The following is a 144,179-nucleotide window of genomic DNA, read 5'->3' as shown; positions in this document are numbered from 1 at the left end:
TGGATATTTTGCCAACAAAATCAGCCTGCAGATTTCAATCATTAACACAGATAATTACTTCTGCAAAATTTGATTTATGAGATGATATAATCGTTATGTTACGACTTTAGTGAAGATACGATCCTGAGAAATATCGTAGTGGCCGCAATCGTACTCGTGACTTCAACTACCATTTAAAACCACGATGAGACTATTGTGAAATTTAAACAAAAGAGTGAGCTGTGAAGTATATAAAAAGTTAGGAAGGAACCTTGTTGTTGTTGTTGTTGTTGTTCATAACTGCTACAAATCTTATAAACTCGGCAGTATGCATTCTCAAGCCAATGATCATCTATATAATATACGATCACTTAGCAAACCCTACTCCAACGGTACCTCATAAGGGAAACTCTAATTAGACATGTATTTGATTTGATGCTTTAGATAATGAGAAAACTGTAATGTATCAAATGGTTAACTCTAGAGTCATATTTCAAAAGGTGGCACAAGGCAAAGGAGTCTTGCCCGTTGATACCCGGATGAACCAATAGTAAAGAAATGGGTTTAACACATTTATTTAGGAGAAATCATTATTTCAAAATGTAACCACCGATTATCATTTACTTACCGAAACTTTCTATTTATTATGAAATCAATGAATATGTTAATTCCATTTGAAAGAAGATGTACGAAAAAGAAATAAGAGGAGACTAGAGATTGGTAACAGGAGGGGTTAAACCATGGACAGGTGTGTGTTAGATGCAACAAAGATAATTACATCTGCTTCGATTATATGATTGATACTTAACATCACACATGTTATAATTACTTTCATTAAGTTATGATCCTAAGAGAAAACCAGTACATCCATCACAGGTTGAAGAAGAGTTTAAGATAAAACTACAAAAATTTAAACTAAAATTAGGAAGGGCCGCGCGAACGCAGGCCCCAACAGCAACAAATTATGATGTAGGCTCCACCACTTGGGTAGACCTTAGACTAGCACTCCTTCAAAGTGCAATGAAGGTCACTTGCCTAGGCCATGGGCCTTCTTGATCACCCATTGACCCTATCCAGGTAAGTATGTTACAAGGTATCACACAATTCTCTTTTATAACTCATGCTCCATAACATTCACCATAAAACTTCTGATGTGGGACTTAGATAACATGGGACCGATTCATTCTAAAGAGGAATAAACAAAAAAGACCATAATTGGTCAACATGTTAATGGTCACCAGGCCAGAACCGTGAGGACAACTCATTTTCTCAACAAAGAACTTATTCCAATCCAAAACCAATAAAAACATATTGTTAATGAACTATCATCATTGGCAGCATCAACATGCGTGATGTCTGTCCTTCTCACCCTTACAGCCCCTTTAAGCCATCTCGCCGCTCGAAAGATATCATGGTCACCATCACCTTGCTAGCAGCATTATTTGGAGAAGGGAAAGATCCAGCGTTATCTTCTAAAAGCGTCCAAGGATCAATTTCCAATTCATTGTCCTGTTGTATTGACTTCCCCGATGCATTATTATCTGCAACCCTTGATAGAGCCGGATTCCTAGAAAGGGTAGCCGAACAACAGGAGTTAAAGCCAGAAATTGTAGTGCTGGCTTGAAAGAAATGAATTGGTACAGGTGGAGGATGCAGGAGAAAGAGGACCGCATAGATGCAAAAATTACAGGCATTGCATCTTGGATACGCCACCAAATATCCTCTGAAAGTTGCATACAGTCCAAGTCATTTTGCATCAATAAATAGATCATTGGACAAGACAAGGAAGAACTGGCGAACTGCTACATTTCAGCAGTGCCCTATGGCACACATACACCAGTAAAAAAAAACCAAAACAAAATAGATCATGCGCACGATGTAGTCAAGTTCAAGTGTATTAGCGGGGGTTGGTCAATAATCAAATTGGTACTGCTTGGATGCATTGTGTCTTGGATAAGAAGCTTTAAAAGGTTGCAGAACTATAGTCGACTGGTTTAGGAAATTTCTGCTACTGATGTAGATTTATAGACACGTTTGAGCCATTAATACTGTTTTTTTGCTTTCCTTTTCTCTTGGGTAAAAACCGAACTCAATACTCATCCTTCCGTGATTTAAGATACTGATTATGTCTTGGTGTTGGAATTCATTTGTTGGCTACATCATCTTTGATTTTATGTTGGTGGAACCAATTTTTTGTTTGAGCTTGCAACATTTTTTATCTTATTTTTTCTGCTACAAGTGATTGAACACAACTAGTACTTAAGTTTTAGTTACGACTTTTATTGATGATTCTGTTTGTTTACAAAAAAAATCAGTTATTGTAGTTTTCAGGCAAATAATACAATAATCTATAACTTCAAATTAAAAATAAAAGAGCTGAAATATAGAGCAAAAACTTGTTGTTTCTATTTGATTGTATTTCTATTGAATTGTACACATAGTATTTATATACATATTAACTGTGCAAAATTTTTCAATCCTGAGTAGATCTCTAAGATAGAGTCATAATGTTCAAAAGACTGACTCTAGTTTTAACCATACGCCTGAATACATTCTCCAAACCATTTTCTATCATTTCAACTGCATTCTCCAAAGCCTCAAATCTTTCACGTGCATCCTTTGAAACATTTAAACCTTCTCTTAAAAGGGTTCTCAAAGATGCATCAACTAACTGCAATTCATTGAAATTCTCCAACTTCTCTTCACATGAGATTGTCGTTTTATGCATCAATTTTGCCACTTTAAACCAATTGGTTGCCTTTGACTTTGATGCGGAACCAACCAAGAAAGACAGAAGGGATTGAAAGATAGACATGTTCATTGCAATGACCTCTCTAATAACTGTAATCACTGCAACAAGGTCTTCATCTTGATTCAAAAGCGAGGAAACTCCAAATTTACTTTCCATATGTTTTAAAGATGTGATCAACTTTGTGACATTCTTCTTCATCTTCTTTGTGAAGAATTTATATTCTGCTACACTTGTTTCAATGCTTGAATCTGCCTTTCTCCTTCTAAGAGCAGAGTGAAGTGTTTGAACATTTTCTTTAATCTGTGACACGGTGTCCCTTGTGATGCCGCAGATATCCAAAATTTTCACTGAACTATCCAACAACTCTTCAACAAATTTCTCACCTTGACGGTGAGCAATGGCCTTTTGTGTTGATGACATATTGAGAAGATTTTCCAAAGAAATATACAAATCTTCAAGAAAGGAAAGGCCATTGGTAATTGAATCAGATGTCGATGTTGATGTGGTTTCCCATGTCTTAATTTTGGTTAGCTCTTGTTCTAATCTTGAGGTGTTAGGATGAGATTGAGAAGGAAAACTGTTTGAGCGAACATGGTATTTGTTGCTTGCCATATTTCTCTTTAAATTATAGTTTGTTCTTTTTTTCTTCTAAGATAATTATAAAGCTCTAAGTTTGTGATGTTACCAAGTTCTTGACTCTCTATTTATATAAGAGGTATTCATCATATTGATTGGTGGATAATTATTAAATTCATATAATAATGAAATTAATAAAATATGAAGCACTTGTTGGTGATGGTGTAGAGCATGTGGTGCCTGCATGATTCCCCTTTGAATATGGTAAGCTTGTTAGATGTTTTCCCAACATTGTGAATATGTGAATGCTATTGCATGTGATATTCTGCAAGATACTTATGATATTAAAATGAGTTTGAGGTGCATGATCAATATAGCTGGCATGTCCTCCGAGTGTTGGCAATCAGAAAACCTCATTAGTCACCAATTAGTTTGCCTCCTTTGCTGCCACATACATTCATCATTTCAATTAAAAAATTGGTGCCACATACATTCATCATTTCAATTGTAATAATAAAATAAAAAATACTTATAATTGATATTGCTGTCTGTGTTTGGTCATGTATATCCTACAAGATCTGGATCTCATCCTTCTGAAATCCATTCTTTAAATCATATAGCAGTTGTAGCTTCTCAACAATGGAACGTGCCAGCAAATAGATACCTCTGAATTGAAAATAAGACTTTGTTTTCTTCTTCATATATATTAGAAAAAAGTGACTAATGAGGTTTTCTGTTTACCAACACTCGGAGGACATGCCAAGTCATATACACCTCAAATCCATTTTGTTATCATTATGGTATGTATATTAATGCATAATGTTTGGAATAAACGTGACAAGTTTACCACGTTCTAAGGAAAACTCATGTGCTGCATTATTTTGTTGAATGAAGCATGAATTGCTTGGTACTATATATTGAGTGTGTCAAATAAGATGAAGAAGAATTGTAGGAAGTTGATCACAACATTGAAGAAGATGGAAAGAGAGTTTGGAATAAATCCATTTTGAAATGAAGATCATGAGCTCACTTCATTAATAACAGTGCTTAGGGAAATTATTGTTTCAAGCATCTTCCAGTCCTTTTTATCCTTCTTGGCATTATCTGCTTCAGAGTCAAATTCAACCAAATGGTTAAGGATGGCAAAATTAATGCATAAGAGGATAGCTTAATGTGAAGAGAACTTGGAGAATTTCAGTAAGTTCCTGAATGTGAAAGCATATTTAAGTACCCTTTTAAGTACTCATGTTTGTAAAAAGGAATGGTAAAATTTCATGAACTTGGCGCTCCAACAATCTTCGATCAAGTGTTAGTCTCATCCACATCAGGCCTCTTTGAGAGATTCTTAAGTGTTTTCATCGAGCCATTCTCAGACCACAGAAGTTCTCTCTACAAGTGGAAGCTTTCATCCGATCAATTGAACTTGTACCGCCATTGACATGCATATATCAACAGGACATCTTAATTAGTTTGCTGGATTCCTGAGTAATCAAAGAGGGTTGCATGCATGTGGAAGCGAGTAACAAGATATAAAATTCTTATGAAAGCCAAAAGTTTCTAACTTCCTATATTTCTACATAATGGATTCATAGTCCTGAAGCAACAAAAGCAATGATAACATGGAATCAAAAAGCACTTGTAACTTGCAACAGCTAAACTTTAAACTTTGAAATTGCAAAATCTATGTTGGTAGCTTTAAGACATTGTTTGGTACTTCAATCTTCCTGTACAATTCCAACTGAAAATGTTAAAAGATTATGGAATGCATTCCATATTATGTAGTACACATCCATTCATATGAAAACCTTCAACATTAAGTTTACAGTTAAATAGACGCATACAAAGAGGAACATTGGTTTTAGGAGTTAATTGATTTGCCATGACAGATTGACAGACAGTTTACTGTTATATTTCTAAGTTGCAATGTAATGCTAGTTTGAAGATATATCTTTTGCAAAAAATTAGTAGTAACTCTAGTGATGTGGTTGACTTAAAAAAAAAAAACTTTTCCTTCTTGTTTAATTGTCATCAACTGTTATGTTTTTATAAGTTTACAGCTAATTATTAAAATTATGAAGTTTCTTAGTGAAAACTTTAAAGACGGAATGCATTTGGATCTTCTGCAGTATACATCAACTTATAAGCATACATTCATTCAATATGAATTTCTTTTATAAACCGTTCATGCTTTCTTCCGATTACATTCTGTTCAAGCTTCATATTTTTTTTCTAAAGATTGGTAATATGTTGGTCTCTAGAGATTGGTAAGTAGCTTCCATTGGATAGTTTCCCAACCAAATCAGCCTGCAGATTTAAACACTCTCAATCATCAACAACTGCTTTATAAAAGGAGAAGATGCAAGAAAGGTAATTACAACCGCACATTACGATTATATGATTGATACTTAACATGTTATAATTACTTTCATTAAGTTATGATCCTAAGAAAACCAGTACCTTCCCCCATAGTACATCCATCACAGGTTGCACATGAGTTTAAGATAAAACTGTAAATATTTAAACTAAAATTGGGAAGGGCCGCGCGAACGCAGGCCCATACAGCAACAAATTATGATGTAGGCTCCACCACTTGGGTAGACCTTAGGCTAGCACCCCTCCAAAGTGCAATGAAGGTCACTTGCCTAGGCCATGGGCATTCTTGATCACCCATTGACCCCATCCAGGTAAGTATGTTACAGTGTATCACACAATTCTCTTTTATAACTCATGCTTCATAGCATTCACTATAAAACTTCCGATGTGGGACATAGATAAAACTATCCAAGTTGCACTCAACAACAGGTCTATTATCAGCAAAGTTATGTCATAATCTTTATATCAACAGGTCTATCTTTATGTCATAATCTTTATAACAGCAAAGGTCATGAGTAGATGAACTTGGGTGCCGGTTGTCTAATATTAGATGGACTCTACCCACAAGTGATTTTTCAAACTTAATGTGGATGCAGCAGGGCCTAATAAGGATGGTAAGTGCGGGCTGACAGCAGCGACACGGGTAGTAGTTGTCTCTGCAGGTTGCTTATGTACGCCGCTATTACCAGTATCAGATGTGGTAGATGGCATGTCAGTGTTAAAAAGGATAGAGCTTGTGAAGGACTTGTTGTTCCTCAAGCTTAAAGTAGAATCAGACTCATTTAATCTCATTGCTGCTATCAACGAGTTCCAAAACCTAAGCTCCTATTTAGGAGCTGAAGATTTCAAAGACTCCAATCAAATTTCAATACTTGATATTTTTTTTCATATTTGCCATGTTGCGAATCAAGCAGTTGTCTTCTTAGCTAAATTTGTTATTATGTCTTCTGTTGATTTTGTTTGGATTGAAGAAACCCCTCATATTTAAGCTATTGAGGCTTTTGACTTACTGTCACCATTGGTTTAATAAAAACAGACAGTTTAAAAAAAAAAATCACTTGTAAACGACACAATTGATAATTTGGAAACATTGAAGAAGCTATTAGGAAACCGAGTTTTGAAAAAAAAAACAAATTTATTAAATAATTCCACACCAATAAAATTTTGCAAAAATTAATAGGTTTAATGGTGCAGACTTTTTTTTTTGAAGAATCTAAACTAGCCAAAAAAAAAAAGTCTACACCATTAAACTTATTAATTTTTGCAAAATTTTATTGGTGTGGAATTATTTTGAAGAATCTAAACTAGCCAACCTAAGCAAAATTTTATTGGTGTGGAATTATTTTGAAGAATCTAATTTTGAAGAATCTAAACTAGCCAACCTAAATTGGCACTAGGGAGAATCGATCCTGAGACCTCGAGGAGGAGCACACCCCCAGGTCCCAAGCCAATACCACCAGGCCAACCCAAGTGGATTTTAATAGTGCAGACTTGAAGATTAAGTGCATAGTAGTAAAATGAAATGAAATCTTTTCTCTCTTGTCTATTTGTCCATACTTTCTTCCAATTACATTATGTTCAATCTTCATAGTTTTTTCTTAAGATTGGAGAATTTTAAGCATCTCCATTGTTGAATGAAGATCATGAACTCGCTGCTTTGATTAGAATGCTAAGGGAAGTCTTTGTTAGAAACATGTCTATCTTCTGATCCCTTTTTTCCTTCTTGACATTACCTGCTTCAAAGTCGAAGTTAACCAAATGGTTAAGGGTGGCAAGAGGATCATATCATGAGAAGAGAACTTGAAGAATTTCAATGAGCTGCAGTGTGTGAAAGCATCTTTAAGCACCCTTTTAAGTGATAGTACATCTTGTGAAGATTAAGGTTGCACATGAATGACCGGAGACTTTTAAGTGATAGTACAACTGCCGTAATCTAATCCTATCTAACTGATGCTTATTTAATCTGATGCATATCTAGTATGTAGTTAATTATGGGTAAAATCAACATGGTGTCGATGGATCCTGACTCATACAATAAAAATATATATTTTATAATATTATTTTAAGGAGGTAAACTTGTGCGAGTCTAGTCCGTAAGTTCTAGCTGACAATGGTAATATTGTTAGGTTGGATATCTTCGCCAAGGTTCAAACTCGAGACCTCAAAGTTGTATTTGAGTTTCACAAAGTGCTTGCCTCTGACATTACAGACACGAAACAAGCTCGTGCGTGTCTACTAGTCAAGTTTATGATATAGGCAAAACGAATTTACTAAACTCTTGACTTTGACAACCTAATATTCTGCATTAGACATCGACTTATACTGCATACATTTAACATTAATATATATATTTTTTAAGGGGCCTCACAAACACAGGCCCCCACAACAACAGATTATGATCCCATCCAAGTAAATATGTTGCAGACAGTACAACTTGAGCTAGCTTAAAAATAATGATTGAGGTCCATGTTAAAACATAGATTTTTGAACTTCAGCCCTTAATCATATGCTTAATGAGCACTCAACCACTACACTTAAGCTAAATTCAAGTCGTAGTCTTACTGAACTTTCGCTATGAATCTTTGGCAAAGCGGGTTGTTCTATTTTATACAACAAGCTCCATAGTATCCACTCTAAGCAGACCGATGCGGGACTTATATAACAAAGGGCAGATTCATTCTAAAGAAGCAAAACACAGTAAACCTGCTACGATATAAAAACGTCTGATACCTTAAGTAATTTTAATTGATACTCCTGATTAGTTTTTTTTTTTTTTATATAACCAAAATTTTGATTGAAGGATAATTTTCAGAACCATACAGTAATATTTTGAATTAGTTACCAGTAACATTTTTATTTAATGCCTTTTTATGAAAGCTTTAGTAATTTATTTGATGCCTAAGGCCCTGTATGTTGTCCTTCAGATTCTTGGTTTTGAACTTTTGATCATGGATGCTACATACAATATTCTAGATAGTTCGGTCATCCACCTGCTTAAATAACACTATAAAGAGAACTTTGGTTTATTTCATTTTGATTAGATTTATATTTTCCTGCTTTGAATACTGCTTATGTAACTATGTTATCTTGTTTAATACTTTCATTTACTGATTAACTCTTGATGCTGGACTTCATTTGTTGGCTACATCATCCTGTTTTAGGTGGCAACATTTTTTATCATCTTTTTCAGCATTTAAGCCCAAGTTACACCCTTTATTAATGAGTTTTATTTGTTTACCAAAACAATTAGTAGTAGTAGTAGTCATTTCAGATCTCAGAGAAAAGTTGACACTTCAAATTTAAAATTAAAAATAAAAAGATCAGATATATAGGACAAAATTGTATTGTTTCTATTTGCTTGTATTACTATTGAATTCTATACATAATATTTATATACAGATTGACTGTGCAAAATTTTTCAATCCTCATCAAATCCCTAAGATAGAGTCATGATATTCAAAAGACAGACTCTAGTTTTAACCAAACGCCTAAATATATTCTCTAAACCATTTTCTATACTTTCAATTGCATTCTCCAAAGCCTCAAATCTTTCATGTGCAACATTAGAACCTTCATTTATAAGGGTTCTTAAAGATGCTTCCACACACTGGAATTCATTGAAGTTCTTCATGTTCTCTTCACATGTTACCCTCTTTTGCATCAACTTTGTCACTTTCAACCATTTTGTTGCCTTTGACTTTGATGAAGATCCAACCAAGAAAGACAAAACAGATTGAAAGACAGACAAGTTCATTGCAATGACCTCTCTAAGAACTGTAATCACTGCAACAAGGTCTTGATCTTGATTCAAAAGTGAAGAAGCTCCAAATTTAGTTTCCATATGTTTTAAAGATGTGATCAACTTTGTGACATTCTTCTTCATCTTCTTTGTGAAGAATTTATATTCGGCTACACTTGTTTCAATGCTTGATTCTCCCTTTCTCCTTCTAAGAGCAGAGTGAAGGGATTGAACATTTTCTTTAATTTGTAAAATGATGTCCCTTGTGATGCCACAGATATCCAAAATTTTGACTGAACCATCCAACAACTCTTCCACAAATTTCTCACCTTGATGGTGAGAAATGGCTTTTTGTGTTGATTTCAGATTGAGAAGATCTTCCAATGAAATATACAAATCTTCAAGAAAGGAAAGGCCAGTGGTAATTGAATCAGATGAGGATGTTGATGTGGCTTCCCATGTCTTCATTTTAGTTAGCTCTTGTTCTATTCTTGTGGAGTTGGGATGTGATTGAGAAGGAAAACTATTTGAGCGAACATGGTATTTGCTTGCCATCTTAATTGCTCTTTTAATTTGTTCTTTGTTCTTTGTTCTTTTTTTTCTTTTAAGATAGTTGAAAAGCTCGAAGTTTGTGTGATGTTACCAAGTTCTTGACTCTCTATTTATATAAGAGGTATTCATCATTTTGATTGGTTGATAATTATTAAATTCATATAATAATGGAATGAATAAAATATGAAGCACTTGTTGGTGATGGTGTAGAGCATGTGGTGACTGCACGATTTCCCTTTGAATATGTTAAGCTTGTTACATGTTTTTCCAACATTATGAATATGTGAATGATATTGCATGTGTTAATTCTGCAAGATGCTTATGATATTAAAATGAGTTTGAGGTGCATGATGAATATAGCTGGCATGTTTTCAGTTAGAAAACCTCATTAGTCATCAATTAGCTTGCCTCCTCTGCTGCCACATACATTCATCATTTCAATTATAAAATTGGTGCTGCATATTGCTCAGAGATGTGTGCTATATGAAGGAGCTGCATGCTACAAGATTTCAATTGTAATAATAAAATAATTTTTTTATATAATTGATATTGCTGTTTGTGTTTGATCATATACATCCCACAAGATCTGGATCTCATCCTTCTGAAATCCATTCTTTAAAACCATGTAACAGTTGTAGCTCCCTAACAATGGAACATGCCAGCTAGATAACTCTGAATCGAAAACAACACCTTTATTTTAATATTAGAAAAAAGTGACTAATGAGGTTTTCTGTTTACCAACACTCGGAGGACATGCCAAGTCATATACACCTCAAATCCATTTTGTTATCATTATGGTATGTATATTAATGCATAATGTTTGGCATAAACGTGACAAGTTTACCACGTTCTAAGGAAAACTCATGTGCTGCATTATTTTGTTGAATGAAGCAAGAATTGCTTGCTACTATATATGTTTGTTGAATGAAGCATGAATTGCTTGCTACTATATATGGCGAGAGTGTCAAAGAAGATGAAGAAGAATTGTAGGAAGTTGATCACATCATTGAAGAAGATGGAATGAGAGTTTGGAATATCTCCATTATGAAATGAAGATCATGCTCTCACTTCATTGATAACTGTCTGAGGGAAATTATGGTTACAAGCATGTCTATCTTCCAATCCATTTTATTCTTCTTGGCATTATCTGCTTCAGAGTCAAAGTCATCCAAATGGTTATGGTTGGCAAAATTGATGCAGAAGAGGATCATATCATATGAAGAGAACTTAGAGAATTTTAATGAGTTGCTTTGTGTGAAAGCATCTTCAAGCACCCTTTTAAGTAATCACGGTTGTAAAGAGAACTGGGAGAATTTCATGAACTTGGCGCTCCAACAATCTCCTCTCAAGTGTTAGTCTCGTGGGATACTTGAGTTTTCATCAAGCCATTCTCAGACCATAGAAGCTCTCTCTCTAGTGGAAGCATTCATCTACACAATTGAACTTGTCCCTCCATTGACATCAACAGGACACCTTAATTAGTTTTCTGGATTCCTAAGTAATGAAAGAGGTTGTGGAAAGTGAGAAACAAGATATCATTTTTGATCTTGAAAGGGAAGTGGAAGATGTGAAGATTTTGGCTTGAAATTGGATGAAGGTTCAAAATGTTAAGTGCACACGAGGTGGTTATATGAAATTATATGTGATTGATAACTCTTGCTGCCATGCGCTCTCAACACTGACTTGGGTGAGAGGTCGAAAGTGGTGGGCGTAGTTAGGGGCTGGTGTAAGCTAAAAAGAATCGTATGTTTGGTTGTGCTACTCCCAAATGGATGTATTGATACTAGTAAAGGAAGAGAAAGGCAAATGCTTAACAAATTTTGAACTGAAATTGCAGGACTTTACCCCTAAGGGAGTCCTTCCAGAAATTCTCAAAGGCTTAAGTTTACCTAAGCCTAAGAGGGGGTTTGGAAATAGTTTTCAACCAGCAATAGACGCACCTCGGTTAGTACCTCACTAGCTGCGTCATTGCCCCAAGCGCAAAGATGGCTTTCAATGCTCAACTTCACTTGTTTTTATATAGACTTCAACCCCACCTTGTTTCTCATACGGGCGATGTGGGACTAAATACGCAGGACTTGGAAATCTTAGTCACCGCTCACCACACTTTTGCCTTTAACAAATGTCCAATATTCCTTAATCAACAATCTTTAGATTTTACAAAAACACTTCAAAATCAAGTTATTCATTAATTTACATCTACGAAATGCTAGATTGTAAAAATCTGATGATAATGAAAGTCAATATAGAAGAAAAAAAAAGTAAAAAACCACGAGCTTCAGTGCTGCAACTCTGTCCATTATTCCACGTTTTCCATTTTTTAGAAATTATCATGACAATGAAAAGAAATGTAGGAGCTACGGACTTAAATGCATAGTTAGTAACTCTGTAGTGACGTGGTTAACTTAAATAAAAAGAAATCTTTTCCTTCTTGTTTATTTGTCCATGCTTTCTTCCAATTACATTCTGTTCAAGCTTCATAGTTTCTTCTTAAGATTGGAGACTTTTAAGCATCTCCATTGTAGAATGAAGATCATGAACTCGCTGCTTTGATTAGAATGCTAAGGGAAGTCTTTGTTACAAACATGTCTATCTTCTGATCCCTTTTATCCTTCTTAACATTATCTGCTTCAAAGTTGAAGTTAACCAAATGGTTAAGGGTGGCAAGAGGATCATATCATGCCAAGAGAACTTGAAGAATTTCAATGAGCTGCAGTGTGTGAAGAGGAAAAAATTGGTGGTGAGTTTAAGTAGTATTTTATGGAAACAATTTTAGATGAGTTGTAGTAATTGGTGGTGAGTTGCAAGTTAGGCTTGAAACCATTTTTTGCCCACCACAATAATTGTGTTCTACTAATATTCTTTGAGAAGAATTTATATTCTGCTACACTTTTTTCAATGCTTGATTCTCCCTTTCTCCTTCTAATAGAAGACTGAAGTGTTTGAACATTTTCTTTAATTTGTGACATGGTGTCCCTTGTAATGCCACAGATATCCAACATTTTCATTGAACCATCCAACAACTCTTCCACAACTTTCTCACCTTGATGGTGAGAAACAAGCTTCTGTGTTGATGTCATATTTAGAAGATCTTCCAAAGATATATACAAATCTTCAAGAAAGGAAAGGCCAGTGGTAATTGAATCAGATGTGGATGTTGATGTGGCTTCCCATGTCTTGATCTTGCATAGCTCTTGTTCTATTCTTGTGGAGTTAGGATGTGATTGAGAAGGAAAACTGTTTGAGCGAACATGGTAGTTGTTGCTTGCCATATTTCTCTTTAATTTGTTATTTGTTCTTTTTTTTCTTTTGAGATAATTGCAAAGCTCGAAGTTTGTGTGATGTTACGAAGTTCTTGACTCTCTATTTATATAAGAGGTATTCATCATATTGATTGGTTGATAATTATTAAATTCATATAATATTGAAATGAATAAAATATGCAGCACTTGTTAAGGATGGTGTAGAGCATGTGGTGCCTGCATGATTTCCCATTGAATATGGTAAGCTTGTTACATGTTTGTCCAACATTGTGAATTTGTTAATGAGACTGCATGTGTTATTCTGCAAGATGCTTCCGATATTAAAATGAGTTTGAGATGCATGATGAATATAGCTGGCATGTCTTTATAGTGTTGGCAATCAGAAAACCTCATTTGTCAACAATTAGCTTGCCTCCCCTGCTGCCACATACATTTATCATTACAATTATAAAATTGGTACTGCATATTGCTCAGAGATGTGTGCACTGGATTTAAATTGTGATAATGAAATAAAAAACATATATAATTGATATTGCGGTCTGTGTTTGGTCATGTATATCCTACAAGATCTGGATCTCATCCTTCTGAAATCAATTCTTTAAAACCATATAGCAGTTCTAGCACCTCAACAATGGAACATGCCAGCCAATAGATACCTCTGAATCAAAAACAACTACTTTTTGTTATATTAGAAACCCTGTGACTAACGAGGTTTGCTGTTTACCAACACTCTGAGGACATGCCACTTATATACACCTCAAGTCCATTTCATTACCATTATGGCATTTATAATAATGAACAATGTTTGGCACAAATGTGACAAGTTACCAAATTTTAAGGGAAACTCATAAAGCTACCACATGCTGAAATTTTGATTAAGGGAGAGGTTAGCTATTGTATATATTTAGAGAGAATGATAGGAAAGAGTTTAATACATTTTCAAGCACTTCACTCTGCTCTTTGAAGGAGAAAAGGGGGATTCAATCATTGAAAAATGTGTAGTTGATTACATTTTCTTCTCAATGAAGACGAAGAAGAATGCAAAGAAGTTGATCATATCGTTGGAGAAGATGGATGGAAAATTTTGAGTATCTCCATTGTTGAATGAAGATCATGAACTCGCTGCTTTGATTAGAATGCTAAGGGAACTCATTGTTACAAGCATGTCTATCTTTTGATCCCTTTTATCCTTCTTGACCTTACCTGCTTCAAAGTCGAAGTTAACCAAATGGTTAAGGGTGGCAAGAGGATCATATCATGCGAAGAGAACTTGAAGAATTTCAATGAGCTGTAGTGTGTGAAAGCATCTTTAAGCACCCTTTTAAGTGATAGTACATATTGTAAAGATTAAGGCTGCTCATGAATGATTGGAGACTTTTAAGTGATAGAAGAACAGCCGTAATATAACCCTATCTAACTGATGCTTATCACCAAGACACGTGAATCTAACTATTAAAGGTTTGGTAAGTGAATCAGCTGGCTGGTCCCTTGTAGAGATATGTGAAACTTCTATCTTTGCCGATCTGTACAAGTTGTCTCACATGAGCAATGTGCTTTATCCTGGAGTGGAAGACTGGATTTGAGTATGAATAGGTATTTCCCATGTTATCACATAATAGGAAGGAATTTCAGAGGGTATACCGAGTTCACCCAATAGATTGAGTAACCACATGAGCTCAGATGCTATATTTGCAACTGATCGGTATTTAACTTCGTTGTCTTTTGGATAGGTAAGACACAATATTACTGCCAAGATAAATTATGTAAGTTGAGGTAGATGTCCTTCCATCCAAGTTCCCATCCCAATCAAACATCACTGAAGGCATGTGTCGAAGATGAGATGATTTTTGAAGTTCAGACCATTATTGAGTGTTTGTATGAGGTATCTCAGGACATGATTAAGCTACTGAAAATGAATCTGAGTAGGCTGTTCCATAAATTAAGATGATTTTTTGATAGTAAATGATGAATCAGGTCCAGTGAGAGTGATGTATTGAAGTGAAACAATTAGACTTCTGAATAATGAGAAAAATTATTAGGACAAAATGAGCATAAAGGTTGAAGATTCAATACAAGACTTGAAAGTTCAGAATTTACTTTTTACAGAATTAGAAAAAATATTGAACTATAATTGTAGGACTTTACCCCTAAGGGGAGTCCTTCCAGAAATTCTCGAAGGCTCAAGTCTCCCTAAGCTTAAGAAGAGGTTTGGAAATAGTTTTCAACCAACAATAGACGCACCTCCGTTAATACCTCACTATAGCTGCATCATTGCCCCAAGGGCAAAGATGATTATTATCATAAACTAAGCTCTATTTTTATATAACCTCATGCTCATCTCTTTCCTCTTATAAGCATGTTGGACAAGGAAGTTTTACACTGAATATTATACAACAAAAAATGTCAGAGAGACAAAGATTTGTCTAATTATTTATCTCCAATTCTCATTGCTTTTTATGTTCGCCTTTTCATTTTTTCCTAACATTTGTTATGTTACCTCATCTTTGCATAGTGATAGATGCTTACGTAAGGTAGACCTTTTGTTAATTGTTAGTTGATAGAATTGAAGGTGTTGCACTGAATATACATTCATGAATAATAATCCACCTACAAAAACGAAAATATGGAAACAAAAGGAACTTGTAACTTGAAAGAGTTCAACTTTAAATTTTTTTGACTTTAAAACTTTAAATTTTGAATTTGAAGAAAACTGTAAGACGGAAGGCATTCAAGGTTGGACTACATCAATTTAGGCATCAGTTTTGATTTGAGTTGGTTGTAAATTCGAATTTTAGTAAACTCGAAAGTGAAACCGACTTTACATGGTTGGACTCACACTGTACTCAGTAAACTAGAATAAACTTTGTAGAAATTTTTTAAAAGAATTTTCTACAAGTTTATTTCATCTTAGATTTCACATTCTGTTTATTTACTACTTTATTAACTTGGTTTTGTTATGTTAGTTTTGTTGAAATTTTGAATTATTGTTACAATGTATTATTTATACTTCATATTTTGACAGCCTAATGTTCTACAGTAGACACCAACTTATATTTGCGTACATTCAACATTAATACCTTCTTCCATATACAGTCTGTTCAAACTTCAAAGTTTCTTCTATTGGATGAACACAGTATTATATCATCTGAACAATTTGGTCATGTATGCCGCTATTACCGGTATCAGATGTGGCAAATGGCATGTCAATGTCAAAAGGGATAGAGCGTGCAAAGGACTTGTTCCTCAAGCTTAAAAGTAGAGTCAGATTCATTTAATCTCATTGCCGCTACCAACGAGTCCCAACACCTGAGCTCCTATTTAGGAGCAAGAGCTGAAGATTGCGAAGACTCCCGTCAAATTTCAATACATGAGATTTTTTTTCTTTCATATTTGCCATGTTGCGATCAAGCCGTTGTCTTCTTAGCAAAATTTGCTATTATGTCTTCTTTTGATTTTATTTGGGTTGAAGAAACCCTCATATTTATGCTATTGAGGCTTTTGATACTGTCACCATTGGTTTAATAAAAGCAGGCAGTTCAAAAAATAAAAAACAACATTGATGAATTTGAAAACGTTGAAGCCATTAGCAAACCGAGATTTGGAAAAAGAAACACATTTATGAAATAATTTCAAACCAATAACATTTTCCAAAATTGAATAGGCTTAATGGTGCAGCCTTGAAAATTAATGTTTGAACTAAGATTGTAGGACTTCACCCCAAAGGGAGTCCTTCCAGAAATTCTCAAAGGCAAGCCTAAGAGGGGGTTTGGAAATAGTTTTCAACCAGCAATAGACGCGCCTCGGTTAGAACCTCATTAGCTGCATCATTGCCCCAAGCGCAAAGATGATTTCCACTCCTCAACAGACCTTGTTTTTATATAGACTTCAACCACACCTTGTTTCTCATATAGGCGATGTGGGACTAAATATGCGGTGCTTGGAAATTTTAGTCAGCACTAGCCACACTTTTGCCTTCAACACATGTCCATTATACCTTAATCATGAATTTACATGTAACGAAATTGTAGATTGTAAGAGTTTGATGATAATGAAAGGAAATATAGAAGAAAAAAGCATGAGCTTCAGTGCTGCAATGCTGTCCATTATTCTACGTTTTCCATTCTCTGTACTGAACAAAAACACTTCGAAATCTAGTATTTCATAATTCATCATACTAAATGTTAGATCATAAAAGTATCATGACAATGCTACGGAGTACGGACTTCAGTGCTTAATAGTAACTTTGTAGTGGTTTGAATGACTCTGCAGAGAAAAGCTTTTCATGGCTGTTTAATTGTCTGATTTAGATAAATTTTATCGCACCAAGTCTTTGATGGTTATTTTTTTATATAAAGAAGTTGAGTGAGAATGCTTTTGAATATGCCAAGAATTACATGATACTTCATTACTTAATGATATGATACAGTCATTTGACTTGCATATTATGATTTCTTCTCCTTCATATTATTACTGTTGTGGAAATTATGAAGAAATTGAATGGGATTTCTTTCAAATATGTCGAGCACTACATAAAATTTCATAACATTATATAGTGTTGTAGACTTACATGCCTTGAATTCTTCTTCTTGGTATCAAAAGCATGCGTTTGTTTTCACATAGGGTTAGTCAATCGCTGTGCCTTACACAAGAAAACATTTGTTAATGGGTAACCATACATGCTATGAGGAGAGTACCATGAATACACTTGCTAACACCCAGTTTATTGTTGGGTGAAACTCATGTATATCTTGAGTTTTAACTAAAAGTGTTGATATCGATATGAGTTTCATCCAATAAAAGAAAGAGTGTTAGTTAGAGTGTTCGTAGCATATCTTTTAATATGGATTATGGGTTATGATTGAGTGGTAAATGTTATAATTTAAGCAACGTTGTAGGACTCGAACCTGAGTCTTGCTTTAGAGATTAAAGTAATGAATCTCAATCAACCAGTGGTAAGAAACCGTTGACATTACACATACATAATACATAGTGGATTTGACAAACTAAAAACTACCCTTGATGTTTTACAAAGATAGTAAGATACGTTACTTGTGTAGAGTGCTTCTTTAGAGGAGACAATATACTTAATGAATCTACAATTCAAAAGTTATGGATGTTGAACTAAAGTGCTTTGATAGTAGTAAATGTGTGTGGTGTAATTGACTTTTCATGGCAAGTATCTCCAGATGTTGAGGGTGTCTTTATATTAAGACCTTAGAAACCATTTGTTTTTTTTTTTTGGGTACAATTGAGACCCCCATTTTACTTTAGCCTTTGGTTTATAGTCTGGAAAATCCTATGTTACTCCCATTAATTTGCAGAATATTTGAACCATGATTTTTCATTGATATTGGACCGACTTTTTCCCTTATAAAATTAAAATGTATTCTAAAAAATTTAAACTGTAACAGTATATAAGTCGTATGTAATATGAATTGAAGAAAATTATTAAATGGATGTTAAAATTCAACCAGCGTTGCATGTTTCCCTCAAAAAAAAAAAAAAAAAAAAAAAAATCCAGCGTTGCATGACTAAAGGAATCCTTCACTAGTTGTCATTGTCCAAACGCAAAGTTTGTGATTTGCTTTAAAGGAACTATCGTACAAAATAACATGTCTCTAACGGAGAAGATGCAAAGACATGCAATAACCATAATTCACCGGTTGATTAAGATTTGTAAATAACTTAGGTCACATTGTACAATCCAAATCCAACGGTACAAAATCATAATTTCACAAAGTTTGAAACTAAAATTGAAAGGGGCCGCGCGAACGCAGACCCCACAGCAACAAATTATGATGTAGGCTCCACCACTTGGGTAGACCTTAGGCCAGCACCCCTCCAAAGTGCAATGGAGGTCACTTGCCTAGGCCATGGGCCTTCTTGATCACCCATCGACCCCATCCAGGTAAGTATGTTACAATGTATCACACAATTCTCTTTTATAACTCATGCTCCATAACATTGATTATAAAACTTCCGATGTGGGACTTAGATAAAACTATCCAAGTTGCACTCAACAACAAGTCCATATATTTTGATATCAACAAAGTTATGTCATAATCTTTATATCAACAGGTCTACCTTTATGTCATAATCTTTATAACAGCAAAGGTCACGAGTAGATGGACGTGGGTGCCGGTTGTTTAATATTAGATGGACTCTACCCAAAAGTGCTTTTCAAACTTAATGTGGATGCAGCAGGGCCCAATAAGGATGGTAAATGGGGGCTGACAGCAGCGACGCAGGGGGAGTAGTTGTCGCTGCAGGTTGCTCGTGTATGCCGCTATTACCAGTATCAGATGGCATGTCTGTGTTAAAAGGGATAGAGCTTGCGAAGGACTTGTTCCTCAAGCTTAAAGTAGAATCAGACTCATTTATTCTCATTACCGTTATCAACGAGTCCGAGCATCCGAGCTCTTTTTAAGGAGCAAGAGCTGAAGATTGCAAAGACTCCCGTCAAATTTCAATACGTGAGATTTTCTTTTCTTTCATATTTGCCGTGTTGTGAATCAAGCCGTTGTCTTCTTAGCTAAATTTGCTATTCTGTCTTCTTGATTTTGTTTGGGTTAAAGAAACACCCTCTTATGAAATTGAGGCTTTTGATTTACTGACCACAGGTTTAATAAAAGCAGGCAGTTCTAAAAAAAATTCCACTTGTTTGATGATAGAAAAAACACAAACTTAAGAAATAATTTCAAACCAATAATACTTTCAATAATTGAAAAGGCTTGTAAATTAAAAAAAATTAATATTAATATTTAAACTAAGATTGTAGGACTTTACCCCAAAGGGAGTCCTTCCAGAAATTCTCAAAGGCAAGCCTAAGAGGGGGTTTGGAAATAGTTTTCAACCAGCAATAGACGCGCCTCGGTTAGAACCTCATTAGCTGCGTCATTGCCCCAAGCGCAAAGATGGTTTCTACTGCTAAACAGACCTTGTTTTTATATAGACTTCAACCACACCTTGTGTCTCATATGGGCGATGTGGGACTAAATATGAGGTACTTGGAAATTTTAGTCAGCACTAGCCACACTTTTTCCTTCAACACATGTCCATTATACCTTATTCAACAATCTTTAGACTGAACAAAAACAGTTTAACATCAAGCTAATCATGAATTTACATGTAACGAAATGGTAGATTGCAAGAATCTTATGATAATGAAAAGGAAATATAGAAGAAAAAACCATGAAATTCAGTGCTGCAACGCTGTCCATTATTCCACGTTTTCCATTCTCTGTACTGAACAAAAGCACTTCGAAATCTAGTATTTCATAATTCATCATACTAAATGTTAGATCATAAAAGTATCATGACAATGCTACGGAGTACGGACTATAGTGCTTAATAGTAACTTTGTAGTGGTTTGAATGACTCTGCAGAGAAAAGCTTTTCATGGTTGTTTAATTGTCTGATTTAGATAAATTTTTATTGTACTAAGTCCTTGATTGTTATGATTTTATATAAAGAAGTTGAGTGAGAATACTTTTGAGTTTTGAATATGCCAAGAATTACATGATACTTCATTACTTAATGATATGATACAGTCATTTGACTTGCATATCATGATTTCTTCTTCTTCCTATTAGAACTGTTATGGAAATTATGAAGAAATTGAAAGGGATTTCTTTCAAATATGTCGAGCACTACATAAAATTTCATAACATTATAGTGTTGCAGACTTGCATAGCATATCATGATTTCTTCTTGGTATCAAACAGAGTTATAGAGCTCTAGCATTTTTTCCTGTCAATGATCATGGTTCGAATTGAACTGTAAAGATGGGATGACATCATCAACAACACATCAAGCCAAGAGAGAGGGTTTCTTCAGAAAGTTTGATTTGATACTTCATTAATTGTTGATATCTAAATATATAAAATCATTCCATCCACTCCTTCCTTTTTATGCATTTACATGATCCAAACAGAATTTTTATTATTTCTTTATACAGCTTTAGGTCCAATCATTGTTCTGTAGGAAGTCCATTTTGAGTCCAAGCAGCATAACCACCAGCTATGTCTGCGAGTCCGGTGAACCCCTATACAATGCAAAACAATTCTCACTAAACAATCTTTGAGCTCAAAATTTTCAAGAATGTAAGTTAATAAAGTATCTATCCCTGGAAATTGGAATGACAAGAAACTAGGAAGCTTATTGAAAGAAGAAATGCTTACAGTAGCTAACAAGTCAGTAGCAGCCATCACAGACCTATTCCCAAGCTGACAACCCTGCAAAAACAACAACATTAACAGATTAATTAAGCTCTTGCAGAAACCAATTAATGAATGTTTTTATTCATTGATCTCCTAATTTTTTCTTTCGAATGACTAATTGTGTATATCATGTAGTATGGCACCATTTCTAGTGCCTTTACTAAACCTATTTTTACTTTGTGCTTGAATCCTATTAGTATTTGTTCTGTTTTATAGTAAGGGTGCACAATTTCTCTTGGTGATGGAATTTATCAGTAGGCTTGGCTACTTTGTCTTGATTTTAGGTTTTAGGTTGCAAAAATTTTATTCTTATATTTTTCTATAAATACGAAGTGCTTGAACACATCTAGCCCTTAATTTTTAGTTACATTTATGGATGAATTCCGTTTGCTTATCAAACAAATTGTAGTTTTTTAGGAACAGACTACAATAATTTATAATTTCAGACCTTAAGAGAAAAATTGTAACATCAAATTGAAAATAAAAGAGTAGAAATATAGAGCAAAACCTTGTTGTTTCTATTTGATTGTATTTTTCTATTGAATTGTATACATAGTATTTATATACAAATTAAACTGTGCAAACTTTTTGGATCCTCAAAAGATCCCTATGTTAGTGTGATGATGTTCAATAGATGAACTCTGGTTTTAACCAATCTCCTAAATAAACTCTCCAAACCATTTTCTATCATTTCAATTGCATTCTCCAAACTCTCAAATCTTTCATGTGCATCCTTTGAAATATTTGAACCTTCCCTTAAAAGGGTTCTCAAAGATGCTTCCACACACTCCAATTCATTGAAATTGTCAGAGTTCTCTTCACAGGATACCCTCTTTTGCATCAATTTTGTCACTTTCAACCATTTGGTTGCCTTTGACTTTGATGAAGATCCAACCAAGAAAGACAAAATGGATTGAAAGATAGACATGTTCATTGCAATGACCTCTCTAAGAACTGTAATCACTGCAATAAGGTCTTGATCTTGATTCAAAAGTGAGGAAGCTCCAAATTTAGTTTCCATATGTTTTAAAGATGTGATCAACTTTGTGACATTCTTCTTCATCTTCTTTGTGAAGAATTTATATTCGGCTACACTTGTTTCAATGCTTGATTCTCCCTTTCTCCTTCTAAGAGCAGAGTGAAGGGATTGAACATTTTCTTTGATTTGTAAGATGGTGTCCCTTGTGATGCCACAGATATCCAAAATTCTGACTGAACCATCCAACAACTCTTCCACAAATTTCTGACCTTGATGGTGAGAAATAGCCTTTTGTGTTGATGACAAATTGAGAAGATCTTCCAAAGATATATACAAATCTTCAAGAAAGGAAAGACCAATGATAATTGAATCAGATGTGGATGTTGATGTGGCTTCCCATGTCTTGATCTTGCATATCTCTTGTTCTATTCGTGTGGTGTTAGGATGTGATTGAGAAGGAAAACTGTTTGAACGAACATGGTATTTGCTTGCCATTTTAATTGCTCTTTTTTTTTTGTTTCTCTTTTAGTTTTAAGAAAATGGTAAAGCTCAATGTTTTTGTGGTTTTTACAAAGTTCCTGACTCTCTTTATATATGAGATATTCATGATGTTGGTTGATAATTAATTTCATAAAATATTGAAACAAAACAGGTAGACCTTGCTATTGATGGTGTAGAGCATGTGGTGCCTACATGAATTTCCCTTTGAATATGGTAAGCTTGTTACATGTTAGTCCAACATTGTGAATTAATTAATGATACTGCACGTGTTATTCTGCAAGATGCTATGAATATTGAAATGAGTTTGAGGTGCATGATGAATATTACTGGCCTGTCTTCTTTGTGTTGGCAATCAGAAAACCCCATCAGTCATCTATTAGTTTGGCTCCTTTGCTGCCACATTACCCTCATCATTTCAATTATAAATATTGGTGATGTTTATTGCTTATAATATTAATGCCACTCGTGATTGTAATAATAAAATGAAAATCATATATAGTTGATATTGCTGTCCATCTGTTGATCATATAATAAAATAAAAATTGGTGATGTTGATTGCTACTACAATTCATTCTTTTAACCATTTAGCAGGTGTAGCTCCTCAACAATGGGCAAGACAGCCAATAAATACCTCTAAATAAAAAACAGCACCTTTATTTTATAATAGAAACATATTTACTAATAAGGTTCTCTCTTTACCAACACTTGGAGGACATGTCAAATTATATACACCTAAAATCCATTTCATTACCATTATGGCATATAGAATAATTCACAATGTTTTGGCACAAATGTGATAAATTTACCAAATTCTAAGGAAAACTCGTGTGGCTACAACATGCTCACGTTGATTAAAAGAGGTTTGTTGAATGAAGAATGAATATCTTGTTATTATACATAGAGAGTGTCAATGCAGATGAAGAAGAATTTTAGGAAGTTGATTACATCACTGAAGAAGATGGATGGAGAATTTGAAGTGTCTGCATTATGAAATGAAGATTATGAACTTACTTATTTGATTAGAGTGATTACGAAGTCATTGTGGTAAACATGTCTATTTTCCAATCAATGGCTTTTATCCTTCTTTGCAAAATTGTTGCTTAAGAGGATAATATATGAAGAGAACATGGAGAATGTCAATGAGTTGCAGTGTGTGGAAACATCTTTAAGCACCCTTTTAAGTGATAGGACTAGTGCCAATGTTGTGATGATTAAGAATGCACTTGAAAGATTGGAGGATTTGGAGAATATCATTTAGCTAATTCATAATTGATGTAGGACTAAATCACTCACACTTGAACTCAACAACTACCAATTTGAAATTATACCTAATGCATATTTTTGTAAGTAGGTTCATGGAGGATTCTAAAACTTGTCACCTAAAAGCTGCTAATACAATTCTAAGATACATCAGAGGCATAATTGATTAAGGTGTGCTAAATTGCTAATGCCTAATCAAAGGAACGCTGATAAGAACTAAGAAGGCAACTACTTATGAATGTTCAGATTCTGATTGTGGATTGAAATGATGTTGGAAGAGCTGAATGCATTTGAAGTTGATAGAATCAAACTGCTTGTCGATAACAAGTCGAAAATTGATTTGGCAAATCCCCATGAGTCATGGTAGGAGTAAGCATATTGAGAGAAAGTTCCACTTTCTTAGAGATCAAGTGAATAAGAAGTTGAAAATGGAATGCTTCTGACTGAGATGTAGCTTGCAGACATTTTCACCAAACCATTGAAGGCAAGGTTTTATGAGCTGAAAAAGCTTATGTGGACGGGAAGACAAACTAGTATAAATTAGGAGGTGTGTTTGGACTTGAATTAATTGAAATAATTAATATTAGTTGAGGATTACTTGCATTATAAGTTATCTGTTTAGTTAGTTAATTTTGTTGAGTTTTCTTAGACATCTTGTTATGTTTGCGTTTGTGTATATAAGGGACACATTGTATTGAAAATCACTTAGTTACTTGAATGAACATTTTACGATTCAACATTCACTTTGCCCTTTTTTCTCTCTCTAATCTCAGTTTTCTCTCTTATTCTTTCACCTTGTTTTCATGTTTCACTTTAATTTTGATCACAAATCACAAGCTTATCCCAACAATATATCCTGGCGAAAGCAGGGTTAGAATCCTCTTCATTTATGAGTATTTCCATTTCTTTCATTTACAATGAGAGTATCTCTATTTCTTTCATTTACAAAGAAAAAGACATAAAGAAGTTTAAAAAAATTATAAAATAATTAAGAGGGATGCTAGGGACAATTGCTTATGAACTCTCGTACAAACACTCCCTTGTGTGGTAAGCAGTGTTGTCTTATTTTTTTTCAAAGACAAACAGTTTTTTTTTTTTTTTATATGTATCCCAATTACCAAATACTTCTTAGAGCGGTGCTATTTAATGGGAAAGAAAACATCAAGACATTATCACTAATGGTTTGGAACCTATGAAGCACGGATACGGACACAGACACTGACACGTCAACACAGCTAATAATTTGAAAACTCGCATAATTCAGTGTAATTATAAGTGTCGGTGTCTTCTTGGTGTCAGACACGACACGTGTTCGACACTGGGACACACCTAATCCGAGGAGTGTCCATGCTTCATAGTTTGGAGCCGTCAGAAGGAGGCCTTTAATATAATACATGGGTAGCTGTCAAATAATAAGGTGGAGAAATGCAAGGTCGTGATGTTCTTGGGAAATTATTTCTCGGGAGAAAGTAACATTTTCCTCTTCTTATTCTGTCCATTAAGAAAAGTTGGAGAGTGGATAATAACCAACTTTTTATTTTATTTTATGAAAAACAAGCACCCCTACTATTATGAAAATGAGAGGTAATAAATTAGCAAAAATGGGTGACTTCAAATTTTCTGAAACTATCTGACCGTAGAGAATGGTGGGTCACCGTGGGTGTTCTTGGTGGAGGTAAAATAAAATGGGTGTTTTGTCTTCTATTAGAAGATTACAGTTTGGATTTTGCTGTGTTGTGGTTTATAAGTGAAAGTGAACTGAAGCATTGCTTTGATCCAATGCCTGCAGTTAATTTGACTGCAGTCAAATCATAGTCCTTCAAAACCTAGTAGTACCCAAAACCCTAAAACTAAACCCTCCACTCACCTCCGCAATGGCTATATACACTGCTCTCCGTCGCGCCACCACCGCCGCAGTCCCTCTCCTCTCTCACCGTGTGTCAGCAACTTCCAACAGAACCTTCCACAGCGCAATCGCCGTTAACCTCTTTCGCCACAGAGAAACCACTCATTTTGTACCCTCTCGTAGCTTCGCGAAAACTCCCGCAGATGATACTCTCCTTCGAGTCCTTGACACTGAAATCAACTGTGCTCTTGAGGATAATCAAAACGTTGCGGCGAACGTAAGTTTTTTCTTACCCTAAGTTCTTGATCTTTTAGTGGTTAAAAATACATACCACTCCAATTTTGTTTATATTTCACTCCGTATGTTTAAATGACCTATTTTATAAGTCTGGATTTATATTTCTCTGTCTTGGATTCCTGCGTTTGTATTTTGCAATTATTTACGTGTAGGATTTAATATTACATATGAATATTTTATGTCAACACATTTGCTTTTGATATTAACTGTCATTAAGTTCTCTGTCACTTTTGTGTAATTTTTCCAGCTTGAATTTCCTTGTGATTTTCCTTTTGAGATTGTGGACAACCCTGGAGAAATTTTTTCAACTAAAAAGACAATTTGAAGATGAAACTATCACAGTTCAAGTTAACGTGTATCCTCAACTGAGTGAGGACGAGGATGACATCGAGAAGATTGAGAATAAGAATTATAGCAAATCTTTAATTCCTTTGGTTGTGTCTGTTTTCAAAGGAAATGGAGTGTGTCTGGAGTTTGGGGTGACTGTTTTCCTTGATAAGGTTAGGATTAATTGGTTGTCATTAAAAAGCCTGATGAATCTGAAGACCAGCTGGTAGACGAGGAATGTCGATTCAGGTAAGCATTTTAATTTTATCAAATGATAATGTCTCTATGTTTCTGAATGTTTGTTATTTTTTGCAGTGATTTGGATGATAACCTGCAAGAGGCTTTTCACAAGTATCTCGAGATCCGAGGGATAACACCCAACCTAACCAAATTTTTGCAGGAATACATGTTAAACAAAGACAACAAGGAACACTTGGTGTGGCTGAAGAACCTGAAGAGCTTCATTGAGATATGAATGTGAAAAAGAAATGCTTTATATAACTATTGAGATTATGATATGAGAAATGTTGATGACGCCCTTGATTTTATTAGTTTAAATGCATGTTCTGTCCTGTATTATGATCTGAGGGTTACTTGAGGATGCTAATAATTTTTGAATGTAACTTATGTTTATATTTAACATGAGGAAGGCAATCAAACAAACATATATATACTCAAATTTGTCACACAACAGGATAGAAGCCGCGATGTAAATAATGGATTGGTTACAATAGAAGGTAATGTTAGTACAATAGCAAAATAGTGATGCCTGCATAAGCAATAGTTTTTTATATTTTGATGCTTTTGCTATTCTGATTTGAGGTTATTAGCTTCGAAAACAATATAAAAACAGCTTCCTTGATGAGCTTATTGAATTTCCTTTACTTTTCATTTATCATGGTTCCAAAACATAAAAAAGAACCAAGATGAAATATCATTAATGAAACATATCTTTTCTGCATTCTTCGTCCAATATGGTTTTAGTGATATTTTGCACCTGTGTTTCATCAAACCATCACCTTGCATTGTTTCATTAAGCCCCAAAGATAGTTGCTGCCACCTAAAAATCTTCACCTGCTTAATACCACTCCATTTACATTATATTCTACTACTAAAGCTTAAGTTTTAGTGTTGTTATTAATGAGTTCTGTTTGTTTAACAGGAGAAATATTACTAACTATAGTTTTTAGGCAAAGAATACAATAATTCACAATTACAGACCTTAGCAGAAAAATAAAAGAGCTGAAATATATAGGACAAAAATTTGTTGTTTCTATTTGATTGTATGACTATTAAATTGTATATATAATTGATGAAGCGAAAAATTCCAATCCTCAAAAATTCCCTAAAATTTGGATTCTTTGGAAGATTTGGAAAGAAATTAACAACTCAGCACACTATTGAGTCATGATGTTCAAAAGACAGACTCTAGTTTTAACCAAACGCCTAAATATGTTCTCTAAACCATTTTCTATACTTTCAATTGCATTCTCCAAAGCCACAAATCTTTCATGTGCAACATTAGAACCTTCACTTGAAAGGGTTCTTAAATATGCTTCGACACACTGCAATTCATTGAAATTCTCCATGTTCTCTTCACATGTTACCCTCTTTTGCATCAACTTTGTCACTTTCAACCATTTTGTTGCCTTTGACTTTGATGAAGAGCCAACCAAGAAAGACAAAATGGATTGAAAGATAGAGATGTTCATTGCAATCACCTCTCCGAGAACTGTAATCACTGCAACAAGGTCTTGATGATCTTGATTCAAAAGTGATGATGCTCCAAATTTAGTTTCCATATGTTTTAAAGATGTGATCAACTTTGTGACATTCTTCTTCATTTTCTTTGTGAATAATTTATATTCAACTACACTTGTTTCGATGCTTGAATCTCCCTTTCTCCTTCTAAGAGCGGAGTGAAGTGATTGAACATTTTCTTTAATCTGTAACATGGTGTCCCTTGTGATGCCACATATATCTAAAAGTTTCACCGAACCATCCAACAACTCTTCCACAATTTTCTCACCTTGATGGTGAGAAACGGCCTTTTGTGTTGATGACATATGTAGAAGATCCTCCAATGAAATATACAAATCTTCAAGAAAGAAAAGGCCATTGGTAATTGAATCAGATGTGGATGTTGATGTGGCTTCCCATGTCTTCATTTTTGTTAACTCTTGTTCAATTCTAGTGGTGCTTGGATGAGATTGAGAAGGAAAACTATTTGAGCGAACATGGTATTTGCTTGCCATCTTAATTGCTCTTTAATTTGTTGTTTGTTTCTTTTTTAGTTCTAAGAAAATGGTAAAGCTCAATGTTTGTGTGGTGTTACCAAGTGCCTGACTTTCTCTTTATATAAGAGCCATTCATGATCGATATTGGTTGCTGATTATTAATTTCATATAATAAGTAAATTAATAAAATAGTTATCACTTGTTAATCATGGTTTAGAGCATGTGGTGCCTGCATGGATTTCCCTTTGAATATGGTAAGCATGTCATATGTCTACCCAACATTGTGAATATGTTAATGATATTGCATGTGATACTCTGCAAGATGCTATGATATTGAAATTGGTTTAAGATGCATGAGGCATATTATTAACTATATAACTGGCATGTCTTCCTAATGTTGGCAATCAGAAAACCTCATTAGTCATCAAAAATTATTTAGACCATTTAACATGCCACTAGTGCATAGACTACCAATTAATCCATTATTTTGTTCTAGCAAACAAAAATTGTAATACTATATAATTGACATTGTTGTCCATATTTTGATCATATCCCACAAGATCTGGATCTCATCCTTCTAAAATCCATTCTTTAAACCATTTCCCAGTTCTAGCTCCTCAAATATGAAACATGCCAGGCAATAGATACATCTGAAGCAAAAATGACACTTTTTTTTATTAGAAACAAAGTGATTAATGAGGTTTTCTGTTTAGTAACACTTGGAGGACATGCCAGTGGTATACACCTCAACTCCATTACATTAATCACCATCATGACATGTATAATAATGCACAATAATGTTTGGCACAAATGTGACAAGGTTACCAAATTCTAAGGAAAACTCATAAAGCCACCACATGCTCACATAGATTAAGAAAGGTTTGCTGCATGTGCTGTAGTATTATTTGTTGAATAAAATATCAATTACTTGCTATTATATAAAGAGAGAGTGTCAAGGACTTGGTAACAATTACTACATGCATAATTATAAACATTGAACTCGAGCTTCCATCTGCAAAAGAAAGAAGTAGCCATGGCAAATAAGTACCGTATTCGCTCAGATAGTTTGGTTCTCATCCTAGTGATATTAAAGTAGAAGAGAAGCTAAGAAATCTCAAGAATGTTCAGGCACTTTACTCTGCTCTTAGAAGGAGAAAATGGGATTGAAGCATCGAAAAAAGTGAAGCTAAATATAACTTCTTCTCAATGAAGATGAAGAAGAATGCTAGGAAGTTGATCACATCATTTAAGAAGATGGATGGAGAATTTGGAGTATCCCCATTATGGAATGAAGATTATGAACTCAATACTTTGATTAGAGTGCATAAGGCAGTTATTGTTACAAGCATGTCTATCTTTCAATCCCTTTTATCTTTATAGCATTACCTGCTTCAAATTCAAAATCAACCAAATGGTTAAGGAAGGCAAAACTGATGTATATAAGAGGATAAATATCATGTGAAAAGAACTTGGAGAATTTCAATGAGTTAAATGTGTGAAAGCATAACTTTAAGCATTCTTCTAAGTGATAGTACTAATGTTGCGAAGATTAAGGATACACACGAAAGATCGGAGGCTTTGGAAATTGCCATTGAAAATTCAATACTTCATATGTTGAGTCATTCACGAATATTACACTTTTAAGAATATTAAAATTTAATGCTTCATATGTTGAGTAATTCACGAGGAAAATTTAGTAACAAGTAATGATATGTAACCCTCAAAAAAAAAAAAGTAATGATATGTAAATCAATAGAAGTAAATAGCAAAAAAGCAAGTTCTATTGTCAAAATAAAAAATAAAAAAAAAAGTCCCACAAGAAAACTCCACTCGTGTACACACACTTTCCTAATCTAGAGGCCTACTAATTTGCACATACACGTCACTTCAATTATTGTACACATTTCTATATTTTAAGACCTCGAAGTTGGAAGCCAACTTTGTTAAAAAATCAGATGTTTTGGCCTGCAGCTCCTTCATATTGAGACAACCTACTGCACAAATCAGAAATATGCAGCAGCAATATTTATAATTGAAATGATGGGGTAATGTGGCAGCAAAGGAGGCAAGCTAATTGGTGACTAATGAGGTTTTCTGTGCCAACACTAGAAAGACATGCCAGCTATATTCATCATGCATCTCAAATTCATTTTAATATCATAAGTATCTTGCAGAATATCACATGCAATACCATTCACATATTCACAATGTTGGGAAAACATCTAACAAGCTTACCATATTCAAAGGGAAATTCATGTAGGCACCACATGCTATACACCATCACTAACAAGTGCTGTATATTTTATTAATTTCATTATCATATGAATTTAATAATTATCCACGAATCAATATGATGAATACCTCTTATATAAATAGAGTCAAGACCTTGGTAACATCACACAAACATTTAGCTTTACAATTATCTTAGAAGGAAAAAAAAAAACAAATTAAAGAGAAATATGGCAAGCAAAAATTACCATGTTCGCTCAAACAGTTTTCCTTCTCATCACATCCTAACTCCACAAGAATAGAACAAGAGCTATGCAAGATCAAGACATGGGAAGCCACATCAACATCCACATCTGATTCAATTACCACTGGCATTTCCTTTCTTGAAGATTTGTATATTTCTTTGGAAGATCTTCTCAATATGCCATCAACACAAAAGGCTATATCTCACCATCAAGGTGAGAAATTTGTGGAAGAGTTGTTGGATGGTTCAGTGAAAGTTTTGGATATATGTGGTATCACAAGGGACACCATGTTACAGATTAAAGAAAATGTTCAATCCCTTCACTCTTCTATTAGAAGGAGAAAGGGAGATTCAACCATTGAAAAAAGTGTAGCCAAATATAAATTCTTCACAAAGAAGATGAAGAAGAATGTCACAGAGTTGATTACATCTTTAAAACATATGGAAACTAAATTTGGAGCTTCCTCACTTTCGAATCAAGATCAAGACCTTATTGCAGTGATTACAGTTCTTAGAGAGGTCATTGCAATGAACATGTCTATCTTTCAATCAGTTTTGTCTTTCTTGGTTGGATCTTCATCAAAGTCAAAGGCAACAAAATGGTTGAAAGCTAAGTGACAAAGTTGATGCAAAAGAGGGTATCATGTGAAGAGAACATGGAGAATTTCAATGAATTGGAATGTGTGGAAGCATCTTTGAGAACCCTTATAAGTGAAGGTTCTAATGTTGCACATGAAAGATTTGAGGCTTTGGAGAATGCGATTGAAAGTATAGAAAATGGTTTAGAGAATATATTTAGGCGTTTGGTTAAAACTAGAGTCTGTCTTTTGAACATCATGACTCTATCTTAGGGATCTGAAGAGGATTGAAATTTTTTGCACATTCAATCTGTATATAGATATTATGTATACAATTCAATAGTAATACAAGCAAATAGAACCAACACATTTTTGATCTATACATCATCTCTTTTTATTTTGAGTTTTAAATTTTAAGTTACAACTTTCCTCTAAAGTCTAAAATTAAGAAATTTTAAGCTGCATCTAAACTACTGCACTTTGAATACAAATCCTTCAAAGCACTTTCAATACATAAATCTGACTGCATTCCCAATTTCCACAACAACCCAAGACGGAAAGATCAAGAAGTTTGAAATCCCTAAACATGTAAAAGCTCCCCAAAGGGAAGCATCTCGATTCAACAGATTATGAAAACTTCCCAAAGCAAACGACTGCATAACTTAAGAGGTAGCATATAACAAAACTCGGAAACAAAAATTATAAATCACTCTCCATTTCTCGAAAAATTAAACGAGGATCTAAAATTACCAAGGAAATTTGCCCATATGAGAGACATCACCCAAAGAAGAAAAAAAACTTCGCTCAAAAGCAGGAACATGCCAATATACGATTAAGAATTATCAAAGTTAAACTTAATGACTTTGCCTTGATAGGTTTTGTGCTTGGGGTTGTAGACCGCCATCTTTAACGCAAACCACTTCGCGTTGTCTCAAGACTCGTGATTGGGGATTTGGGGACCGTCAATATTCTATCAAGGGCTTGCTAGCCCTCTACAAAGGCGTATTGGCCCTTTTTCTAAGAGATGGGGAATATTGAATGCTTAACACTTGGAGATTACAGGAGACTTGACAACCTCGATGAAGTTCCCCAACGGTTCCAGTGGGGAACCCCATATTCTTTGATATCAAAACCGTTGTTCTCACTACTCTTAAGGAGGATAAATTATTAGGTAAGGAAGCAGAGGAATGCAATGCTCATCTGACACACTTCTTAGAAGCCTACAACACTATCAACCCAGCTGGAGTTTCAGAATCCGACAAAAGGTTTTGTTTGTTTGTCTCCTCTCTAAGTGGAAGAGTGAATGATTTCCTTAATGCACTCCAAGTGGCACCATAGCTGCTTGAGACCAATTGAAGAAGGAATTCCTTAGTCTCTTTTTCCCAACATCAAAATACTTGGAGAAGAGGCAAGAGATTTTCAGTTTCAAACAGCAAGACATAGAAACTTTATATGATGCGTGGGAAAGATTTAAGTTGTTACTCAAGAAATCTCTAGCTCTCAAATTTCATGAGATGGATGCTACACAGCTTTTCACCAATGGTGTGAAGCCTACTACTCGAACGATCCTTGACGCATTAGCAGGAGGTACCATAAAAAATAAAAAAAGTTTGAGAACTCTGAGAGCCGATCGATAACATGTCCTTAAATGAATACCTCTCCCAAAATGAGGAAATGGTTGTTCAAAAGAAGCAAGAAGTTTTAAGCTTGAAAACACATAATGCCTTGCTAGCAAGAAGTGAACTTCTAAGTATCCTATTGGAAGAATAGCTAAAATGTTGGAAGCACAAGAGGTGACAACGTTATCATAATGGTGTAGTTTGTGACTCGTGAGCAAGCTGATGAAAACAGTGTTGGAACTTGTGTTGGGGGTCTGCTGCAATAACTTGACCAAGAAGATGATGAAGATGAACATGATGAAGTGTGCACATAAATTCCAAAGATTGTTGTATATCTTGATTGTTGGGAAGATGTTGCTGTACTTGAAACCTGAAAAGTTTAATAGTTATGCATGTAAAACTCAAAGCGCATGGGGTTACCACACAAACCTTTAGGTTCGATTCACCCCACCAATAACTGTATATTGGATGCAATAAGGAATGACCGACGAATCCCCTTCAGGATACTATGAGTTCCTTGACGTGTATTGCACAACCACACCAAGCGAATCTCCTAACAATATTTTACAGATTTATGGTTCCAACAATTCACTCATGCATTAGAGAATTGATGGATGATTTAGTGTAAGAGAATGAGGGAGAATTATGTTGTTAATGCAATTATGTGTCTGTCAAACTAATGCCAAATGCCAAGCATTTATAGTGCATTATATGACCCTTCACATGAGAGAAAACACCCCTTTGACTTGAATCAATGTTATGATGGTTCATTAAGCACCCTTTTGTCAAATGTTATGATCATACACACTTGAATCAATGCTAAGGTTCATTAAGCACCCATTTGCCAAAGGTTATAATCATATACACTTGAATCAATGCAAAGGTTCATTAAGCCCCTCTTTGCGAAAAGTTCCAATGTATATGAATGATTCTTATGAAGAGTTGCAACTTTTGGTTCTAAAGTGATTCCATTATTTTGGAAATCACCAACAAACAGTTCATGTCTTCCAACAAGTTTAGGGTTATCTGAGGAGTAGATTAAATACATGGGTGCTTATACAAGACAACAACAAAACCCTTACAATTCCGGTTAACCAAATTGTCAAAAAAATTCATGGAGAGGAAACAATAACCTCCCATCGCCATAAACAACATTACCGTAACATGGCTAATGTTGAAATCAAAAGTTCATTTTTGGAATATTTTAATTATGGGCATCATGCTCATCCATTATAGTTAAAACTCTATAAATTAATAATGTCAGGACCGAAGAAATTTATTAATTTAGAGAGTTATTAATTTATCGATAAATTAATAATTATTAATTTAAAGAGTTTTTAAGTAATTATACTGTACATACCAAACAAAAAGGAAAATTAGTTTATGCCTCTTAAAATTACGTTGCAGCGAATCTTGGGACTCAACGTAAATTAGTAACTATTGTGTTCACATGCATTGGAGGTTATTGGAAGATTTTGACTCAATTAAAAATTATAGTTGGGGTTCGGCATGTTTGGCAACCCTTTATCGAAGCATGTGTGACGCATCAATAACGGGGAAATATTCAATGGGCGGGTGTGCCATACTTCTACAAGTGTGGGCATGGTCTCGGATCACTAACATCTCTCCAACATCAAGCATACCAGCAACTTACCCATTTGCAAATAAGTTTACAACTATTTTTAGTTTGAATGTTTACAAATATTTATTATTTTATTAATTTTGGATTTATTTTGGTAGGTGGTTGCAACCTCGAATGGACTACACACAATGCCCTTCCCATGATATCCAAGATTATCGAAACAAGATTGACCACATGCAATCTCACAATGTAATATAAATAAACCATTTGTACTCACTTGTAAAAAAATTTCCTACACTAACAAACATATTATGTTTCAGTTCATTTAGAGGCCTTATCGTGAATTTCAACATAATGTTAAAGGGGATAAAACAATATGGTCGGTGAACACCTATTTGATATGCTTCCATGTAGTAGATATGCACCAAACAAATAGAGTGAAGCTACAATTTGGAATCCCACAAGACACACCACCAGAACCAAACCCCATTGAGAAATTTCATCTTAAAACCTTAAAGGTCGCCGACAATTATCCTTGGCAGGAATTCCTTCAAGAAGTGTTAGACCATTGGGTTATGAAAACAAATCATGTGTTAGGAGAGTCCACTTTTCCCTTTGAGCTTCAACCAAATCACCATGACAACCTACAGTTTCGACGTGTCTATAAGGATGTTTTATTTCTTTCAGAGAAAGGACTAATGAACAACCCTACTGAACAACTAAACCACCCAATCACACCACAACCACCAATCCACCATAACCACTCAACACAACTCCAAACCTACCCAACACAAACAACATTCCAAAACAACCTTACCCCCCCCCCCCCCCCACCTTATCGACCTAGCTTTAGCACTCCATCAATCACATATGACTATCACCAAACTACCTTTGCCCAAAATTTTCAATACAACCCACCCCAATATCAAGGTCCAAATCCAACAACTCTTCAATACGGTGAGTTCGAAAACTTCCCACCCTCACATCTTCAAAATCTCCCACCACCACCAACACAATCACAAACCTCCAATGTCCCTATTAATTCTCCAATCAACTTAACTGATTTTGGTTTCACAAACGAAACAATTCAATTTTTGCAAAGTGGGTGTGACGACGACCCACAAAATGTTTTGTGATGATAACTCAATGAATAATTTTTGGGTTGACACATCAATGTCGGCCATGTTAATGAGTGGCCCGGGTCAAACAAGTTCTTCCGCGTTACCACCACCCGAACCAACCCAAAGTCAAAGTGAGAGTTACAATGAAGAAGAAGAAGATGGGGACGAAGAAGACGAGGAACCAATAATTCAACAACGAAAGTCCTCTCATGTGCCAATACCTAAAACATGTGGTACGGGCAGACATAAAATAGTTAGAAAAACTAGAAAATAATGTAATATTTATATTTAAATACTTTTCATTGTAATATTTTATTTAAATATCATTTTATATAATTATGTTGTTTTAATTTTTTTTAATGTTCAATCTATATTATTAAGTTATTTTATATTATTTCTATTTAATAAATTAATTTAATAAATTTTAAGCAAAAAAATTAAACAAAAAGAATTAAAAGAAGCTAGCAGGATGGTGCCAGCTGAGATGGAGCTACCCTAAAGGAGATATTACATAATAAGCCAAAAAAAATTTAAAATCGAAAAAAAAGGAGGTAGGATGGCTCCATCTGAGATGGAGCTATCCTAAAGGATACATGGTGCCATCTCAGATGGAGCTATGTAAGGGAAAATGGCAAAGTAGGGCATATTGGATATTTTTTTTCAAACTAGGGCACATTGGATTTTTTTTTGGAAACTAGGGCCTGCAAAAAAAATTCTTGTGCTTGGGGGTTGTAGACCGTCATCTTTAACTCAAACCACTTCGCATTGTCTCAAGCCTCGTGATTTTGGATTTGTGGACTGTCAATATTCTATTAAGGGCTTCCTAGCCCTCTACAAAGGCGTATTGGCCCTTTTCCGAAGAGATGGGGAACATTGAATGCTTAACACTTGGAGATTACAGGAGACTTGACAACCTCGGTGAAGTTATTCAACGGTTCCAGCGGGTGCCTGATGAAGTAGTTTTGCATCAAAAACAAGATAAGTATTTGTATCGTCTCCACAGGGATTAGTGCGATATCACGGATATTTCAACATCAAATATCATTCTAAGTAAAAAGGGTGATTGTTTGTTTGAATTTACAACTATGTTAACTAAATGCAAAAAGTAAAAGATGAGATTAATAAGGATTGAAACTTGTTAGGAGTAGCGTTCCTTAACCAAGCGTCACACGTAAACTAATGATCCATACGAATTCTAGCTTTATAAACAACATTATCACAATCAATTCTAAACTATCCTTCGTGTCCAAAGCGATATAATTAATTCTAAGGTATCGTTTAAACATTCGTGTCCAAATCCCTTAAACGATAACAAAGTCGATCGAATAACCTAATCGACCGTGTCCAGCCTGATTAAGTATCCGAAAGCATTTAACTCTTGATTATGGTGATTATCACAAGATTAACAAACTTGTCAAGAATGATATAACCTAAGATATATTGCTACTCTAGCTCTAGATTCAAGAGTTTGTGTCCAAATCATCTTGAATCTCATTGAAAGCATTAACACAAGAATAACAACAATATTGAATATAAATTGCTAGAATCATATTTTGCAAGATCAAAAGATTACATGTTAGCAAGAATCAAGTACCTCTCATCCCAACAAAGAGTGTTTAGCTACACATCATCATGGAAGCCTTGCAAGGATGGATTGAAAAGGAAGGAACCATTACACTTGTGATGTCTCAACAAAGGAATAAGGATCCAACTTCCAAAATCACTCTCACTTCATATGATCTACCCTATTTTCTCTCTAAGATATTACAATGAAAACTAAGAGAAAAGCTATATAAAACTAACTAAGTTCTAAGACTATCTAATAATTTTCCCTATTGAACTACTAATATATATAATAAAGCAATCCCCAAAATATCTAAAAATAATATCTAACATAATATCTAATAATATCTTACATAAATATCTTACATAAATAGAAAGTGGGCCACTTGAGTGAGGCTAAACTTCTATTTTAAAGGGCTGAGTTTTTTACACCTACGCTAATAGCGAAATATACGCTATTAGCGTGGTTGGTCGGCCTAAGTTCTGGCCAATTGCAGTGTGCCACGTTGGTCCTTGACCCTGTTCTTCACCCTTGGTACGCTAATAGCGTAGTCTTCTGGAGCTTTTACGCTAATAGCGTAATTTACGCTAATAGCGTATTTCTTCAAACCCAGATTCTGCTTCGCTCCAGGTACGCTAATGGCGTACCTCTCTGGCCCAATTTCGCTAATAGCGTGGAATACGCTAATAGCGAATTCTTCAAAACCAGCTTTTGCTAATTTGCACTTTTTCATGATTTTTGGTCTTTGATCAGTGTCTTGAGGATAATTCCTCACTACAAAAAAAACACGTTATTTCCGGCGGCTAAATTTGGCTTATTGCGGCGGTTTTAGCCGCCGCTATTAACGAGACTGGCGGTTCTCAAAACTGCCGCAATTTTTGCTGCCACAAAGTTTAAAATGGCAGTTTAGTGCAAACCGCCATGTAAACTGCCATAATACGCGTTGGTGATAACGGCGGCTAATTTATCGAGTAAAACGGCGGTTTCAGCAGCCGTAATGTACAATATTTCAACAAAAAAATTAGAAATTAGTGGCAGTTTGAACTGCCGTAATATACGATTTTTAAAGGAAAAAAGTAGCACATAGTGGCAGTTTGAACTGCCGTAATGGTCATTTCATTAAATAAAATAAAAAACTGAAATTGCACTGAAATAACACAATTACTAGTAGTAATATTAATTATTTTCATACATAAACTGTGATATTACATAACTATAAAATCTGTAACTGAATTTATATTGTATACATGCACTATAGTTGAACTTCCAACGACCTCTTCATACTTGCTCCCCCCTCTTGCAAAAAGTTGTATTCCTCATAAAGGAATAGTCCCCTGCAAGTTAAAGAGACAATCACAAAACTACTAAGCATTAAAACTAGTCACCATAGTTAGTACAATCACCATAGTATATTTCAAGAGCTGCTGATGCTTCAAAATGTATAACCAAAAAAATAATATTGACATACTATGAATGGGGGATGAACATAAAGTTATCAATTCTAGCACCAGGTGACCTAAACAATATCAACACTAATAGAACAGAAACACTAAAGTTGTATGGAACAAAATAGAACACAAACTCTAAAATAATCAATATGATGACAATATAATCACTTTAGTTATAGCCAAAACATTACTTTAACTGTAATCACTTCAGATTGCAAATCCAAAACCCAATAGAAAGCAAATTCCAAGAAGAGGTAAATAACCAATACCTTAACGATCACTACCAATTGATGGACCCCCCGCTCTCTCCTAGAAACAATGGGCAAAATAATAAAACATAGTCACCTACTAGATAAGTTCAACACAAGAATGTTGATGGAAAAATAGAAATTATAAAGGTATAGCATAATATAGGGAATTCATAAAGGTATCAGGAATACATTTCATACCTACTGCACAGTCTTCACTGTGATTTCTCACGGCAATTTTGGAGGTGCTGACAGTTGAAGGAGTTCTATACTTCTATGGGACGAGCATAAAGGAAAGTATTAAAAGTATAATATAGAATGAACTAAAGTAGTAGCTATGAAGTGAGGAAAAATAAAGCACTAAACTAGTGGTTATAAATGCTAACTAGTAAAAACATGAGCTAATATATTTACAAGCTGACAAGAACTTCATCACAGGAGAATATAACTGATACAAACAGAACAAAAAATCAAAATCCAAACACTAAAGCTAACAATTTCAGAGATCTGCAATGTTCACTGAACTAAGCAAAATCAATTACAGATCATATAAAAACAACATTAACTACTTTGACAATTAAAACATAAAGGGCTAGGAACAACTTGCCAATAATCTTTCATTTCTTGTAGTCAATTCGAACAAAACCAACCATATAAATCAACTTTTCTACATTCATTTGTGTAAACGTGAAAAGGAGAAACAATAAGTTTCAACATAATAGGAAGCAAAAGAATCCTTCTGAAAACAGTATGAACAGGTTCTATTAGATAATCATCGGGCAGGATGCATTCAAAATCAGTAACTGAAAGGAAACATAATATGTAGCATTCACAAAAACCTTTCTGAAATATATCAGTGCCAAAATCAATACAAATATCACCAAGTAACATGAGTTGTGAGAGAACCCAAAAAATTATATGTTGTGTTTGGTTCTATATTCAGCTCAAGTGGGTCTATTTAAGTACACCTTGTTCAAACTAGTAAATACATGTCAATTAGATGTAAAGCAGCAACACACAACATTATAACCCTGTAGGCTGTAACTACAATTTTTTTTTTTTGACGTTATAACCCTATAACTACTTGCTGCAACACAAATAAGCTAATTTATGAACTAAGCAAATTTAACATGAGAATTTCATTAAAACCTAATTTTCTCATACTAATCACAATACCCATTAATCTCACATGATAATTTCATTAAAACCCATTTATCTAATGTTGCATAAACCTAACGATTTTTTCAACTGAAAACTTCAAAACATGCTTCAATCTAAACTAACTCTGACAGCACATATGGTTAGAAATAGACAAATGGAGAAACTCCTTTTTTTTTTTATTTAAGAGATAACAAATCTAGAATAAAGAAAAAAAATACCCAGATCAGTATCAATTTCAATTTTTTGAGATGCAGGGGTTTGAGAAGGAATGGGCTCGATCTGGAAAAGTGGTTCGATTTTTGAGATGCAGGGGTTTGAGAAGGAATGAGCTCGATCTGGAAAAGTGGTTCGATTAATGGGTACGATGGTTTGAGATGCAGACAAATAGTATAGAAGGGTTTGATATCTAGATCTGTGGAGTAGAAGAAAAGAGTTATGGAAAAATAAGAATAAAAGAAATACAAAAAGGTATAAAGAAAAGTAATAAAAGGATAAAGAATTAATGAAGAAAAATTGGAGGGATTTTTCCAAAAAAAGAGGGGGAAAAGAGGATAAGTAAAATGTGAATACTGGCGGGTCAAAGTGCCATAATATTACACGCATAAGATGTTGTTAATACTGGCGGTTCAAACCGCCGCAATTAACTGTGAATATTGGCAGCTCATAAAACTGCCGCAATGTACCGTTTTTAGTGGCGGTTTTAAAGACTGCCATAATAAAACCGCCGCAATGGACGCGATTTTTTGTAGTGCCTGCACAAAAGGATAGAGTAAGATATATAAAGCGTAATAAGGCATTTAACACTTATTTCTCGGCTTTTTCGTCAATTACTTGCAGAACAAGTAACAAAAAGTGCTTAAAATATAACATGAATTTAACATTTTAGTGACACTTATCACTCTCCCCAACTTAACTCTTTGTTTGTCCTCAAACAAAGGATTGAAAATCAAACAAGTTAATGACAAGACACAAGTACAAAAGGCTTTGAAAACTTTCTCAGATGAATGATTCAAAATGAATGCGCGTGCAAGGCTAAGTTTCCAACTAATTTAGAATTCTACTACTAATATGAGATGAGTCCTATGTACAAAGTTCATGCCATAAAGTTCAAGACAATAATATATTTACTTACGAACCACACCTAACACACTTCTTTGCAAGTAAATAAACAAATGAAATCAATGAATGAGGGTTATGAACACACATCCAACAATCATGCTAACATCCTGATCAAGTTATGTGTCCATCCAAATATCATTTCAAAAAGCACAAAAGCACGGATCAAAAGGTCTTTCTAGGGTTATAACTTGGCCGGGCTACAAGAGAAATGTCATATGTGGGGCAATTGATCAAAAAGCCTATCAAAGAGGAACATTCCTTGTAACAACAATTGAAATTCAAATTCTTCCCTACCAATTATTTCAAACCCTTGGTGATTAACAATAAAACCTTGACAACTTATTCTATTTTTGATTTTTCTTTTCTTTTTCTTCTTTTTTTTTTTTTTCTTTTTCTCAAATGTACAAACTTTGTATTTTGTTCAATGTTGTCAGGTTATTCAACAATTCACCAAGATACTTGACATATGAATCACATCTACCTTCTCTCCCCAACTTGAATCAAAATACACCCTATTTGAATGTTCCTTTACTCTAAGGCAAAAGGGACGATTAAACAATGAAGGTTTAGGGTTCAACAATTAAAACATCTCAGAGTCCTAAAGTACGTCAAGAATGAACTGGATTTTGAAAACTTCAAGGGCAAATTCATCAAGCATTGTGCTTATGAATTGACAGTTCATAATTGAGGACTCTGATTCATTTGGCTCAAGTGGGTTAGCAAATACTCACTCTTCTCACAAGGTAGGCTTATTTGTGGTCAAGTATGTTTCACTCAATAACAAAAATGTGCCTTGATCCTTTCCATGCTTTCAAACAATTCAGAACAATTATTGGATTTAACATAACAAAAACAAGTTAGACGGTGATTATTGGTCTCCAGCATATATTACAATTTGAAGATACCTCACATTTTGGTTAAGTACTAAGTGGTTCACAAATAAACAAATTATTGCGAAAAACTAAATGAAATGAAATTTGCACAAAGTACTCGTTCCATATTTGAGTAAAAACCTAGAAAAACTGGAAACTTGTACCTTGGCTTTGCGCTTTTGATCACAACTATGAATCATTATCAATCATCTGAGATTTGAAATTTAAGCAAGAGTGATACATAAGAAACTTCCACAATTAAAACAAAATGAAGTACCTAATCAACCAAAAGTGCTAACAAAATTATTATGCATTAAAACAATAAATGGACTTGCAAAGTTGGGTTGCCTCCCAACAAGCGCTTGTTTAACGTCGTTAGCTCGACGCCTTTTTCGTTAGGGTGGCCAAAATGAGACGGATAACACATCATCCTTTGTATTCCTTCGCTTTGGGAGGAATTCCATGAACTTTAAGTACAGATGATGTGGAGTCCATATCCTCCCTATCTTTGATTTGAACAAGGCACAAATTTTATCAATGACCCGGTCAATTTCAGCCTTGCTCACTTTCTTCCCCTTTTGTTCAAATGTTTCTTCCTTGCTAAGTAACCGTTCCTTTCTCTCTACCAGCTCTATGACTTCTCCACTATCAACAGTTTTGTCCTCTTCAGTAAATGACCTTTCTTGAGGAAGTTCGATTTCATGTGGTGTACCACATTCCTCTACTATTGCATCTTCCTCAAGTTCAACAACACCTTCTCCAACAATCTCTCCGTCATGATTGGATTGAATGTTGACTTGGTTATCCATGATTTTAGCTTGAATCATCTCCAACTGAATTGATAAATTCCTCAATCTTTGGTTGGTATTTTGCATGTTTATCATGGATTGTTGCATGAAGATATTCAAAGTATTTTCCACCTTGGTCATTCGTTCATCTTCAAAAGGATATTGCTGATGCTGTTGATATAGTTCATACTCGGGTGGAGTGTAGAAGTTGCTATAACCATGATCTGCCATGATTTTGTCTAGGTGATGATCCTGAAACGGAAATAACTAACGAGAAACTTTTCTTTGTTTATCAAAGAGGGGTTAGTACAAACAACTATAAAGTAAAGAAAAATATGTACGGATTATGTACGAAAGCTTAAAATGATAAATCAATCGTTCTATCTATGATATCTAAACACCAATCCCCGGCAACGGCGCCATTTTGATGAAGTAGTTTTGCATCAAAAACAAGATAAGTATTTGTATCGTCTCCACAGGGATTAGTGCGACATCACAGATATTTCAACATCAAATATCATTCTAAGTAAAAAGGGTGATTGTTTGTTTGAATTTACAACTATGTTAACTAAATGCAAAAAGTAAAAGATGAGATTAATAAGGATTGAAACTTGTTAGGAGTAGCATTCCTTAACCAAGCGTCACACGTAAACTAATGATCCATACGAATTCTAGCTTTATAAACAACATTATCACAATCAATTCTAAACTATCCTTCGTGTCCAAAGCGATATAATTAATTCTAAGGTATCGTTTAAACATTCGTGTCCAAATCCCTTAAACGATAACAAAGTCGATCGAATAACCTAATCGACCGTGTCCAGCCTGATTAAGTATCCGAAAGCATTTAACTCTTGATTATGGTGATTATCACAAGATTAACAAACTTGTCAAGAATGATATAACCTAAGATATATTGCTACTCTAGCTCTAGATTCAAGAGTTTGTGTCCAAATCATCTTGAATCTCATTGAAAGCATTAACACAAGAATAACAACAATATTGAATATAAATTGCTAGAATCATATTTTGCAAGATCAAAAGATTACATGTTAGCAAGAATCAAGTACCTCTCATCCCAACAAAGAGTGTTTAGCTACACATCATCATGGAAGCCTTGCAAGGATGGATTGAAAAGGAAGGAACCATTACACTTGTGATGTCTCAACAAAGGAATAAGGATCCAACTTCCAAAATCACTCTCACTTCATATGATCTACCCTATTTTCTCTCTAAGATATTACAATGAAAACTAAGAGAAAAGCTATATAAAACTAACTAAGTTCTAAGACTATCTAATAATTTTCCCTATTGAACTACTAATATATATAATAAAGCAATCCCCAAAATATCTAAAAATAATATCTAACATAATATCTAATAATATCTTACATAAATATCTTACATAAATATCTTACATAAATAGCAAGTGGGCCACTTGAGTGAGGCTAAACTTCTATTTTAAAGGGCTGAGTTTTTTACACCTACGCTAATAGCGAAATATACGCTATTAGCGTGGTTGGTCGGCCTAAGTTCTGGCCAATTGCAGTGTGCCACGTTGGTCCTTGACCCTGTTCTTCACCCTTGGTACGCTAATAGCGTAGTCTTCTGGAGCTTTTACGCTAATAGCGTAATTTACGCTAATAGCGTATTTCTTCAAACCCAGATTCTGCTTCGCTCCAGGTACGCTAATGGCGTACCCTCTGGCCCAATTTCGCTAATAGCGTGGAATACGCTAATAGCGAATTCTTCAAAACCAGCTTTTGCTAATTTGCACTTTTTCATGATTTTTGGTCTTTGATCAGTGTCTTGAGGATAATTCCTGCACAAAAGGATAGAGTAAGATATATAAAGCGTAATAAGGCATTTAACACTTATTTCTCGGCTTTTTCGTCAATTACTTGCAGAACAAGTAACAAAAAGTGCTTAAAATATAACATGAATTTAACATTTTAGTGACACTTATCAGTGCCCCATATTCTTTGATATCAAAACTGTTGTTCTCACTACTCGTAAGGACGATCAATTTTCAGGTAAGGAAGCAAAGGATTGCAATGCTCATTTGACACACTTCTTAGAAGTGATAAGTGCTAAAAAGTGTTAATTTCATGTTATATTTTAAGCACTTTTTGTTACTTGTTTTGCAAGTTATTGAAGGAAAAGCCGATAAATTAGCGTTAAATGCCTTATTAAGCTTTATATATCTTACTCTATCCTTTTATGCAGGAATTCACCCCAAGACACTGAGCAAAGACCAAAAATCATGAAAAAGTGCAAATTAGCAAAAGCTGGTTTTGAAGAATTCGCTATTAGTGTGTTCCACGCTATCAGCGAAATTGGTCCAGAGAGGTACGCCATTACCGTACCTGGAGCGAAGCAGAAGCTGGGTTTGAAGAAATACGCTATTAGCATGTTCTACGCTATTAGCGTGTTCAAAGAAATTCCTCCAGAAGGTTACGCTATTGGCGTATCTGGAGCGAAGTTGCCAGAGGCCATGAAGAACATCGCTATTAGCGACATTTACGCTATTAGCGTAACCAGGGCGAAGAAACAGGGCAAGGACCAACATTGTAATATCCCATGAGATTTTTTTTTTGAATCAAGGTTAAAATGGTAATATCACCATTTAGAGATATTTGAGTGTAAAAACACTACCACTTTCTACACAATTCTATGTCTTTTTCTCTCTAATATCCAACACAATTTCTTTTCTTTTTTCACACACAACACCATATCGGCTCCCTCTCTCAATTTCTTCATCTTCTCCAAACCATTCAAATCCTCAAGAATCACTACAATAGCCATGCCCAACTGTTCTTAGTAGTGTTATTGTGAGTGTTAAGCATAAAAAAAAAAAAAAACTCATTCTCCCTCCATTTTAGAAGCCAACCGCCCCTTCCTTTCTAAATTTCCAAATCATCAATTTTTACTCTAACTTCATTGAAATCATTTGGAAGTAAGGTTCTTGAGTTACCATGATGTTTTAAAGCATTGGTGAAGAAAAAAAAAATGCTTCTTTCTTTCTGTGTTGGAGGCCGCCCCTCATTCCATCATTTTGGGGAAAAATTGCCTTTGGTGTATATGCTTCAATTCATGTTTTTAATGTGTTCAAAATGTTATGGGTATTGTAATTTTAACATGTTTGATGATTGTAGGAGTAATTGGAGGAAGAAGGAATTTAGCTAGTGGCTTGGAGTTGGAGATTTTGCCACAAAGTGTTCTAGAGGAATCTCCACAAGATTGTGAGTTCCTTTAGTTACTAAAACTTCCCTTTGGGTATTTTAATTATGCCTTTAGAATGATAATATATGATTTTGATACATTAGGACATAATTAGCGATGATATAACATTAGGTTAATTCCCCTTGCTAGTATACTCTAAAAATAGCTCATGTTAAATATGTTTATGGTGGTGTTGAAATTGGAGGAAGGATAATTTAATAAGTTTTAGTGTATGTCTGCACAATTTCGGCTAGAACTCTGGAAAGTAAATTTGTTAGATTTTATAGCTTTGACAATATTCTTTGATAGTGTAAATGAAGCTTTTATGGAAATAAATGGCTTTAGCTTGGTTAAGAATTTTAATACTCATTTTATCGAATTTGTAGCCGAAATGTGTATAATGTCCTATGTGAGTATTAATGGGTAGATTAGATGATTTATTAGAGTTTATTAGTAATGATATCGTTACTTGTGTATTGACATTGATAGTTCATGGATTTAAAGAAGTATATGGATGATTAGTAATAAAAAAGGAACATATAAAGTCATATGATGTGTATAGATAATTTAAGAACTTGTTTGGAATTGGATTAAGATGGTGATTGATGGAATATCTATGAATTATTAGAATAAGTTGGCATAATTATAGCATGACTATTATGTCATATGAATGGTACATTTGAAACAAAATAAATGTGAGATAGTAGAATGATTATTTCTGAATTAGGTATCCTTATTAGTGTATCCAAAAATCTCTTTTATGTTAATAAGTATGTTTATGCTAGTATAAATGTTGGAGGGAAATTCTATCAAGACAATTGATGTATAAAATTATAGAAATGATTTGAAAGAAAATTTGAAATGCAGCTTGTGAGTAATATGCTCACAGTGAATTATTTGAAAATCGCAAAGAAATGGAAATGAGAAGAAAAATTGAAATGAGTAACATGCTCAAAGAAAAGAAAGAAAGTAAAAAAATAATAATAAAAGAAAATATGAAAAATCCGTTTGCTACAACGAGAGATAATGTAGCCTATGACGTACGGGTCACAGTAAACCGTTTGCTACAACGAGAGATAATGTAGCCTATGACGTACGGGTCATAGTAATCCGTTTGCTACAACGAGAGATAATGTAGCCTATGGCGTACGGGTCATAGTAATCCGTTTGCTACAACGAGAGATAATGTAGCCTATGAGGTACGGCTCATAGTAACGAATGAAATGTATAATTAATGATATGAAATTTTAAGTCAAGAGTTATTCGAATAATATTTGAAAGAGAGCAAAAAAATAAAATTATGGAACCAAGGAAAAATTCTAAGGACCCTCCAACATGAATACTAATTTAGCATATGCATATTAACATAAAAATTATGTTTAGAATGAGTTAGCTACGAAGAAATATTTCAGGGGCATTTTACCAATAGTTGGAAATGAGGAATAACGTATTAAATTTATGTTAATTTCTCGATAAGATGGAATCTATATGCATAAGGCCATGTAAAATTTCTTATTAAGATTTAAGTTTAGAGATTTGATATGATATATTATGAGTCGGTTGATTTATCTTATTTCTTTGAATGATTGTCTTAGTGTTGTTGATGAGGTTCTAGATCAAGTAAGAACTTTTGGAATTATTATGATGTTTTATTTTGAGCTGTACAAGTAGTATGAAAATAAAAAAAAAAGTTATTTGGAGATTCTGGCTTATAGAACAGGTTTTTAAAACAGGATTTACATCTTGGAAATGTTGAAAATACAGAGGAAACTCTGTCGAAATTTCAGTGGATTTTTATTTATTTATTTAGTTGTCAAGTTTGTTTAATAGGCTTGCCAGCTAGAGTGATCTAGTTCGTGCGCCGGTCACGATGATTGTTTTTGGGTCGTGACAAAGTTGGTATCAGAGCAGGTCGATTCAGATCGTGCCTTGGGTCAATGGAATTCAATAAGATGTAGTGTGACTATTGGGTTCCAGATATTTATTCCAAATGTCATGTCTGGCTGAGCCTGATCAACTCAGACTAGTATATGACAGTTAGAACAAATGTCTGAGAGCTGAATAGGACCTTGGAGGAATGAAGTACGCGAAGAAGAAAAGTCGGGAAGCTTACAATGAATTTTGTTAAGGAAGTATTCAACGCCACAAGTGTCTGGTGATTTACGAAGATGAATTTTTTTCAAGAAGGGATATAAATTGTTATGGGTAAGACGGAGTACTTTAATATTGTTGAACGTTACTTCGTATGTGGATACAAGAAAAGTAAGAAATTTAGGAATGAATGAAACCTTAACAGAAGATGCACTATAAGGAGTATGATGTAAGGTGTGAAGAAATAAATCAGAGTGGCGCAGCGGAAGCGTGGTGGCTGGTACCTATGCAGTTTAAATTAGTCAGTCAGAAAGAATTAGTTAGTAATGGATGTATGTTGGAATCTAAAGTTGAAATTATGTAGAAATTGTTTATGCTTATTAGCAAATAAATTTCTAAAATTTCGAGGACGAAATTTCTTTAAGGGGGGTAGAATGTAATATCCCATGAGATTTTTTTTTTGAATCAAGGTTAAAATGGTAATATCACCATTTAGAGATATTTGAGTGTAAAAACACTACCACTTTCTACACAATTCTATGTCTTTTTCTCTCTAATATCCAACACAATTTCTTTTCTTTTTTCACACACAACACCATATCGGCTCCCTCTCTCAATTTCTTCATCTTCTCCAAACCATTCAAATCCTCAAGAATCACTACAATAGCCATGCCCAACTGTTCTTAGTAGTGTTATTGTGAGTGTTAAGCATAAAAAAAAAAAAAAACTCATTCTCCCTCCATTTTAGAAGCCAACCGCCCCTTCCTTTCTAAATTTCCAAATCATCAATTTTTACTCTAACTTCATTGAAATCATTTGGAAGTAAGGTTCTTGAGTTACCATGATGTTTTAAAGCATTGGTGAAGAAAAAAAAAATGCTTCTTTCTTTCTGTGTTGGAGGCCGCCCCTCATTCCATCATTTTGGGGAAAAATTGCCTTTGGTGTATATGCTTCAATTCATGTTTTTAATGTGTTCAAAATGTTATGGGTATTGTAATTTTAACATGTTTGATGATTGTAGGAGTAATTGGAGGAAGAAGGAATTTAGCTAGTGGCTTGGAGTTGGAGATTTTGCCACAAAGTGTTCTAGAGGAATCTCCACAAGATTGTGAGTTCCTTTAGTTAGTAAAACTTCCCTTTGGGTATTTTAATTATGCCTTTAGAATGATAATATATGATTTTGATACATTAGGACATAATTAGCGATGATATAACATTAGGTTAATTCCCCTTGCTAGTATACTCTAAAAATAGCTCATGTTAAATATGTTTATGGTGGTGTTGAAATTGGAGGAAGGATAATTTAATAAGTTTTAGTGTATGTCTGCACAATTTCGGCTAGAACTCTGGAAAGTAATTTTGTTAGATTTTATAGCTTTGACAATATTCTTTGATAGTGTAAATGAAGCTTTTATGGAAATAAATGGCTTTAGCTTGGTTAAGAATTTTAATACTCATTTTATCGAATTTGTAGCCGAAATGTGTATAATGTCCTATGTGAGTATTAATGGGTAGATTAGATGATTTATTAGAGTTTATTAGTAATGATATCGTTACTTGTGTATTGACATTGATAGTTCATGGATTTAAAGAAGTATATGGATGATTAGTAATAAAAAAGGAACATATAAAGTTATATGATGTGTATAGATAATTTAAGAACTTGTTTGGAATTGGATTAAGATGGTGATTGATGGAATATCTATGAATTATTAGAATAAGTTGGCATAATTATAGCATGACTATTATGTCATATGAATGGTACATTTGAAACAAAATAAATGTGAGATAGTAGAATGATTATTTCTGAATTAGGTATCCTTATTAGTGTATCCAAAAATCTCTTTTATGTTAATAAGTATGTTTATGCTAGTATAAATGTTGGAGGGAAATTCTATCAAGACAATTGATGTATAAAATTATAGAAATGATTTGAAAGAAAATTTGAAATGCAGCTTGTGAGTAATATGCTCACAGTGAATTATTTGAAAATCGCAAAGAAATGGAAATGAGAAGAAAAATTGAAATGAGTAACATGCTCAAAGAAAAGAAAGAAAGTAAAAAAATAATAATAAAAGAAAATATGAAAAATCCGTTTGCTACAACGAGAGATAATGTAGCCTATGACGTACGGGTCATAGTAAACCGTTTGCTACAACGAGAGATAATGTAGCCTATGACGTACGGGTCACAGTAAACCGTTTGCTACAACGAGAGATAATGTAGCCTATGACGTACGGGTCATAGTAAACCGTTTGCTACAACGAGAGATAATGTAGCCTATGACGTACGGGTCATAGTAATCCGTTTGCTACAACGAGAGATAATGTAGCCTATGGCGTACGGGTCATAGTAATCCGTTTGCTACAACGAGAGATAATGTAGCCTATGAGGTACGGCTCATAGTAACGAATGAAATGTATAATTAATGATATGAAATTTTAAGTCAAGAGTTATTCGAATAATATTTGAAAGAGAGCAAAAAAATAAAATTATGGAACCAAGGAAAAATTCTAAGGACCCTCCAACATGAATACTAATTTAGCATATGCATATTAACATAAAAATTATGTTTAGAATGAGTTAGCTACGAAGAAATATTTCAGGGGCATTTTACCAATAGTTGGAAATGAGGAATAGCGTATTAAATTTATGTTAATTTCTCGATAAGATGGAATCTATATGCATAAGGCCATGTAAAATTTCTTATTAAGATTTAAGTTTAGAGATTTGATATGATATATTACGAGTCGGTTGATTTATCTTATTTCTTTGAATGATTGTCTTAGTGTTGTTGATGAGGTTCTAGATCAAGTAAGAACTTTTGGAATTATTATGATGTTTTATTTTGAGCTGTACAAGTAGTATGAAAATAAAAAAAAAAAGTTATTTGGAGATTCTGGCTTATAGAACAGGTTTTTAAAACAGGATTTACATCTTGGAAATGTTGAAAATACAGAGGAAACTCTGTCGAAATTTCAGTGGATTTTTATTTATTTATTTAGTTGTCAAGTTTGTTTAATAGGCTTGCCGGCTAGAGTGATCTAGTTCGTGCGCCGGTCACGATGATTGTTTTTGGGTCGTGACAAACATGGCACACTCCAATTGGCCAGATTATAGGCCGACTTACCTCGCTATTAGCGTGAAATTCGCTATTAGCGCAGGTACAAAAACACAGGCCATTTAAATAGGATTTTTACCTCTCTTTGGATAGATTATTAGATATAGACTGTTTTATTAGATATTTTCTACATTCTTAGAGAGATAAAATAGGGTAGATCATATAGAGTGAGAGTGATTTTGGAAGTTGGATCTTTCTTCCTTTGTTGAGACATCACAAGGTGAATGAATCCTTCCTTTTCAATCCATCCTTGCAAGGCTTCCATGATGATGTGTAGCTAAATATTCTTTGTTGGGATGAGAGGTACATAATCCTTGCTAACATGTAATCTTTTGATCTTGCAATATATGGTTCTAGCAATTTATATTCAATATTGTTGTTATTCTTGTGTTAATGCTTTCAATGAGATTCAAGATGATTTGGACACGAACTCTTGAATCTAGAGCTAGAGTAGCAATATATCTTAGGTTAAACTTACTTGACATCTTTGTTAATCTTTGGGTAATCACCATAATCAAGAGTTTAATGCTTTCGGACACTTAGTCAGGCTGGACACGGTCGATTAAGTTATCCGATCGACTTTGTTATCGTTTAAGGGATTTGGACACGAATGTTTAAACGATACCTTAGAGTCAATTATATCGCTTTGGACACGAAGGATAGTCTAGAATTGATTGTGATAATATTGGTTATAAAGCTAGAATTCGTATGGATCATTGAGTTTATGTGTGAAGCTTGGTTAAGGAACTCTACTCCTAACAAGTTTCAATCCTTATTTATCTCAGCTTTTACTTTTTGCAATTTAATTTAGTTTAGTTAGTTACAATAAAAGCAAACAAGCACTCTTAATACTTGAAATGATAATTGATGTTAAACTGTCCTTGATATCGCACTAATCCCTGTGGAGACGATACAAATACTTATCTTGTTTGATGCAAAACTACTTCATCAAGAAGCCTACAACACTATCGACCCAGCTGGAGTTTCAGAATCCGACAAAAGGTTTTGTTTGTTTGTCTCCTCTCTAAGTGGAAGAGTGAATGATTGCCTTAATGCACTTTCCAAGTGGCACCATAGCTGCTTGAGACCAATTGAAGAAGGAATTCCTTAGCCTCTTTTTCCCAACATCAAAATACTTGGAGAAGAGGCAAGAGATTTTCAGTTTCAAATAGCAAGACAAAGAAACTTTATATGATGCGTGGGAAAGATTTAAGTTGTTAATCAAGCAATCTCTAGCTCTCAAATTTCATGAGATGGATACTACACAACTTTTCACCAATGGTGCGAAGCCTACTACTCGAATGATCCTTGACGCATTAGCAGGAGGTACCATGAAAAATAAAAAAAGTTTGAGATTTCCGAGAGGCGATCGATAACATGTCCTTAAATGAGTACCTCTCCCAAAAAGAGGAAATGGTTGTTCAAAAGAAGCAAGAAGTTTTAAGCTTGAAAACACATAATACCTTGCTATCTAGATTTTTTTTGTCAAAATAAAAAAATGTACACAGAAAAAATTCACTCGTGCACACACAAGTTCCTAATCTAAAGGCCTACTAATTTGCTTTTGTTTTCTGATTTGTAATAAATTACATGCCACTTCAATTATTATACACATTTCAATAATTTTGTTTTTTTGATATCCCACATTTAGACCTAGAAGTTGGAAGCCAACCTTGTTAAAATAACAGATGATGTGGCCTGCAGCTCCTTCATAATGAGACAATCTACTGCACAAATCTCAGAGAAATATGCAGCACCAATATTTATAATTGAAATGATGAGGGTAATGTGGCAGCAAAGGAGGCAAACTAATTGATGACTAATGAGGTTTTCTAACTGAAAACATGCCAAGCTATATTCATCATGCACCTCAAAATCATTTCAATATTCATAGCATCTTACAGAATAACACATGCAATAGCATTCACATATTCACAATGTTGGGAAAACATCTAACAAGCTTACCATATTTTAAGGGAAATAATGAAGGCACCACATGCTCTGCACCATCACTAACAAGAGCTTTATATTTTATTAATTTCAGTATTATATGAATTTAATAACTATCAACCAATCAATATGATGAATACCTCTTATATAAATAGTGAGTCAAGAACTTGGTAACATCAAACAAACATTGAGCTTTACAATTATCTTAGAAAAGAAAAATAACACACAGACAAATTAAAGAGAAATATGGCAAGCAACAATTACCATGTTCGTTCAAACAGTTTTCCTTCTCAATCTCATCCCAACTCCACAAGAATTGAAGAAGAGCTAACCAAAATGAAGACATGGGAAGCCACATCAACATCCACATCTGATTCAATTACCAATGGCCTTTTCTTGCTTGAAGATTTGTATATATCTTTGGAAGATCTTCTCAATATGTCATCAACACAGAAGCTTGTTTCTCACCATCAAGGTGAGAATTTTGTGGAAGAGTTGTTGGACGGTTCAATGAAAATTTTGGATATATGTGGCATCACAAGGGACACCATGTTACAGATTAAAGAAAATGTTCAATCACTTCACTCTCTATTTCTCGAAAAATTAAACGAGGATCTAAAAATACCAAGGAAATTTGCCCATATAAGAGACATCACCCAAAGAAGAAAAAAAAAACTTCGCTTAAAAGCAGGAACTCACTAATCTACGATTAAAAATTATCAAAGTTAAACTTAATCACTGCCTTTATAGGCTTTGTGCTTGGAATTTTTTTTTGCAGGCCCTAGTTTCCAAAAAAAATATCCAATGTGCCCTAGTTTGAAAAAAAATATCCAATATGCCCTACTTTGCCATTTTCCCTTACATAGCTCCATCTGAGACGGCACCATGTATCCTTTAGGATAGCTCCATCTCAGATGGAGCCATCCTACCTCCTTTTTTTTTCGATTTTAAATTTTTTTTTGGCTTATTATTTAATATCTCCTTAGGGTAGCTCCATCTCAGTTGGCACCATCCTACTATAGTAATTATAGTAATATGAATGAGAAATGAGATTGTTACCCATATTAAAAAGCTTTTTTGTAAGCTCCCTATCCTTGACCGCTCTCGTAAAGTTTTGTGCAATGTGTCGAAGACAGTACACGTGGAATGTCCCTTGCCAACCATTTTGCGGTAACATATATTTTACATATCAAAAAGTTATAAATACGGTAACATATATTTTACATATCAAAAAGTTATATGAAGAGTTTGCTTACAAATCAAAAAGTTATAAACAAAAAAAGTTATAAATACGGCTTTATTTTGATATGTAACATATATTTTGCTATATTTACGGTTTACCTGGGCCATCTACCTATATTTTATCTTCATGTTTATAACTTTTTTTTACCGAAAAAAGAAACTTCATGTTTCTAAGTTAAGAAGTTTTTTTTTTACCAAAAAAAGGAACTTCATGTTTTAAAATGCATCCATTTCAGTTTTTTAATTGTATTTATCTTAAATATATTTATGTCCAATAAACCTTTTACTAACCATTTTTTATTTATGTAGGGGGCACCTATGCCAAGCTTTCGAACTCGTTATCATAAATGTGATATTCCGCCGAACAAAAATATCAAAAAATTACTAATAAAAGTGGGGTTTGGAGATTTCATTAAAATTAATAAATTTCTGATTGACATTGATTTAATAATTGCTTTACTTGAAAGGTGGAGACCCGAAACCCACACTTTTTTCCTTCCCACCGATGAATGTACGATCACTTTGGAAGATGTTAGATTATTATTGGGTCTACGTGTTCAAGGACGCGCAGTATTTGACGATAAATATGTTTGCATAGATTCTATTTGTGAAGAATTGTTAGGTGCAGTTCCTGACAACAAACATATAGATGGTAATTGTCTTAACTTAACATGGTTAAAATCACATGTTAAGGATATATGTGGCAATAAGGAGCGGATAACCAACGAACAAAAAATAATGCATGCTAGAGCGTATATACTTTATTTACTCGGATGCCAAATCTTGCATGATACACGCTCCAACAAAATACACTTGAGATATTTGAGGTTATTGGAAGATTTTGACTCAATTAAAAATTATAGTTGGGGTTCGGCATGTTTGGCAACCCTTTATCGAAGCATGTGTGACGCATCAATAACGGGGAAATATTCAATGGGCGGGTGTGCCATACTTCTACAAGTGTGGGCATGGTCTCGGATCACTAACATCTCTCCAACATCAAGCATACCAGCAACTTACCCATTTGCAAATAAGTATGTTTACAACTATTTTTAGTTTGAATGTTTACAAATATTTATTATTTTATTAATTTTGGATTTATTTTGGTAGGTGGTTGCAACCTCGAATGGACTGCACACAATGCCCTTACCATGATATCCAAGATTATCGAAACAAGATTGACCACATGCAATCTCACAATGTAATATGAATAAACCATTTGTATTTTGAACTCACTTGTAAAAATTTTTCCTACACTAACAAACATATTATGTTTCAGTTCATTTGGAGGCCTTATCGTGAATTTCAGCATAATGTTAAAGGGGATAAAACAATATGGTCGGCGAACACCTATTTGATATGCTTCCATGTAGTAGATATGCACCAAACAAATAGAGTGAAGCTACAATTTGGAATCCCACAAGACACACCACCAGAACCAAACCCCATTGAGAAATTTCATCTTAAAACCTTAAAGGTCACCGACAATTATCCTTGGCGGGAATTCCTTCAAGAAGTGTTAGACCATTGGGGTATGAAAACAAATCATGTGTTAGGAGAGTCCACTTTTCCCTTTGAGCTTCAACCAAATCACCATGACAACCTACAGTTTCGACGTGTCTATAAGGATGTTTTATTTCTTTCGGAGAAAGGACTAATGAACAACCCTACTGAACAACTAAACCACCCAATCACACCACAACCACCAATCCACCATAACCACTCAACACAACTACAAACCTACCCAACACAAACAACATTCCAAAACAACCTTACCCCTCCCCCCCCCCCCCCCCCCCCCCCCCCACCTTATCGACCTAGCTTTAGCACTCCATCAATCACATATGACTATCACCAAACTACCTTTGCCCAAAATTTTCAATACAACCCACCCCAATATCAAGGTCCAAATCCAACAACTCTTCAATACGGTGAGTTCGAAAACTTCCCACCCTCACATCTTCAAAATCTCCCACCACCACCAACACAATCACAATCTAAGATGGATCTATCCTAAAGGATACATGGTGCCATCTCAGATGGAGCTATGTAAGGGAAAATGGCAAAGTAGGGCATATTGGATATTTTTTTTCAAACTAGGGCACATTGGATTTTTTTTTTGGAAACTAGGGCCTGCAAAAAAAAATTCTTGTGCTTGGGGGTTTTAAACCGTCATCTTTAACTCAAACCACTTCGCATTGTCTCAAGCCTCGTGATTTTGGATTTGTGGACTGTCAATATTCTATCAAGGGCTTGCTAGCCCTCTACAAAGGCATATTGGCCCTTTTCCGAAGAGATGGGGAACATTGAATGCTTAACACTTGGAGATTACAGGAGACTTGACAACCTCGGTGAAGTTATTCAACGGTTCCAGCGGGTGCCCCGTATTCTTTGATATCAAAACTGTTGTTCTCACTACTCGTAAGGAGGATCAATTTTCAGGTAAGGAAGCGAAGGATTGCAATGCTCATTTGACACACTTCTTAGAAGCCTACAACACTATCGACCCAGCTGGAGTTTCAGAATCCGACAAAAGGTTTTGTTTGTTTGTCTCCTCTCTAAGTGGAAGAGTGAATGATTGCCTTAATGCACTTTCCAAGTGGCACCATAGCTGCTTGAGACCAATTGAAGAAGGAATTCCTTAGCCTCTTTTTCCCAACATCAAAATACTTGGAGAAGAGGCAAGAGATTGTCAGTTTCAAATAGCAAGACAAAGAAACTTTATATGATGCGTGGGAAAGATTTAAGTTGTTAATCAAGCAATCTCTAGCTCTCAAATTTCATGAGATGGATACTACACAACTTTTCACCAATGGTGCGAAGCCTACTACTCGAATGATCCTTGACGCATTAGCAGGAGGTACCATGAAAAATAAAAAAAGTTTGAGATTTCCGAGAGGCGATCGATAACATGTCCTTAAATGAGTACCTCTCCCAAAAAGAGGAAATGGTTGTTCAAAAGAAGCAAGAAGTTTTAAGCTTGAAAACACATAATACCTTGCTAGCTAGATTTTTTTGTCAAAATAAAAAAATGTACACAGAAAAAATTCACTCGTGCACACACAAGTTCCTAATCTAAAGGCCTACTAATTTGCTTTTGTTTTCTGATTTGTAATAAATTACATGTCACTTCAATTATTATACACATTTCAATAATTTTGTTTTTTTGATATCCCACATTTAGACCTAGAAGTTGGAAGCCAACCTTGTTAAAATAACAGATGATGTGGCCTGCAGCTCCTTCATAGTGAGACAATCTACTGCACAAATCTCAGAGAAATATGGAGCAGCAATATTTATAATTGAAAGGATGAGGGTAATGTGGCAGCAGAGGAGGAAAAGTAGTTGATGACTAATGAAGTTTTCTTAGTTAATGGTGCATCACCAATTTTATAATTGAAATGATGACTAATGAGGTTTTCTGATTGCCAACACTAAGAAGACATGCCAGCTATATTCATCATGCACCTCAAAATCATTTTAATATCATAACATCTTTCACACATGCAATATCATTAACTAATTCACAATGTTGGACAAATATGTAACAAGCTTACCATATTCAAAGGGAAATCATGCAGGCACCACATGCTCTACACCATCACAAACAAGTGCTTCATATTTTATTAATTTCATTATTATCTGAATTTAATAATTATCAACCAATCAATGACATGACTACCCCTTATATAAATAGAGATTCAAGAAATTGGTAACATCACACAAACATTGAGCTTTACAATTATCTTAGAAAAGAAAAATAACACAAAATTAAAGAGAAAAATGGCAAGCACCAATTACCATGTTCGCTCAAACAGTTTTCCTTCTCAATCTCATCCCAACTCCACAAGAATAGAACAAGAGTTATGCAAAATGAAGACATGGGAAGCCACATCAACATCCACATCTGATTCAATTACCAATGGCCTTTACTTGCTTGAAGATTTGTATATATCTTTAGAAAATCTTCTAAATATGAAATCAACACAGAAGCTTGTTTCTCACCATCAAGGTGAGAAATTTGTGGAAGAGTTGTTGGATGGTTCAGTGAAAGTTTTGGATATCTGTGGCATCACAAGGGACACTATGTTACAAATTAAAGAAAATGTTCAGTCACTTCACTCTTCCCTTAGAAGGAGAAAGGGAGATTCAAGCATTGAAACAAGTGTAGCCGAATATAAATTCTTCACAAAGAAGATGAAGAAGAATGTCACAAAGTTGATCACATCTTTAAAACATATGGAAAGTAAATTTGGAGTTTCTTCACTTTTGAATCAAGATCAAGTCCTTGTCGCAGTTATTACAGTTCTTAGAGAGGTCATTAAAATGAACTTGTCTATCTTTCAATCCATTTTGTCTTTCCTGGTTGGATCTTCATCAAAGTCAAAGGCAACAAAACGGTTGAAAGTGACAAAGTTGATGCAAAAGAGGGTAACATGTGAAGAGAACATGGAGAATTTCAATGAATTCCAGTGTGTGGAAGCATCATTAAGAACCCTTATAAATGAAGGTTCTAATGTTGCACATGAAAGATTTGAGGCTTTGGAGAATGCAATTGAAAGTATAGAAAATGGTTTAGAGAATATATTTAGGCGTTTGGTTAAAACTAGAGTTTGTCTTTTGAACATCATGACTCTATCTTAGGGATCTGAAGAGGATTGAAATTTTTTGCACATTCAATCTGTATATAGATATTATGTATACAATTCAATAGCAATACAATCAAATAGAAACAACGCATTTTTGATCTATCTATCATCTCTTTTTATTTTGAATTTTTGAATTTTAAGTTACAACTTTTGTCTAAAGTCTGAAATTATGAAATTTGCTATTTTTCGCCTAAAAAATACAATTACTAATTGTTTTGGTGAATAGAATTTATTAATAAAAGATGTAACTAAAACTAGTACTAGATTTAATGGAGCACTAAGCAGTAGAATACAATGTAGATACTGAAATAGATGATAAAAATGTTGCAACCTAAAACAAGGTGATGTAGCCAATAGATGATAGACCTTAACTTTTCCTTGCATATATAGACCTCAACTTTTTTTGCTAACATAGTTTTTCATTTAACTACATTTTGCTTACAAAGCAATCACATAGTGCAACCTAAAGTAGATCTGGAAAAAATAAGAAGCTGTCTTCTAATACAACCGAGTGTTAGTGAAACACACCGTTTTAGTAATTGAAAAAAAAAAATAGAATAAAATAAATAACACTAAACTACAATTGATAATAATAATATTTAAATAAATACTAATGTTTAGTAGTAAAGATAAAAGTGAGGTCTAGAAGCTACTAAACAATTCCCTTTGTTTCTTTCATCCTTTCCCTTCGTTCCTCTGTTCATCACACGGCAACATTTCTTTTTGTTTTCATTCTATTCAAACATCAAATTTAAGCTACAATTAACACCCATTAGTAAGATTATAGTCTAAACAAAGCTTGTTCCTAATTCTGCAAGTGCTATTTGGTGGAATTTTGGGGTTAGAGTTTGTGCTTTGGGAAAGAAGAGGAATACCCATGTTGTGAAAGTTGCTCATTGAGACTTCTTGGAGGTATATTTATCAATTTACAACTCAATTAGTACATATTTAGGCATGATTATTGTTAGAAATTAATTTTTGATATTAGAGTAGATGATATGGGGATTTTATGGTTAACTATAGTTAAAGTAGTAGTAAAATGAGTTACTAATTCATGAGAAAATATTATGGATGCTCAGATATGACGCCGGACGCTTCACATACTTCTTCAGGAGTGGCTAGAGAGCAAACGGAGTTGATTCGTCATAGTTGTGAGTTGATGACGATTATCACTTATTTTAATTATTGTTATTGTTGATATTTTGGTTATTTTATAAGTTAAAGTGTTTATAAAAAATGGGGAACACACACTTTAAACATTTTTTCTTGTTGTTGAAATTATGTTTAAGGTCATGAATATTAATATGGTCTCTATTTGAATTTATCTATGATTTATTGAGAAAATAATTTGAAGTCGGGATTTGGTTGCATACACTACGACATATGTTTTGAGATGTTGACAAGAATTGTTTTTGAGAAATATGTTTTCATTTTGAAATTTATTTCGATACTATTCATTATACATTCCATTTGGATTTGGGTTTTGGATTGACATATGATTTATAAAGTAGGGGATTTAAGAATTGAAATTTGATTTCATGTATCTCGGCACTAGTTTTCATACGTTGTAAAGAATGGTTTTGACAATCGTGTTTTTCGAAGATTTTGTTACTAACATGTACTTGATTTGGATTGAATTTGGTTTTACTTATGATTATAAGTAATAGATATTCGATTGAGTTTTGATGGTACACATTTTGTCGACATAAGTTTCAATATGCTGTGAAACATGGTTTTAGTGACATTTTGAGAATTTTGTTTTGAGAAAAACGATTATCATTGCGACGACCTAGGTGCACCTAGTATGTTATTTCAATTAGGTAGTTACTCCATTAGATGGAGCCGCCCCAATGGAAAGGCCGACATTAGGAGGAGAGGGCTATCAATGAGAGGTTAACTCCCTAATTGAAAATGTTTTATACTTTGTTTTGAGTCGAGAGAAAAGAGCTATCCGTTAGATGGAGCCGCCCCTATGGAAAAGGCCACCATTAGGAGGAGAGGGCTATCAACGAGATGGAGCTAGTTCTCGATTCACCCATTTTGATTATTTTCACTAAATTGAATTTACTATACTTTAAAAAACATTTTTGTTTTGAGTCGAGAGAAAAGAGCTATCCGTTAGATGGAGCCGCCCCTATGGAAAGGCCACCATTAGGAGGAGAGGGCTATCAACGAGATGGAGCTAGTTCTCGATTCATCCATTTGATTATTTTCACTAAAGTTGGATTTATGTACTTTCTTTAAAGTTGATTATTTTGGTGAAATCAAATTGAATGTGATTTTATATTTTATTTGAAGTTGATTATTTTGATCATTTTCATTAATGGAGTTTTCTATATTTTCTGTAAAGGCTTTTACTATGATTTTCATCGGTGTATTTATAAAGGCTTGTAACCTATTTTTCACCTCTTTAAAATATGGGATTTTCTTTGATTTTTATTTGATTGGAAATATTTATACATTTGTAAAAATTATCATGCGTCTAATGCGGATCAATAGAATTTTATACAATTACTATTTTTGTAAATTGACATTAGATTTGAGAAAGTAAATAATCGTGCCCTTGTGTGTTTCCCTTCTAGGTGGTGGTGGTGGTTGTTGTCTCTCACTAAGTCTTTGTGACTTACCCCTTCTTCTTACATTTTTTTTCAGATTCAAAGTCAAGGGCGTAGAATGCTTGTAGCAGAGTTAAAGATCTATCAATGTCATTCTTTTGGTAGGTCTCCTCTATGTATAAACTGAATGGTCGATGTATCTGCAGCTATTGGTAGTCTAGAAATGTTTTGTTTTGAGTTGTACAAACATCTAGTTATGTCACTTTGAGATTCTGCTGATAATACAAGTATATAGACAGGATTCATATCTTGGAAAGTATTCAAAATACAGAGAATACTCTGTCGAAATTTCAGTGGATGTCATTTTAAGTAAAAGTAAATTTGAAAATTGTTTAAATCATAGTTTGTCAAGTGTCGTCAATAGGCTTGCCGGACTAGGATGCTCTAGTTCGTGCGCCGGTCACGATATTGAATTTTGGGTCGTGACAAAGTTGGTATCAGAGCCCGGTTGTAGGTCCTAATAGCTGCAGACATAGAACGAAAATAGATTCTTGCAAGTAAATTGTGAACCGCGGCACCTTTTATTTGCAAAAATCTATTAGCATTCTATGGTAGTCTCACTTGTTGTGCAATCCTTGGATTTCTTTTGGTCATTGATTTGTTTCACTCTGTTTGTCATGATTTGTTTCACTTGTTCATCTTGTCCTATATTTGTTAAATTTTCCACCCATCACTTCGATCTTAACTAGAAGGGAAATTAGTTGCTTATGAGTTGACTGTCTAACCCTAAGACACTAGTTAAAGAGGTCGTTGTATAGGTCGTACTTGTGGTCGATTTAAAGTTGATAATGGAGGCCGCGATGTTCACGTCGACGAACGTGACTTGGTTACATTAGTAGCTAATGTTGTAGTCACTAGAGGAAGACGAACTTTGCAATTGTTATTGCAACAACTTGTTGGGATTTTTGTTGGGAAGAAGCTTCTTAATTTATGAAAAATGAATTTTGATGGTCAACAAATAGTTAATTAGTTTGAGCAGCAGGTTACACGTCCATCACCCTTACTTTTTCTAATTCTAGTGGGCGTAAGATCCACCACAATTCATCAATGGTCTAAAGAGTTTATGAAGGGCATTAGAATACTCAAATAGAAGGATGTAGAAATATACTTTATTAAGTTGGCTGGTGTGGTATATGATTGGTTTGATACACTTATACATGGAAAACAAAATAGGAAGACATACGTTGGCATGGGGTGAGTTCCCTAGATTTTTATGGCTCATTGTCTTTTAGAAAGCATTTGAGATGAATTAACTCACGGGTATGAAAGATCGGAACAAACGAAGGATATGTCAATTCAGAGTATTAGAAATCCATTTTATAGAGCTTTAAGGCACGATACTCACTCTATCATAGAATAGATATGTCTCAAGTGGTTCATTATAAAAAATTAAGGGAATGTTTAACTGGATTCGTGGTTAGATCTAATTGTGCTACTTTGCGGAGGTTTAAAGCTCAACACATCAGATTAGGCAACAAAAGCTTAAGGGATTTAGTGAATAGGATTCTCGCAAGAAACGAGTTGAATAATTATTCTTAATGTGGTGATGAAGTTATGTTTGATCATTAGGGACAACAAATATCTATATCGGAGAAGAATGATTGTAGTCGACAACTTTTTAACACAGTGCATTCGCTTTCCCTTAGAGTAATTTTGATTCTATAGTGGTTGATTTGACTGTGGAGATATTTTGTTTCAATTATGGTAAAGTGTAATTTCAATGTCAAGTATGTCATATTAGGAGGGATTGCCCTTTGGCAGCTACGACACAGCTATTATCTAGTCATTCATTAACACCAGTCGCATTAGTATAAATCTATAGGATTTTGAGTGTGATTTGGTTTATCCACCATTATGTCACCCTCATATGATATAACAAGACACTGAGAGTTGAGATACTAGGTAATCGTTTTTCTACTTTTGAGGAAAACCTGGTTGGGTAGCATATAATTTCACCTTAAGTTTAAGAGCTAATATATTATTGGAAATAGGTTCTCAAGAATAATTGCTTTTTATTATGGATATACAAGTGAGTAATGAAGAAGAATAATTATTCAAAAGTGTGTGAGTTCCTAATATCTTTCTGGAAGAAGATTTTTTTTTTTAGATTGTCTCTGATAAGAAAATTAAGTTATCTATGAAGGTGAGAAAAACACAAGAAGAGGGGGGGGGGGGGGGGGGGGGTTTGAATTGTGTTTTGAAAAATTCTTCGTTTCTCCTAAACAACTGAATACACTGATCAGAAGCTAAGTGAGACAGCTTCTGAAGTGATGATCAGAATCTAAATGCAGCGGAAAAAACAGAGAGAGAGCAGAAGAACGACACAAAGCAATTATACTGGTTCCTTCCACAATCCGGAAGTAGTCCAGTCCCCCTTGCACTTCCAAGGAGATTTCACTAAGAGTAATATCTGATTACAATTGCTCAAGCACACAAGCAAGAGACTTCCTTTGCTCAAGCACACAAGCAAGAGACTTCCTTTGCTCAAGCACACAGGCAAGAGACTTCCTAACTAAACAAAATTACACAGAAAATTGTTTAAGGTTGAACACTTGATATACAATCAGAGGTGCTCACAATACAAATCAGATACAGACTCAATGGACTTAAGAATTTCTAAGATATGACTATAAGACAAAGAAATTCTAAGTGAATGCAGAACAATTTCAGCAGAGGTTTGGTACTTGTAAAAATGTTATGAGTCTTTCGTTCAGCGTTCATGCATTACCAAATCTCTAGGTCTTCACTCCTTTATATAGAGGTGTGAAAGAGACGTTGTGAAATTGCCAGCACACCAAAGAGTCGTTGTTGAAGCTTGATCTTTCACCAATGATCTTTTGCCTGATTTGGTTGTTGTCCTATGAAGAACAAATTTGAAATCCATTCCTTATCCAAAGGAACATCTATGCAGGCGTAACCGTATTCTGGAGCTGTTTTCTTGTCTTGTAGCGTGGACACAAAACAGAGTAGTGGAGAACGTGGTTGTACAATTCGTACAAAGTACAATGTCAACGCTTTCGTCCAAATTGCAAGCACAAGCCTTCAAACACCTTTGAAATGACCGTTGCAAAATTCCACTAATCCTTTGTTTGTGTTTTCGAATCCAATAGACAGCTTTTGCATTGATAATTCTTCAATTCTTGAATCTTTTGCAAATCCAGTTGAGATTCAGCTTCTGGTGAAATAGCTTCTGATGAGGCAGCTTCTGATGATGTGACTTCTGCAGCTTCTGATGATGCAGCTTCTGATGATATGACTTCTGGACTTCTTGTCTTCAGGAGCACTATCCTTACTTCAGAAGCGACTTAACTTCAGGAGCGCTTTTTCTCTTCAGTAACAAGTTGCCTTCAGGAGCGTCCAAGCTTCAAATTTTTGTTGTTTCCTTTGCTCTTTATTTGCTCATTCAGAACCAATGATGATGTAACTTTATAATTATGGTCCTGTACACTTGAACAAATATTAGCTAGTCCAATTTACAATTTTTAATACCTTGTTATCATCAAAACTCTTTAAGGTTCATTGTTAAACACATTTTGTTCCAACAATCTCCCCCTTTTTGATGATGACAAACAAAAGTATTTAAAATTGATCAATTGTTGTTAATCTAATTAACAAGTTGACTTTGGGGTTCTGAGGTTTGTAAGCTCAGAGTCTGAGGTTTGTAAGCTCAAACTCCCCCTGAGTCTGATAGTCTTTAAGGTGAGGTTTGTAAGCTCCCCCTAAGTTCTTTCCAGGTTAATTAAATTCATTTTTTGCACAAAAAAAATTATCAGAGCTTTTAAAAAAAATGAATCACTGAAAGAATTAACTTATAGATAAGAAGAATGGTTCAATTAATTTTACTTGAATTTTGATACTTCTTCGTTCGTTCATAGCTTATACCAATAAGGTAAAAAAAATGATAGAAGTTTTTCAAAAATTTCAAATGCCATTAATGGGGCTCAGAGCCTTTAAATACTTGTCACATATACTCCCCCTTTTGTCATTATCAAAAAAAGATAAAAAAACATAAAAGACAAAAAGATTTGAGAAAAACTCAAACAAAAGAGAGTATACAAGAAATTAATTAAATAAAACAGACCAAAATATATGAACATGAATATCCAATTATCAGAAGCAGCTAAGCAGTCAGAAGCAGTAAGCATTCAGAAGCATAAAAATAAAACAAGATGGTTTCAGAAGCAAGGACTAAGAATTTGAAAACAAACAACAAACAAAAATAACACAAAGGTGTGCAACTAAGGGTTGGTTTGTTGTTGTTTCTTCATCTCCTCAATTTCTTCAATTTTCTTTTGCAACAGTTCTTCAAGCTGTTGTTGCCTCTGGAGAAGAGCTTGTTCCCTTTCTCTAGCTTCTTGCAGCTGCTGTGCCATCTGTTTCTTCAGAAGCTTACACAACCTTGCTTCTCTGGTTAAGTAATCCGTTTCTAAGAAGAAAGGCTGGTTTGCCAGGAGCAGTGTAGAACTTCTTACTCTGAGACTCTGATTCAAATGCTCCATTAGCCTTCTGACTGAAGCCTGCTTGACTCTGATGCATTTAGCCTTGATATCTTCAATAAGCTCAGCTGCCCGGTTCTGAAGAGATGCCCAGGAGTCTTCATATGCACTTGTGAGATCAATTGTCCTTCTTTGATCCACCAGATTATGCAATTGACTAAGGATTGTCAGAAGCTCAGAATTAATATATCCAGATTCCAGGATGTTTGTGGGTGGTTGTTCAAGGGTTTCAAGATCACTGATTTCCAAATCTTGAACAGGGTTAGGAACTGGAATGGTAAAGTGTGTTTGTATGTTTGAAGATGAAGGCTGGTCAGAAGCAATGTGTGTGGTAGAGGTTGAGGCTTGAACATTGACTTGAGAGATGTCAACATCCATAGGAGTTGGTTCTGGGGAGTGTTCAATTTCAGTTGGTGGTTGTTGTGGTGAAGTTGATGTTTGAGTGTTGAGTTGGGGGTCAATGGTAGCTATTGGTGATTGTGGGGGTGTTGTGGGTTTATGTGGTTCAGGTGTGTGTTGATGGGGGTTTTCTGAAACAACATTTTCAGAAGCAGCTGCTTCTGGAGTTGTTTCAGAGGCTTTTTCTGAGTTAAACTCAACATTTTCTGGAGGAATCATGTTGAGAGGTTGAATGTTAAGGGGTTGAGGGTTAAGGAGAAAGATAGTATCAATGACTCTTTCTCTCTGCTCAGCCAGTTTAGCCAACTTCTCATTAATTATGTGACCAACTGGTTCATAAGTAGTTGACAGAGAGGGCTTTTTGTTGGTTTTGGTTGATGTTGACTGGCTTTTTAATGGTTTTTGAAAAAGTTGAGCTAAGGGTATATCATCCTCAGAATCATCAGAATCTGATAATGGTGTGGATGCGGAATCTGATGATATATTAATTACCTTCTCTGGTTCAGGATCAGAATCCTCTTTAGCAGACTCACTGGTCATCAGCAACAGTTGCTTGGCTTCTGAAACTACTGACTCTTGTATCTCAACAGCAATTTCCAAGACTTTTTCAGCTGCTGCCTTCTTCCCTTTTAACTCCTTTAATTCCAAATCAGAAACAGCTTGAGCTGTAAAAGTGATATGAGGAAAATCCTTGGTCCTCCTCAAAGCCTGCTTCCTCTTCCTCTTTGGTATAGCTGGTTGTATAGGGGCAATACCAGAACCTAGGACTGCACAAGAGTTGTTGTCTTCAGCTACCTCTTCAATTGATGGTATTGCAGAACCACCAGTCTTAAGCTTGACAGAAGCAGGTCTTGCCTTCTTAGCAGATTCTTCAACCTTCAGATATTCTTCTTTGGTCATTTTCCTCTTAACACTTCTGCTTTTTGCCAGAGGCACAGTACCACCATACATTTCCTCAGGTACCTCATCCAACCTGATGACCTCTTTAGTTGCCACATAATGTTCCTTGATGTACCTCATCTGTACTTCAATAGGATCCTGTTTGCAGATGGGTGGAAAATCCCTCATAAGATCAGTCATGACATGGGATTCACTTAGATCAGTCTTAAGTTTGGAGACCTTGCTGATCAGCTTCATATTCTTGAGAGTTTGAGCATTTATGAATGCTCCAGTTTTTGTATCCAGCATCTGATCTGTGTAGCCTTGAGCTCTGCTTAAACTGTCCAAGACACCTCCTTGATAGAATATCTCTGATAAGAGTCTTCCATAAGGAACCCAGGGCCTTGGTTTATCCTGCAGCTGACTCTGTTTCAGACACTCTACCAAGTACTTGAACATGTATTTGGGCACATTCACCTTTTCCTTCTTGATGAGGTGCTGGAGAAAGACCTTCTGAGCCAAATTTGGTTTCTCATTATCACCACATGGAAACAAATCTTCATTCTGAATCTTCAGAAGCATCTTGGTTTCCATGTTTAATTCAGCATATTTCTTCTCCTTTTCAGAATTGTATATAACCAAGTTAGCTTTTTCTTTCCAAATGCGTTGTTCAGCAGCACTTGAAAGATCAATTCCAGAGTAATAACCAGACGCTTCAACCTTAAGAACAGCTTCTATCTGCCATTGAGTAATTCTTACTGGAATACCGCAAATACTTGATCTTATTTCATCCTCAACAAACGGCGCAAGACCCATTTCTTCTCTTGTTTTCCCTTCTAATTAAGGATACATTAACACCATCTGACTTTCCTCAGCTAGGGATGCTGCTCTGTTGTAAAATTTTGCTCTTACCCAGAAGTGTCTAACCAGAGCTTCATATGTTGGTCCATTCAACATTTTGAAGTAATGCATGAGTCCTTGCTCTTCAAAGTAGCTTCTGATCCAACACTTATGAAAATCCAGAGAATCAAAATCCACTGGATTCTCTATCTGAACTTGTAAATCCCATTCTTCCAGTTTCATGCTTCTTCCTCTGTAGTCATATTCAGGTACCATTCGTGACGTAGATACTGAATCTTCTCGTTGCGAACTTGATGATGCCATTTGATGATTGACGAAGATTTGAAGAAGATGAAGATTTTAGGGTTCTAAGGTTGAGAGAATGCGCTTACTTCGCAAAAGGTTTGAGAGCAAATGTGTTTGTTGTGAGTGAGTAGTGTGTGAATTGTCAAAGGGTTAAAAGTAAAACGATTGCAATTCAAAAGAGACAAACAAACATAACATTAATGACAAAATTGGGGGCGCGTGAAAAATACTTTCAAAGCTATTAAATCATCATTGCCCTTTTAGTTATACACCAACACATACAGGCCACGTAAGAAGTTCACAGAGTAACTACCAAGTTAGTGGGCCAGAAGTTACTTTTTAAAAGGTAACTTCCAACGTTTCCACTAATTCAACTATTCAGAAGCAACAAATCCAGCTTCTGGACTTCAGATGCTGACGTCATCATCAGAAGCGAGTTTTCCTCAGAACCTCAATAAAGAGCTTCTGATGGACTACCGCTTCTGAACTAACTTCAGAACCTAAAACCCTATTCAGGAGCAAGCAAGCATTTAATCAGATACAAAGTGCATGTTCAAATTTTTCTTTATAAAATCAAATCTTTCAACAGTTAAAGGCTTAGTAAATATATCAGCCCATTGATTTTCAGTATCAATGAATTGTATATCTAAAATTCCTTTTTGAACATAATCTCTGATAAAATGGTGTTTGATTTCAATGTGCTTAGCTCTTGAATGCAAAATTGGATTTTTAGACAAACAAATAGCAGCAGTATTATCACAATAAATGGGAATACTGTTAGCAGTTATCTGATAATCTTCCAACTGATGTTTCATCCAAAGTAGTTGTGTACAACAACTTGCAGCTGAAATGTATTCTGCTTCTGCTGTAGACATAGCAATAGTTGGTTGTCTTTTGCTAGCCCATGATATAAGATTATCACCCAGAAATTGACAGTTGCCACTGGTTGACTTTCTTTCAATCCTATCACCAGCATAATCAGCATCACAGAATCCAATTAGCTTATAATCTAAGGATTTCCTATAAAGGAGTCCAAGATTAGTTGTTCCCTTCAAATACCTGAAGATTCTCTTGACAGCAGTCATATGAGATTCTCTAGGATCTGATTGGAATCTTGCACACAAGCATACACTGAATAAAATATCTGGCCTAGATGCAGTGAGGTATAACAAAGAACCAATCATACCTCTATACAGCTTCTGATCTACTTTAGCTCCTTCATCTTCTTTGCTTAAGTTGCACATAGGGTGCATTGGAGTGTTCATCACTTTACAATCTTCAAGTTTGAACTTCTTCAGCAGCTCCTTTGTATACTTTGATTGATGAACATAGACTCCATCTTTGCATTGATTGATTTGAATGCCCAGGAAGAACTTCAGCTCTCCCATCATGCTCATTTCAAATTCATCCTGCATTAACTCAGAAAATTCCTTGCAAAGAGATGCATTAGTAGAACCAAATATTATATCATCAACATATATTTGCACAACAAGAATATCTTTCTCAAGGGTCCTTCTGAAGAGTGTAGTATCAACCTGTCCTCTTTTAAAATCATTTTTGATTAAGAAATTACTTAGTCTATCATACCAAGCTCTGGGAGCTTGTTTCAAGCCATATAGTGATTTCTTCAGTTTAAAAACATGGTCAGGATATTTAATATCCTCAAATCCAGGAGGTTGTTTGACATACACTTCTTCTTCTATGACACCATTTAGAAATGCACTCTTGACATCCATTTGATATAATATTATGCCATGATTAACTGCATAGGAAAGAAGTAACCTGATTGCTTCCAATCTTGCAACTGGAGCAAACGTTTCAGTGTAATCAATGCCTTCTTGTTGACAATACCCTTGTGCAACAAGCCTGGCTTTGTTTCTTGTTACTTCACCTTGCTCATTCAGCTTGTTTTAGAATACCCATTTTGTTCCAATAATGTTCTTGTGCTGAGGTTTGGGTACCAGATCCCACACATCATTTCTTTGAAATTGATTCAACTCTTCTTGCATAGCTAGGATCCATCCATCATCTGAAAGTGCTTCATCAACTATTGTAGGTTCAATCATTGAGATTAGTCCAATCATTGACTCTTCTTGTCTGAAATGTGATCTTGTTCTTCTTGGACTATCTTTGTTTCCAATGATTAGCTCCTCAAGATGTGAAGACTTGTGTTTGAAAGTGTTTCTGGGAGGATCTTCTTGATGTGAGCCATCTTGTGCTTCATCAGAAGCTGTTTCATCTTGCGCTTCTGATGTGGGTTCAGCTTCTGGACTATCTTCAGATTCAGCTATCTGATCAGGTTCTGGAGTAGCTTCAGGAACCTGTATCTCTGCAGAACTTTCACCTTGCTTTGAAGTTTTAACTTCAAGCTCCTTGTCATCAAATTTAACGTGCATAGATTCTTCAACACAAAGTGTTTCTGAATTATACACTCTGTATGCCTTTAACCTTTCAGAGTAACCTAAAAAGATTCCTCTTTGGGCCTTGGCATCAAATTTCTTTAGGTAGAGCTTGTTGTTCAGAATGTAACATGTACATCCAAATTGATGAAAGTAAGAGATATTGGGTTTTCTTCCTTTAAAGAGTTCATATGCTGTTTTCTCCAAAATAGGTCTAATATAGATCCTGTTTTGAACATAGCATGCTGTATTCACTGCTTCTGCCCAAAAATGTTTTGGTAAATTGTTTTCATGAATCATGGTTCTGGCCATTTCTTGTAAAGTTCTATTCTTTCTCTCTACAACCCCATTTTGTTGTGGTGTTCTAGGAGAAGAGAATTCATGGAAAATTCCATGTTTTTCACAAAAAGCTTCAAATGGCTCATTTTCAAATTCTCCACCATGATCACTTCTGATTTTCAAAATTTTTGATTCTTTTTCAGATTGAATTTGAGTGCAGAAGCTACTGAATACATCACACGCAACATCTTTACTCTTTATGAATTTCACCCAAGTCCATCTGCTGTAATCATCAACAATGACTAATCCATATCTACTTCCATATAAGGATGCAGTACTCACTGGTCCAAATAAATCAATATGGAGTAATTCTAAAGGTCTTGAGGTTGAAACAATGTCTTTGGTTTTAAAAGATGATTTCACAATTTTCCCTCTCTGACATGCACCACAGAGTGCATCTGAATGATAGTCAATGTCTGGTAGCCCTTTCACAAGTTGTAACTTACTAAGCTTAGAGATTAACCTCCAGTTAGCATGTCCCAACCTTCTGTGCCACATCCATTTCTTATCATTCACTGACAGTAGGCAAATCACCTTCTGATCAGCCAGTTCAGAAAAATTGATTTTATAGACATTGTCAACTCTCTTTCCCTTGAACACAATGGATTTGTCTTCCTTGTTGATTACTGTACAGTTGGGTTTTTTCAAAAAGCACATCATAACCATTATCACAAAATTGACTAATGCTCAAAAGGTTATGATCAAGACCATCTACCAACCATACATTATTAATTGAGGTAGAGGAATTACCAATAGTTCCTGTACCTATGATCTTGCCTGACTGGTTGCCTCCAAATTTCACATTTCCTCCCTCTTTCATTGTTAGGCTGAGGAACATGGACTTGTCTCCTGTCATGTGCCTTGAGCAACCGCTGTCTAGGTACCATGATCTTTGCTTTGGCACTGCTCTTAGACATACCTGCATCATTGACATTTTTAGTTTTAGGTACCCATTGTTCTATGGTCCTGGAAGGTTAGTACTTAAGGCTTTACTTTTCACTTCTTGTACCTTGTGCTGTGAGTTGGGTTGCTTCTGATTAACCATCACCTTAGGTTTTGGTACTTCAGAAGCAGTAACTGTCTTCTTCTGAAACTTAGACTTCAGAACCCCAGATTTTGGTTTCACCAGACTCTGAGGAATAGGTTCTGATCTTTTGAGGATCCTAACCTTTGAAGTCTTGGAATCAGATTTGACCATAGCCTTTGACTTAGAGTTCTTTGGCTTTGAAATAACCTTAGCCTTAGAACTAGAAGCTTCAGGTTCTGATTGAACAACAGTTTCCAACTCAGCCCCTTCTGGTACAAAGAATGTTTTCAGACCTTCCTTGATGCATTCACAACAAGACTTTAGATTGGTTTTCTCAAGTTTCACCTCTGGAAAACCAATTCCTCTGCCATTGTTCTTGTAAATGCTATAAATCATAGAAGCTACTCTGCTTCTGTCAATGCCAGATATAATGAAATCTTCAAGAGCAATTTCATGATTACTTAAAGGTTTTTCATTACACTTTTCTTGTAGCTTCTGACATAAGAACCTGAGCTGATCTTCATATGTTTTACACTTGAAGTCAAAACCCCTAAGTCCTTGTTCAGAAGCTTTCAGATCCAATAGAGTTGATTTTTGCTGTTGTACCAAATCAGCATATTTTTCTTTTAAATCCTCAATAGTTTCATCATCCTTCATCTTGAATAACTCATACTGATGTACAAGCAGAAGAGCCTTTGCTTCTTTGACCTTCTTGCTCCCTTCATAATTTGAACAGAGAGAAGCAAACATAGCTTTAGCAGTGGATTTGTCACTCATTTTCATGTACTCCGCTTTGGGTATGGCAGTGACAAGAGCTCCTCTGATAATATGATGCTTCTTGTAGAGTTTCCTCAGTTCTGGAGTATGTTTCTTTCTATCCACAGCAGCTCCTTCTTCATCAAGGACTAAATCACCAACACCATCTTCCAGAATATCCCATAATTCTTCATCTAGGCTCATGATGTAACTGTAAAAATTGGTCTTCCACCAAGAGAACTCTTCAGCATCTCCATTGAACTTTGGAACTTTTCCAACACTGGTTTTCTTACTATCACTATAATCATGTGAGACATTTTTATAGCTAGTATCACTAGAACCAGAACCATTAGGAGGAGGAGTAGTCATGTTTTTCTCAGATCTTTGACTGTTGCACGGTTAAGTGTTACACAACAGACCAAGGCTCTGATACCAATTGAAGGTGAGAAAAACACAAGAAGGGGGGGGGGGGTTGAATTGTGTTTTGAAAAATTCTTCGTTTCTCCTAAACAACTGAATACACTGATCAGAAGCTAAGTGAGACAGCTTCTGAAGTGATGATCAGAATCTAAATGCAGCGGAAAAAACAGAGAGAGAGAAGAAGAACGACACAAAGCAATTATACTGGTTCCTTCCACAATCCGGAAGTAGTCCAGTCCCCCTTGCACTTCCAAGGAGATTTCACTAAGAGTAATATCTGATTACAATTGCTCAAGCACACAAGCAAGAGACTTCCTTTGCTCAAGCACACAAGCAAGAGACTTCCTTTGCTCAAGCACACAGGCAAGAGACTTCCTAACTAAACAAAATTACACAGAAAATTGTTTAAGGTTGAACACTTGATATACAATCAGAGGTGCTCACAATACAAATCAGATACAGACTCAATGGACTTAAGAATTTCTAAGATATGACTATAAGACAAAGAAATTCTAAGTGAATGCAGAACAATTTCAGCAGAGGTTTGGTACTTGTAAAAATGTTATGAGTCTTTCGTTCAGCGTTCATGCATTACCAAATCTCTAGGTCTTCACTCCTTTATATAGAGGTGTGAAAGAGACGTTGTGAAATTGCCAGCACACCAAAGAGTCGTTGTTGAAGCTTGATCTTTCACCAATGATCTTTTGCCTGATTTGGTTGTTGTCCTATGAAGAACAAATTTGAAATCCATTCCTTATCCAAAGGAACATCTATGCAGGCGTAACCGTATTCTGGAGCTGTTTTCTTGTCTTGTAGCGTGGACACAAAACAGAGTAGTGGAGAACGTGGTTGTACAATTCGTACAAAGTACAATGTCAACGCTTTCGTCCAAATTGCAAGCACAAGCCTTCAAACACCTTTGAAATGACCGTTGCAAAATTCCACTAATCCTTTGTTTGTGTTTTCGAATCCAATAGACAGCTTTTGCATTGATAATTCTTCAATTCTTGAATCTTTTGCAAATCCAGTTGAGATTCAGCTTCTGGTGAAATAGCTTCTGATGAGGCAGCTTCTGATGATGTGACTTCTGCAGCTTCTGATGATGCAGCTTCTGATGATATGACTTCTGGACTTCTTGTCTTCAGGAGCACTATCCTTACTTCAGAAGCGACTTAACTTCAGGAGCGCTTTTTCTCTTCAGTAACAAGTTGCCTTCAGGAGCGTCCAAGCTTCAAATTTTTGTTGTTTCCTTTGCTCTTTATTTGCTCATTCAGAACCAATGATGATGTAACTTTATAATTATGGTCCTGTACACTTGAACAAATATTAGCTAGTCCAATTTACAATTTTTAATACCTTGTTATCATCAAAACTCTTTAAGGTTCATTGTTAAACACATTTTGTTCCAACAATCTATAGACTTGGTTCCCAACACTCAATGACTTCCATACCTCTTGATCAAATAGTTAGCAAAACTTTAGGTGTTAAGGGAGAAGCTACATGATTTTCTCAATAAGATTTATTCGCTCAAATAATTTTTTTTTCCGTAGGGAGCCCTGATATTGTTTGTAAGGAAGAAAGATAGATACATGTGAATATGTGTAGTTTACAAACAAGTGAATAAAGTGATAGTTAGAAATAAATGTTATTTACCTTGCATTGACGAGTTGTTTGACCGATTGCAAGGACCTCTGAGTTTTTCCTAGATTGACTTGCTGTCTAGGTGCCACCAGTTGAAAATTAAGAGGGATCTTATGCCAATGACAACTCTTTACGCATGCTACGACCATTATGAAATTTTGGTTATTCCTTTTGGGTTTACTTATACTTCAACATCTTTTTATGGATTTGATGAGTTGGGTTTTAAACCATTCTTACATCCATTTGTGATATGGTTCATTGATGAATATGTTTATTCCAATAGTAAAGAAAGAATTGATCCAAGCTCAGTAAGTAATATCTTAGAGTAGGTAAAGGACTTATGTTGATAAGAGGAGTTGCCTTTTAGAGTTCACAGTTGGAGAACATTTATCTTACGAGTATCACTAGTGAAAGGAGTTTTGTAGTGAAGTATATGGCAATACAAGTCCAAGGTGCATTGGAATGTTTAAGATTTTGGAGAGTCGGACATGTAGCTTATCGTTTGGCACTTCCATTGGATAATTCATGTGGTCTTTCAAATAGCTATGTTTCGGAAGTACCTTTATGATTGTTCTCGTGTTATTAATCATGAATATGTGAAGTTAAACGAGAGTTTGTCCTACATCGGTCATTCGACAACTATAATAGATAAGAAAATGAAACCTTTATGTTCAAAGAACACTGTTCTGGAAAAGATTCTGTGGCTAGAACCATCTGGTGAAGAAACCACGTGGGAACCCGAAGATATAATGCGTGCAAAAAGTATTCATACTTATTCGAAAATCAAGGCTAGTAGTTAAAATTCGAGGGCGAATTTTTTTTAAGGGGGGAAGAATGAAACACACCGTTTTAGTAATTGAAAAAAAAAATAGAATAAAATAAATAACACTAAACTACAATTGATAATAATAATATTTAAATAAATACTAATGTTTAGTAGTAAAGATAAAAGTGAGGTCTAGAAGCTACTAAACAATTCCCTTTGTTTCTTTTATCCTTTCCCTTCGTTCCTCTGTTCATCACACGGCAACATTTCTTTTTGTTTTCATTCTATTCAAACATCAAATTTAAGCTACAATTAACACCCATTAGTAAGATTATAGTCTAAACAAAGCTTGTTCCTAATTCTGCAAGTGCTATTTGGTGGAATTTTGGGGTTAGAGTTTGTGCTTTGGGAAAGAAGAGGAATACCCATGTTGTGAAAGTTGCTCATTGAGACTTCTTGGAGGTATATTTATCAATTTACAACTCAATTAGTACATATTTAGGCATGATTATTGTTAGAAATTAATTTTTGATATTAGAGTAGATGATATGGGGATTTTATGGTTAACTATAGTTAAAGTAGTAGTAAAATGAGTTACTAATTCATGAGAAAATATTATGGATGCTCAGATATGACGCCGGACGCTTCACATACTTCTTCAGGAGTGGCTAGAGAGCAAACGGAGTTGATTCGTCATAGTTGTGAGTTGATGACGATTATCACTTATTTTAATTATCGTTATTATTGATATTTTGGTTATTTTATAAGTTAAAGTGTTTATAAAAAATGGGGAACGCACTCTTTAAACATTTTTTCTTGTTGTTGAAATTATGTTTAAGGTCATGAATATTAATATGGTCTCTATTTGAATTTATCTATGATTTATTGAGAAAATAATTTGAAGTCGGGATTTGGTTGCATACACTACGACATATGTTTTGAGATGTTGACAAGAATTGTTTTTGAGAAATATGTTTTCATTTTGAAATTTATTTCGATACTATTCATTATACATTCCATTTGGATTTGGGTTTTGGATTGACCTATGATTTATAAAGTAGGGGATTTAAGAATTGAAATTTGATTTCATGTATCTCGGCACTAGTTTTCATACGTTGTAAAGAATGGTTTTGACAATCGTGTTTTTCGAAGATTTTGTTACTAACATGTACTTGATTTGGATTGAATTTGGTTTTACTTATGATTATAAGTAATAGATATTCGATTGAGTTTTGATGGTACACATTTTGTCGACATAAGTTTCAATATGCTGTGAAACATGGTTTTAGTGACATTTTGAGAATTTTGTTTTGAGAAAAACGATTATCATTGCGACGACCTAGGTGCACCTAGTATGTTATTTCAATTAGGTAGTTACTCCATTAGATGGAGCCGCCCCAATGGAAAGGCCGACATTAGGAGGAGAGGGCTATCAATGAGAGGTTAACTCCCTAATTGAAAATGTTTTATACTTTGTTTTGAGTCGAGAGAAAAGAGCTATCCGTTAGATGGAGCCGCCCCTATGGAAAAGGCCACCATTAGGAGGAGAGGGCTATCAACGAGATGGAGCTAGTTCTCGATTCACCCATTTTGATTATTTTCACTAAATTGAATTTACTATACTTTAAAAAACATTTTTGTTTTGAGTCGAGAGAAAAGAGCTATCCGTTAGATGGAGCCGCCCCTATGGAAAGGCCACCATTAGGAGGAGAGGGCTATCAACGAGATGGAGCTAGTTCTCGATTCATCCATTTGATTATTTTCACTAAAGTTGGATTTATGTACTTTTCTTTAAAGTTGATTATTTTGGTGAAATCAAATTGAATGTGATTTTATATTTTATTTGAAGTTGATTATTTTGATCATTTTCATTAATGGAGTTTTCTATATTTTCTGTAAAGGCTTTTACTATGATTTTCATCGGTGTATTTATAAAGGCTTGTAACCTATTTTTCACCTCTTTAAAATATGGGATTTTCTTTGATTTTTATTTGATTGGAAATATTTATACATTTGTAAAAATTATCATGCGTCTAATGCGGATCAATAGAATTTTATACAATTACTATTTTTGTAAATTGACATTAGATTTGAGAAAGTAAATAATCGTGCCCTTGTGTGTTTCCCTTCTAGGTGGTGGTGGTGGTTGTTGTCTCTCACTAAGTCTTTGTGACTTACCCCTTCTTCTTACATTTTTTTTCAGATTCAAAGTCAAGGGCGTAGAAAGCTTGTAGCAGAGTTAAAGATCTATCAATGTCATTCTTTTGGTAGGTCTCCTCTATGTATAAACTGAATGGTCGATGTATCTGCAGCTATTGGTAGTCTAGAAATGTTTTGTTTTGAGTTGTACAAACATCTAGTTATGTCACTTTGAGATTCTGCTGATAATACAAGTATATAGACAGGATTCATATCTTGGAAAGTATTCAAAATACAGATAATACTCTGTCGAAATTTCAGTGGATGTCATTTTAAGTAAAAGTAAATTTGAAAATTGTTTAAATCATAGTTTGTCAAGTGTCGTCAATAGGCTTGCCGGACTAGGATGCTCTAGTTCGTGCGCCGGTCACGATATTGAATTTTGGGTCGTGACAGTTAGTACAAATTTCTTTTCAAATAAACAAGTACTCCTCAAACTTTACAATTTTAAATAGGATTACCATAACATATATATTTTTTATATACTTAGATTCTCAAACAACTGTTACACTAAAGTGAACGTTTTGATCTGCGTTCATTATCTACGAAATTGCAATGAAAAACCACGATAACAAAGAAGCGTATTGGAGCTTTTGATTTCACGGTAGAAAACACATACGGACACGAGAATTTTGCTTGCAAAAGTTGTTCTAAACAGACACTGGATGTATTGGATTAGGATTCTATGGGATTTTAAAAGACTTTTTAATTATGAAAAAGTCTTGTGGTATTCAATCAAGACTTTTTGCAACTTAAAAAAAGTCTTGTGGTATTCAATTAAGACTCTTTGTCATTTTAAAAAAGTCTTGAGGTATTCAATCAAGACTTTTCATCACTTAAAAAAAGTCTCATGGTATTCAAAATCATTCAAATTTCGAAGGATTGTTTAATAAATTGGATTTTGATGGATTTTGTGGGATTTTGTAGTGTAATTTTAACAAGAAAAAGTCTTTCATGAAAATATGAGATTACTTGGGATTGTTTTTCATTTAAAAGTTACTATCTATTTCTTCTCCCTTCTCTCTCTCTCTCCCCTCCCCCCTCTCTCCTTTCTCTCTTCGTCTCTCTATCTCTCCATTCTCTCTCTCTCTCTCCCTCCCTCCCTCCCTCTCTCCTCTCTTCTCTCTCTCTCTCACCTCTCTTAGAAAAACTCAAACGACTTCTCTAATTTCAAACACAAAATGAGGGCTGACACAATATTTTTTTTTTGAAAGATTTGTAAGGGCTGTCATAATTTTAAATATGTACAATTGAATTTTGTGGGAATAACATTTTTAACAAATAAAAAATGTGTATGGAGAATAATGTGTTAAGAGTGTTTTTTAGTCCCTTAAAATCTTATAAAATCCATAAAATCCTTAAAATTTTAAAATCAATAGTAAAAGAATTTTTTATTGGTTTTATTTTTCTTTATTCAAACGCTAGAATTTATTTGTTCATTATTTTTATCATTCACACTTGTAAGTTTGTTCTTTTTTCCCCTAAAATTCATTGAATCCTTTAAAATTTTAAAATCCCATAAAATCCTTTGAAATCCTTAAAAGTCGGTGTGATAAATCCATTAAAATCTTGAGTGTATAAAGTCTTTTACATAAAAAGTCTTTTAAAATCTCATAGAATCAATACAATCTCACACAGTCTTTTAAAATCTTAAAGACTTTTTTTATTAAAATAGTCTTTTAAAATCCTAATCCAAGCACCTACTATCTCATTTTCAAATCTAATAAAATAAATTACTCAACCTGTGCAACACGCGGGTCTCAATCTAGTTAATTTGTCTATTTGATAATCACTTAGTTACTCAGGTTGAATAAACATTTTACGAATCAAGATTCACTTTCCTCTTTTTTGTCTCTTTAATCTCAGTTTTCTTTCTTCTTTTTTCACCTTTGTTCTCATGTTTCACCTGAATTTTGATCACAAATCACAAGCTTATCCCAACAACATATGATATAAATTAAATAATTGAATCAAGTTATGATCCTAGCGAAAGCAAGGTTAGAATCCTCTTCATTTATGAATATCTCCATTTCTTTTATTTACAATGAGTATCTCCATTTCTGTCATTTACAAAGAAAAAGACATAAAAAGGTTTAAAAAAATTTAAAAAGGAAACATGAATAGCACACAAGCAAGTTCAATTGTCAATAAAAACAATGTACACAGAAAAATTCCACTCGTGCACACACACGTTCAATTGTTATACACTTCTATTGCTCATCACTTTGTTTTCTGATTTGTAATAAATTACATGTCACTTCAATTGTTATACACTTTTCAATAATTTAAGACCTAGAAGTTGGAAGCCAACCTTGTTAAAATAACAGATGCTGTGGCCAGCAGCTCCATCATTATGAGACAATCTACAGCACAAATCTCAGAGAAATATGCAGCACCAATATTTATAATTGAAATGATGAGAGTAATGTGGCAGAAGAGGAGGCAAATTAATTGATGACTAATGAGGTTTTCTGATTGCCAACACTAGAAAGACATGCCAGCTATATTCATCATGCACCTCAAACTCATTTTAATATCATAAGCATCTTGCAGAATAACACATGCAATATCATTCACATATTCATAATGTTGGAAAAACATGTAACAAGCTTATCATATTTAAAGGGAAATCATGCAGGCACCACATGCTCTACACCATCACTAACAAGTGCTTCATATTTTATTAATTTCATTATTATATGAATTTAATAATTATCAACCAATCAGTATGGTTAATACCTCTTATATAAATAGAGAGTCAAGAACTTGGTAACATCACACAAACTTTGAGCTTTGCAATTATCTTAGAAGAGAAAAAGAACAAACTATAATTTAAAGAGTAATATGGCAAGCAACAAATACCATGTTCGCTCAAACAGTTTTCCTTCTCAATCACATCCTAACTCCACAAGAATAGAACAAGAGCTATGCAAGATCAAGACATGGGAAGCCACATCAACATCCACATCTGATTCAATTACCACTGGCCTTTCCTTTCTTGAAGATTTGTATATTTCTTTGGAAGATCTTCTCAATATGCCATCAACACAAAAGGCTATATCTCACCATCAAGGTGAGAAATTTGTGGAAGAATTGTTGGATGGTTCAGTGAAAGTTTTGGATATCTGTGGTATCACAAGGGACACCATGTTACAGATTAAAGAAAATGTTCAATCCCTTCACTCTTCTATTAGAAGGAGAAAGGGAGATTCAACCATTGAAAAAAGTGTAGCTGAATATAAATTCTTCACAAAGAAGATGAAGAAGAATGTCACAAAGTTGATCACATCTTTAAAACCTATGGAAACTAAATTTGGAGCTTCTTCACTTTTGAATCAAGATCAAGAGCTTGTTGCTGTGATTACAGTTCTTAGAGAGGTCATTGCAATGAACTTGTCTATCTTTCAATCTGTTTTGTCTTTCTTGGTTGGATCTTCATCAAAGTCAAAGGCAACAAAATGGTTGAAAGTGACAAAGTTGATGCAAAAGAGGGTTACATGTGAAGAGAACATGGAGAATTTCAATGAATTGCAGTGTGTGGAAGCATCTTTAAGAAGCCTTATAAGTGAAGGTTCTAATGTTGCACATGAAAGATTTGAGGCTTTGGAGAATGCAATTGAAAGTATAGAAAATGGTTTAGAGATAATATTTAGGCGTTTGGTTAAAACTAGAGTCTGTCTTTTGAACATCATGACTCTATCTTAGGGATCTGATGAGGATTGAAATTTTTGCACAGTCAATCTGTATATAAATATTATGTATACAATTCATTAGTAATACAAGCAAATAGAAACAACAAATTTTTGTTCTATATATCTGCTCTTTTTATTTTTTTTACTTTTAGTTTGAAGTTTCAACTTTTCTCTAAGGTGTGAAATTATGAATTATTCTATTTTTTGCCTAAAAACTTCAATTTCTAATTGTTTTGGTGAATAAATAGAATTTGTTAATTAAAGGTGTAACTAAAACTTATTCTAGATCCATTAAAAAAAGAAAAACTTATGTACTAGATGTACTCAAGCACTAAGCAGGAGAATACATTGTAGATCCTGAAATACTTATGTACTAGATGTACTCAAGCACTAAGCAGGAGAATACATTGTAGATCCTGAAATAAATGATAAAAAATGCTGCAACCTGAAACAAGATGATGTAGCCAAAATATGAATTCCAGTAACACGAGTTAATCAGAAAATGAAAATTGTTGTGTGTGTCTTGAACTGTAAAACTCGCAAGGTGGAGCAGTCAAATCATGTTTTCTGGAGAAATTCTCGGCTTGGACTTTCTGTCCAAATCGTTAAGTGATTTGGACCAATCACTATGCGATTTAAGCCTCCCATGATTGCATTGTTGTGCACCAGCCAGGTCGCGAGGCGATTAGGTAACCAAATTTCTATGAACGAGTCTTTTGTTGTTGCTTGGACTGTTTCGAATATTAGTTGTCATTGATACTTCTCCATGCATCTAAGTTTTTTGGTATGACTTGAGTTCGAATTCACAATAATAAGATATGTTCAAGAAGATAGCATAAACACTATTAAAAGCAGGAAAATGAAACCCAATCAAAACTAATAGGACTTCACCACATCTGATATGAATGTGTACAATCCCAGCTTTGTCATATACCCTAACATCATCAGATAATTGGAATTTTGGCCTTTCTTGCATGGGATGAAGCTGGTACCCCTAAAAAAGCATAGAAAAACTATAAATAAGCAAAATCCACTATGTTGTTCATACTGTTATATGATCATGGGGGATGGTTGAACTATCTAGAATAGAGTATTGTGAATTCGGACTCGAAACCCACATCAATAAACTGAGAGTACACAACCAAAGATGCAATGTTTTAGCATCTAACACCTCTGACTAATTTCGAATAACCAGTCCAATCTCTGCAGCTGCAGTCCAGAAACATCCCTAGTAGTTTCCAAGCTTGATCTTAAGGCTTTCTCCACTGAACTTGCAGAAGAGGCAATAGTAGCAGGTGGGGTGAGGATCGCTTGAGCACTCACAAGCTTATTCGTGAAATGCATCTTCGGAGCACAAGGTTTGAGAAATGCTGTAGTCTTGGGAGGCCTGACTGGAGGTGGAATAACCATGTCTGTTTTTTTCAATATAACCATCATTGAAATAATAATATATTTAAAGATGTTAGCTTTTTATGCATCAGATATTTAGCACAACAGAATCTGACATAACTCAAGAAACGAACAACTATCATAAAAAATTATCAACTTTCTACCTCCTTGGAAAACTGTAAATCAAATATGAAGACAAGCATTTCAATGTATCCACAAATCCATTTACGGGCATATGCGAACTTCAAAAGATCAGTTAAATATAAACATTTCTTGCTTTCAACATTGCTTGACTGCTTATATGATGCAAGATCACCTAAGACTATGGACTATATAGGGCTTCTCTTCAAACTTTACATATAAATATAAAACATTGACACCAAAAAGGAGAAGTTGTAATTTGCACAAAACACTATATATGTCACCACATAGCATGTCTTGTAATTTGCACAGAATACTATATAGGCTTAATTACACTTTTGGCCCCCTAAGTATCCAAAAGTTGCGATTCAGGTCCCCTAAAAAAAATAACTCTTTTCAGGCCCCTTAAGTTCACTTTTGGTTGCAATTTTGGCCCCCTAGCCCAATTTTGACCCAGTCAACGCTGACGTGGACGCATATTTGAATTTTTTAATATTTTTTTTAATTTTGTAATTAAAAAATAAATAAAAATTCTGGAAAAATGAAAAATTAATAAAAAAATTGATTTTTTTTTAAAAAAATTCTGAAAATTGAAAAATTAAAAAAAAAATTGAAAACAATTCTGGAAAATTGAAAAATTAATAAAGAAATTGAAAAAAAATATTAAAAAATTCTGCAAAATTGAAAAATTAATAAAAATGAAAAATAATTGAAAAAATACGGAAAAATTTAAAAATTCAGGAAAAATTAATAAAAATAAAAAATGATTAAAAAAATTGAAAATTCATTAGTATTAAAAAAATTTAAAAATTGAAAAAATTTAAAAAATTTAAAAATTTCGAAAATATCTGGAAAATTTGAAAACAGAATTCTGGAAAATTGAAAAAATTGAAAATTCTGGAAAATACGGAAAATATTTATAAATTTTCGAAATTTTCATTAGTATTTTTTCCGGGAATTTTTGTGTATTTATAAACCGGAATACACATAATTTTTTGTAAACCGGAATACACATAATGAAAATTTCCCGGAAAAAATACTAATGAAAATTTAGAAGTTTCGAAAAATACACTGAAAAAACCTAAGCTCGACATATATACTAATGAAAATTTCGAGAAATACTAATGAAAATTTCAAAAATTTCATTTTTTTTAAAAATGATTAATCTTTTTAATTTTTTCGAAAATTTTGATTTTTTTTTTTAATATTTTCCAGAATTTTTATTTTTCATTAAAATTTCGAAAATTTCATTTTTCCAGAATTTTAATTTTTTCAGAAAATTTCGAAATTTTATTTTTTTCAGAATTTTTTAGATTATTTTATTTTTTTAATCATTTTTTATTAATTTTTCAATTTTCCAGAATTTTTTTATTTTTTAAAATTTTTTTATTTATTTTTCAATTTTCCAGAATTTTATAATATTTTTTTTCAATTTTTTTATTAATTTTCAGTTTTTTTTTCAATTTTTTTTGTAATTAAAAAAAACATTTTTTTAATTACAAAAATATTTTTTTTATTTTTTATAAATTAAAAAAATAAAATAAAAAAATTTACACACGTGGCACTGACGTGTCTGTTGACTGGGTCAAAATTGGGCTAGGGGGCCAAAATTGCAACCAAAAGTGAACTTAAGGGGCCTGAAAAGAGTTATTTTTTTTAGGGGACCTGAATCGCAACTTTTGGATACTTAGGGGGCCAAAAGTGTAATTAAGCCTACTATATATGACACCACATAGCATATTTTGAGAACTAAATACCCACATTTATTGGCCATTATGTTCAGATGGTGGGCTCTGATTTTAACCAAGTACCTAAATACACTCTCCATACCATTCTATAGCCTTTCTAGGACATTTTCCAAAGCCTTCAATCTTTCTAGTGCAGCCTTAATCTTCACAACATTAGTACAACCGCTTAAAATGTTTCTTAATGATGCTTCCACACAACACACTGCAACTAATGATATTATCCTCTTATGCATGATAAAAGAGATTGGAACTTGGGAACATAGACATGTTTGTCACAATGAATTCCCTAAGCACTCTAATAAAAGCAGCGAGTTAATGACCATCATTGAATACTGGTGATACTCCAAATTCTCCATCCATCTTCTTCAATGATTCGATCAAATTCCTAACATTTTTCTTCATCAACTATGACACTATATATAATAGCAAGCAATTCACGCTTCATTCAAAAATAAAAAACAAAAAATTCAGGACATATAGCTAACCTCTCTTAATCAATGTGAGCATGTGGTAGCTACATGAGTTTTTCTTAAAATTCGGTAAAATTGTCACGTTTGGGCCAAACATTGTGTATTATTATACATTTCATAATGGCAATGAAATGTACTTGAGGTGTATAATTAACTGGCATGTCCTCTAAGTGTTGTTAAACAGAAACTTCATTATCACTTTGTTTCTAATAAAAAAATAAAGGTCTTAATTTTGGTTTGGAGGCATCTATTGGCTGGCATGTTCCATTGTTGAGGAACTAGAACTGCAAAATGGTTTAAAAAATGAATTTTTGAAGGATGAGATCCAGATCTTGTGGGATATTTATATGATCAAAAGACAGACAACAATATCAATTATGTAACAAAAAAATTATTATGATTAACATTTAGTACAACAAAATAATGGATTAGTAGGTTGTGTATGCACGAGTGGCACGTAATCACAGAAACAAGCAGCACCAATTTTCATGATTTAATTGATGAATGTAATGTGGCAGCAGAGGAGGAAACTAACTAATGACTAATGATGTTTTCTGTTTGCCAACACTATAAAGACATGGCAGCTATATTCATCATGCATCTCAAACTCATTTTAATATCATAAGTATCTTGCAGAATAACACATGTAGTCTAATTATAAAATTCACAATGTTGGAGAAACATGTAACAAGCTTACCATATTCAAAGGGAAATTCATGTTGACACCACATGCTCTACACCATCATTAACAACTGTTGTCTATTTTATTCATTTCCTTTCTATATCAGGATTAGCTCTTATATAAAGAGATATTCAGGCACTTGGTAACATCACACAAACATTGAGCTTTACAATAATCTTTGAAGAAAAAAAGAACAAACAAATTAGACGAGCAATTAAGATGGCAAGCAACAAGTACCATGTTCGCTCAAACAGTTTTCCATCTCAATCACATCCAAACTCCACAAGAGTTGAACAAGAGCTATGCAAAATCCAGACATGGGAAGCCACATCAACATCCACATCTGATTCAATTACCACTGGCCTCTCCTTTCTTGAAGATTTGTATATTTCTTTGGAAGATCTTCTCAATATGTCATCAACACAAAAGGCCATTGCTCACCGTCAAGGTGAGAAATTTGTTGAAGAGTTGTTGGATGGTTCAGTGAAAATTTTGGATATCTGTGGCATCACAAGGGATGCCATGTTACAAATTAAAGAAAATGTTCAATCACTTCACTCTTCTCTTAGAAGGAGAAAGGGAGATTCAAGCATTGAAAAAAGTGTAGCCGAATATAAATTCTTCACAAAGAAGATGAAGAAAAATGTCACAAAGTTGATCACATCTTTAAAACATATGGAAAGTAAATTTGGAGCTTCCTCACTTTTGGATCAAGATCAAGACCTTGTTGCAGTGATTACAGTTCTTAGAGAGGTCATTAAAATGAACTTGTCTATCTTTCAATCAGTTTTGTCTTTCTTGGTTGGATCTTCATCAAAGTCAAAGGCAACAAAATGGTTGAAAGTGACAAAGTTGATGCAAAAGAGGGTATCATGTGAAGAGAACATGGAGAACTTCAATGAACTGCAGTGTGTGGAAGCATCTTTAAGAACCCTTATAAGTGAAGGTTCTAACGTTGCACATGAAAGATTTGAGGCTTTGGAGAATGCAATTGAAAGTATAGAAAATGGTTTAGAGAATATATTTAGGTGTTTGGTTAAAACTAGAGTCTGTCTTTTGAACATCATGACTCTATCTTAGGGATCTGATGAGGATTGAATTTTTTTTGCACATTCAATCTGTAAATAGATATTTTGTATACAATTCAATAGTAATACAAGCAAATAGAAACAACACATTTTTGTTCTATATATCATATCTTTTTGTTTTGAATTTTAAATTTGAATTTACAACTTTCTATAAAGTGTGTGATAGATATTTGACAAGTGTACCAAAACTATCTAAGTAATACTAAAGATCGTATCCACGAGGACCATTGTTAACTTCTACTCGACAATTTCATTAACATGAAGGATGTATTAAACTCAAAGTTACCCTAGGAAGTTGGGTTGGTTTTTGTAACATAAACTGCTTAAAAGACCATTAAAGTTTTTGGTTTTAGAAATTTATGAGAATTGTGGTTAAGACCTTCGAATCCTCTGATGTTCTTATTTGATAATTTGCACCCATGTTCTATCAATGTTCACCTAATTTAACGACGGATTAACAAAATAGTTATACATCTCTTGACCTACAACCCTCTCTGAAAGTAACAATCCCTTAATCTTTTAAGTGAATTCGAAACTTTTCGAGGTTTTAGCAGTTAATCCCTAAATCATAACCTAATAATTGTCTACCTCTAGCTTAATTACTTAAAAAGGGTAACCCGATGCACTGAAGCTCCCACATACGCAGGGTCCGGGAAGGGGTCCCACCATTTGGTGTATTGTACTCTAACTTAATTACTTAGGTTAATAAACATATTTCCTAGGTCAGATTCAAAAGTCATGGCTAGTGGTCATTCAAGTTCTAAGATCAATTTATACATTCAAGATGCTAGTGCTAGTAGTCAATCATAAACATACAAACATCATTAAACACAAGAAAATATGAATAAAACTAGATTTTTATTGATATTCCAAGGAGTTCATACAAATTAGGAAGCCATACAATTACAATTACATCAGATTCATTTAAGTCTCAACCACAAGGAGATTAGTTACTCATAGCTAAAGTACAAATAACTAATTCAAAATAAGGATTCATACATGTATCAGAGGACAGACTATGAGTTTGGATGGTCTCCCACCGGATCTCCAGTTCTTCCGCTCCAAAATATGTCTTTTCTCTCTAAAATTTCGAACCCTTCTTCAGAAAATGCGTTTGTCTTATATAGACACGGTAAAAATCGGGCCCTAATCTGCTAAAATCGTGGCCCAAAATCATCATTAACTCAAATACCAACTGCCCGCTCCTACGAAATTGGGGCCCGAATACAAATCGCAAGGCATTTTCTGGAGAAATTCTGGGGCTGGACTGTCTGTCCAAATCGTTAGGTGATTTGGACTAATCACTAGGAGATTTAAGCAGCTCAATATTGTATTGTTGTGCACCAGCCATATCACGAGGTGATCAGGTATCCAAATCACAATGAACGAGTTTTTACAAAATCTTTTCAAACATAGGTCAATTTTGAATATTTTATTTGAAAAAAAATATATATAATTTGATGAAGCAAGAGAAAGGAAAGGCATCCAGGGAAAACGCATACATTCCAATTAGATTGGCACCCCTGAGATACCCCCATCATGTGCCGCCTAAAGTATATTTAAAAAAATATGTTAACTATCCATTTCTCAAATTCACTAGACCCATTAATTTGTCCACATCAACCAAGGTGTACACACACTCCCCCCTACCCCAAAAATAAGACACATGATTTGGATTTCCTTCGTCGCCTCACGGTGCAAGAGCCGTGGTTGCTACAGTATCTAGTATTTGAAAATCCTATAGGATGTGATTGCAAATCCTATAGGAAAGATAATTTTGATTTTTGCAGGTGGATTATCATAGATGAATGTCTTTCTGTTTCTATATTGCATAATACTGCAAATAGGAAAGTAAAAATCATTTAACTTGTACGATTTTCTCATACTCATCTAAGATCATATGTACTTGTTTCCTCTGCTAGGATCATTACATCCATCTGAGAGTACACAACCCAAAGATGCAATGTTTTAGCTTATAATACCTCTGACCAAGATAGATGTACTAGCCAAATCTCTGCAGCTGCAGCAACATCCGCAGTAGTTTTCAAGCTTGATCTTAAGGCTTTATCCTGAACTTGAGAAGAGGCTATAGTAGCAGTTGGGATGTGGATCACTTGAGAACTCACATACAGACATACTTATTGGTGAAATGCATCTTCACAACATTTTGTAATCCTGGGAGGCCTGACCGAATGTCACGACCCAAAATTCAATATCGTGACCGGCGCACGAACTAGAGCATCCTAGTCCGGCAAGCCTATTGAAGACACTTGACAAAGTATAATTTAAACAATTTTCAAATTGAATTTCACTTAAAATGATATCCACTGAAATTTCGACAGAATATCCTCTATATTTTGAATACTTTCCAAGATATGAATCCTGTCTATATACTTGTATTATCAGCAGAATCTCAAAGTGACATAACTAGATGTTTATACAACTCAAAACAAAACATTTGTCGACTACCAATAGCTGCAGATACATCAACCATTCAGTTTATACATAGAGGAGACCTACCAAAAGAATGACATGGATATATCTTTAACTCTGCTACAAGCTTTCTACGCACTTGACCTTGAATCTGAAAAAAAATGTAAGAAGAAGGGGTAAGTCATAAAGACTTAGTGAGGAGACAACAATCACCACCAACTAGAAGGGAAACACACATGAGCACGAGTAATTAAGTTTCTCAAAATCTAATGTTCATTTACAAACTAGTAACCGTATAAAATTCTATTAATCTAAAATCAAATAAGAATATTTCTGAGTCCAATGTCGCCGACATAACAAATATGTTGCTCTTAGCTTGTTTAAGCAAACTGTAATAAAATGAACCAACTTATTAGGGAAATTTTTATAACACCTTTTAAACCGTGAATTTATCTTTCTGGTACAACCTTACTACAAGCCATCACATATCTAACATTTAGAAGCAACATGAATATTTCTGCTTGCAATTACTTTGTATCATTGTACGTGAAAATCAATATCATGAATAAGAGTATTTCTAATCTCAATGTTGTAAAGAGGTGAAAATAAGATTACAAGCCTTTCGAAAATATATCGCCGAAAATCATAACAAAAGCCTTTAAAAATATATTGTCGAAAATCTTGATAAAAGTCTTTAAAGTAAATATAGAAAACTCCATTTAATAAAAATAATCAAAATGGGTGAATGGAGAACTAGCTCCATCTCGTTGATAGCCCTCTCCTCCTAATGGTGGCCTTTCCATAGGGGCGGCTCCATCTAACGAATAGCTCTTTTCTCTCGACTCGAAACAAAGTGTAAAACATCTTCAATTAGATAGTTTACCTCTCATTAATAGCCCTCTCCTCCTAATGGCGGCCTTTCCATAGGGGCGGCTCCATCTAACGGAGTAACCCTACCTAATTGAAATCACATACTAGGTGCACCTAGATCGTCGCAATAATTATCATTTTTCTCAAAACATATAGCTTTAAAACCACAATTCGTAAAATATCAAACTTGTGTCAAAGCACACAATCAAATCCCAATTTGTAATTCTTTGCTTATAAGTCATAGATAAAATCCAAATAGAGACCACAATAATATCATTGACCTTAAACATGTATCAAGACTAGAAAAATATTTGAAGGGTGTGTTCCCCATTTTTGTAAATACTTTGACATATAAAATCATAAAAATATCAATAATAACGATATTGAAAATAAACGATAATGATCGTCATCAACTCACTCTTATGACGAATCAGCTAACTTTGCTCTCTAACCACTCCTGAAGAAGCATGTGAAGCGTCCGACATCATATCTGAGCATCAATAATATTTTCTCAAGAATTAGAAACTCATTCTACTACTTCTCTAACTATGTTAACCATAAAATCCCCATTTCATCTACACTAATCTCAATAATTAATTTCTAACACTAATCATGCCTCAATATACACTAATTGAAAGGTAAGTTGATAAATATACCTCAATGAGTAATTACCAAGAGTGGGACTATTCTCCTCTTAGGACCCTAACCCCAAAATTCTTCCAAGAACTCTTGTACCATCAGGGAAAAGCTTTGTCTAGATCCTAATTAACTCATGGGATTTGATTTGGTGTTGAAATTGGATGGTTGCAAAGAAATTTTTTGATGAAGTGTGAGGAACAGAGAGGTTAACGAAGGAAGTAGGGAAGTGGAATGGAAGAGAAAATGAATAAGAGGAAGTATGTATGTAGAAACTTCCACCGTGTTCCATTTTATTATCAATATTTAATTATTATTTTATTTTTTAAACTTATAATATATACTTCCTCCGGTCACTATTATAAGCAAAAAAACTACTTTTTAGGTTCATTGAATAAATGATGTATGTGGTCTATATTAATGACCACATACATCCCTCATTCAATGAACCTAAAAAGTAGTTTTTTGCTTATAATAGTGACCGGAGGGAGTAAGTTTTAATGAAACGGTGCGTTTCACCGAAAGGTTGAATAACTGTATCTGTTTTGCTATATAATCATCGTTCAAATAAAAATATATTTTAAAAAGTTCACTTTTTTATGCATCAGATTTTTGGAACAACAGAATCTGACATAACTCACGAATCATGATCATAAAAAATTATCAACTTTCTACCACCTTGGAAAACTGTATATCAAATATGAAGCAAACAATGCAATGCATCCACAAATTATGTCCTGATCTAGAAGAGGAGAAACAGAGAGCCACTTCTTTATTCAATGTAAGGTATCTAATACATTCTCCATACCATTCTTTAAATGGCATTTTCCAAAGCCTCCAGTCTTTCATTTATAGCCATAATCTTCATAACATTAGTACTACTACTTAAAATGTTGCTTAAAGATGCTTCCACACAATGTAATTCATTGAAATTCTCAAGTTCTCTTCACATGATAGTATCCTGTTATGCATGATAAAAGAGATTGGAAAAAGACATGCATGTTGCTCACAGTGAATTCCCTAATAACTCTAGTAAAAACTGTGAGTTCATGATCTTCATTCAATAATGGTTATACACCAAATTCTCCATCCATCCATCTTCAATGATACTTCCTACATTATTCTTCATCTTCTTTCTTTGACACTCTCTCTATATATAAAGATAGAAAGCAATTAGTTCACTCTCTCTATTATACAGTTCATAATGGTAATGTGATGTATTTGAGGTGTATAATTAACTGGCATGTCCTCTGAGTGTTGGTAAACAAAAACATTCATTCTCACTTTGTTACTAATATAATAAAACGGTGTTGTTTCTGGTTCAGAGGTATCGATTGGCTGGCATGTTCCCTGTTGAGGTGCTAGAACTGTGAAATGGTTTAAAGAATGGATTTTAGAAGGGTGAGATCCAGATCTTGTGGGATATATATGATCAAAAGACAGACAACAATATCAATTATTATGATTTACATTTAGTATAACAAAATAATGGATTAGTTGGTTGTGTATGCACGAGTGGCACGTAATCGAAGAAGAAACAAGCAATACCAATTTTTTTAATTGAAATGATGAATGTGTGTGGAACTTGAGGAGGAAACTTACTGATGACTAATGAGGTTTTCTGATTGCCAACACTATGAAGACATGCCAGCTATATTCATCATGCACCTCAAACTCCTTTCAATATTCATAGCATCTTGCAGAATAACACATGCAGTATCATTAATTAATTCACAATGTTGGACAAACATGTAACAAGCTTACCATATTCAAATGGAAATTCATATAGGCACCACATGCTCTACACCATCATTAACAACTGCTGTCTATTTTATTAATTTCCTTTCTGTATCATGATTAGCTCTTATATAAATAGAGAGTCAAGAACTTGGTAACATCACACAAACATTGAGCTTTACAATTATCTTAGAAGAAAAAAAGAACAAACAACAAATTAAAGAGAAATATGGCAAGCAACAATTACCATGTCCGCTCAAACAGTTTTCCTTCTCAATCTCATCCTAACTCCACTAGAATTGAACAAGAGTTAACCAAAATCAAGACATGGGAAGCCACATCAACATCCACATCTGATTCAATTACCACTGGCCTTTCCTTTCTTGAAGATTTGTATATTTCTTTGGAAGATCTTCTCAATATGTCATCAATACAAAAGGCTATATCTCACCATCAAGGTGCAAAAATTGTGGAAGAATTGTTGGATGGTTCGGTGAAAGTTTTGGATATATGTGGCATCACAAGGGAAACCATGTTACAGATTAAAGAAAATGTTCAATCACTTCACTCTTCTCTTAGAAGGAGAAAGGGAGAATCAAGCATTGAAAAAAGTGTAGCCGAATATAAACTCTTCACAAAGAAGATGAAGAAGAATGTCACAAAGTTGATCACATCTTTAAAACATATGGAAACTAAATTTGGAGCTTCCTCACTTTTGAATCAAGATCAAGACCTTGTTGCAGTCATTACAGTTCTTAGAGAGGTCATTAAAATGAACTTGTCTATCTTTCAATCTGTTTTGTCTTTCTTGGTTGGATCTTCATCAAAGTCAAAGGCAACAAAATGGTTGAAAGTGACAAAGTTGATGCAAAAGAGGGTAACATGTGAAGAGAACATGGTGAATTTCAATGAATTGCAGTGTGTCGAAGCATCTTTAAGAACCCTTTCAAGTGAAGGTTCAAATGTTGCACATGAAAGATTTGAGGCTTTGGAGAATGCAACTGAAATGATAGAAAATGGTTTAGAGAATATATTTAGGAGATTAGTTAAAACTAGAGTTTGTCTTTTGAACATTATGACTCTATCTTAGAGATCTGCTCAGGATCGAAAAATTTTGCACAGTCAATTTGTATATAAATACGATGTATACAATTCAATAGCAATATAATCAAATAGAAACAATGGATTTTTGTTCTATATTTCTGCTCCTTTATTTTGATCTGAAGTTTTATTTTGAAGTTACATTTTCCATATCTCAAAGTCATAGATTTGAAAGTATATCTATTCAACCAGATAAAATAATTACATAAGCAGTATTCAAAGCATGAAAATAGGAAATCCAATCAAAACTATTAGAACTTCACCATATCTTATATTTGCATAAAAAAATTGTGAACAACTAGGATACTATGAATTTGTCAATACCAGACCACCAAAATTCAAGATACTAACCAATATTACTGGTTCAAACGTGTCGTTTTGTCTCAAAATTACAACATTGATATGAAAGATTTATAAGATATTAATATTTGATCTCAAAAATGATTTAATAATGATTGAAAAATCATAAATATGAAGACCTGTTCTAAAAAAACAGATAGAAGAAAAATGAGGATATCAAGGAGAAAAGGGTTTCATTGATTTCAGTAAGACCAAGTTGATTTTACCCAAAACTTACCAACATAATAAAAATTTAAGAATATTATTATAGCATTTGGTACTTTTGAAACTTTCCCAGACCAACACATGTGTTAATATATATCTTTTTTTATCATTATCATATTATTATATTAACTCTTATCATATTATTATATTTCCTAGTCCCACCTCGCTAATAAGAGGAATTTGATGAGTTTAGAGTTATATAAAAACCAGCTTAATCTATGTTTAAGACCATCTTTGCGCTTGGGGCAATGACACAGCTAGTGAGGTTTTAACCGAGGCATGTCTATTGCTGGTTGAAAACTATTTCCAAACCCCCTTTGAGAATTTCTGGAAGGACTCCCTTAGGGGTAAAGTCCTATAATTTTAGTTCAATATTTATTCTGAAAAGTACAAATCATTTAACTTGTACAATTTTCTCATCCTATGCTATTTTTTTTTTTTATTTTCAATATCAAATGGGCAAATTAATTCATCAACCAATAGAAGAGATCACACACACACACACATTCAAACATAAATGAATATGACAAGTTGACTCTATTTACTAACTTTTCTCATCTCACCTGAGATACAATGTTTTAGCTTAGAAGTACCAGCCAAATATTTGCAGCTGCAGAAACATCCCTAGTAGTTTCCAGGCATATGGTCTTACAGGTTTCTCTTATGAACTTCCAGAAGAGGCTACAACTGCACTGAATATTTGAAATTTGCATATTGAAAGCATATTCTTCTACTGTAAGATCACATTTTAGTAATCCAAAGCTTCCTATAAACTCAATTATTTTTTTGGAATTTCAATACTTAACAAGATTTGCTTACCTCATCCTCACTTCATTTCTACCAGTATGTGCACAATGTCCTGATCTAGAAGAGAAACAGAGAGACACTTCTTTATTCTTCTTTGTAAGGTGTCTAATTTCTCAGAACAAACTTATCAACATTATTGAGAAGAAAAGATGAGGATTACTTTGTAATATTATGTATAAAGTATAATTTCAAGCAGGTCTTACACTGAAACTTAACAGTAGAACAGTCAAATAGACCACCTTTCAATGTTGTATTGCTCTTAATATTTTGGGTAAAGATGGGGAGTCCAAATCATTTGTGATGTTTTTATAAACAGTCATGCTATATCCAGCACATTGTTGACTCGTGCATCGGACGAATTTTCAAGAGGAGAATACTCATCACTGTCACCAGGATCTGTTACATAAGAAGAAGCTCGTAACGAGGACCATTGATCAGAATCAAAATCAGAAATGCTAGTTCTTCCTTCAGCATTTGCATATTCAAGTATAAGCTTCTTAGCTTTCTTTTCAGAAGTAGGACTTAAGTTTTTGCTTAAGTCCCTTGCAACTGTTTTGCCAGGTGCAGGTTGATAGTTTCTTAATTGATGTCTTAAACAAGCATTAATCCACCTCAACTAAACTAGTTCTTCAATATCTGTGCATCTATCAGCTTTTAGTTGCTCAATTTCTTCTGTCAAGTCTTCGTTTGCTTGTCTAAGACGGTCCCTTATAGCATCTGCCTGCATTCAAAATAAAAGGCTGAAATTGAGTTTGACAAACAGTTATTCAAAAAAGAACATAGGGAATTGACTTATTTGAACTTATCCACTACTATAAGCACCTATGAGACTATTTAAAGAGCTTGTTGAAACAGCTTATGACATGTCCATAAGCTCCTCAGGATAGCTTAGGATAGCAGCGTATAGCTTATGTGAAAACAATTTGAATTTATTTTATCTTTTGTTGTAGAAATAATTTATGCATAAAAACTTATGTAGTAACCTTATGCTATAAGTTGTTTATCCAGACATGGCCTTAGATTGATAATTATAATCGTATTATTATAATCCAATCTTCTAGCTAAGTCAGAATTTAACTTTGCTTTTACACTTCATCAAATTCAATGTGGAGATATAGCATTTTTCTTTTCCAAATTCAATGTGGAGATCATTGTTGTGTTTTAGACTCCCTTCATGATCTAAGAGTTGTATTCGAGTCAGGTTTGACTAAAGGTGACCGACGCTATGTATTAAAATTCTATCTTGTGATGTGGATGTCAGATGAACGTATCCTGTTGATGCATTCAAGTAAATGAGGGTAAAAATTACAAGTGTGTGGATGCAAAAGCTTCCACTTGAGAACTAAACACCCAAATATTTTTAGTCATTATGTTCAAAAGGTATGCTCTTATTTTCACCAAGTACGTACTGAAATACCCTCTTCAGGCTCCATACCATTCTCTAGCCTTTCAATGGCATTTTCCATAGCCTCCAATCTTTCATGTGTGTATCCTTAATCTTCGCAACAATAGTACTATCACTTAGAAGGATGCTTAAAGGTATGCTTTCACACATTGTAACTCATTGAAATTCTCCAAGTTCTTTTCATAAGTTTTTCAACCCTTAAATATTTGGTTGACTTTGACTTTGAAGCAGGTAATGCTAAGAAAGATAAAAGGGATTGAAAGATAGACATGCTTGTAACAATAATTGCCCTAAGCACTCTAATCAAAGTATTATTGAGTTCATAATCTTCATTCCATAACAGGGATACTCCAAATTCTCCATCCATCTCCTTCAATGATGTGATCAACTTCCTAGCATTCTTCTTCATCTTCATTGAGAATAAGTTATATTTAGCTACACTTTTTTCGATGCTTCAATCCCATTTTCTCCTTCTAAGAGCAGAATAAAGTGCCTGAACATTTTCCTTAATCAGTTGCATCACATAATGTCAAATTCTTGAGATTTTGTAACTTATCTGCTACTTTAATGTCGCTAGGATGAGAGCCACATGGCAAACTATTTAATTTGAGCTAATACGGTACTTATTTGCCATGGCTACTTCTTTTTTTTGCAGATGGAAGCTCAAGTTCAATGTTTATAATTATGCATGTACTAATTGTTACCAAGTCCTTGACACCCTCTCCTTATATAATAGCAAGTGATTCATGTTTTATTCAAAAAATAATACTACAGCACATGCAGCAAACCTTTCTTAATCTATGTGAGCATGTGGTGGCTCCATGAGTTTTCCTTAGAATTTGGTAAACTTGTCACATTTGTGCCAAACATTGTGCATTATTATACATGTCATGATGGTGATTAATGTAATGGAGTTGAGGTGTATACCACTGGCATGTCCTCCAAGTGTTACTAAACAGAAAACCTCATTAATCACTTTGTTTCTAATAAAAAAAAGTGTCATTTTTGCTTCAGAGTTCAGATGTATCTATTGCCTGGCATGTTTCATATTTGAGGAGCTAGAACTGGGAAATTTTTAAAGAATGGATTTTAGAAGGATGAGATCCAGATCTTGTGGGATATGATCAAAATATGGACAACAATGTCAATTATATAGTATTACAATTTTTGTTTGCTAGAACAAAATAATGGATTAATTGGTAGTCTATGCACGAGTGGCATGTTAAATGGTCTAAATAATTTTTGATGACTAATGAGGTTTTCTGATTGCCAACATTAGGAAGACATGCCAGTTATATAGTTAATAATATGCCTCATGCATCTTAAACCAATTTCAATATCATAGCATCTTGCAGAGTATCACATGCAATATCATTAACATATTCACAATGTTGGGTAGACATATGACATGCTTACCATATTCAAAGGGAAATCCATGCAGGCACCACATGCTCTAAACCATGATTAACAAGTGATAACCACTTGGTAACACCACACAAACATTGAGCTTTACCATTTTCTTAGAACTAAAAAAGAAACAAACAACAAATTAAAGAGCAATTAAGATGGCAAGCAAATACCATGTTCGCTCAAATAGTTTTCCTTCTCAATCTCATCCAAGCACCACTAGAATTGAACAAGAGTTAACAAAAATGAAGACATGGGAAGCCACATCAACATCCACATCTGATTCAATTACCAATGGCCTTTTCTTTCTTGAAGATTTGTATATTTCATTGGAGGATCTTCTACATATGTCATCAACACAAAAGGCCGTTTCTCACCATCAAGGTGAGAAAATTGTGGAAGAGTTGTTGGATGGTTCGGTGAAACTTTTAGATATATGTGGCATCACAAGGGACACCATGTTACAGATTAAAGAAAATGTTCAATCACTTCACTCCGCTCTTAGAAGGAGAAAGGGAGATTCAAGCATCGAAACAAGTGTAGTTGAATATAAATTATTCACAAAGAAGATGAGGAAGAATGTCGCAAAGTTGATCACATCTTTAAAACATATGGAAAGTAAATTTGGAGCTTCCTCACTATTAGATCAAGATCAAGACCTTGTTGCTGTGATTACAGTTCTTAGAGAGGTCGTTGCAATGAACTTGTCTATCTTTCAATCTGTTTTGTCTTTCTTGGTTGGATCTTCATCAAAGTCAAAGGCAACCAAATGGTTGAAAGTGACAAAGTTGATGCAAAAGAGGGTATCATGTGAAGAGAACATGGAGAATTTCAATGAATTGCAGTGTGTGGAAGCATCTTTGAGAACCCTTATAAGTGAAGGTTCTAATGTTGCACACGAAAGATTTGAGGCTTTGGAGAATGCAATTGAAAGTATAGAAAATGGTTTAGAGAATATATTTAGGCGTTTGGTTAAAACTAGAGTCTGTCTTTTGAACATCATAACTCTATCTTAGGGATCTGCTGAGTATAGAAAAATTTTGCACAGTCAATTTGTATATAAATATGATGTATACAATTCAATAGCAATACAATCAAATAGAAACAACAGATTTTTGTTCTATATTTCTGCCCCTTTATTTTGATCTGAAGTTTTATTTTGAAGTTACACTTTCCATATCTCAAAGTCATAGATTTGATCAAAATGCTATGTTTCCCGACAAATAGTATCCCGAAGACGTCACGATAGTATTCAAAGCATGAAAATAGGAATCCAATAAAAACTATTAGAACTTCACCGTATCTTATATTTGCATTGGTTTCCGTAATGAGGATATCAAGGAGCAAAGGGTTTCATTGGTTTCTTGAAGACCAAGTTGATTTTACCCAAAAATACCTACATAATAAAAATTTAAGAATATTATTATAGCATTTAGTACTTTTGAAACTTGCCCGGATCAACATATATAATCGGATCATAATCTGGTAACTATAAGATAATGCAAGAGGATAGATGTTGTTTTTTGGATTTCCAAACTGTTGAATTTGGATTTCCAAATTCTATTATCTACCGAAGTTGTTACTAGGTTGAGTCACGACCAGGTCGCTCTCTTTAAGACGTTTCGTGGCACTATCAACCACGCCGCCTCCAGGATAAAACAAGCTCAGCTACAACTGTTCGATTAACTACTGCACTGTAGTTAATCGTTCGAGAATTACACCTTCAAATATGGTACTAAGACCACTCTTTAATACTAAAACCAATTTAATATGGTATTGTTACCACTCTATTATGGTAATATGGTGTTACCACCATTCTAACCTTAATTTCTCCAAAGTATCAATATGGCACTACGACCACTCAAATATGGTGTTACCACCATTTCTCCTCAAATAAAAATATTGAATAATTTATATATACCGTTAAGATCATTCTTGATTCCGACGGGACATTGTTTATTCCAAATAAGGACTATGATGGACATATATTTTCGAAGGAACTGTGAACTTAAGACCATTCTTAATTCTGAAGGGACATTAAACCGAAAAGGGACTATGGTCTTAAGAACACTCTTAATTCCGAAGGGACATAAAGGAGTAGAAAAAGGAGAAGGACTTGTTAAACAAGTCAAAGGAGGGAGAAAAGATGAAAGACTCGTCAACACGAGTCAAAAAAGGGAGAAGAGAGAAAGAGTTCCCAACAACTCAATGAAACTCTTTGGTGTGTGGAATGTACTGTGTGAGCTCTCTATTTATAGAAAAAATTCACAACTAATAAGTGAGAAACTTTGGGAACAAGTAATACATTACTTTGTCATTAAGTAATTCACATATTAGATCTAGTACAAAAATATATTATATTATGTACCAAAATATTTTAGCAAAACTTGGGGACTAAGAAAGCACTTTCTAATAATGATTAAATTAATTATTTAATTTATCATTTCCAAAGTACAAAAATATCTCAATTGAGTACCAAAATATATTATATTTAGTACAAAAATATATTATATTATGTACCAAAATATTTTAGCAAAACTTGGGGACTAAGAAAGCACTTTCTAATAATGATTAAATTAATTATTTAATTTATCATTTCCAATAATATATATATATATATATATATATATATATATATATATATATATATATCAATATATATTTTTCTCTAGTGCTTATGTACCCCCATTAATTAGAGGTACACCCTCACTATATAAACACTACTAATGTTACTAATGTGTGTGTTCCATCTGATGTGGGACTTCCACTTTTTTCAATTCACACAACACTAGTTCTACCCAACATAGGAATTTGTGTTTAGTCTTTTTGCTCAATTTCCACACATGTTCCAACAATAGATTACTATATCAATCAGATGTGTTATTATATATCTTTTTATAATTATAATATTGTTATATTAACTCTTGATATAAAATTATGCAGATGTAATCATCACTCTGCGGTAGTTATTAGAATTATTCTGTGCTGCACCCTGTTAGATAAACGAAGGAAGATTTGGAAGGGAATAATATATTCACTGGAAGCTACTTTTTCAATCTCTCTTTTGAGTTTTCTATTTTCAAAAAAAAAAAAAAAAAAAAAAAAGGCAACAGGGATTGGCGACAGACTTAATATTATTACAATGTACGCTGACAATCATTATGCAATAGGCTTATAGAATTATAAAGGTCTCCAGAAGAAATTGTTGGAACATGTGTGGAAATTGAGCAAAAAGACTAAACACAAATTCCCATGTTGGGTAGAACTAGTGTTGTGTGAATTGAAAAAAGTGGAAGTCCCATATCGGATGGAACACACACATTAGTAGTGTCTATATAATGGGGGTACATAAGCACCAGAGAAAAATATATATTGATATATATTTTATTATTTGGAAATGATAAATTAAATAATTAATTTAATGCTTTCTTAGTCCCCAAGTTTTGCTAAAATATTTTTGTACTAAATATAATATATTTTGGTACTCAATTGAGATATTTTTGTACTAGATCTAATATGTGAATTACTTAATGACAAAGTAATGTATTACTTGTTCCCAAAGTTTCTCACTTATTAGTTGTGAATTTTTTCTATAAATAGAGAGCTCACACAGTGCATTCCACACACCAAAGAGTTTCATTGAGTTGTCGGGAACTCTTTCTCTCTTCTCCCTTTTTTGACTTGTGTTGACGAGTCTTTCATCTCTTCTCCCTCCTTCGACTTGTTTAACAAATCCTTCTCCTTTTTCTACTCCTTTCTGTCCCTTCGGAATTAAGAGTGTTCTTAAGACCATAGTCCCTTCGGTAATATATGTCCCTTCGGAATAAAGAGTACTTTTAAGATCATAGTCCCTATTTGGAATAATAATGTCCCGTCGGAATAAAGAATGATCTTAACGGTATATAAATATTAAAACAATATTTTTCTATTTGAGGAGAAATGGTGGTAACACCATATTTGAGTGGTCATAGTACCATATTGATAGTTTGGAGAGCTTAAGGGTTAGAATGGTGGAAACACCATATTTGAGTGGTCTTAGCACCATAATAGAATGGTAATAATACCATATTAAAGTTGTTTCAATATTAAAGAGTGGTCTTAGTCCCATATTTGAAGGTGTAATTCTCGAACGGTTTTCTATAGTGCAGTAGTTAACCGCACAGTTGTAGCTGGGCTTGTTTTATCCTGGAGGCGGCGTGGTTGATAGTCTACCTTGCACAATTTTGGGTAGTGCCACGAAACGTCTTAAAGAGAGCGACCTGGTCGTGACTCAACCTATTAACAACTTCGGTAGATAATAGAATTTGGAAATCCAAATACAACAGTATGGAAATCCAAAAACAACAATTTTAAGACGTTTCGATTTGACTGTCTACCGAAGAAGTTACTTATTGAGGTTCAATTGTCCCTAAATATATTAAGGATAAATCAAGCTATTGAAATACATCTTTTGACTGAAACGATGAAGTGGTTGTTGTTTTAAATAACAACACTAAAAAATTCAAATACGTTGAATTTGTTTGAAATATGGTTTCGAAATCAAAGCCATATAGTGAAACAATAATTTGTTACAAAACAAATTATTGTTACAGAACCAAACGAGTTTATCTTGTTACAAAACAAAAGAAACGAGCCAAAAAAAAATGTTTGGAGCTGAAAATAAAAAAAAATGCGAGCTGTCACGTAACAAGCGATGTGAGCTGAAAAGAAAATGTTTGGTTCCGTTTGTTACTAAACAGTAACAAGAATTGATAAAGTTTTTTTTATTGGCTGGTACTTACGTGAGTTATTGTTTAAAACAATAACAAGAATTGCCATAAACTTTATGGCATATTGGGTATATAGACATGTTGCATGTTCTAAAAATAAGAAAGAATCTGAATTTCAGATTTCTACTGAATAAGACTGAGTTGACTCAGACTTAAAGAGAGACTTGTGTATCATGCATTCTTGTGGAAAAAGACTGCGTCTTTGATGACATGTTCAAAATTAAATTCTCCTTCTATTTTATAAGTTGTGTGATTTTAATATTTGACATGTGAACAAGCGTTTAATTTTAAACTTGAGTAACTTGGACTTAATTCCAACGTTATATGATTAGTCAATTTTATTTATTGCAGTCAAGAAATATGAACCAAAAGTTCATATAGATCAGAATTTAGAGAATATGAATCTCTAAACATAATAAATTATGATATGTGTGAATTTGATGACACATAAATTAAAAATGATAAAATGATGTTTTTATCATATTTATTGATGACTGTGAATTTTGGAAAATAAAATTGATATGCTTGATATGTTCAATTTTTATAACGAAAATTGAAATTTATAGAGTACCCAAGTCTAAGAACAAAAATTCTAATTAAGAAATTTTTGAAGAAAAGACAATCCGACTTGTCTTATTTTTGAACTTGGGATTGTCTGAACTATTTTTGGATTCTGGACCCTGAGAATTGAACTCACTAGTAGAGCCTATGAATGTGTATTCATTAGGTATGTTATAAATAACGAAGCATATAGGTTTTAGGACCTAAATGTTAAAGTGATCATAGAATAAAAAGATGTTGATTTCTATGAAGTAAGTACCCCTGTAAATTAAAGAATAGTGGGGGCACTAGTGGGGGTAAACTAAATTCCCTTCTAAAAATTAAGAACTAGTGGGGACACTATATCTGATCATATTTCAGTAATCAGAAATAGTTATGAAAACATCATACGAGATGTTATAGAACCTCAAGGAGGTAAGAAAGCTAAAATTGCTAAAGAGTATGAACTTGGTTTATACATTGGAAGAAGATTCATTAAGCCTTAAATAAGATATATCCTCATTGGATGTTGAATTTGGCAAGAAGCAATATACGATGAAATGGATTTTCTAGAGTCTAACAAAACATGACACTTTGTTGACTTGCCTCATAGTTGCAAAATCAATCGGTTGTATTTGGATTTTGGAAAAAGGAACTAAAACCTGATTGTACGGTTGATGAATACAAGGCTCTCCTTGTAGTCAAAGGTTTTAGACAAAGAGAAAAATATAGACTTCTTCGACATTCATTCACCAGTCACGAAAATCATATCCATAAGAGTACTAGTCCCTTTAGCCGCCGTTCATAACTCGATAGTACTCCAAATGGATGTGAAAGTTGCCTCTTTTTATGGTGAACTAGAAGAAGAAATCTATATGAAACAACCTGAAAGTTTTGTGATTCATGGACAAGAAAACAAGGTCTGTAAGTTAGATAATTATTTGTATGGTCTAAAATAAACTCTTAAGGAATGACATGAAAAATTTGACATTCTAATGCTATCGAATGAGTATAAAGTGAATGAAAGTGACAAATAATAGTTGCACGATCATAAGTCTCTATAAAGACGACTTGCTTATATTTGATTTAAAGATTCATGTTATGAATCATGTGAAATCATTGTTTATCAATAACATTGATAAGAAAGACCTAGACAAAGTTGAAGTTCTTAAGGAAATATTATTATTTCACCGTAAACTTGCAATCATATATTATGATCTAAGTGTAAGAACACTTGAGATGGAGTTAAACAAATAAAATATGCAAGCATCATTGGCAGTCCTTAGGTAAGCCACTGAATGTATTAGACCCGACATTGCCGATGTCGTAAAACTCTTATGCAAGTTTACTAGTAGACTGATGAGAAGCATTGCCATGCTATAGAAAGAGTCATGAGGTGCCTTAAGAAGACTATGACTCTAGGATTACTTCATGAGGAGTAACCTATTGTACTTAAAAGGTACAAGATATAAAATAGAACATCTTTCAGATGAATATTTAGCGACTAGTGTTTGCATATTGAGCATCACTAGAGGAGTTGTTTGTTAAAACAAATGATATTGACTCAGTCCACTATGGAATGAATCTGAGATGAGAACACTAGAGAAAACTAGTGGAGAAGCAAGTTGACAAGATGCTTGCTAATTGAGATCCCTTAGTGGATAAAACCGTTTCCAGAAGTGTTAATTTATTGTGATAGTCTGCAGCTATTACAAAATTGAGAATCGTTACCACAATGGTAAGAGGCGATTATTAAGGCACGAACACATAGAGAAATAGAGAGCTAGCTACTCTCAAAAGGAACGGTTAAAGTAGATCATGTACTTACTGATAAAGAATTAGTTAATCCTTTGACGAAAGGAATTACTAAAAAGAAAGTCCTAAACACATCCAATAGGATGGGACTAATGCCCAAAGGTCACAAGTGATGGTAACCCGACCTACATGACTGGAGATCCCAAGAAATAGGTTCAATGGGTAATAACAAGTCACAAGTGATAGAACATGCTATGTTAAAAGTAAGAAAGCATGATTCCTGCAGCGATAGAAGGATGAGATAATAGAAACTCTTAATGAGATCTATACTCTATTTGGAGTAGAGTACATAGCTACAGGAGTACTCTTGATAGACTCACCTATACGAATGTGGAACTAAGGGCCGGTTCCTATGGGATTTGGGGCAGAATACCTAGAGCGTTCGTTAAAACAGGGATACACGTGCAAGGCCATAAACGCACGGGCTTTTAGAATACACCTTATGAAAAGGTTTGTGTGTGGGTTCTATGTTTGAGATAGAGTTCAATGCTGTAAGCAACTCTTGTTAATCAGAATTTTACTCGCTATGCAAAGGTTCAAGTTGTAGGCGACACCTTTGTTTACTAGCAAATCTTATGGAGACGTTTTTGACGTTATTTATGAAACCATTTTTTAAATTCAAGTGGGGGATTGTTGGAACATGTGTGGAAATTGAGCAAAAAGACTAAACACAAATTCCCATGTTGGGTAGAACTAGTGTTGTGTGAATTGAAAAAAGTGGAAGTCCCATATCGGATGGAACACACACATTAGTAGTGTTTATATAATGGGGGTACATAAGCACTAGAGAAAAATATATATTGATATATATTTTATTATTTGGAAATGATAAATTAAATAATTAATTTAATCATTATTAGAAAGTGCTTTCTTAGTCCCCAAGTTTTGCTAAAATATTTTTGTACTAAATATAATATATTTTGGTACTCAATTGAGATATTTTTGTATATGTGAATTACTTAATGACAAAGTAATGTATTACTTGTTCCCAAAGTTTCTCACTTATTAGTTGTGAATTTTTTCTATAAATAGAGAGCTCACATGTAACGCCCTCCTTTTTATTTAATTATTTTAATTAGTTTTAGAATATATTTATTTATTTATATGATGTATATGAGGGATATATGATTTGTTGAGATTAGATGTCTTTTTATAATTTAGTTAATATATTTTGTTGAGTGATATTTTGTTATGTTATATGTTGGTATTTACTAGCATAATATATTTGTTAATTGTTATAGATATATATTTGTTATTTGGTGTATTATTATATATTTAGTAGAGAAATATTATTTATTAGAATATGAGGATTATTAGTGTGAGTGGATTTGGGGGTTAGAATAGAAAGAAGAGTAAGTTGTTGGGCCTAAATAGATTTGGGAAGAATATTTTAGTATTATAAATAAGAAAGCTTGGGTTAGAAAGAGTTTTTATGTTAAACCGCTTTTTGGAAAAGAGGAGAACAAGAGAGAAGAGAAGAAAGAGGAGAACTCAGAGAGAACCCTAGGAATGAAGAATGCTGCTTTGAGATTTCAGAAAAAACAATCTAAGGTAAGGGTGAGACTATCTTTCACTAATATTAGGTCTTTGAATCATTAGATTGCATCTAACATGCTTTAGGATGGGTTTGTAAGGGGGAGTTTTATTCAATTTAAGGATGATATATTCATGTGGTTAGGGATGAGTACTTAACCTCCACTGTTTTTCTTAACCCTTTTTTTTGTGGTAATTTTCAATGGAGTCGTTAACATAAATAAGATGTTTTATGGATTATAGACTTGAGTTTTGAAAGTCATATGAATATGTGTCTATATAAGTTACCTTTGCTTGCAGTATACACAAATTCACCATACTGTTTGTATTTCATATTTTCATAATGGAAAAAAAAAAGTCAATGGCTTTACTTTATTGTCTGTGCAATAATCCTCTTGTATATGATTTTCTTTCTTTTTAATAATGATGACGAGCAGACATTATAAATATTCTTAGTTACTCGTTTTCTTCTCATATTAGCACATGTTGTTACTTGTTAATTAATTTCCCTCTTTATATGAATGCATTATTATTTATTAATAGTGTAAGCTAGCAGCTATACCTCTAGTATGAAATTGTGGCTTTGAACCTTGTTGTAGTGTTACCTTATTTATCTTCAGTTCCTAATCTGAGGGATAGTGGCCTTAAGCAATGTACCTAACTGTGAGAAGTATAGTTAAGAGTCCTAATTGTGAGAAGTATAGTTAAGAGTTTAAGAAGTGATTTCCTCAAGACATTGGTAAGTCTAAAACAAAAATTAGTTACGTGAGCCTATGATAATTATAAAGAGAGATATGGAGAAGAAGAAATTAATACCCCATATACTGGTTTTGAAATTAATCCAAAAGAAGAAGAAGAAAGGTATGAGTTAGTCCACTGTCCAAATATAGAAACCAATACCCCTTATAGTTCTACAGTTTAGTGTTCTCTTGGGAATTCATTACTTATATAGTTACTTCAAAAACATTCTGAAAAGGAATTCATCATTCATAGAACTTTATTATATATTTGGGCTGATGAAAATACTATTTGAATATAGAACCAGTACCTCCCATATTCATATGTAGCGAAAGAAAAATGTTATAGAGAGTGGCGAACACATTGGATCATCGTAGAACCATAGAAGATTTATAATAACAGGAAATTAACAAGTATACCTGTAACCATAAGAGTTGTATGTGCAAGAGTTGTATGTACTATCTAATGATATTTAAAGATGGGTTATATAAAGATGTGATATTGTTATTTATGCACTATATGTGTTAATTATGATGCTTATGATGGTGCGATGTTTAAGATGTTGTTGATTATCATTTGATGTTGTTGTACTATGATGCTGATATGAGATGAATTATTTATATGCTACATATATTGCTGAGTCTTATTTAAGATGTAAATGTCGGTCTAAGTCAAAGAGTTGTAAGATGTTCATGAAGTTTCTAAGACGTAAGATGTTGAGTCCATGCATACTCATTTATAGATGAGGGCTCATGCCCTTGAGCGACGATGGAGCTTTTGCTCAACCACGACGATGGAGCTTTTGCTCAAACACGACGATGGAGCTTTTGCTCAACCATGACGATGGAGCTTTTGCTCAACCACGACGATGAGGGCTTATGCCCTAAAATGGTACCACATGCATTTGCATTTCATGATGATTCAAGATGGTTTAAGACGTTAAGAGTTGCATAGTCGAGTTTAGATGCATTGTCAAGTCAAGTTGTTAAGTTGTGATGTTTTAACGAATTACTTTGTGATGTTTTAACGAATTACTTTGTTATGTCTTTTAGTATGATGATATGTGACGATGACTGTGACTGCTATTTGATGATATTTTGCTAAGATAAATGATGATGTTTATGTGTTTAATTATAGTTGTTAAATTATAAGATGTTTATGTTGTTAAATGTAATTTATGATTTATAAGCTTAATATTATTGTTTGAGAAATCTCACCCCTTCTGCGTATATGTTGCCTCGACCGTGGGTAATGTGCAGGTAATAAAGACTAACTGTGTTCGTGAGTAGACTCCTCACATCGTGTCTAGGATGCTCTGATACGTAACGGGATGGGGATTTTAATACTATTTTCTGTTCCTTTACGTATTGCTTTTGAAGTTTAAGAATTATTTTTGAACTAAGATTTATGAGACTTTTATGATGAGGCCTGCGTGCCAAAGACATTTATGTTGTTGAAATAATTCCGCTGCGAAGTTTTAAAGATTAAGTTGAATAATTTTGAAGGATAAATTGTTATCTATTCTATTTTACGATTTATAAGAAGTGTAGCATTCCGTTTATGATTGAAAAATACTCTGATTTATTATGAAAATTTTACGTTGGGAAACCGGGGTGTTACATCACACAGTGCATTCCACACACCAAAGAGTTTCATTGAGTTGTCGGGAACTCTTTCTCTCTTCTCCCTTTTTTGACTTGTGTTGACGAGTCTTTCATCTATTCTCCCTCCTTCGACTTGTTTAACAAGTCCTTCTCCTTTTTCTACTCCTTTCTGTCCCTTCGGAATTAAGAGTGTTCTTAAGACCATAGTCCCTTTTCGGTTTAATGTCCCTTCGGAATTAAGAATGGTCTTAAGTTCATAGTCCCTTCGGTAATATATGTCCCTTCGGAATAAAGAGTACTTTTAAGATCATAGTCCCTATTTGGAATAATAATGTCCCGTCGGAATAAAATGATCTTAACGGTATATAAATATTAAAACAATATTTTTCTATTTGAGGAGAAATGGTGGTAACACCATATTTGAGTGGTCATAGTACCATATTGATAGTTTGGAGAGCTTAAGGGTTAGAATGGTGGAAACACCATATTTGAGTGGTCTTAGCACCATAATAGAATGGTAATAATACCATATTAAAGTGGTTTCAATATTAAAGAGTGGTCTTAGTACCATATTTGAAGGTGTAATTCTCGAACGGTTTTCTATAGTGCAGTAGTTAACTGCACAGTTGTAGCTGGGCTTGTTTTATCCTGGAGGCGGCGTGGTTGATAGTCTACCTTGCACAATTTTGGGTAGTGCCACGAAACGTCTTAAAGAGAGCGACCTGGTCGTGACTCAACCTAGTAACAACTTCGGTAGATAATAGAATTTGGAAATCCAAATACAACAGTATGGAAATTCAAAAACAACAAAAATTTTAAACAGAAAGTAATTGGAAGACAGTGTGCATGGTTTTGATTCGATATTGATGTTGAATGTGAGCATATGTTGATGTCTACTGCAGAAGATCAAAGATCCAATGCATTCCACCTTTGAGGTGTTCACTTAGGCTTGCTCAAAGATATGATAAACAAACTCTGAACCCTATAAACTCAGATGCTACCATTTCTACGTTTAAAGTTTAAGACACAAAATGGTGAGTGGTGACTTGGCAGCATATTTTTCTTAGTCCCACATCGCTAATAAGAGGAATTAGATGAGTTTAGAGTTATATAAAAAGAAGCTTAATCTATGTTTAAAACAATCTTTGCGCTTGGGGCAATGACACAGCTAGTGAGGTTCTAACCGAAGCGTGTCTATTGCTGGTTGAAAACTATTTCCAAACCCCCTCTTAGACTAGGGTTCAACTCTAGTCTTCGAGAATTTCTGGAAGGACTCCCTTTGGGGTAAAGTCCTACAGTTTTAGAAAAGAAACGGAGAGCCAGTTCTATATTCAATGTAAGGTGTCTAATTTCTCAGAACAATCTTATCAGCCTTATTGAGAAGCAAAAGACACCTAATGTTATGGATAGTATATAATTTCAAACTGGTCAAAGAAACTTAGCAGTAGAACAGTCTAGTAGCCCACCTGTCAATGTTCACTTTTGGTTGTCTAAATCATAGGGCGTCCAAATCATTTGTGTTTTTGCTCTTAATCCAATGTGAAGATCTCTATGGTGTTTTAGACTCCCTTCATGACCTAAGAGTCGTATTACAGTCAGGTTTGACTAAAGATTACGGACTCTTGTATCAAAAGTCTATCTTGTAATATGGATGTCGGGTGACGTGTCCTGTTGATGCTTGCGAGTCAATGAGAGTACAATTGTGTGTGGATGAAAGCTTCCACTTGAGAACTAAATACCTGCATTTTTTGGTCGTTCAAAAGGTGGGATCTGATTTTCACGAAGTACCAAAATTGTTGGAATATATAGAGCGTGAGGGAGCTAGTGGTAGGGACACACATTCGTGATGAGCATATTGTAGGAGGAGACACATTAGTGATATGGTGAAGCCTTCAATATTATTGACATTGCATCTCAAAGGCTTAAAGGCTTGAATACAATTGCACCCATATAAGTCTATTTATAGGAGCTTATAGATGTTTCTAGAACTAGAATAATCTAGGCCTTTGTTTGCCTTTTCTACATTAGAATATTATGGATGTTTCTAGGCTACAACTCAACCTAGACATTAATGGAACAATCTAGAAACATATAATAACTTTAAGCTTATTCTAGTTTTCTCTAATGTATTCTAGAAATATCTAGAAATGTGCATCATATTTCAACACTTCTCCTTGATGCATATTTCGAAAACTTCAAATGTAGTACGTAGTTGCTCAAACATAGATGCGTGTTATCATCTCCTCCTGCATTGATACTCTTCATAGTTGATCAATTTGACATGATAGAAAATTTGTGCCACCTCTTGCCATAATATTTGTTATTGGTCTCCTTGCCAGTCTTGTTGAAGACTTCTGCATGGACCATTCTTCCTCCTTAGTTGCATGTGAATCTCCTTGTCGACATTGTTGAAGATTTCTGACAGGGAGAATTTCTTGTCCATAGTTGCCTGTGAGTCTCCTTGTCACTCATGTAGTAGATTCTTGACAGGGACTCATTCTTGCTCTAGTAGTTACCTATGCTTGTACTCAAGTTAAGCATCAGAGGTCACAGGTCTCCATTTATATTTATTGCCTGGACTTGTGCTCTATTCGAACTTGAGTGTATTATTCGCCATAGGTCTTCGACATTAGTCAGACTTGAACTTTAGAGGATCGGGATGTTAGGCTACCTGAACTCCTCTATAGCCTTCTTAGTTTTTTGTTTGAACTCAAACAGAGTAGAGCCTTATGGCTACATGTACTCCTTTTGTGTTTGAGTCATAGACTGAAAATTTCTACTTTTGGAGAATTCATGTTGGTGACACCATATTTTGCTACGCCCTGTTAATGACCGAACGCAGCTCTGATACCACTGTTGGAATATATAGAGCGTGAGGGAGCTAGTGGTAGGGACACACATTCGTGATGAGCATATTGTAGGAGGAGACACATTAGTGATATGGTGAAGCCTTCAATATTATTGACATTGCATCTCAAAGGCTTAAAGGCTTGAATACAATTGCACCCATATAAGTCTATTTATAGGAGCTTATAGATGTTTCTAGAACTAGAATAATCTAGGCCTTTGTTTGCCTTTTCTACATTAGAATATTATGGATGTTTCTAGGCTACAACTCAACCTAGACATTAATGGAACAATCTAGAAACATATAATAACTTTAAGCTTATTCTAGTTTTCTCTAATGTATTCTAGAAATATCTAGAAATGTGCATCATATTTCAACAAAAATACACTCTCCATACCATTCTCTAGCATTTCAATGGCATTTTCCATAGCCTCCAATCTTTCATGTGTAGCCTTAATCTTCATAACATTAGTATTACTACTTAAAATGTTGCTTAAAAATGCTTCCACACGCTGCAACTCATTGATATTCTCAAGTTCTCTTCACATGATATTATCCTCTTATGCATGATAAAAGAGATTAGAAGAAGACATGCATGTTTCGCACAATGAATTCCCTAAGCGCTCTAGTAAAAACAGTGAGCTCATGATCTTCATTAAATGATGGTGATACTCCAAATTCTCGATCCATCTTCTTCAGTGTTGTTATCAATTTCCTAACAGTCTTCATCTTCTTAACACTCTCTCTATATATAATAGCAAGCAATTCATGCTTCATTCAGAAAAATAAAAATATGCAGCACATGTGAGTTTTCCTTAAAATTTGGTAAACTTGTCACATTTATGCCAAACATTGTGCGTTATTATACAAGCCATAACAGTATTGAAATGTATTTGAGGTGTATAATTAACTGGCATGTCCTCTAAGTTTTGGTAAACAAAAACTTCATTATCACTTTGTTTCTAATATAAAAAAAGGTGTTGCTTTTGGTTCGGAGGCATCTATTGGCTGGCATGTTCCACTGTTGAGGAACTAGAACTGCTAAGTGGTTTAAAGAATGAATTTTGGAAAGATGAGATCCAGATCTTGTGGGATATATATGATCAAAAGACAGACAACGATTTCAATTGTATATCAATTATTTTTAGTAGCACAAAATAATGGATTAGTTGGTTGTGTATGCACGAGTGGCACGTAATCAGAGATGCAACAAGCGAAGCAAAACCAATTTTAATAATTGAAATGATGAATAATATAATGTGACACCAGAAGAGGAAACTTACTGATGACAAATGAGGTTTTCTGATTGCCAACACAAAGAAGACATGCCAGCTATATTCATCATGCATCTCAAACTCATTTCAATATTCATAGCATCTTGCAGAATAACACATGCAGTGTCATTAATATATTCACAATGTTGAACCAACATGTAACAAGCTTACCATATTCAAAGGGAAATTCATGTTGACACCACATGCTCTACACCATCATTAACAACTGATGCATATTTTATCCATTTTCTTTCTATATCATGATTAACCCTTATATAAAGAGAGATTCAAGCACTTGGTAACATCACACAAACATTGAGCTTTACAATAATCTTAGAAGAAAAAAATAACAAACTACAATTTAAAGAGAAAGATGGCAAGCAACAAGTACCATGTTCGCTCAAATAGTTTTCCTTCTCAATCTCATCCTAACTCCACTAGAATAGTTTTCCTTCTCTAATCTCATCTGATTCAATTACCAATGGCCTTTCATTTCTTGAAGATTTGTATATTTCTTTGGAAGATCTTCTCAATATGTCATCAACACAAAAAGCCATTTCTAACCATCAAGGTGAGAAATTTGTGGAAGAGTTGTTGGATGGTTCAGTCAGAATTTTGGATATATGTGGCATCACAAGGGACACCGTGTTACTGTTGGAACACTAGTTAATTCTAGTGAAGAAAATTGGAAAGAAAAAACACTATGAAAAAACTAGTGTGTGGGTGTGACTTAAAAATGTCTCACATTGAAGAGTCACCCCAACTAGTAAGTGTTTATATATGGGAAAAGTGACCTCCAAGGGTGTGCCCTTGGGGTACCCAATTTTGTGAACGGGTGAACGCCTAAAAAAAAAATTTGATATATATTTTTTTTGTTACTTGAAAATGTTAAATTAATTAATTAATTAATTTAATCATTATCCGTAAGCGCTACACGTAACAAATAAATTTGTTACGATCTGACCCGATCCAAAAGCATATCCAGAAACTTCCGGATATATCCAATTAAGAAACAAAACGCGTTTGCTTAAGGATTAAGCAGACTTAATCCCCAAGTCACTCGTTTTTTGTTACAAACTCTCCCTATAAAAGGAGAGCTCGCCCCATTTGATTCTTTGCACCGAAAATTGACAGTCGATGCTTCCTGTGTTTTTTCCTCTCTTCTCCCTCCGACTTGTTTTTAACAAGTTTCTTCTGCTTCTACTCCTTTCTGTCCCTTCGGTATTAAGAGTGTTCTTAAGACCATAGTCCCTTGGTCTTAAGTTCATAGTCCCTTCGATAATATATGATTCTTCGGAATATAGAGTACTATTAAGATCATATTAAAGAATGATCTTAACAGTATATATATTATTTTAATAATTTTAAGGAGAAATGGTGGTATCACCATATTTGAGTGGTCGTAGTAGTGCCATATTCATGTTTTGGAGAAGTTAGAATGGTGATAACACCATATTTGAGTGGTCTCAGCACCATAATAGAATGGTAATAATATCATATTAATTTGAACGGTTTCGAATAGAGCGGTTACGTACCGTATCGAGTGGCTTCGATCAAACGATTGAGCCATATTTTGAGGGTGTAATTCTCGAACGATTTTTCTACAGTGCAGTAGTTAATCGAACAGTTGTAGCTGGGCTTGTTTTATCCTGGAGGCGGCGTGGTTGATAGTCTACCTTGCACAACTTTGGGTAGTGCCACGAAACGTCTTAAAGAGAGCGACCTGGTCGTGACTCAACCTAGTAACAACTTCGGTAGATGATAGAATTTTGGAAATTCAAATTTAACAGTTTGGAAATCCAAAAAACAACAATTTTAAGACGTTTCGATATGCTATGTCTACCGGAGAAGTTACTTATTGAGGTTAAGTTGTCCCTAAATACATTAAGGATAAATCAAGCTATAGATTTACATCTTTCGAATGAAACGATGAAGTGATTGTTGTTTCAATCAACAACACTAAAAATTTATTTGATGAAAACAATAATTTGTTACAAAACAAATTATTAGTTACTAAAAACTTATTTGATGAAAACAATAATTTGTTACAAAACAAATTATTTGTTACAGAACCAAACAAATTTAGTTTGTTACAAAACATAAAAAATTGTTTGGAGCAGAAAATAAAATAATGCAATGCTGTTATTTTGTTATGGTGAATTCTAAAAGTGTTTTGTTTAAACATTGATATCACGTACTGGTTTTCAAATCTTTAACAAGAATTGATAAAATCGCTTTAAATAATCCAAAATATGCAATAAGGAAAATAAATGGAATTGTGAAATTCTATTTATGTTTAAGAAAGAATCTGAATTTCAGATTTCTATTGAATAAGACTGAGTTGACTCAGACTTAAAGAGAGACTTGTGTACCATGCACTCTTGTGAAAAAGATTGCACTTTGATGGTATATTAAAAATTAAATTCTCCTTCTATGTTATTAGTTGTGTGATTTTAATATTTGACATATCAAAATTGATCATGAACAAGTTTAATTTTTGAATAACTTGGACTTAATTCCAACGTTATATAATTAGACAATTTTATTTATTGCAGTCAAGATATATGAACCAAAAGTTCATATAAATCAGAATTTAGAGAATTGAATCTCTAAACATAATAAATTATGATATGTGTTAATTTGAAGACACATAAATTAGAAATGATAATATGATATTTTTATCATATTTATTGATGACTGTGAATTTTAGAAAATAAAATTGATGAGCTTGAAATTTATAGAGTACCCAAGTCTAAGAACAAAAATTCTAATTAAGAAATTTTTGAAGAAAAGACAATCCAACTTGTCTTATTTTTTGAACTTGGGATTGTCTAGACTATATTTAGATCCTGGACCCCAAGAGAGTTGAACTCACTAGTAGAGCCTATGAATATGTATTCATCGGGTATGCGATAAATAACGAAACATATAGGTTTTATGACCTAAATGTTAAAGTGATCATAGAATTTAAAAGATGTCGAATTCTATGTAAATATATACCCCTTTAACTAAATAATAGTGGGGGTACTAGTGGGGGCTCTAATGGGAGCACGACATTAGTGGGGGCAAAATAAATTTCCCTTTAAAAATTAAGAACTAGTGGGGGCACTATATCTAATCACATTCATGTAATTAGAAATAGTTATGAAAACATCATACAAGATGTTATAGAACCTCAAGGAGGTAAGAAAGCTAAAATTGCTAAAGAGTATGAACTTGGTTTATACATTGGAAGAAGATTCATTAAGCCTTAAAGAAGTTATATCCTCATTGGATGCTGAATTATGGCAAGAAACAATAAACGATGAAATGGATTTTCTAGAGTCTAACAAAACATGAACCTTAGTTGACTTGTCTCATAGTTGCAAAACCAATCGGTTGTATTTGGATTTTTGAAAAAAAAAAGGAACTAAAACCTGATGGTACGGTTGATGAATACAAGGCTTTCCTTGTAGTCAAAGGTTATAGACAAAGAGAAAAATATAGACTTCTTCGACATTCAATCACTAGTCACTAAAATCATATCCATAAGAGTACTAGTCCCTTTAGCCGCCGTTTATAACTCGATAGTACTCCAAAAGGATGTGAAAGTTGCCTTTTTATGGTGAACTAGAAGAACAAGTCTATATGAAACAACCTGAAAATTTTTGCAATTCATGGACAAGAAAACAAGGTCTGTAAGTTAGATAATTATTTGAATGGTCTAAAATAAACTCCTGAGGAATGACATGAAAAATTTGACATTCTAATGTTATCGAATGAGTATAAAGTGAATGAAAGTGACAAATAATATTTGCACGATCATATGTCTCTATGAAGACGACTTGCTCATATTTGATTTAAAGATTCATGTTATGAATTATGTGAAATCATTGTTTATCAACAACATTGATAAGAAAGACTTAAATAAAAATTGAAGTAATTCTTGGTTTCAAGATTACTAGATCAGAAAAGATAACTTTTTTGATAAATCTCACAAAGTTGAGAAGATCTTAAAGAAATGTAATTATTTCACCATAAACTTGCAATCACATATTATGATCCAAGTGTAAGAACACTTGAGATGGAAAAACAGAATATACGAGCATCATTGGCAGCACTTAGGTATGCCACTGAATGTATTAGATCCGACATTGTCGATGTCGTGAAACTCTTGTGCAAGTTTACTAGTAGACGGATGGGAAGCATTGCCATGCTATAGAAAGAGTCATGAGGTGTCTTAAGAAGACTATGACTCTAAGATTACTTCACTAGGAGTAACATATTGTACTTAAATGGTACAAGATATAGAATTGAACATCTTTCAGATGAATATTTAGTGACTAGTGTTTGCACATTGAGCATCACTACAGGAGTTGTTTGTTAAAACAAATGATATTGACTCAGTCCACTATAGAATGAATCTGAGATGAGAACACTAGAGAAAACTAGTGAAGAAGCAAGTTAGCTAAGATTCTTGCTAGCTGAAATCCCTTCATGGGAGAAACCGTTACCGGCTATGTTAATTCATTGCGATAGTACCGCGGCTATTGCAAAGATTAAGAATCGTTATTACAATGGTAAGAGACGACAAATAAGGCGAAAACATAGCACGATTAGAGAGTGTATCTCTAAATGGAGCGGTTAGAGTTGATTTTGTACGTACGAATGAAAACTTAGCTGATCCTTTGACGAAAGGACTTAATAGAGAGAAAGTCCAAGAAACATCCAGTAGGATGGGACTAATGCCTATAGCCCACAAGTGATGGTAACCCGACCTACATGACTGGAGATCCCAAGAAATAGGTTCAATGGGTAAAAACAAGTCATGAAGTGGTAGAACATGCTATGAGAGAAAGAATGTAGAAAGCATGATCCTGCAGCGAAAGAAGGATGAGGTAATAGTAACTCTTAATGAGATCTATACTCTATGTAGAGTGGGGTACACAGCTACAGGAGTACCCTTGATAGACTCACCTATACGAATGTGGAACTTAGGCCGGTCCTATGGAATTTTGAGGCAGAATTCCTAGAGCATTCGTTAAAACCGGGATACACGTGCAGGGCCTTAAAACGCACGGGCTTTTAGAATACACCTATGAAAAGGTTTGTGTGTGGATTCTATGTCTGAGATAGAGTTCAATGCTGTAAGCAACTCTTGTTAAATCAGAATACCTTCCACTATGCTAAGGTTCAAGTTGTTGGCGACACCTTTGTATATTAGCAAATCTTATGGAAACGTTTTACGTTATTTCTCGAAACCATTTTGAAGTCAAGTGGGGGATTGTTGGAACACTAGTTAATTCTAGTGAAGAAAATTGGAAAGAAAAAACACTATGAAAAAACTAGTGTGTGGGTGTGACTTAAAAATGTCTCACATTGAAGAGTCACCCCAACTAGTAAGTGTTTATATATGGGAAAAGTGACCTCCAAGGGTGTGCCCTTGGGGTACCCAATTTTGTGAACGGGTGAACGCCTAAAAAAAAAATTTGATATATATTTTTTTTGTTACTTGAAAATGTTAAATTAATTAATTAATTAATTTAATCATTATCCGTAAGCGCTACACGTAACAAATAAATTTGTTACGATCTGACCCGATCCAAAAGCATATCCAGAAACTTCCGGATATATCCAATTAAGAAACAAAACGCGTTTGCTTAAGGATTAAGCAGACTTAATCCCCAAGTCACTCGTTTTTTGTTACAAACTCTCCCTATAAAAGGAGAGCTCGCCCCATTTGATTCTTTGCACCGAAAATTGACAGTCGATGCTTCCTGTGTTTTTTCCTCTCTTCTCCCTCCGACTTGTTTTTAACAAGTTTCTTCTGCTTCTACTCCTTTCTGTCCCTTCGGTATTAAGAGTGTTCTTAAGACCATAGTCCCTTGGTCTTAAGTTCATAGTCCCTTCGATAATATATGATTCTTCGGAATATAGAGTACTATTAAGATCATATTAAAGAATGATCTTAACAGTATATATATTATTTTAATAATTTTAAGGAGAAATGGTGGTATCACCATATTTGAGTGGTCGTAGTAGTGCCATATTCATGTTTTGGAGAAGTTAGAATGGTGATAACACCATATTTGAGTGGTCTCAGCACCATAATAGAATGGTAATAATATCATATTAATTTGAACGGTTTCGAATAGAGCGGTTACGTACCGTATCGAGTGGCTTCGATCAAACGATTGAGCCATATTTTGAGGGTGTAATTCTCGAACGATTTTTCTACAGTGCAGTAGTTAATCGAACAGTTGTAGCTGGGCTTGTTTTATCCTGGAGGCGGCGTGGTTGATAGTCTACCTTGCACAACTTTGGGTAGTGCCACGAAACGTCTTAAAGAGAGCGACCTGGTCGTGACTCAACCTAGTAACAACTTCGGTAGATGATAGAATTTTGGAAATTCAAATTTAACAGTTTGGAAATCCAAAAAACAACAGTTACAAATTAAAGAAAATGTTCAATAACTTCACTCTTCTCTTAGAAGGAGAAGGGGAGATTCAAGCATTGAAAAAAGTGTAGCAGAATATAAATTCTTCACAAATAAAATGAAGAAGAATGTCACAAAGTTGATCACATCTTTAAAACATAAGGAAACTAAATTTGGAGCTTCCTCACTTTTGAATCAAGATCAAGACCTTGTTGCAGTGATTACAGTTCTTAGAGAGGTCATTGCAATGAACCTGTCTGTCTTTCAATCTGTTTTGTCTTTCTTGGTTGGATCTTCATCAAAGTCAAAGGCAACCAAATGGTTGAAAGTAGCAAAGTTGATGCATAAGAGGGTAATTTGTGAACAGAACATGGAGAATTTCAATGAATTGCAGTGTGTGGAAGCATCTTTAAGAACCCTTATAAGTGAAGGTTCTAATAATGTTGCACATGAAAGATTTGAGGCTTTGGAGAATGCAATTGAAATGATAGAAAATGGTTTAGATAATGTATTTAGGCGTTTGGTTAAAACTAGAGTCTGTCTTTTGAACATAATGAGTCTATAGTTTGATAAGTCTTTGTTTTCTCTCCGATCTTCTAAATTTTAAGGATCTTTCGAGGATTGAAAATTTTGTCTCATCAATTTGTATAGATAGATACAATTTAATAGTCATACATTACAATCAAATACAATGAAAATTTTACACTCATTATTACCCTCTACTCATCTCATGTGATTATTTTCTCTATTTTTCCTTAACTTGTCTTCCAATTCAATAAAAAGGACTAATTTGTGCAAAAGATTATGTTATTCTTTTGAGAAAAATGCAATAGACATTTGAAATTGAATTATACCTTCCTTTTCTTGAGACTTTGGCCCTTAGGTTTTATCTATGATGCAAAGTGAATGATTACTCTACCTAATGTACTCATATACTATTTATGAAAAGTGGCTAGTTTCATTTTATTTGTTAAATCTTGTTTATAAAACTCAATCGACATACTTATTTTTACTCACTTATTTCTACCCAAGAGTGTGATACCCTTTTGCTCCCCTGTATCTCCAGTGCAATGTAGAATTCAAAGCTACGTAGTTTTTGAGTGAAAATGTTTGTGTGTTGATACTTTTAATGAAGATATTTTTGTTGCCATAACTTTGATAAAAAGTATTGTTTGATTTGATGAAGGGAAATGACATTTAACGGAAGAAATTGATTATGATGAGTTTCTTGATTGATTGATTTGTTTTAACAAAGTGAGTTCGAGAACGATCAATGTGTACAATTTGTGTTCTAACCATTTGTGAATTAAAAAGATGTACATCCATTTAACCGTCTTAAAATGATTTGTTTTGTTTAAATTATTTGAAAATGAGTTGTTGAACTATCAAGTTGTCACAACTTTCGTTCTAAAAGAGTAACAAAAAAAACTTGTGTTCTAAAAGATTAAAAAAATAAAAAACTTGTGTTCTTAAAACTCAATGATTTAAGAGATTTTCATCCAAATGATAATAATGAAAAAAATTGCAGTAGAAGATTTTATATCTTTTGTTGGGAAAAGGGTTAAACCCAAATTTCAATAAGAGAAGTAGTGAAAAGGGTTAAACCAAAATTTTAATGAGAGAATAGTGAAAGATGATTGTATTATAGGCTTCTCAAATTGCTCAACCTCAAAAATAAGTTAAATCTAAAAAACAATGATCGGGTCGTAACTCTTAAGAAATTTTGTACAATCGAAATTATTGATCTGATAATTTCATGTGGCTTTTGAGCAATGAGAGGGACTTATAAAGCAATTACCATATTATAGTGGAGCTTTGTCTATAAAACAAAAAAGAGTTTAAAAGCCCAGAGCCCAAACTGGATCTGTTTTAAAAATAATTAATTAATTAATTAACGAAAACAAATAAGAAAAAGAAACCCTAATACTGCAAGCTACCGTAAGACAAAGGGGGGGATTGGGGGCGGTGAATGCAAAGAAGAATATGGAAAAACAGAAGGAACCTCAACCGGCAGGATAGGGTTTAATTTGATGGCTGCATACGATGATGGTTCGATGAGGTATTCTTCTTCCTTCTCTATTTGTCTATTTGTCTTATTCTTTTAATCTCATTCTTTTGAAATGAAGATGGCTGACAGGGTTTGTACTTTGAAGTATTTAGTGTTATTTTATTTATTTTTTATTTCATTATGTAGGTAAGTTTGATGCATCATAAAGAGCTAGCATCATGCAAAAGTGTTTTGATAGACTCATAATCAGAGTGCCTATCCAACTTTTCTGAAACCTTTTTTATTAGATGTCGCAACCAGCGCCGATGTCGATCAAAGATGTCGATCAAAGACATTGCATTTTGTCATTGCTCTACAATGGTCGGTAAGTATAGAATTTGGTGCATGTTCATTTATAGGTTCTAATCATATTGTGAATGATCAATAAAAAGTTTTAGTATACTCATTTGACAAAAGGTGCAACCCAACAGAATGGATTGACACGATGATTTAGTTCAACAAAAAGAGCAAAATATATGTCATATTTGTTTGTTAAATAAGTTAAAAGTTATGACTTATCCAAATATTCATAACTAGCATTACATCTCACATCTGCCAAACATACATTTTGCTATTGACTTTTACCATCCACATCTATTTCATAATAAAATTGACTAATGATTTTTTGCATTCTAACAAAATAGTTTTGAATATCTTCAACATCTTATATCCCAAGTTCGCCTTACTTTATCTATATAGTTTCTGCAATCTTTTTCTCTAAACTAAGATTATCATATCCATTTGCTTCAACAACCATAGATAAAAAAATGTCTACTAACTTAAATCCAGCTTGATTGTTAAGCTCTAATCTCATTTTTGTATGAGAGTCCAAATTCTTGTTGCATCTAAAATATCTTGACTTGGTTGGCTTAGTTCATGATTATTCTTAACAACAACTCTTGATATTGTTATTGTTCCATCTAAAGACACACACATTCACTCTAGACTTACATTGTGTTCGTGTGATAGGATTTGGCTTCAAAAGATTCTTTGAATTGCTCTTATAACTTCATGGACGGCTACATGGTAGAGTAAAGTATTTTTTTTCCATCATCTCTATTTTTTGAACTTATTTTACCAATTCCAAAACCCAAATATCTAGCATAATTTTTGTAATACTCGACAATTTCTTGTAAAGAACTAAATGTCATTCCAACCATAGTTCATCATCTTCACAAACAATATTTGCTTCTAAATTATATCGCAGTTTTCATCTATGTGATCAATTTACTCTTACAGCGAGGAGATTTATCACATAAATGAAAAATATGATTAAAAATTTAAAAGCAAATGTTGTCCATGAGAAATAAGAAACCTAAGGATTGGATGGAATTTAGTTCCGAAGAATAAATTATCACATATTGCAAGAATTATGTTTAATGTATGTGTTTTGGAATAGGTAAAATAAATTCAAAAAATGCAAATGATGGAAAAAGTATTATACTCTAGCATGTAGTTGTGTAAGAAGGTATATGATTAATTCAAAGAAACTTTTGAAGTCAAATCCTATCACAAGAGCACGATGTAAGGCTAGAGTAAATGTGTATGTCATTAGATAGAACAATTACAATTTCAAGAGTTGCTCTCAAGCATAATCATGAATTATGCCAACCAAATCAAGATATTTTAGATGCAACAAGAATTCTGACCCTTGTATAAAAAGGAGGTTTGAGCTTAATGGTCAATTTGCGATTAATGTAAGCAGACATTTTTGGGCAATTGTTGTTGAAGCGAATGGATATGATAATCTTACACTTGGAGAAAAAGATTGTAGAAACTATATAGACAAAGTAAGACCGCATCAGCTTGACACAAGAGATGTTGAAGCTATTCAAAACTATTTTGTCAAAATGCAAAAGAGAAGTAGTCAACTTTATTATGTAATGGACGTGGATGACAAAAGTCATTTGTGAAATGTATTTTGGGCAGATGCAAGATGTAGGGCGGCTCATGAGTAATTTGGTGAATTCGTAACTTTTGACACCACTTATTTAACAAATAAATATGACATGCCTTTTGCCCCCTTTTGTTGGAGTAGTAAATCATGGTTAATCAGTTTTGTTAGGTTGTGCCCTATTGTCGAATGAGGATACTAAAACCTTTTCTTGGTTGTTCACAACTGATTTCGTGGAGAAGTAGACAAAAATGAATGATAAACCATCATCATGAGGGACATTAGTGAACCACTGTTTTGGGACATGAGAGTTGAAAATGATTGTTGCAGACTTGCAACAACTATTTATTTTGTGTTAAGTGGTTATGACACGACAGCTTACATTTACAATTGTAGCAGTAAGGATGATAATTGGAATCTAGACCTTCTTCTGTCATATATTGTTGCAGCAACTATTTATTTAGCTTTATTTTATGTTAAAAATTATAATAGATTTGTTGTTGAAATGGTCATTGTGGATTACTTTTGTCTCTGTACATTTTGGTAGCTTTTGTCATTTTCTTTGATCGAGTCGAAATGGTGTTGCACTATGATGACTGATGAGGCTTGATTTTGTGATCTGCTAGTCGAGTTAGCTTCTGTTTCATGCATGTTTCAGTGGTTTTAGCAGGTATGGTGTGTGAGTGACCTTGAGTTTTGGTGTATATAAGAGTATTTTTAGTAGGTTGTGTTCTTTTGATCTTCCTACTTTATGCAGTGTTGTTGTGTGTTTGAGCTTAATCTCGGGTTTGCATTGTGCTTTGAGTGAGCTGTTCTAATAGAATTTGCCGTTTCAAATAAAAATTATAAACGAGTACATAAACGAGCCAGCGTCTTAGCGAATTTTATCGAATTGCATTGATAGAGGATTAAATAAACATCTCTATAATTGGTAGGTACCTGTTTGGCACAAAAAAGATTATACTTGTAACAATTTCCATAAGTTTAGACAAATAAACAACATGACAATATGACTTCGCAAGGTTCTAATAGTAGTTCAATAACAATTCTAATGTGCATTGTCAATGCACAAAAATTCAAAGATAAGGAAACTCAGATTTCAGACCATATATGATAAATAAATTTGAACCAACCTTAAATTTGATGGTTTTTCCAATGTGTTGCAGACTCTATAAGCATCCTAAAACAGTGCAAGAAATGTTTGGCAGTCATAAATTCTTGAAGCATATATCAAAGAAGTCACGATTTTTAGCCATAAACCTTCCTAGTTCACTCTCTTTATAGCAAAGATTCACACACAATCTCCAATTTGTAAATATATATATATACATATATATATATATATATGTATACATATATATATATATATATATATATATATATATATATATGTATACATCTATATATATATATATATATATATATATATATATATATATATATGTATATATATATACATATATATATAGGTATATATATATATATATATATATATATATATATACATATATATATATATATATACATATATATATATATATATACATATATATATATATATACATATATATATATATATACATACATACATATATATGGGTTATATATATATGGGTTATATATGGGTTATATACATACATATATCTATATATATATACATACATACATATATATATATATATATATATATATATATATACATACATACATACATACATATATATATATATATATATATATATATACATATATATATACATACATATATATGTATATATGGGTTATGCTAGAAGCCACCCATGAAGGTGTCTTTTAGCAAGTCACACCTCAAGGTGTGATTTCCACTTTTTAGTTATAACTTTGCTAAAAGACACCTTCATAAAAATTAGTTGGTGTCTTTTAACAAATGCTCATAGAATAACTTGCTAAAAGACACATTCATAAAAGGTGTCTTCTAGCAAAACCCTATATATATATATATATATATATATATATATATATATATATATATATATATATATATATGTATGTATATATATATGTATGTATGTATATATATATATATATGTATGTATATATATATATATATATATATATATATATAAGTTTTTCTCCCAAAATTGTGAGATTGTAGGGTTGCAATGGCGTCGCCTGAGGCGCATCGACAATACCTCATCGTGACGAGACCTTAAAGTTGCATGTTGAAGCGGTGTGAGACGACACTTTCATTGGTGTCAGAGGCAATTATAGAAGCCATGCAAAATGTGGTACAAGCGAAGAAAGATACCCCCTTACCTTAGAACATGGTTGCGGCAAAGAGAGCAACGTGAAGTATGTAGGCTTTGATGATGGAAGTCATTGACAATTAGGGAGGAAGAAGGATTCATCGGATCCCTAAGCATGGTAATTGAAACCGCAGTGGTGAGGTTGTTGAAAAATGCCTTAAAATTGGTCATTCTTCCATTTTGCACCTGGGCGCAAGACTTTTGCAGAAAGCATTTTTTGGCATTGTTGTTTTGTGCTCAAGCGCAAATGCGCAACGAGGTGTATAAAAAGGTAGTTTCAACACAATTTTTACAAAGAGGTGTGAGGTAAACTAGGGTTTATCAAAAAGGGGAATTCTTAGAAGATCAAAGGCTCTGAATTGAGTACTTTTGGGGTATGCTCTATAGGGTCGGGAAACAATCAAAACAATTTGATAAGTAAAATCATCGAGTCTTAGTTAGGGGTGATATTCAGTAAAAAGTAGAAACTAGGGTTAAAGTTTAATGCTAAGTTCTTGTAACCCTTGTATCTAAGAAACAATTTGATAGTGGTTTGAAGATAACTCTCTCTTTCAGACGTATGTCAAATTTAGGTCGAATTAAGCGAACAAATATCGTCATGTTTTTCCTTATTCCTCTTTATCTTGCTTTGTTGTTTGATCACTTTAATTTTGATTTATGCTAATTTTCCTCCACACATCAAAGTATTGGTTGTGGTTAATGTATTTATTGTTGAATTTTTTTTTTTTGTAAACATGAAACAGTGCAATTTTAAGCAAAGCCATATTCTTTTTTTTTTTGTATAAAGAAGGATTCATACCTTCTTTTCTTTATCTAGTAGCCTAATGGCTAAAGGTCACACATTTTAAATATGAAGAAGTAGGGTATCCCAGATTCAAACTTCGACCCCTGCATATAATATACAATCCCTACCAATTGAGTTATAAGCTCATGGGGATATTCATACTCTTTTTTTGACACCAAAGTCCAAAGTCATACTCACCCTTTATTAAGAAAATAAAATCATTACTATAGTAACTAGAAAAAAAATCATTTAATATTTATTTTTAAAATATTTAAAAGTATTTAATGGAATTCAATATTCCTTAATTAATGATTTTAGGACACAACTTATCCAGATTCCAAATTTAAAAAAGAAATTGTTTTGGGGGCCGGCAGATCTGCACCATTGAGAAATTGTCTAGCGTATTAGAAGTAATCAATCCAAGGTCAAACTTAGTAGTTTAAATTTGTTAGAATAAAATAATTTTACATGTTATTTTATTTGCTTTATTTTCATTATTTTTTGATTTATTATATTGGAATCAATTCAATTTAAATTTTTATTTACCTGTGTTATTTTCTGAATCACTCAAGCTCACGGGAACACGTTACAATACTCAAAAGGACAATGTACCGACGTTTCATTTGTGCAGTACAAAAGTACAATATATTCTTTCTTATTTTCTAACCACAAATTCCAAAACAAGATGACAAAAAATATCTCACGAATAATTTCCTCTATGATTTTCCATATCTTGAATCCTACAGCCCAATGCAAGTCCACAAAATTTTGCAACGACAAGTTTTAATAATTAACCGACCTTCGTGAATGAAACAATTCAAAAGGTACCATGAACAGTTGATAAAGTTCATTGAAGACTTCAAGATTTTAGAGACAGTGACATGAAAAATCCATTTAGTGAGGTTCCCTTTGCAACATATGTAACATGAATAGAGTTTAACTTCCAACTTTCCAATTAAAACATATTAGTTAATTGTATTGCTGGTGGAGGACGTGACAAGTGAACAACAACATTTCATATTGAAGTTACACTCAATATATATCTGATACGTATTGGTATCCGACATCGATCATTTTAATTTTTTTAAATTATTATCGGTATTTACATGTTAAAGTTGTATATGATATCTTTTTTTCAATATCGATGTTGATGGTTGATAGGGCATAGTCTTCCTTCACACGTTATATATACAATCCATTTGGCATCATAATATAAAGGATACTTATAATAGTGTTCTCTCCTTAGTCCAATTCCCTTCTCCACACATGACTAGAAGATCAAGAAACACTTTATTAGTATACATATAGGCATAAACCCTTTCTTACTATGACGAAAAGGGCAACTATGGCTACCCTCTCACCAAAGAAATCTTCTCGTTATGGTATTAGATCTATTAGCTTACCAACAAGATCACATCCAAGCACAATTAGAATTCAAGAGGAGCTAAACAAGTTTAAATCATATGAGGCAATGTTATCATCATCATCTTCCTCAAAAGTTGAAACAATTTGCTTTGGTCTATATGTTCTTGTAAACGTTTACAAGTGCATGGAAGATGTTTTGAAATTGGCAATGACCCAACAAGCATTATTCTCTCACAAATATGAGAAATGGGTTGATGAGTTAGTAGAATGCCCGGTTAGATTCTTAGACATATTAGGAGAAACTAGAGACGTTATTATGTTGATGAAAGGAAATTTTCAAGAACTTCAATCAGCACTTAGAAGGAGAAAATTTGGAGAATATGTAATTGAAAGTTATGTATCTTCATATTGGAGTTTAAGAAGAAGCATGAAGAAATCATGCACAAAATCTTTGTTTTTATTGAAGCAAATAGATGAATCATTTGGGGGGTGTTTTCCTTTAGATGTTAATCAACACATTTCTTCAATTGTGAGAGTTTTTAGAGAGGTAAGTTTGATCACAAGCTCTATTTTTCAATCACTAGTGGAATTTCTTGCTTCACCAATTTTCAAGTCTAAGGTTAACAAGTGGAAATTTGTTTCAAGAGTACTCATGAGGAAAGGTGTGTTTGATTGCAATTATCAAGAGGAAAATATTAATGAATTAGAAAAAGTGGATTTGGCACTTTGTAGATTAATGGTTATTGATAACACAAGCATGGATTTTGATGAGGTTGAGAAGATTCAATGTGTACATAAAGAGATTGAAGCTATTGTGGTTGTCATTGAAGGGTTTGAAAATGGATTGGATTGTTTGTTTAAGCACCTTATTAATACTCGTGTGTCTTTTCTTAATATTCTTTCTCCCTAAGGTTGAATATAATAGTTTTGAATTTAATTCCAATGAGGCCATATGCTTGTAATTCAGGGAATTGTATCATATTCTTATTGACATTTTCAACTTGTAAAAAGAGTTGTTTGCACATTCTCCTTCTTGTGACTTAGTTTTTGCAGATGATATTTGATTAAAAAAAACAATAATAATAATAATAATAATAATAATAGCATTAGGATAGATTTACACGGAATAAACGATATCAGCCGTTAATTAAAAATCAAACGGTTCAAATTACGCAACAGTTGAATTAGATCAGATAGACGAAACACAATTTTCAATAGTAAGTGCGTGAAACAATTACAACGCCAAATCTCCTTCCATCATGTTCTTATTTTTCTCCACAAAACATGGAAAGTTCAAGTTGTAGTCACTTTCAGAGCGTTCATAAAACATGGAAAGTTCAAGTTGTAGTCACTTTCAGAGCGTTCATTGTTCTGGTCTACTATCCAACTTATTGTAGTTATAATGTTCACAACTGTATGAGTGAATTGTTGAGTCAATTTTAGCTTTACAATTCTACTCCTTAAAATTGAAGCATTAGTGTAAAATAAATAAATTCGTCTTTTCTTATTATAATCATACTCCTAAAATTTTGAAATAGAAGAACCACACCTAAGATAAGAAACTTTGGAACTAACACAAGTGGTATCAATGAAAAAAGTTTAGATGAATTCTTACTGTGAGGTTCTGGGTTTAAACACGAGTGAAGATTCTCAACCTAGTAATATCAATGTTGTCGGTTGAGTTAAATTTTACAAACAAAATTTACGTGATTTTAAATGATTGATTATTGAATATCATGCCCAACTAACTTGTAGAGTATGAGAGTTTTCACCATAAATTTATTGAGATAACTGCGATGGTTATTGTAGCAAGTGTCAAGTAGTTGGTAAGAAAGAAGAGTAGTTTGCTAGAATTTGACATGACTGTGTGACTATGTTCTATATGTATCTCATCAGTTAACTGTAAACAATTTTTTCAACTACCACCTAGGAATAACGTAACTAAAATTATAAATAGTGAAGTTAGGAAGCAGTCGCAACAAAAAGAATTATGCATTTAATAAATATGTGATTTTGTGTGTGTGTGAACACGGTCTTAAAAAGAGAAAGAAAAAAAATGGAAAATGCCCTTAAGATTTTGTACTACGTGTGACACTCATGTGTGGCCGAGTCCGATTGCATGTCAACTCTCTTTTAACATTAGTCCCGGTCGGTGTGTTAAACGGATGGTTGAGTATCTATATATTGATATTCAAACGAAAATGTTGATAGACACCCTTTAGATATTGTACATGATACTCATGTAGTCGAGTCTTGTTGAATGTCAACTCTCTCTTATCATTAGTTATACATCATGTGGGGCCATGTAGGGCCGGATCAGACGCTAAATGAATGGCCGGATGTCTATATATGATAATCGACTTAAGGGGCCATGTAGGGCCGGATCAGGCGTAAATGGGTGGCCGGGTGTCTACATATGATAATAGACTTAAAATGAATTAATATCTTTGTTTTTTCATATGCTGAGATAATAGATTTTTTTCTTTTGATTGTCCAAGGCTGAAGTGATTGAATTGTGAGGCTTTATCCTCCCTTGTATTGCTGCAAAGTTCCTCACTAATCAGAAGCTATCGTTTGCTAGCACAATTTTTACCCTAAAAATCTATCAAAAGCTACATTCTAGTGGACTTCCCCAACCCAGTTTTGAGCAATGTGGAGGCGGGAATAGAATTTCTCGCGATTGAATATCTAATCCATCGAAGGTATCATTTTGGGCTTGGCCCAATTACTTCTACACTGTACCTGGTCTTATGCTTTTAGCCTTTTACTAATATTTTACTTTTTTTGACGTACTTTTACTAATAATTGATCAATCATTTATACAAAACGTAAAAAAAAAAAAAAAAAATTAATCATACACCTTTACTGCATCAGGCTTAGCTTAATTTTTTGACTAAAATTGTGCAAGATTACAATAACTTTTTAATTTTTATGCACTAAATTTACACATACGTCAAATCAAATTTACTATTTTGATATTTGTATATTATGTCGTGTCTAAATAGTGTAATCTTTTTTAAACATTGTAAAAATTTCTTTTGCATTTTCATTACATTCAAACTAGTTAAAAACTGGTGCTTCGCACGGGTTGAATACTGTATTTTTAAATATCTTTGTTATAAAGGATAAATTAGCAAATTAAGGGAAATAGTTGCATCTTTTTAAGAAATTGCTACCGTTCATAAATGTAAAAAACAAGCAAGCATATTGCACAAATCTCAGCTATATGTATATTTCTAAAACATTTACCAAAGCATTATAAAGATTTGCAGTCGGAAAAGAGCATGTTCTATTTTGTTCAAGAAATTAGGAAAACAACATTATAATTAACATGATACTAATTGAAACCAATGAAGTAACCAACAATGTGCAGATTAACGTTACATAATAGTTAGGTTTATAAAAGAGACTGCAAGTGTCATAGACTAACCAAAAAGGGATTTTTGCCAATATTTACATCAGACAAAATGAAAAGAACAAATGGCATCCCAAATTCAAGATAGTTTACGATTACAGTCCAAAGCGATACGTCAAAATAGTAGAAGGTCAAATAGTTCAGCAGCAAAGATCTACTTTGGAACAACTCGAACGTGCAAGTTCTTCTGTGACTTTTCGAGATCAAAGATGAACTTACCACCTTCTTCCACCACACGTTCTCTGGAGAAATTGAAGCACTACCCACCCAAGAATTTTTCATAGCTTGCTCTTTCGACAATAATGAGGCGACACTTATACTTTCTCTATATCTGGTCATCAAAGATGGTGATTGTTTTGCTGTTTCCTTTCAGAATTGTTCTTGACACCTCGTTTTGGAAATGCTAAACAGGGAAATAATTGCAATATTAGTCTAATGCATATTAACATGGATAAGGTGTATGCGAATATAGTTACATATAATTTATAAAATGAAGGTAGCATAACTGATTCTAAGATAAAGAGAATGTATCATGACTTCTAATTTATCTTCCCATTATCTTCCTATAAAGTCTAGATAAATGCATGCATGTGGATTATATGCACCCCGTTGACCAATTAACATTGTTGAAACAAATGGAAATTAAGCATCACTCCCGCATGTGCATCTATAGCTAGCACCATTTGACATTATTGCTTCGAACATTTGGTGTAACTCTCATAATACCATCCAAACTGGTTATGAATGAATTTAGTTATTTTCCCAATAGTGCTGCAGTATGTATCCTAGCACAAATTATGCACATGAAATAAAGAATAATGCAATATGTATTTTTAATTTGTGCGTAAAAAAACTCAAACCATGTTTGTGCATAAAAAAAGCAGACCTTGACTAAGTTTATAAATTCAGCAATTGGCCTAACTTGAGACAGATTGGAAAAATCGTTGTACGAAGTACGTTGAGAAGAAGCCGAACTCTGACTTAAGTTCTAACTGAAACTTTGACTTTGAGCTTGAGAAGTTTTAAAGTCACGACAACAATTCAAAAAAAATGACCAAAAAACATTCAAATCAGATTGTGAAATAATAATAAGTTACTCTAACAATGTATTGTGAAATCATAATGCAAACTTAGTAAGTCTTAAACTTCTCAACAACCGGATGATGTAGGTTGATAAACAGCCTCGAACCTGACCAATTGTTACATATATTTGGGTTGTCATCGACTACAAAATGGAAGCAAAGAACTCAAGGTAAATAGATGGTAAATGATAAAGCTACGTAGTATTTTTCCCATAGTGTTACATCAACCATATTCCCAGTGCATAAGGAAAGACATCTTTCAGGTCATTATCAAACCTATACAAAATCCTATCATCTGATGCTGATAAATTAGAAAATAATACCTTTTATCTTTCAACACAATGTTCGTACACGGTTTCTTTCCAGTCCCAACTGGTGTTGTCTTGACAATCTCATGAAGAAGCCCGATGATTTCTTAAAAAAAATTACATCTATAAGAACATTATAATCTGAGAAAACAGATAAATAAATTAAAAAACATAACTATACCATATAAAACGTCAATTTTGAATTTTCCATCTTGAATTTCCTTAAATGACTTAAAGCGAAATTCATGAGTAAGGACGTTAATTAACTTGTCATCCTTCTGCACCTTTGTACCAGAATCAAAAACAATTTTAAAGGGATTAAATGCAATATAATTATCAAACACATGACAATTATACAAAGTATAAGTCTTGTTTTCCTCGATCAAAGCCTTCCAATGCTCCAAATCTCTATATCGAGTTATTACATGAACTCGATCACCCTAAATCCGAGAAAGAAACCAAAAAGTATAAATAAATCAAAATGTACACTAATAAGTAACATTGATAAATCATAAAGGAAATTACAACAAATCTTAACTAACTCATCTAACCTTTGCATCACAAATAATGAGCTTCATATGTTGATTCTCATTACTACCAGTCACAATCCAAGAATCAAGCACTTCAAATCCTATTTTTCAAATGTCCAAATCATTTTTGAGATCCTTAATGTAGTCATAATCCCTTGACATTGAAAGTCCTATATAGAAATACAACAATACATCATTTAATTTTATTCCCTTTGTTCATTCTGATATCGAAAGAAGCTAACATATTTCAATGTGGTCAATTTTTGTATCATCAAATCAACTTGATCTTAAATGCACAAATTTCTGTATCATCAACTCTCTGGACCTCAATGATATGACCAAAACAAATTTACACCAATCAACTTTCGCACGACTCAATTATATAGGAAAGGATAAACAAAATATGAAAATTGTTACAGCTTTAGGATTACTCACAAAAATTAAAATAACCCACATGCATCAATTTTTTTTTCAACTACAGTACGAGAAGCTAAAATAACAATTGTGTCCAAACCTTACCATGAGCTAAAATTCAATCATCATGACCTTTACTATACTCCACATAACAAAGGAATATTTTTCTACAGCCATGCAACATACACAATTTCTTGTACATAATCCACTAACAATTGAAAAAAAACAAAAAAAAAACTTAAAATGCAGAATCGTGAGAAAAAGAAGAAAATCATCTATGATGAAGCAAAAACTAAAACAGTGTCGAAAAATGAACCCCTCAAGCCATAAAAATCAGTCAACTCAAGTCATGCATGATCTCAGAACCATGAAAAAAAAAGGAAGAAAATGACCTCTTATGAAGAAGAAAATGAAACAGTGTTCCCAGTCGAACTTAGATACCGTTTGGCCAAGGTGTTTTACGGGGCAAAGTTATTATGCATAAGGATTTCCTTATGCAGGGTGCATAAGCAAATCAGAACCATTAGATCAAGGACAGGTGTTATAATCCTAGGCTTCTCTCTACATTTCCTTATGTAACCATCAAGAGACTCCCTTCTCCCTTCTCTCTTAGAGAGAGAAGTTCTCCCTTCTCTCTTCAAACAGACAATCCGACGGAAGATGGAAGAAGACGACCGGAGTTCCTCCGGCGCGGTGGCTGGCCGTAGCGCCGCCGTGCCGGAGTTTTTTTTTTACTTTTTTTCGAAAAAATTTTACATCGAAAGACTCCTCTTCTTCTTCTCTACTCGGATCTGTAATTAGTTTTCACCAAAACACATACACAAATCCTAGATCTACATGTTATTTTCAAATTCTTTTGGTATGAAAGAGCAAGAACAAAGGTGGTGCTGAACATGATTTGGTTGTTACTTCGGATTTGTGTGATGTTGATTCGATCAGTTCTGCATTTCTCTGAATCTTTATTTCAAGTATGCTGATATCACTATCACTGATATAGTTAGATTTATAACATGAGTATTCATTTGGGTTTCAGGTGAAAAAGAAATGGCTTCACAATGCTGGTGTAGGAGTAGTTGCTCATGTTGTTGACAGCTTAAGACACCAAGAAACATCCTCAATTCATATATAGTTTAACTTAGTCAACAACATTGATGCTGTCTTGATTTCTTTAACTTAGTCAACAACATTGATCTTCATTTCAATTGGAAATGTTCATGTCCTCTATCCTTTATATCATTTCAATTGATCTCCTATAACCCTTTTTATTTAAAGTTTCAGGTTATTTATTCATGGTATTTTATATTCTGACTTTATGTAATGTAGTTAGTTTTTTCAAATATACTCTAATTCATTTTGAGTTGTCTAGAAAATAATTCATTGGAATTTATCTGTAAAAGTCAGTCTCTACTGGTGACAGCAAATTTAGGCTAGTAATTATGTTTATTATTTTGGAGTGTAGCTGATAAATGGGTTAATATGGTAATGATATTTACACATACATTATTCTCACAGGCCCTTTACGAAACCTAAGGTGGATTCCTTTATTTAGACCGATCATAATAAAACTAACAATGTGACAAAGTGATTGGTGTCTCTGAGGAATTTATATATAGTTTGAGTCTTGAGAACGTGTTTCTCAAACTAGGGGGTTGACACCCATTATTTTCTGTGTAAATTCATGTGCATACATCAATACAATCATACTCCCCATTTGATACATCAATACAAACATACTTATCTCATTCATTTGTTCCATTCCTTTATTTCATTTTTGTTTTCACTGGAATTATGAAATCTAGCAAATGGTCCTTTACACGAAAAACAAACATAAAATAAAGCAAAAGTATGTTTTCTTTTTCTAGAAGATAAATTGTTTAAAACAAATTAATAATTTCATTTAAAATCATTAGGCAGTTATTTTGGTTTCACATAGAACACTATCAAAACTATTTAACCGTACTTATGGTTTCAGTATTCCATACCCCTAATTTTAGTAAAATTAAATTAAATTGAACATTATTGGGCCAAAAATTAAATAAGATGAATAATATAATATGATAGATACTATAAACAACTAGTATTATTGAGAATGTTGTGATGAATTGTGTTGTTTATGATCAATCCGGTTCGGATCTGGTGTTAGCATTACTCACGGAAACCATTTTCACTGCAAAATGGTTTTGGAGTCTAACTCACGGAAACCATTTTCACTGCAAAATAGTTTTGGAGTACAACTCACGGAAACCATTTTCACTGCAAAATGGTTTTGGAGTACAACTCACAGAAACCATTTCCACAGCAAAATGGTTTTGAAACCAACTCACAGAAACCATTGCCATAGCAAAACCATTAGACAATTATTTTGGTTTCTCATAGAAGACTATCAAAACCATTAAACCATAATTATGGTTTCAGTAATAATTTCAGTGTATAACATCTTAATCATTATTCAAAACCATTACACAATTATCTTGGTTTCACATACATGATTATCAAAACCATTAAACCATAATTATGGTTTCAATAATAATTTTAGTGTATAACATGTTAAACAACGTTCCAGTAAAGAAAATCATAATCCATACTCATTTCTCTCTCTAACTCATAAAAAGCTTATTCAAAACAGCTTATTTTGTGCAAAATAGCTGTTTTGCACAAATAAGCTGTTTTGTATAAATAAGTTGTTTTGAATAAGCTGTTTTGCACAAATAAGCTATTTTGTATAAATAAGTTGTTTCGAATAAGCTGTTTTGTATAAATAAGCTGTTTTGAATAAGTTGTTTTGCACAAATAAGCTGTTTTGTATAAATAAGTTGTTTTGAATAAGCTGTTTTGCACAAATAAGCTATTTTGTACAAATAAGTTGTTTCGAATAAGCTGTTTTGCATAAATAAATTGTTTTGAATAAGTTGTTTTGCATAAATAGGTTGTTTTGCATAAATAAGTTGATTTGAATAAGTTGTTTTTTAAAATGAAATCGAAATAAGCTGTTTTGTATAAATAAGTTGTTTTGCACAAATAAGCTGTTTTGTATAAATAAGTTGTTTTGAATAAGTTGTTTTGCACAAATAAGCTATTTTGTATAAATAAGTTGTTTCGAATAAGCTGTTTTGCATAAATAAGCTGTTTTGAATAAGTTGTTTTGCATAAATATGTTGTTTTGCATAAATAAGTTGTTTTGAATAAGTTGTCTTTTAAAATGAAATCGGAATAAGCTGTTTTGTATAAATAAGCTGTTTTGAATAAGCTGTTTTGCACAAATAAGCTGTTTTGTATAAATAAGTTGTTTTGAATAAGCTGTTTTGCACAAATAAGCTATTTTGTATAAATAAGTTGTTTCGAATAAGCTATTTTGCACAAATAAGCTGTTTTGAATAAGTTGTTTTGCACAAATAAGCTGTTTTGTATAAATAAGTTGTTTTGAATAAGCTGTTTTGCACAAATAAGCTGTTTTGTATAAATAAGTTGTTTTGAATAAGCTGTTTTGCACAAATAAGCTATTTTGTATAAATAAGTTGTTTCGAATAAGTTGTTTTGCATAAATAAGCTGTTTTGAATAAGTTGTTTTGCATAAATATGTTGTTTTGCATAAATAAGTTATTTTGAATAAGTTGTTTTTTAAAATGAAATCGGAATAAGTTGTTTTGTATAAATAAGCTGTTTTGCATAAATAAGCTGTTTTGAATAAGCGGTTTTAAAAAAGTGATCCTAATAAGTTGGGTGTAGAAAGCGGTTTTAAAAAATTATAATATGGGGTTTTATTAGGCCTACAAATAATTAGATTTTATAGTGGGCTTACTTGGGATGTAGAAAGTAATTATGTTGGGTGTAGAAAGCAATTATGCACGGTGCATAAGGATCCCTTATGCACCATAACCACACCCTGTTTTACAATCTAAAATTTACTTCAAAACAAACTTAAAATAAAGGCCTTTAAGAAAGAAGATAAAGTTGTTTCGTTTCTTTGTTTTTTTTTTTTTAGTTTTAAAGCTATTTTTAAGTTAAAAGTTGTTTGGCAAAATATTTTACAAACTTTGAATTTATTATTTTTTTATGGTGTCTTGGGTTCGAACATCGGACTTGGCATATATTTATGCATTGTTCATATCAACTGAGCTAAGCTCACGAGGACAAAACTTTGAATTTATTATGAATTAATATAATAAATAAATAAAAATGTTTAAAATATTTTCTGAAGGCTGAAAATGTTAAAAAAATAAAAGATATTTTTTTTACAAATACTATATTTACCCAATAACGTTTATTTTGTGTAACATGAATACAATTGAATCATCATATAAATGACTTGTTAAATATTGAAAGGAGAAACAATTTAAGGAGCCTGAAATAATAACATAAATAATATCAAAATAGTTGGTTTTTTCTATTTCAAATATACTCTATAACAAATTTTGTTATAAGAATACCATATTTTTGTTGTCTTTCAAAAAGATAAAAATTTATATTATACGACATTATATTTGTTACATTGTTGATGTCATTGAAACAGATATGTTTAGTTTTTTTGAATAAGAAAAAGATATGCATAGTTTGTTACAATATAAAGGTGCAATATATATATATATATATATATATATATATATATATATATATATATAAGTATATTTTTTTTAGGCATCTATACCTTTTTTGAAGAAAAGACATCTACAATTTTACTTTTAGTTAAAATCAAAATTTTATAAAAATAATCATACGCATTATGCAACGCCAAGAAAAATTATACGCATTAGCGTAATAAAAAACAGACACACATAGAGTATTACTCTAAACGTTAATGTGTGTGTGTGTGTGTGTACATTTGCGAGGTTGAAGAAAGAAAACAAAAATATTTGGTATCATTAAATGACAGCGTGAATAAAAATAATTTTGAGGTTGTGATGATTAAACGATATTGAAATTAAATATATAAGTGATAAAAATATAATAAAATTCCTTTGAAAAAAAAGGTAATAAAATTAAATGGAACCCCCTTAAAAAAAATTAAATGGAACGGTTCAAAAAATAATTAAATTGAAAAAAAACATATTGAAATATAATATTAAAAAATAAAAGAAAAGGTTTCCAATGTGAATTTAAGAGAGAAATAAATTGTCGAGAAATAGTTTTTTTGAAGTAGCATTCGACAACTTTTAGCCAAAGCTCATTCTATTCAATTGTATGCATTCAAAAAAGTACATTTGTTAGTAAGTACTTAATTGATATTGTATTTGGCCCAACTTCTCCTTAAAAATGTAGATAAGTTGAAAAAAACCGGGTCAAACGGATCTTAATCTCCCACAACGACAGTGTAGAAACAACTGAATTTGGGAGAAAAAATTGAAAAATAGTTAAAAATAAAAAAATTGGAAAATAGTTAAAAATAAAAAAATTGAAAAATAGTTAAAAGTTTTTAAAAATATAAAAATTGGAAAATAGTTAAAAAAATCGGTGAGGTAGCACTCAACCAAACAACACTAAAAAAAATTATATGCATTAGCGTAACAAAAAAACAAAAGCAGACATATGGATATAAAATATTACTCTAAACTTTAATATGTGTGTGTATATATTCGCGAGGTTGAAGAAAGGAAATAAAACTATTTGGTATCATTAAATGACAGCTTGAATAAAAATATTTGTGAGGTTGTGATGATTAAACGATATTGAAATTAAATATATAATTGATAAAAAGATAATAAAATTCCTTTGAAAAAAAGATAATAAAATTAAATGGAACCTCCTTAAAAAATTAAACGAAACGGTTCAAAAAAATAAAATAAAATAAAGTTAAATGGAAGAAAAAAAACATATTGAAATATAATATTAAAAAAATAAAAGAAAAGGTTCCCAGCGTAAGTTGAAAAGAGGTGCTTGTGAAATAAATTGTCGAGAAGTTGTTTTTTAAAGTAACATTCAACAACTTTTGGGCAAGGTGCATTCGATTCAATTGTATGCATTCAAAAAAGTACTTTTTTTTAGTAAGTACTTAATTGATATTGTGTTTGGCCTAACTTCTCCTTAAAATTGTAGAGAAGTTGGAAAAAAGTCTAATCAATCGATATCTTAATCTCTCACAACAGCAATGTAGAAGCAACTGAATTTGGTAGAAGAAATTGAAAAATAGTTAAAAATATAAAAATTGAAAAATAGTTAAAAATTATTAAAAATATAAAAATTAGAAAATAATTTAAAATTAGGGAGGGGCAAAAATGGAAATTCATAAGGCAATGGTGAGGTGGCACTCAACCAGATATCTTAATCTCTCACAACAGCAATGTAGAAGCAACTGAATTTGGTAGAAGAAATTGAAAAATAGTTAAAAATATAAAAATTGAAAAATAGTTAAAAATTATTAAAAATATAAAAATTAGAAAATAATTTAAAATTAGGGAGGGGCAAAAATGGAAATTCATAAGGCAATGGTGAGGTGGCACTCAACCAAAGCCATGAATTATGAAATTAACGAATTGCCCCTCCTAGGGGCAAAATGGAAATTTATATAGCATTAATTTTAATAATAGTATATAGACAAAAATGGAAATTTATATAGTATTAATTTTAATAATAGTATATAGATTATAATCATGGATTGACTGAATTTTATAATATTAGAATAGATGTAATTCGACTTAATTGAAATTTTAGCCCATCATAGTTTCTTTTAGCCTTTATTTGGTTTGAGAGAAATAGAGGAGATAGAGAAGAGAGAAAGAGAAGAGAAGTTGGAGATTTCTCTTGTTTGACAAGAAGAGAAATTGAGAAGAGAGAAGAAAAATATTATGGTTCACATATTTTTGTTTTCTCTTCAAAAGTGAGAAGAAAGGGAGAAAAAGACAAAAAAAAAAGTCTAATTTGTCATTGATTTTTTAATTAATAATGTTGTCTTATCAAGATTATTTTTGTCTTTATCAAAAATAATAACATTTCTTTCTCTTCTATTTCTCTTTTCTTTCTCTTATGCTAAACAATACAAATCTTCTCTATTTCTCATCTTTTTCTCTCTTCTCAAAATCTCTCTTACATATTTCTCTTTTTTCAACTTCTCTTCCAAACCAAACACGTCCTTAAGAAGAGAAACATCACATTCATTTTAAGTTCTCTTTCTTCTAAACTCGCCGGACATGGGTGACTTTGGGTAATTTTTTACCTTATAATCATTCCCTTTCATCTTTTTCTTTCTTTTAATCTAAATAAGTGGTTTCCACAGAGATCAACTATTTTTCTTTTGTGTTTTTTTTTTGTGATTTCGTCGTTTGAGTACGATATTGTGTTGTTCGTTGTCTTGTGTTGTGCTGCTTGATTTCCACCTTCTTACAGTGTTTGTTTGGATCCTATTGAAAGATTTGTTTCAATTAATGACTCGGGTCTGAATGCATAAGTATTTCAGTCGCTTTGATTTTATTGTTGTTTTTCGATTTTAAAAATTATACCGAACGAAATTACTGGGTGAGTCACGACCAGGTCGCTTTCTTTAAGACGTTTCGCGGCACTACCCTAGTTTGTGCAAGGTAGACTAACAACCACGCCGTCTCCAGGATAAAACAGTCCAGATCACTGTTACGAGTATATACTGCACAGTATATAGTCGCTCGAGAATTACACCTCAAAGTATGGTTCAATCGTTTGATCGAAGCCACTCGATACGGTACGTAACCGCTCTATTCGAAACCGATGGGACAGAAAGGAGTAGAAGAAGAAGAACGATTTAAAATCGAAGGGAGAAGAGAGAAAATCGCACAGGAAGCATCAACTGTGAGATTTTGGTGTGAAGAATGAGTGGGGCGAGCTCTCCTTTATTAGGCAGAGTTCGTGAGAATTACTTGGGGATTAAGTTTGCTTAATCCTTAAGCAAACGCGTGACTTGGGGATTAAGTTTGCTTAATCCTCAAGCAAACGCGTTTCCTTAATTGGAAATATCCGGAAGTTTCTGGATACTGGTTTGGATCGGGTCGAAATGTAACACATTAATTTGTTATGCGAACACTTTCGTATAATGAAAAATTAATTAATTAATTTAACATTTTCAAGTGACAAAAAATATATATATCAATTTTCCAACCCACGACCCAAGCCCAAGCCCGGCCCGGTCGGCCGGTCGGACGGACGGCGGCGTCGTCGTCGCGCGTGTGATATATACATTTTTGTAAGCGTTCACCCGTTCACAAAAATGGGTACCCCAAGGGCACACCCTTGGAGGTCACCCCACCCTTATATAAACACTTACTAGTTGGGGTGACTCTCCAATGTGGGACATTTTTATGTCACATACCCACACACTAGTTTCTCATAGTGTTTTTCTTATTTTCTCACTAGACTTTAACTAGTGTTCCAACAATCCCCCACTTGACTTCAAAATGGTTTCGAGAAATAACGTAAAACGTTTCCATAAGATTTGCTAATATACAAAGGTGTTGTTAACAACTTGAACCTTTGCATAGTGGAAGGTATTCTGATTTAACAAGAGTTGCTTACAGCATTGAACTCTATCTCAGACATAGAATCCACACACAAACCTTTTCATAGGTGTATTCTAAAAGCCCGTGCGTTTTAAGGCCCTGCACGTGTATCCCGGTTTTAACGAATGCTCTAGGAATTCTGCCTCGAAATTCCATAGGACCGGCCTAAGTTCCACATTCGTATAGGTGAGTCTATCAAGGGTACTCCTGTAGCTGTGTACCCCACTCAACATAGAGTATAGATCTCATTAAGAGTTACTATTACCTCATCCTTCTTTCGCTGCAGGATCATGCTTTCTAAATTCTTTTTCTCATAGCATGTTCTACCACTTCATGACTTGTTTTTACCCATTGAACCTAAGTCTTGGGATCTCCAGTCATATAGGTCGGGTTACCATCATTCGTGGGCTATAGGCATTAGTCCCATCCTACTGGATGTTTCTTGGACTTTCTCTCTATTAAGTCCTTTCGTCAAAGGATCAGCTAAGTTTTCATTCGTACGTACAAAATCAACTCTAACCGCTCCATTTAGAGATACATTCTCTAATCGTGCTTTGTTTTCGCCTTATCTGTCGTCTCTTACCATTGTAATAACGATTCTTAATCTTTGCAATAGCCGCGGTACTATCGCAATGAATTAACACAGCTGGCAACGGTTTATCCCATAAAGGGATTTCAGCTAGCAAGGATCTTAGCCAACTTGCTTCTTCACTAGCCAGAATGGTCTGCTTTCTTAGACTTCCAAGAAAACAGCTCCTCCAGCTATGCTAAATATATAGCCGCTGGTCGCTTTGGAATCATCCGACAAGGTGTTCCAATCTGCATCACTGTACCCTTCAAGTACAGCAGGATATTTTTGATAATGCAGTCCTAATGTCATAGTCCCTTTCAGGTATCTCATGACTCTCTCAATAGCATGCCAATGCTCCTTGCTTGGCCTACTTGTAAATCTGCATAAGAGTCCCACGACATAGGCAATGTCGGGTCTAGTACAATCAGTGGCATATCTGAGACTGCCAATGATGCTCGCATATTCAGTTTGTCTAACACCATCTCCAGTGTT

The 144,179-nt window shown here is 33.6% G+C and overlaps 10 protein-coding genes, 4 long non-coding RNA genes, 6 other non-coding genes and 9 pseudogenes across 26 annotated transcripts in view; 14 read left to right on the top strand and 15 right to left on the bottom strand.

Moving 5' to 3' along the window:
• LOC146920266 (uncharacterized) overlaps window positions 1-4,799 on the bottom strand; it is an 8,404-nt gene extending 3,605 nt beyond the window's left edge. The window contains exon 1 of one of the 4 annotated variants that reach the window (XM_085713672.1): window positions 2,676-3,343. In XM_085713672.1, the coding sequence (XP_085569798.1) occupies window positions 2,676-3,343 (668 nt within the window). Of the gene's footprint in view, window positions 1-2,363 lie in introns of those variants that run through there. The other 3 variants (XM_085713673.1, XM_085713671.1, XM_085713670.1) reach the window with 3 other exon arrangements.
• On the bottom strand, window positions 905-1,064 carry LOC146920267 (U1 spliceosomal RNA). The gene has a single exon (XR_015013017.1). It is a non-coding gene; the product is annotated as a U1 spliceosomal RNA (small nuclear RNA).
• A 1,040-nt stretch (window positions 4,800-5,839) lies between the features above and the next one.
• On the bottom strand, window positions 5,840-5,999 carry LOC146920265 (U1 spliceosomal RNA). The gene has a single exon (XR_015012983.1). It is a non-coding gene; the product is annotated as a U1 spliceosomal RNA (small nuclear RNA).
• Window positions 6,000-9,038: 3,039 nt separating this feature from the next.
• LOC146920263 (uncharacterized) lies at window positions 9,039-13,243 on the bottom strand. The gene is made up of 2 exons (XM_085713668.1): window positions 13,015-13,243; window positions 9,039-9,748 (listed from the first exon to the last, which is right to left on the bottom strand). Exons 1-2 carry the CDS (start codon window positions 13,241-13,243, stop codon window positions 9,117-9,119), a joined length of 861 nt encoding a protein of 286 aa, XP_085569794.1. The 3' UTR covers window positions 9,039-9,116.
• Window positions 11,809-11,958, bottom strand: LOC146920264 (U4 spliceosomal RNA). Its single transcript, XR_015012905.1, has one exon. It is a non-coding gene; the product is annotated as a U4 spliceosomal RNA (small nuclear RNA).
• Window positions 13,244-15,371: 2,128 nt separating the features above from the next.
• LOC146920262 (U4 spliceosomal RNA) lies at window positions 15,372-15,524 on the bottom strand. Its single transcript, XR_015012909.1, has one exon. It is a non-coding gene; the product is annotated as a U4 spliceosomal RNA (small nuclear RNA).
• A 1,418-nt stretch (window positions 15,525-16,942) lies between these two features.
• LOC146920261 (U4 spliceosomal RNA) lies at window positions 16,943-17,080 on the bottom strand (annotated as a pseudogene).
• A 1,911-nt stretch (window positions 17,081-18,991) lies between these two features.
• LOC146920260 (U1 spliceosomal RNA) lies at window positions 18,992-19,150 on the bottom strand. Its single transcript, XR_015012949.1, has one exon. It is a non-coding gene; the product is annotated as a U1 spliceosomal RNA (small nuclear RNA).
• An 862-nt stretch (window positions 19,151-20,012) lies between these two features.
• LOC146920259 (U4 spliceosomal RNA) lies at window positions 20,013-20,150 on the bottom strand (annotated as a pseudogene).
• Window positions 20,151-21,950: 1,800 nt separating this feature from the next.
• Window positions 21,951-22,962, bottom strand: LOC146920258 (uncharacterized). The gene has a single exon (XM_085713667.1). The coding sequence runs from the start codon at window positions 22,925-22,927 to the stop codon at window positions 22,061-22,063; it is 867 nt and encodes a 288-aa protein (XP_085569793.1). The 5' UTR covers window positions 22,928-22,962; the 3' UTR covers window positions 21,951-22,060.
• A 3,105-nt stretch (window positions 22,963-26,067) lies between these two features.
• On the top strand, window positions 26,068-27,275 carry LOC146920257 (uncharacterized protein At2g39795, mitochondrial-like; annotated as a pseudogene).
• Window positions 27,276-27,915: 640 nt separating this feature from the next.
• Window positions 27,916-29,183, bottom strand: LOC146920256 (uncharacterized). Its single transcript, XM_085710714.1, has one exon. It carries the CDS (start codon window positions 28,916-28,918, stop codon window positions 28,061-28,063), a length of 858 nt encoding a protein of 285 aa, XP_085566840.1. The 5' UTR covers window positions 28,919-29,183; the 3' UTR covers window positions 27,916-28,060.
• Window positions 29,184-29,697: 514 nt separating this feature from the next.
• Window positions 29,698-31,075, top strand: LOC146920255 (uncharacterized; annotated as a pseudogene).
• A 176-nt stretch (window positions 31,076-31,251) lies between these two features.
• On the top strand, window positions 31,252-32,354 carry LOC146920254 (uncharacterized; annotated as a pseudogene).
• A 6,634-nt stretch (window positions 32,355-38,988) lies between these two features.
• On the bottom strand, window positions 38,989-41,286 carry LOC146920253 (uncharacterized). 2 transcript variants are annotated; one of them, XR_015010716.1, is made up of 3 exons: window positions 39,735-41,286; window positions 39,555-39,633; window positions 38,989-39,171 (listed from the first exon to the last, which is right to left on the bottom strand). It is a non-coding gene; the product is annotated as an uncharacterized LOC146920253 (long non-coding RNA). The 2 variants fall into 2 exon arrangements; XR_015010717.1 differs by having other exon boundaries at window positions 39,555-39,594; window positions 39,735-41,273.
• Window positions 41,287-46,046: 4,760 nt separating this feature from the next.
• LOC146920252 (uncharacterized) lies at window positions 46,047-50,597 on the top strand. Its single transcript, XR_015011715.1, has 2 exons — window positions 46,047-46,715; window positions 49,808-50,597. It is a non-coding gene; the product is annotated as an uncharacterized LOC146920252 (long non-coding RNA).
• A 3,166-nt stretch (window positions 50,598-53,763) lies between these two features.
• LOC146920251 (uncharacterized) lies at window positions 53,764-59,850 on the top strand. Of its 2 annotated transcripts, none has more exons than XM_085713665.1 (2): window positions 53,764-54,332; window positions 59,112-59,850. In XM_085713665.1, the coding sequence occupies exons 1-2, from the start codon at window positions 54,104-54,106 to the stop codon at window positions 59,741-59,743; spliced, it is 861 nt and encodes a 286-aa protein (XP_085569791.1). In that variant the 5' UTR covers window positions 53,764-54,103; the 3' UTR covers window positions 59,744-59,850. The 2 variants fall into 2 exon arrangements, with proteins under 2 accessions (XP_085569791.1, XP_085569792.1); XM_085713666.1 differs by having other exon boundaries at window positions 53,774-54,225; window positions 58,993-59,850.
• Window positions 59,851-60,410: 560 nt separating this feature from the next.
• Window positions 60,411-79,044, top strand: LOC146920250 (uncharacterized). The gene is made up of 6 exons (XR_015011716.1): window positions 60,411-60,660; window positions 60,828-60,899; window positions 62,401-62,464; window positions 77,000-77,093; window positions 77,261-77,332; window positions 78,835-79,044. It is a non-coding gene; the product is annotated as an uncharacterized LOC146920250 (long non-coding RNA).
• A 2,573-nt stretch (window positions 79,045-81,617) lies between these two features.
• LOC146920249 (uncharacterized) lies at window positions 81,618-82,643 on the top strand. The gene has a single exon (XM_085710713.1). It carries the CDS (start codon window positions 81,675-81,677, stop codon window positions 82,533-82,535), a length of 861 nt encoding a protein of 286 aa, XP_085566839.1. The 5' UTR covers window positions 81,618-81,674; the 3' UTR covers window positions 82,536-82,643.
• Window positions 82,644-85,675: 3,032 nt separating this feature from the next.
• LOC146920244 (uncharacterized) lies at window positions 85,676-98,505 on the bottom strand (annotated as a pseudogene).
• LOC146920248 (uncharacterized) lies at window positions 86,906-88,181 on the top strand. The gene has a single exon (XM_085713663.1). It carries the CDS (start codon window positions 87,172-87,174, stop codon window positions 88,030-88,032), a length of 861 nt encoding a protein of 286 aa, XP_085569789.1. The 5' UTR covers window positions 86,906-87,171; the 3' UTR covers window positions 88,033-88,181.
• LOC146920247 (uncharacterized) lies at window positions 90,322-92,282 on the bottom strand. Of its 2 annotated transcripts, XR_015011714.1 has the most exons (3): window positions 92,000-92,282; window positions 91,762-91,833; window positions 90,322-90,624 (listed from the first exon to the last, which is right to left on the bottom strand). It is a non-coding gene; the product is annotated as an uncharacterized LOC146920247 (long non-coding RNA). The 2 variants fall into 2 exon arrangements; XR_015011713.1 differs by lacking the exon at window positions 92,000-92,282 and having other exon boundaries at window positions 91,762-91,992.
• Window positions 92,476-95,742, top strand: LOC146920245 (uncharacterized). The gene has a single exon (XM_085713662.1). It carries the CDS (start codon window positions 93,946-93,948, stop codon window positions 94,804-94,806), a length of 861 nt encoding a protein of 286 aa, XP_085569788.1. The 5' UTR covers window positions 92,476-93,945; the 3' UTR covers window positions 94,807-95,742.
• On the top strand, window positions 95,612-95,736 carry LOC146920246 (U4 spliceosomal RNA; annotated as a pseudogene).
• Window positions 98,506-99,158: 653 nt separating the features above from the next.
• Window positions 99,159-100,123, top strand: LOC146920243 (uncharacterized). The gene has a single exon (XM_085710712.1). It carries the CDS (start codon window positions 99,159-99,161, stop codon window positions 100,014-100,016), a length of 858 nt encoding a protein of 285 aa, XP_085566838.1. The 3' UTR covers window positions 100,017-100,123.
• An 11,017-nt stretch (window positions 100,124-111,140) lies between these two features.
• Window positions 111,141-111,291, top strand: LOC146920242 (U4 spliceosomal RNA). Its single transcript, XR_015012906.1, has one exon. It is a non-coding gene; the product is annotated as a U4 spliceosomal RNA (small nuclear RNA).
• LOC146920241 (uncharacterized) lies at window positions 111,194-113,796 on the bottom strand (annotated as a pseudogene).
• A 512-nt stretch (window positions 113,797-114,308) lies between these two features.
• LOC146920240 (uncharacterized) lies at window positions 114,309-121,258 on the top strand (annotated as a pseudogene).
• A 7,275-nt stretch (window positions 121,259-128,533) lies between these two features.
• Window positions 128,534-129,935, top strand: LOC146920239 (uncharacterized). The gene has a single exon (XM_085713660.1). The coding sequence runs from the start codon at window positions 128,874-128,876 to the stop codon at window positions 129,819-129,821; it is 948 nt and encodes a 315-aa protein (XP_085569786.1). The 5' UTR covers window positions 128,534-128,873; the 3' UTR covers window positions 129,822-129,935.
• The last annotated feature ends 14,244 nt before the right edge of the window (window positions 129,936-144,179 follow it).

The sequence above is a fragment of the Medicago sativa genome, chromosome 5 (genome assembly GCF_051527215.1).
Source record: "Medicago sativa cultivar Bolivia chromosome 5, Bolivia_mono, whole genome shotgun sequence".
NCBI classification, from domain to species: domain Eukaryota; kingdom Viridiplantae; phylum Streptophyta; class Magnoliopsida; order Fabales; family Fabaceae; genus Medicago; species Medicago sativa.
Note: the sequence above shows the minus strand (reverse complement) of the source record. Positions and strands in the feature narration are given on the sequence as shown.

Excerpts from the sequence above, each read along its gene's own strand:
- LOC146920263 (XM_085713668.1), bottom strand. The coding sequence starts at position 13,243 with ATGGCAAGCAACAACTACCATGTTCGCTCAAACAGTTTTCCTTCTCAA. Across the intron at positions 9,749-13,014 it reads GCTTGTTTCTCACCATCAAG|GTGAGAAATTTGTGGAAGAG; the intron begins GTGAGAAAGTTG and ends CTCACCATCAAG.
- LOC146920258 (XM_085713667.1), bottom strand. The coding sequence starts at position 22,927 with ATGGCAAGCAAATACCATGTTCGTTCAAACAGTTTTCCTTCTCAATCA.
- LOC146920256 (XM_085710714.1), bottom strand. The coding sequence starts at position 28,918 with ATGGCAAGCAAATACCATGTTCGCTCAAATAGTTTTCCTTCTCAATCT.
- LOC146920251 (XM_085713666.1), top strand. The coding sequence starts at position 54,104 with ATGGCAAGCAACAATTACCATGTTCGTTCAAACAGTTTTCCTTCTCAA. Across the intron at positions 54,226-58,992 it reads GAAGCCACATCAACATCCAC|ATCAACATCCACATCTGATT; the intron begins ATCTGATTCAAT and ends ATGGGAAGCCAC.
- LOC146920249 (XM_085710713.1), top strand. The coding sequence starts at position 81,675 with ATGGCAAGCAACAAATACCATGTTCGCTCAAACAGTTTTCCTTCTCAA.
- LOC146920248 (XM_085713663.1), top strand. The coding sequence starts at position 87,172 with ATGGCAAGCAACAAGTACCATGTTCGCTCAAACAGTTTTCCATCTCAA.
- LOC146920245 (XM_085713662.1), top strand. The coding sequence starts at position 93,946 with ATGGCAAGCAACAATTACCATGTCCGCTCAAACAGTTTTCCTTCTCAA.
- LOC146920243 (XM_085710712.1), top strand. The coding sequence starts at position 99,159 with ATGGCAAGCAAATACCATGTTCGCTCAAATAGTTTTCCTTCTCAATCT.
- LOC146920239 (XM_085713660.1), top strand. The coding sequence starts at position 128,874 with ATGACGAAAAGGGCAACTATGGCTACCCTCTCACCAAAGAAATCTTCT.